The 144,179-nt window shown below is 44.4% G+C and overlaps 1 protein-coding gene across 2 annotated transcripts; it reads left to right on the top strand.

The window, feature by feature from the left end:
• The first annotated feature begins 36,774 nt into the window (after positions 1 to 36,774).
• PGGT1B (protein geranylgeranyltransferase type I subunit beta) lies at positions 36,775 to 94,000 on the top strand. Of its 2 annotated transcripts, none has more exons than XM_073552589.1 (9): positions 36,775 to 36,907; positions 43,591 to 43,709; positions 60,848 to 60,915; positions 65,299 to 65,450; positions 72,482 to 72,614; positions 81,814 to 81,859; positions 91,838 to 92,022; positions 92,222 to 92,330; positions 93,634 to 94,000. In XM_073552589.1, the coding sequence occupies exons 2-9, from the start codon at positions 43,628 to 43,630 to the stop codon at positions 93,813 to 93,815; spliced, it is 957 nt and encodes a 318-aa protein (XP_073408690.1). In that variant the 5' UTR covers positions 36,775 to 36,907; positions 43,591 to 43,627; the 3' UTR covers positions 93,816 to 94,000. The 2 variants fall into 2 exon arrangements, with proteins under 2 accessions (XP_073408690.1, XP_073408628.1); XM_073552527.1 differs by having other exon boundaries at positions 36,776 to 37,004.
• Positions 94,001 to 144,179: the final 50,179 nt, after the last annotated feature.

Genomic DNA, 144,179 nt, shown 5'->3' with positions numbered 1-144,179 from the left:
CTCGCACACACCGTCACTCAGTCCCCTGTACAGTATAGAATATACACACATGTACACTCGCACACACCGTCACTCAGTCCCCTGTACAGTATGGAATATACACACATGTACACTCGCACACACCGTCACTCAGTCCCCTGTACAGTATAGAATATACACACATGTACACTCGCACACACCGTCACTCAGTCCCCTGTACAGTATAGAATATACACACATGTACACTCGCACACACCGTCACTCTGTCCCCTGTACAGTATAGAATATACACACATGTACACTCGCACACACCGTCACTCTGTCCCCTGTACAGTATAGAATATACACACATGTACACTCGCACACACCGTCACTCAGTCCCCTGTACAGTATAGAATATACACACATGTAAACTCGCACACACCGTCACTCAGTCCCCTGTACAGTATAGAATATACACACATGTACACTCGCACACACCGTCACTCTGTCCCCTGTACAGTATAGAATATACACACATGTACACTCGCACACACCGTCACTCTGTCCCCTGTACAGTATAGAATATACACACATGTACACTCGCACACACCGTCACTCAGTCCCCTGTACAGTATAGAATATACACACATGTACACTCGCACACACCGTCACTGAGTCCCCTGTACAGTATAGAATATACATACATGTACACTCGCACACACCGTCACTCAGTCCACTGTACAGTATAGAATATACACACATGTACACTCGCACACACCGTCACTCTGTCCCCTGTACAGTATAGAATATACACACATGTACACTCGAACACACCGTCACTCAGTCCCCTGTACAGTATAGAATATACACACATGTACACTCGCACACACCGTCACTCAGTCCCCTGTACAGTATAGAATATACACACATGTACACTCGCACACACCGTCACTCTGTCCCCTGTACAGTATAGAATATACACACATGTACACTCGCACACCGTCACTCAGTCCCATGTACAGTATAGAATATACACACATGTACACTCGCACACACCGTCACTCAGTCCCCTGTACAGTATAGAATATACACACATGTACACTCGCACACACCGTCACTCAGTCCCCTGTACAGTATGGAATATACACACATGTACACTCGCACACACCGTCACTCAGTCCCCTGTACAGTATAGAATATACACACATGTACACTCGCACACACCGTCACTCAGTCCCCTGTACAGTATAGAATATACACACATGTACACTCGCACACACCGTCACTGAGTCCCCTGTACAGTATAGAATATACATACATGTACACTCGCACACACCGTCACTCAGTCCCATGTACAGTATAGAATATACACACATGTACACTCGCACACACCGTCACTCTGTCCCCTGTACAGTATAGAATATACACACATGTACACTCGCACACACCGTCACTCTGTCCCCTGTACAGAATAGAATATACACACATGTACACTCGCACACACCGTCACTCAGTCCCCTGTACAGTATAGAATATACAGCACACATGTACACTCGCACACACCGTCACTCAGTCCCCTGTCCAGTATAGAATATACACACATGTACACTCGCACACACCGTCACTCAGTCCCCTGTACAGTATAGTATATACACATATGTACACTCGCACACACCGTCACTTAGTCCCCTGTACAGTATAGTATATACACACATGTACACTCGCACACACCGTCACTCAGTCCCCTGTACAGTATAGAATATACACACATGTACACTCGCACACACCGTCACTCAGTCCCCTGTACAGTATAGTATATACACACATGTACACTCGCACACACCGTCACTCAGTCCCCTGTACAGTATAGAATATACACACATGTACACTCGCACACACCGTCACTCAGTCCCCTGGACAGTATAGAATATACACACATGTACACTCGCACACACCGTCACTCAGTCCCTGTACAGTATAGAATATACACATGTATACTCGCACACACCGTCACTCAGTCCCCTGTGCAGTATAGAATATACACACGTACAGTCGCACACACCGTCACTCAGTCCCCTGTACAGTATAGAATATACACACGTACACTCGCACACACCGTCACTCAGTCCCCTGTACAGTATAGTATATACACACATGTACACTCGTACACACCGTCACTCAGTCCCCTGTACAGTATAGTATATACACACATGTACACTCGCACACACCGTCACTCAGTCCCCTGTACAGTATAGACTATGCACACATGTACAATCGCACACACCGTCACTCAGTCCCCTGTACAGTATAGAATATACACACATGTACACTCGCACACACCGTCACTCAGTCCCCTGTACAGTATAGAATATACACACATGTACTCTCGCACACACCGTCACTCAGTCCCCTGTACAGTATAGAATATACACACATATACACTCGCACACACCGTCACTCAGTCCCTGTACAGTATAGAATATACACACATGTACACTCGCACACGTCACTCAGTCCCCTGTACAGTATAGTATATACACACATGTACACTCGCACACACCGTCACTCAGTCCCCTGTACAGTATAGAATATACACACATGTACACTCGTACACACCGTCACTCAGTCCCTGTACAGTATAGAATATACACACATGTACACTCACACACACCGTCACTCAGTCCCTGTACAGTATAGAATATACACATGTACACTCGCACACACCGTCACTCAGTCCCCTGTACAGTATAGAATATACAAACGTACACTCGCACACACCGTCACTCAGTCCCCTGTACAGTATAGTATATACACACGTACACTCGCACACATCGTTACTCAGTCCCCTGTACAGTATAGAATATACACACATGTACACTCGTACACACCGTCACTCAGTCCCTGTACAGTATAGAATATACACACATGTACACTCGCACACACCGTCACTCAGTTCCCTGTACAGTATAGTATATACACACATGTACACTCGCACACACCGTCACTCAGTCCCCTGTACAGTATAGAATATACACAAATGTACACTCGCACACACCGTCACTCAGTCCCCTGTACACTATAGTATATACACACATGTACACTCGCACACACCGTCACTCAGTCCCCTGTACAGTATAGTATATACACACATGTACACTCGCACACACCGTCACTCAGTCCCCTGTACAGTATAGAATATACACACATGTACACTCGCACACACCGTCACTCAGTTCCCTGTACAGTATAGTATATACACACATGTACACTCGCACACACCGTCACTCAGTCCCCTGTACAGTATAGAATATACACACATGTACACTTGCACACACCGTCTCTCAGTCCCTGTACAGTATAGAATATACACATGTACACTCGCACACACCGTCACTCAGTCCCCTGTACAGTATAGAATATACACATGTACACTCGCACACACACCGTCACTCAGTCCCCTGTACAGTATAGAATATACACACATGTACACTCGCACACACCGTCACTCAGTCCCCTGTACCGTATAGAATATACACACATGTACACTCGCACACACCATCACTCAGTCCCCTGTACAGTATAGTATATACACATATGTACACTCGCACACACGTCACTCAGTCCCCTGTACAGTATAGAATATACACATGTACACTCGCACACACCGTCACTCAGTCCCCTGTACAGTATAGAATATACACATGTACACCCGCACACACACCGTCACTCAGTCCCCTGTACAGTATAGAATATACACACATGTACACTCGCACACACCGTCACTCAGTCCCCTGTACAGTATAGAATATACACATGTACACTCGCACACACACCATAACTCAGTCCCCTGTACAGTATAGTATATACACACATATACACTCGCACACACCGTCACTCTGTCCCCTGTACAGTATAGTATATACACACACGTACACTCGCACACACCGTCACTGTCCCCTGTACAGTATAGCATATACGCACACACCGTCACTCTGTCCCCTGGACAGTATAGTATATACACACATGTACACTCGCACACACGTCACTCAGTCCCCTGTACAGTATAGAATATACACACATGTACACTCGCACACACCGTCACACTGTCCCCTGTACAGTATAGTATATACACACACGTACACTCGAACACACCGTCACTCAGTCCCATGGACAGTATAGAATATACACACATGTACACTCGCACACACCGTCACTCAGTCCCCTGGACAGTATAGAATATACACACACGTACACTCGCACACACCGTCCCTCAGTCCCCTGTACAGTATAGTATATACATACACGGACACTCGCACACACCGTCACTCTGTCCCCTGTACAGTATAGTATATACACATGTACACTCGCACACACCGTCACTCTGTCCCCTGGACAGTATAGTATATACACACATGTACTCTCGCACACACGTCACTCAATCCCCTGTACAGTATAGAATATACACAAACGTACACTCGCACACACCGTCACTCTGTCCCCTGGACAGTATAGTATATACACACATGTACACTCGCACACACGTCACTCAGTCCCCTGTACAGTATAGAATATACACACATGTACACTCGCACACACCGTCACTCAGTCCCCTGTACAGTATAGAATATACACACATGTACACTCGCACACACCGTCACTCTGTCCCCTGTACAGTATAGAATATACACACATGTACACTCGCACACACCGTCACTCAGTCCCCTGTACAGTATAGAATATACACACATGTACACTCGCACACACCGTCACTCAGTCCCCTGTACAGTATAGAATATACACACACGTACACTCGCACACACCGTCACTCAGTCCCCTGTACAGTATAGAATATACACACACGTACACTCGCACACACCGTCACTCAGTCCCCTGTACAGTATAGAATATACACACATGTACACTCGCACACACCATCACTCAGTCCCCTGTACAGTATAGAATATACACACATGTACACTCGCACACACCGTCACTCAGTCCCCTGTACAGTATAGAATATACATATATGTACACTCGCACACACCGTCACTCAGTCCCCTGTACAGTATAGAATATACACACAGGTACACTCGCACACACCGTCACTCAGTCCCCTGTACAGTATAGAATATACATATATGTACACTCGCACACACCGTCACTCAGTCCCCTGTACAGTATAGAATATACACACATGTAAACTCGCACACACCGTCACTCAGTCCCCTGTACAGTATAGAATATACATATATGTACACTCGCACACACCGTCACTCAGTCCCCTGTACAGTATAGAATATACACACATGTACACTCGCACACACCGTCACTCAGTCCCCTGTACAGTATAGAATATACATATATGTACACTCGCACACACCGTCACTCAGTCCCCTGTACAGTATAGAATATACACACATGTACACTCGCACACACCGTCACTCAGTCCCCTGTACAGTATAGAATATACATATATGTACACTCGCACACACCGTCACTCAGTCCCCTGTACAGTATAGAATATACACACATGTACACTCGCACACACCGTCACTGTCACCTGTACAGTATAGTATATACACACATGTACACTCGCACACACCGTCACTCAGTCACCTGTACAGTATAGAATATACATATATGTACACTCGCACACACCGTCACTCAGTCCCCTGTACAGTATAGAATATACACACATGTACACTTGCACACACCGTCACTCAGTCCCCTGTACAGTATAGAATATACATATATGTACACTCGCACACACCGTCACTCAGTCCCCTGTACAGTATAGAATATACACACATGTACACTCGCACACACCGCCACTCAGTCCCCTGTACAGTATAGAATATACACACATGTACACTCGCACACACCGTCACTCAGTCCCCTGTACAGTATAGAATATACACACATGTACACTCGCACACACCGTCACTGAGTCCCCTGTACAGTATAGAATATACATACATGTACACTCGCACACACCGTCACTCAGTCCCCTGTACAGTATAGAATATACACACATGTACACTCGCACACACCGTCACTCTGTCCCCTGTACAGTATAGAATATACACACAGGTACACTCGCACACCGTCACTCAGTCCCCTGTACAGTATAGAATATACACACATGTACACTCGCACACACCGTCACTCAGTCCCCTGTACAGTATAGAATATACATACATGTACACTCGCACACACCGTCACTCAGTCCCCTGTACAGTATAGAATATACACACATGTACACTCGCACACACCGTCACTCTGTCCCCTGTACAGTATAGAATATATACACATGTACACTCGCACACACCGTCACTCAGTCCCCTGTACAGTATAGAATATACACACGTACACTCGCACACACCGTCACTCAGTCCCCTGTACAGTATAGAATATACACACACGTACACTCGCACACACCGTCACTCAGTCCCCTGTACAGTATAGAATATACACACATGTACACTCGCACACACCGTCACTCAGTCCCCTGTACAGTATAGAATATACACACATGTACACTCGCACACACCGTCACTCAGTCCCCTGTACAGTATAGAATATACATATATGTACACTCGCACACACCGTCACTCAGTCCCCTGTACAGTATAGAATATACACACATGTACACTCGCACACACCGTCACTCTGTCCCCTGTACAGTATAGTATATACACACATGTACACTCGCACACACCGTCACTCAGTCCCCTGTACAGTATAGAATATACATATATGTACACTCGCACACACCGTCACTCAGTCCCCTGTACAGTATAGAATATACACACATGTACAGTTGCACACACCGTCACTCAGTCCCCTGTACAGTATAGAATATACACACATGTACACTCACACACACCGTCACTCAGTCCCCTGTACAGTATAGAATATACACACATGTACACTCGCACACACCATCACTCAGTCCCCTGTACAGTATAGAATATACATATATGTACACTCGCACACACCGTCACTCAGTCCCCTGTACAGTATAGAATATACACACATGTACACTCACACACACCGTCACTCAGTCCCCTGTACAGTATAGAATATACACACATGTACACTCGCACACACCATCACTCAGTCCCCTGTACAGTATAGAATATACATATATGTACACTCGCACACACCGTCACTCAGTCCCCTGGACAGTATAGAATATACACACACGTACACTCGCACACACCGTCCCTCAGTCCCCTGTACAGTATAGTATATACATACACGGACACTCGCACACACCGTCACTCTGTCCCCTGTACAGTATAGTATATACACATGTACACTCGCACACACCGTCACTCTGTCCCCTGGACAGTATAGTATATACACACATGTACTCTCGCACACACGTCACTCAATCCCCTGTACAGTATAGAATATACACAAACGTACACTCGCACACACCGTCACTCTGTCCCCTGGACAGTATAGTATATACACACATGTACACTCGCACACACGTCACTCAGTCCCCTGTACAGTATAGAATATACAGCACACATGTACACTCGCACACACCGTCACTCAGTCCCCTGTCCAGTATAGAATATACACACATGTACACTCGCACACACCGTCACTCAGTCCCCTGTACAGTATAGAATATACAGCACACATGTACACTCGCACACACCGTCACTCAGTCCCCTGTCCAGTATAGAATATACACACATGTACACTCGCACACACCGTCACTCAGTCCCCTGTACAGTATAGTATATACACATATGTACACTCGCACACACCGTCACTTAGTCCCCTGTACAGTATAGTATATACACACATGTACACTCGCACACACCGTCACTCAGTCCCCTGTACAGTATAGAATATACACACATGTACACTCGCACACACCGTCACTCAGTCCCCTGTACAGTATAGTATATACACACATGTACACTCGCACACACCGTCACTCAGTCCCCTGTACAGTATAGAATATACACACATGTACACTCGCACACACCGTCACTCAGTCCCCTGGACAGTATAGAATATACACACATGTACACTCGCACACACCGTCACTCAGTCCCTGTACAGTATAGAATATACACATGTATACTCGCACACACCGTCACTCAGTCCCCTGTGCAGTATAGAATATACACACGTACAGTCGCACACACCGTCACTCAGTCCCCTGTACAGTATAGAATATACACACGTACACTCGCACACACCGTCACTCAGTCCCCTGTACAGTATAGTATATACACACATGTACACTCGTACACACCGTCACTCAGTCCCCTGTACAGTATAGTATATACACACATGTACACTCGCACACACCGTCACTCAGTCCCCTGTACAGTATAGAATATACACACGTACACTCGCACACACCGTCACTGTCACCTGTACAGTATAGTATATACACACATGTACACTCGCACACACCGTCACTCAGTCACCTGTACAGTATAGAATATACATATATGTACACTCGCACACACCGTCACTCAGTCCCCTGTACAGTATAGAATATACACACATGTACACTTGCACACACCGTCACTCAGTCCCCTGTACAGTATAGAATATACATATATGTACACTCGCACACACCGTCACTCAGTCCCCTGTACAGTATAGAATATACACACATGTACACTCGCACACACCGCCACTCAGTCCCCTGTACAGTATAGAATATACACACATGTACACTCGCACACACCGTCACTCAGTCCCCTGTACAGTATAGAATATACACACATGTACACTCGCACACACCGTCACTGAGTCCCCTGTACAGTATAGAATATACATACATGTACACTCGCACACACCGTCACTCAGTCCCCTGTACAGTATAGAATATACACACATGTACACTCGCACACACCGTCACTCTGTCCCCTGTACAGTATAGAATATACACACAGGTACACTCGCACACCGTCACTCAGTCCCCTGTACAGTATAGAATATACACACATGTACACTCGCACACACCGTCACTCAGTCCCCTGTACAGTATAGAATATACATACATGTACACTCGCACACACCGTCACTCAGTCCCCTGTACAGTATAGAATATACACACATGTACACTCGCACACACCGTCACTCTGTCCCCTGTACAGTATAGAATATATACACATGTACACTCGCACACACCGTCACTCAGTCCCCTGTACAGTATAGAATATACACACGTACACTCGCACACACCGTCACTCAGTCCCCTGTACAGTATAGAATATACACACACGTACACTCGCACACACCGTCACTCAGTCCCCTGTACAGTATAGAATATACACACATGTACACTCGCACACACCGTCACTCAGTCCCCTGTACAGTATAGAATATACACACATGTACACTCGCACACACCGTCACTCAGTCCCCTGTACAGTATAGAATATACATATATGTACACTCGCACACACCGTCACTCAGTCCCCTGTACAGTATAGAATATACACACATGTACACTCGCACACACCGTCACTCTGTCCCCTGTACAGTATAGTATATACACACATGTACACTCGCACACACCGTCACTCAGTCCCCTGTACAGTATAGAATATACATATATGTACACTCGCACACACCGTCACTCAGTCCCCTGTACAGTATAGAATATACACACATGTACAGTTGCACACACCGTCACTCAGTCCCCTGTACAGTATAGAATATACACACATGTACACTCACACACACCGTCACTCAGTCCCCTGTACAGTATAGAATATACACACATGTACACTCGCACACACCATCACTCAGTCCCCTGTACAGTATAGAATATACATATATGTACACTCGCACACACCGTCACTCAGTCCCCTGTACAGTATAGAATATACACACATGTACACTCACACACACCGTCACTCAGTCCCCTGTACAGTATAGAATATACACACATGTACACTCGCACACACCATCACTCAGTCCCCTGTACAGTATAGAATATACATATATGTACACTCGCACACACCGTCACTCAGTCCCCTGGACAGTATAGAATATACACACACGTACACTCGCACACACCGTCCCTCAGTCCCCTGTACAGTATAGTATATACATACACGGACACTCGCACACACCGTCACTCTGTCCCCTGTACAGTATAGTATATACACATGTACACTCGCACACACCGTCACTCTGTCCCCTGGACAGTATAGTATATACACACATGTACTCTCGCACACACGTCACTCAATCCCCTGTACAGTATAGAATATACACAAACGTACACTCGCACACACCGTCACTCTGTCCCCTGGACAGTATAGTATATACACACATGTACACTCGCACACACGTCACTCAGTCCCCTGTACAGTATAGAATATACAGCACACATGTACACTCGCACACACCGTCACTCAGTCCCCTGTCCAGTATAGAATATACACACATGTACACTCGCACACACCGTCACTCAGTCCCCTGTACAGTATAGAATATACAGCACACATGTACACTCGCACACACCGTCACTCAGTCCCCTGTCCAGTATAGAATATACACACATGTACACTCGCACACACCGTCACTCAGTCCCCTGTACAGTATAGTATATACACATATGTACACTCGCACACACCGTCACTTAGTCCCCTGTACAGTATAGTATATACACACATGTACACTCGCACACACCGTCACTCAGTCCCCTGTACAGTATAGAATATACACACATGTACACTCGCACACACCGTCACTCAGTCCCCTGTACAGTATAGTATATACACACATGTACACTCGCACACACCGTCACTCAGTCCCCTGTACAGTATAGAATATACACACATGTACACTCGCACACACCGTCACTCAGTCCCCTGGACAGTATAGAATATACACACATGTACACTCGCACACACCGTCACTCAGTCCCTGTACAGTATAGAATATACACATGTATACTCGCACACACCGTCACTCAGTCCCCTGTGCAGTATAGAATATACACACGTACAGTCGCACACACCGTCACTCAGTCCCCTGTACAGTATAGAATATACACACGTACACTCGCACACACCGTCACTCAGTCCCCTGTACAGTATAGTATATACACACATGTACACTCGTACACACCGTCACTCAGTCCCCTGTACAGTATAGTATATACACACATGTACACTCGCACACACCGTCACTCAGTCCCCTGTACAGTATAGACTATGCACACATGTACAATCGCACACACCGTCACTCAGTCCCCTGTACAGTATAGAATATACACACATGTACACTCGCACACACCGTCACTCAGTCCCCTGTACAGTATAGAATATACACACATGTACTCTCGCACACACCGTCACTCAGTCCCCTGTACAGTATAGAATATACACACATATACACTCGCACACACCGTCACTCAGTCCCTGTACAGTATAGAATATACACACATGTACACTCGCACACGTCACTCAGTCCCCTGTACAGTATAGTATATACACACATGTACACTCGCACACACCGTCACTCAGTCCCCTGTACAGTATAGAATATACACACATGTACACTCGTACACACCGTCACTCAGTCCCTGTACAGTATAGAATATACACACATGTACACTCACACACACCGTCACTCAGTCCCTGTACAGTATAGAATATACACATGTACACTCGCACACACCGTCACTCAGTCCCCTGTACAGTATAGAATATACAAACGTACACTCGCACACACCGTCACTCAGTCCCCTGTACAGTATAGTATATACACACGTACACTCGCACACATCGTTACTCAGTCCCCTGTACAGTATAGAATATACACACATGTACACTCGTACACACCGTCACTCAGTCCCTGTACAGTATAGAATATACACACATGTACACTCGCACACACCGTCACTCAGTTCCCTGTACAGTATAGTATATACACACATGTACACTCGCACACACCGTCACTCAGTCCCCTGTACAGTATAGAATATACACAAATGTACACTCGCACACACCGTCACTCAGTCCCCTGTACACTATAGTATATACACACATGTACACTCGCACACACCGTCACTCAGTCCCCTGTACAGTATAGTATATACACACATGTACACTCGCACACACCGTCACTCAGTCCCCTGTACAGTATAGAATATACACACATGTACACTCGCACACACCGTCACTCAGTTCCCTGTACAGTATAGTATATACACACATGTACACTCGCACACACACCGTCACTCAGTCCCCTGTACAGTATAGAATATACACACATGTACACTCGCACACACCGTCACTCAGTCCCCTGTACCGTATAGAATATACACACATGTACACTCGCACACACCATCACTCAGTCCCCTGTACAGTATAGTATATACACATATGTACACTCGCACACACGTCACTCAGTCCCCTGTACAGTATAGAATATACACATGTACACTCGCACACACCGTCACTCAGTCCCCTGTACAGTATAGAATATACACATGTACACCCGCACACACACCGTCACTCAGTCCCCTGTACAGTATAGAATATACACACATGTACACTCGCACACACCGTCACTCAGTCCCCTGTACAGTATAGAATATACACATGTACACTCGCACACACACCATAACTCAGTCCCCTGTACAGTATAGTATATACACACATATACACTCGCACACACCGTCACTCTGTCCCCTGTACAGTATAGTATATACACACACGTACACTCGCACACACCGTCACTGTCCCCTGTACAGTATAGCATATACGCACACACCGTCACTCTGTCCCCTGGACAGTATAGTATATACACACATGTACACTCGCACACACGTCACTCAGTCCCCTGTACAGTATAGAATATACACACATGTACACTCGCACACACCGTCACACTGTCCCCTGTACAGTATAGTATATACACACACGTACACTCGAACACACCGTCACTCAGTCCCATGGACAGTATAGAATATACACACATGTACACTCGCACACACCGTCACTCAGTCCCCTGGACAGTATAGAATATACACACACGTACACTCGCACACACCGTCCCTCAGTCCCCTGTACAGTATAGTATATACATACACGGACACTCGCACACACCGTCACTCTGTCCCCTGTACAGTATAGTATATACACATGTACACTCGCACACACCGTCACTCTGTCCCCTGGACAGTATAGTATATACACACATGTACTCTCGCACACACGTCACTCAATCCCCTGTACAGTATAGAATATACACAAACGTACACTCGCACACACCGTCACTCTGTCCCCTGGACAGTATAGTATATACACACATGTACACTCGCACACACGTCACTCAGTCCCCTGTACAGTATAGAATATACACACATGTACACTCGCACACACCGTCACTCAGTCCCCTGTACAGTATAGAATATACACACATGTACACTCGCACACACCGTCACTCTGTCCCCTGTACAGTATAGAATATACACACATGTACACTCGCACACACCGTCACTCAGTCCCCTGTACAGTATAGAATATACACACATGTACACTCGCACACACCGTCACTCAGTCCCCTGTACAGTATAGAATATACACACACGTACACTCGCACACACCGTCACTCAGTCCCCTGTACAGTATAGAATATACACACACGTACACTCGCACACACCGTCACTCAGTCCCCTGTACAGTATAGAATATACACACATGTACACTCGCACACACCATCACTCAGTCCCCTGTACAGTATAGAATATACACACATGTACACTCGCACACACCGTCACTCAGTCCCCTGTACAGTATAGAATATACATATATGTACACTCGCACACACCGTCACTCAGTCCCCTGTACAGTATAGAATATACACACAGGTACACTCGCACACACCGTCACTCAGTCCCCTGTACAGTATAGAATATACATATATGTACACTCGCACACACCGTCACTCAGTCCCCTGTACAGTATAGAATATACACACATGTAAACTCGCACACACCGTCACTCAGTCCCCTGTACAGTATAGAATATACATATATGTACACTCGCACACACCGTCACTCAGTCCCCTGTACAGTATAGAATATACATATATGTACACTCGCACACACCGTCACTCAGTCCCCTGTACAGTATAGAATATACACACATGTACACTCGCACACACCGTCACTCAGTCCCCTGTACAGTATAGAATATACATATATGTACACTCGCACACACCGTCACTCAGTCCCCTGTACAGTATAGAATATACACACATGTACACTCGCACACACCGTCACTGTCACCTGTACAGTATAGTATATACACACATGTACACTCGCACACACCGTCACTCAGTCACCTGTACAGTATAGAATATACATATATGTACACTCGCACACACCGTCACTCAGTCCCCTGTACAGTATAGAATATACACACATGTACACTTGCACACACCGTCACTCAGTCCCCTGTACAGTATAGAATATACATATATGTACACTCGCACACACCGTCACTCAGTCCCCTGTACAGTATAGAATATACACACATGTACACTCGCACACACCGCCACTCAGTCCCCTGTACAGTATAGAATATACACACATGTACACTCGCACACACCGTCACTCAGTCCCCTGTACAGTATAGAATATACACACATGTACACTCGCACACACCGTCACTGAGTCCCCTGTACAGTATAGAATATACATACATGTACACTCGCACACACCGTCACTCAGTCCCCTGTACAGTATAGAATATACACACATGTACACTCGCACACACCGTCACTCTGTCCCCTGTACAGTATAGAATATACACACAGGTACACTCGCACACCGTCACTCAGTCCCCTGTACAGTATAGAATATACACACATGTACACTCGCACACACCGTCACTCAGTCCCCTGTACAGTATAGAATATACATACATGTACACTCGCACACACCGTCACTCAGTCCCCTGTACAGTATAGAATATACACACATGTACACTCGCACACACCGTCACTCTGTCCCCTGTACAGTATAGAATATATACACATGTACACTCGCACACACCGTCACTCAGTCCCCTGTACAGTATAGAATATACACACGTACACTCGCACACACCGTCACTCAGTCCCCTGTACAGTATAGAATATACACACACGTACACTCGCACACACCGTCACTCAGTCCCCTGTACAGTATAGAATATACACACATGTACACTCGCACACACCGTCACTCAGTCCCCTGTACAGTATAGAATATACACACATGTACACTCGCACACACCGTCACTCAGTCCCCTGTACAGTATAGAATATACATATATGTACACTCGCACACACCGTCACTCAGTCCCCTGTACAGTATAGAATATACACACATGTACACTCGCACACACCGTCACTCTGTCCCCTGTACAGTATAGTATATACACACATGTACACTCGCACACACCGTCACTCAGTCCCCTGTACAGTATAGAATATACATATATGTACACTCGCACACACCGTCACTCAGTCCCCTGTACAGTATAGAATATACACACATGTACAGTTGCACACACCGTCACTCAGTCCCCTGTACAGTATAGAATATACACACAGGTACACTCACACACACCGTCACTCAGTCCCCTGTACAGTATAGAATATACACACATGTACACTCGCACACACCATCACTCAGTCCCCTGTACAGTATAGAATATACATATATGTACACTCGCACACACCGTCACTCAGTCCCCTGTACAGTATAGAATATACACACATGTACACTCACACACACCGTCACTCAGTCCCCTGTACAGTATAGAATATACACACATGTACACTCGCACACACCATCACTCAGTCCCCTGTACAGTATAGAATATACATATATGTACACTCGCACACACCGTCACTCAGTCCCCTGGACAGTATAGAATATACACACACGTACACTCGCACACACCGTCCCTCAGTCCCCTGTACAGTATAGTATATACATACACGGACACTCGCACACACCGTCACTCTGTCCCCTGTACAGTATAGTATATACACATGTACACTCGCACACACCGTCACTCTGTCCCCTGGACAGTATAGTATATACACACATGTACTCTCGCACACACGTCACTCAATCCCCTGTACAGTATAGAATATACACAAACGTACACTCGCACACACCGTCACTCTGTCCCCTGGACAGTATAGTATATACACACATGTACACTCGCACACACGTCACTCAGTCCCCTGTACAGTATAGAATATACACACATGTACACTCGCACACACCGTCACTCAGTCCCCTGTACAGTATAGAATATACACACATGTACACTCGCACACACCGTCACTCTGTCCCCTGTACAGTATAGAATATACACACATGTACACTCGCACACACCGTCACTCAGTCCCCTGTACAGTATAGAATATACACACATGTACACTCGCACACACCGTCACTCAGTCCCCTGTACAGTATAGAATATACACACACGTACACTCGCACACACCGTCACTCAGTCCCCTGTACAGTATAGAATATACACACACGTACACTCGCACACACCGTCACTCAGTCCCCTGTACAGTATAGAATATACACACATGTACACTCGCACACACCATCACTCAGTCCCCTGTACAGTATAGAATATACACACATGTACACTCGCACACACCGTCACTCAGTCCCCTGTACAGTATAGAATATACATATATGTACACTCGCACACACCGTCACTCAGTCCCCTGTACAGTATAGAATATACACACAGGTACACTCGCACACACCGTCACTCAGTCCCCTGTACAGTATAGAATATACATATATGTACACTCGCACACACCGTCACTCAGTCCCCTGTACAGTATAGAATATACACACATGTAAACTCGCACACACCGTCACTCAGTCCCCTGTACAGTATAGAATATACATATATGTACACTCGCACACACCGTCACTCAGTCCCCTGTACAGTATAGAATATACACACATGTACACTCGCACACACCGTCACTCAGTCCCCTGTACAGTATAGAATATACATATATGTACACTCGCACACACCGTCACTCAGTCCCCTGTACAGTATAGAATATACACACATGTACACTCGCACACACCGTCACTCAGTCCCCTGTACAGTATAGAATATACATATATGTACACTCGCACACACCGTCACTCAGTCCCCTGTACAGTATAGAATATACACACATGTACACTCGCACACACCGTCACTGTCACCTGTACAGTATAGTATATACACACATGTACACTCGCACACACCGTCACTCAGTCACCTGTACAGTATAGAATATACATATATGTACACTCGCACACACCGTCACTCAGTCCCCTGTACAGTATAGAATATACACACATGTACACTCGCACACACCGTCACTCAGTCCCCTGTACAGTATAGAATATACATATATGTACACTCGCACACACCGTCACTCAGTCCCCTGTACAGTATAGAATATACACACATGTACACTCGCACACACCGCCACTCAGTCCCCTGTACAGTATAGAATATACACACATGTACACTCGCACACACCGTCACTCAGTCCCCTGTACAGTATAGAATATACACACATGTACACTCGCACACACCGTCACTGAGTCCCCTGTACAGTATAGAATATACATACATGTACACTCGCACACACCGTCACTCAGTCCCCTGTACAGTATAGAATATACACACATGTACACTCGCACACACCGTCACTCTGTCCCCTGTACAGTATAGAATATACACACAGGTACACTCGCACACCGTCACTCAGTCCCCTGTACAGTATAGAATATACACACATGTACACTCGCACACACCGTCACTCAGTCCCCTGTACAGTATAGAATATACATACATGTACACTCGCACACACCGTCACTCAGTCCCCTGTACAGTATAGAATATACACACATGTACACTCGCACACACCGTCACTCTGTCCCCTGTACAGTATAGAATATATACACATGTACACTCGCACACACCGTCACTCAGTCCCCTGTACAGTATAGAATATACACACGTACACTCGCACACACCGTCACTCAGTCCCCTGTACAGTATAGAATATACACACACGTACACTCGCACACACCGTCACTCAGTCCCCTGTACAGTATAGAATATACACACATGTACACTCGCACACACCGTCACTCAGTCCCCTGTACAGTATAGAATATACACACATGTACACTCGCACACACCGTCACTCAGTCCCCTGTACAGTATAGAATATACATATATGTACACTCGCACACACCGTCACTCAGTCCCCTGTACAGTATAGAATATACACACATGTACACTCGCACACACCGTCACTCTGTCCCCTGTACAGTATAGTATATACACACATGTACACTCGCACACACCGTCACTCAGTCCCCTGTACAGTATAGAATATACATATATGTACACTCGCACACACCGTCACTCAGTCCCCTGTACAGTATAGAATATACACACATGTACAGTTGCACACACCGTCACTCAGTCCCCTGTACAGTATAGAATATACACACATGTACACTCACACACACCGTCACTCAGTCCCCTGTACAGTATAGAATATACACACATGTACACTCGCACACACCATCACTCAGTCCCCTGTACAGTATAGAATATACATATATGTACACTCGCACACACCGTCACTCAGTCCCCTGTACAGTATAGAATATACACACATGTACACTCGCACACACCGTCACTCAGTCCCCTGTACAGTATAGAATATACACACATGTACACTCGCACACACCGTCACTCAGTCCCCTGTACAGTATAGAATAAACACACATGTACACTCGCACACACCGTCACTGTGTCCCCTGTACAGTATAGAATATACATACATGTACACTCGAACACACCGTCACTCTGTCCCCTGTACAGTATAGAATATACACACATGTACACTCGCACACCGTCACTCAGTCCCCTGTACAGTATAGAATATACACACATGTACACTCGCACACACCGTCACTCAGTCCCCTGTACAGTATAGAATATACACACATGTACACTCGCACACACCGTCACTCAGTCCCCTGTACAGTATAGAATATACACACATGTACACTCGCACACACCGTCACTCAGTCCCCTGTACAGTATAGAATATACACACATGTAAACTCGCACACACCGTCACTCAGTCCCTTGTACAGTATGGAATATACACACATGTACACTCGCACACACCGTCACTCAGTCCCCTGTACAGTATAGAATATACACACATGTACACTCGCACACACCGTCACTCAGTCCCCTGTACAGTATAGAATATACACACATGTACACTCGCACACACCGTCACTGTGTCCCCTGTACAGTATAGAATATACATACATGTACACTCGCACACACTGTCACTCTGTCCCCTGTACAGTATAGAATATACACACATGTACACTCGCACACCGTCACTCAGTCCCCTGTACAGTATAGAATATACACACATGTACACTCGCACACACCGTCACTCAGTCCCCTGTACAGTATAGAATATACACACATGTACACTCGCACACACCGTCACTCAGTCCCCTGTATAGAATATACACACATGTACACTCGCACACACCGTCACTCAGTCCCCTGTACAGTATAGAATATACACACATGTACACTCGCACACACCGTCACTCAGTCCCCTGTACAGTATGGAATATACACACATGTACACTCGCACACACCGTCACTCAGTCCCCTGTACAGTATAGAATATACACACATGTACAATCGCACACACCGTCACTCAGTCCCCTGTACAGTATAGAATATACACACATGTACACTCGCACACACCGTCACTGAGTCCCCTGTACAGTATAGAATATACATACATGTACACTCGCACACACCGTCACTCAGTCCCCTGTACAGTATAGAATATACACACATGTACACTCGCACACACCGTCACTCTGTCCCCTGTACAGTATAGAATATACACACATGTACACTCGAACACACCGTCACTCAGTCCCCTGTACAGTATAGAATATACACACATGTACACTCGCACACACCGTCACTCAGTCCCTGTACAGTATAGAATATACATACATGTACACTCGCACACACCGTCACTCTGTCCCCTGTACAGTATAGAATATACACACATGTACACTCGCACACCGTCACTCAGTCCCCTGTACAGTATAGAATATACACACATGTACACTCGCACACACAGTCACTCAGTCCCCTGTACAGTATAGAATATACACACATGTACACTCGCACACACCGTCACTCAGTCCCCTGTACAGTATAGAATATACACACATGTACACTCGCACACACCGTCACTCAGTCCCCTGTATAGAATATACACACATGTACACTCGCACACACCGTCACTCAGTCCCCTGTACAGTATAGAATATACACACATGTACACTCGCACACACCGTCACTCAGTCCCCTGTACAGTATGGAATATACACACATGTACACTCGCACACACCGTCACTCAGTCCCCTGTACAGTATAGAATATACACACATGTACACTCGCACACACCGTCACTCAGTCCCCTGTACAGTATAGAATATACACACATGTACACTCGCATACACCGTCACTGAGTCCCCTGTACAGTATAGAATATACATACATGTACACTCGCACACACCGTCACTCAGTCCCCTGTACAGTATAGAATATACACACATGTACACTCGCACACACCGTCACTCTGTCCCCTGTACAGTATAGAATATACACACATGTACACTCGAACACACCGTCACTCAGTCCCCTGTACAGTATAGAATATACACACATGTACACTCGCACACACCGTCACTCAGTCCCTGTACAGTATAGAATATACATACATGTACACTCGTACACACCGTCACTCAGTCCCCTGTACAGTATAGAATATACACACATGTACACTCGCACACACAGTCACTCAGTCCCCTGTACAGTATAGAATATACACACATGTACACTCGCACACACCGTCACTCAGTCCCCTGTACAGTATAGAATATACACACATGTACACTCGCACACACCGTCACTCAGTCCCCTGTACAGTATAGAATATACACATGTACACTCGCACACACCATAACTCAGTCCCCTGTACAGTATAGAATATACACACACGTACACTCGCACACACCGTCACTCAGTCCCCTGTACAGTATAGAATATACACACATGTACACTCGCACACACCGTCACTCTGTCCCCTGTACAGTATAGAATATACACACACGTACACTCGCACACACCGTCACTGTCCCCTGTACAGTATAGCATATACGCACACACCGTCACTCTGTCCCCTGGACAGTATAGTATATACACACATGTACACTCGCACACACGTCACTCAGTCCCCTGTACAGTATAGAATATACACACATGTACACTCGCACACACCGTCACACTGTCCCCTGTACAGTATAGTATATACACACACGTACACTCGAACACACCGTCACTCAGTCCCCTGGACAGTATAGAATATACACACATGTACACTCGCACACACCGTCACTCAGTCCCCTGGACAGTATAGAATATACACACACGTACACTCGCACACACCGTCCCTCAGTCCCCTGTACAGTATAGTATACACACACACGTACACTCGCACACACCGTCACTCTGTCCCCTGTACAGTATAGTATATACACATGTACACTCGCACACACCGTCACTCTGTCCCCTGGACAGTATAGTATATACACACATGTACTCTCGCACACACGTCACTCAATCCCCTGTACAGTATAGAATATACACAAACGTACACTCGCACACACCGTCACTCTGTCCCCTGGACAGTATAGTATATACACACATGTACACTCGCACACACGTCACTCAGTCCCCTGTACAGTATAGAATATACACACATGTACACTCGCACACACCGTCACTCAGTCCCCTGTACAGTATAGAATATACACACATGTACACTCGCACACACCGTCACTCTGTCCCCTGTACAGTATAGAATATACACACATGTACACTCGCACACACCGTCACTCAGTCCCCTGTACAGTATAGAATATACACACATGTACACTCGCACACACCGTCACTCAGTCCCCTGTACAGTATAGAATATACACACACGTACACTCGCACACACCGTCACTCAGTCCCCTGTACAGTATAGAATATACACACACGTACACTCGCACACACCGTCACTCAGTCCCCTGTACAGTATAGAATATACACACATGTACACTCGCACACACCATCACTCAGTCCCCTGTACAGTATAGAATATACACACATGTACACTCGCACACACCGTCACTCAGTCCCCTGTACAGTATAGAATATACATATATGTACACTCGCACACACCGTCACTCAGTCCCCTGTACAGTATAGAATATACACACAGGTACACTCGCACACACCGTCACTCAGTCCCCTGTACAGTATAGAATATACATATATGTACACTCGCACACACCGTCACTCAGTCCCCTGTACAGTATAGAATATACACACATGTACACTCGCACACACCGTCACTCAGTCCCCTGTACAGTATAGAATATACATATATGTACACTCGCACACACCGTCACTCAGTCCCCTGTACAGTATAGAATATACACACATGTACACTCGCACACACCGTCACTCAGTCCCCTGTACAGTATAGAATATACATATATGTACACTCGCACACACCGTCACTCAGTCCCCTGTACAGTATAGAATATACACACATGCACACTCGCACACACCGTCACTCAGTCCCCTGTACAGTATAGAATATACATATATGTACACTCGCACACACCGTCACTCAGTCCCCTGTACAGTATAGAATATACACACATGTACACTCGCACACACCGTCACTGTCACCTGTACAGTATAGTATATACACACATGTACACTCGCACACACCGTCACTCAGTCACCTGTACAGTATAGAATATACATATATGTACACTCGCACACACCGTCACTCAGTCCCCTGTACAGTATAGAATATACACACATGTACACTCGCACACACCGTCACTCAGTCCCCTGTACAGTATAGAATATACATATATGTACACTCGCACACACCGTCACTCAGTCCCCTGTACAGTATAGAATATACACACATGTACACTCGCACACACCGCCACTCAGTCCCCTGTACAGTATAGAATATACACACATGTACACTCGCACACACCGTCACTCAGTCCCCTGTACAGTATAGAATATACACACATGTACACTCGCACACACCGTCACTGAGTCCCCTGTACAGTATAGAATATACATACATGTACACTCGCACACACCGTCACTCAGTCCCCTGTACAGTATAGAATATACACACATGTACACTCGCACACACCGTCACTCTGTCCCCTGTACAGTATAGAATATACACACAGGTACACTCGCACACCGTCACTCAGTCCCCTGTACAGTATAGAATATACACACATGTACACTCGCACACACCGTCACTCAGTCCCCTGTACAGTATAGAATATACATACATGTACACTCGCACACACCGTCACTCAGTCCCCTGTACAGTATAGAATATACACACATGTACACTCGCACACACCGTCACTCTGTCCCCTGTACAGTATAGAATATATACACATGTACACTCGCACACACCGTCACTCAGTCCCCTGTACAGTATAGAATATACACACGTACACTCGCACACACCGTCACTCAGTCCCCTGTACAGTATAGAATATACACACACGTACACTCGCACACACCGTCACTCAGTCCCCTGTACAGTATAGAATATACACACATGTACACTCGCACACACCGTCACTCAGTCCCCTGTACAGTATAGAATATACACACATGTACACTCGCACACACCGTCACTCAGTCCCCTGTACAGTATAGAATATACATATATGTACACTCGCACACACCGTCACTCAGTCCCCTGTACAGTATAGAATATACACACATGTACACTCGCACACACCGTCACTCTGTCCCCTGTACAGTATAGTATATACACACATGTACAGTCGCACACACCGTCACTCAGTCCCCTGTACAGTATAGAATATACATATATGTACACTCGCACACACCGTCACTCAGTCCCCTGTACAGTATAGAATATACACACATGTACAGTTGCACACACCGTCACTCAGTCCCCTGTACAGTATAGAATATACACACATGTACACTCACACACACCGTCACTCAGTCCCCTGTACAGTATAGAATATACACACATGTACACTCGCACACACCATCACTCAGTCCCCTGTACAGTATAGAATATACATATATGTACACTCGCACACACCGTCACTCAGTCCCCTGTACAGTATAGAATATACACACATGTACACTCGCACACACCGTCACTCAGTCCCCTGTACAGTATAGAATATACACACATGTACACTCGCACACACCGTCACTGTGTCCCCTGTACAGTATAGAATAAACACACATGTACACTCGCACACACCGTCACTGTGTCCCCTGTACAGTATAGAATATACATACATGTACACTCGAACACACCGTCACTCTGTCCCCTGTACAGTATAGAATATACACACATGTACACTCGCACACCGTCACTCAGTCCCCTGTACAGTATAGAATATACACACATGTACACTCGCACACACCGTCACTCAGTCCCCTGTACAGTATAGAATATACACACATGTACACTCGCACACACCGTCACTCAGTCCCCTGTACAGTATAGAATATACACACATGTACACTCGCACACACCGTCACTCAGTCCCCTGTACAGTATAGAATATACACACATGTACACTCGCACACACCGTCACTCAGTCCCCTGTACAGTATAGAATATACACACATGTACACTCGCACACACCGTCACTGTGTCCCCTGTACAGTATAGAATATACATACATGTACACTCGCACACACCGTCACTCTGTCCCCTGTACAGTATAGAATATACACACATGTACACTCGCACACTCACTCAGTCCCCTGTACAGTATAGAATATACACACATGTACACTCGCACACACCGTCACTCAGTCCCCTGTACAGTATAGAATATACACACATGTACACTCGCACACACCGTCACTCAGTCCCCTGTATAGAATATACACACATGTACACTCGCACACACCGTCACTCAGTCCCCTGTACAGTATAGAATATACACACATGTACACTCGCACACACCGTCACTCAGTCCCCTGTACAGTATGGAATATACACACATGTACACTCGCACACACCGTCACTCAGTCCCCTGTACAGTATAGAATATACACACATGTACACTCGCACACACCGTCACTCAGTCCCCTGTACAGTATAGAATATACACACATGTACACTCGCACACACCGTCACTGAGTCCCCTGTACAGTATAGAATATACATACATGTACACTCGCACACACCGTCACTCAGTCCCCTGTACAGTATAGAATATACACACATGTACACTCGCACACACCGTCACTCTGTCCCCTGTACAGTATAGAATATACACACATGTACACTCGAACACACCGTCACTCAGTCCCCTGTACAGTATAGAATATACACACATGTACACTCGCACACACCGTCACTCAGTCCCTGTACAGTATAGAATATACATACATGTACACTCGCACACACCGTCACTCTGTCCCCTGTACAGTATAGAATATACACACATGTACACTCGCACACCGTCACTCAGTCCCCTGTACAGTATAGAATATACACACATGTACACTCGCACACACAGTCACTCAGTCCCCTGTACAGTATAGAATATACACACATGTACACTCGCACACACCGTCACTCAGTCCCCTGTACAGTATAGAATATACACACATGTACACTCGCACACACCGTCACTCAGTCCCCTGTATAGAATATACACACATGTACACTCGCACACACCGTCACTCAGTCCCCTGTACAGTATAGAATATACACACATGTACACTCGCACACACCGTCACTCAGTCCCCTGTACAGTATGGAATATACACACATGTACACTCGCACACACCGTCACTCAGTCCCCTGTACAGTATAGAATATACACACATGTACACTCGCACACACCGTCACTCAGTCCCCTGTACAGTATAGAATATACACACATGTACACTCGCACACACCGTCACTGAGTCCCCTGTACAGTATAGAATATACATACATGTACACTCGCACACACCGTCACTCAGTCCCCTGTACAGTATAGAATATACACACATGTACACTCGCACACACCGTCACTCTGTCCCCTGTACAGTATAGAATATACACACATGTACACTCGAACACACCGTCACTCAGTCCCCTGTACAGTATAGAATATACACACATGTACACTCGCACACACCGTCACTCAGTCCCTGTACAGTATAGAATATACATACATGTACACTCGCACACACCGTCACTCTGTCCCCTGTACAGTATAGAATATACACACATGTACACTCGCACACCGTCACTCAGTCCCCTGTACAGTATAGAATATACACATATGTACACTCGCACACACAGTCACTCAGTCCCCTGTACAGTATAGAATATACACACATGTACACTCGCACACACCGTCACTCAGTCCCCTGTACAGTATAGAATATACACACATGTACACTCGCACACACCGTCACTCAGTCCCCTGTACAGTATAGAATAAACACACATGTACACTCGCACACACCGTCACTCAGTCCCCTGTACAGTTTAGAATATACACACATGTACACTCGCACACACCGTCACTCAGTCCCCTGTACAGTATGGAATATACACACATGTACACTCGCACACACCGTCACTCAGTCCCCTGTACAGTATAGAATATACACACATGTACACTCGCACACACCGTCACTCAGTCCCCTGTACAGTATAGAATATACACACATGTACACTCGCACACACCGTCACTGAGTCCCCTGTACAGTATAGAATATACATACATGTACACTCGCACACACCGTCACTCAGTCCCCTGTACAGTATAGAATATACACACATGTACACTCGCACACACCGTCACTCTGTCCCCTGTACAGTATAGAATATACACACATGTACACTCGAACACACCGTCACTCAGTCCCCTGTACAGTATAGAATATACACACATGTACACTCGCACACACCGTCACTCAGTCCCTGTACAGTATAGTATATACACATGTACACTCGCACACACCGTCACTCTGTCCCCTGTACAGTATAGAATATACACACATGTACACTCGAACACACCGTCACTCAGTCCCCTGTACAGTATAGTATATACATACATGTACACTCGCACACACCGTCACTCTGTCCCCTGTACAGTATAGAATATACACACATGTACACTCGCACACACCGTCACTCTGTCCCCTGTACAGTATAGAATATACACACATGTACACACGCACACACCGTCACTCAGTCCCCTGTATAGTATAGAATATACACACATGTACACTCGCACACACCGTCACTCAGTCCCTTGTACAGTATAGTATATACACTTGTACACTCGCACACACCGTCACTCAGTCCCCTGTACAGTATAGAATATACACACATGTACACTCGCACACACCGTCACTCAGTCCCCTGTACAGTATAGAATATACACATGTACACTCGCATACACCATCACTCAGTCCCCTGTACAGTATAGAATATACACACATGTACACTCGCACACACCGTCACTCAGTCCCTTGTACAGTATAGTATACACACATGTACACTCGCACACACCATCACTCAGTCCCCTGTACAGTATAGTATATACACATGTACACTCGCACACACCGTCACTCAGTCCCCTGTACAGTATAGAATATACACACATGTACACTCGCACACACCGTCACTCAGTCCCCTGTACAGTATAGTATATACACACATGTACACTCGCACACACCGTCACTCAGTCCCCTGTACAGTATAGAATATACACACATGTACACTCGCACACACCGTCACTGTGTCCCCTGTACAGTATAGAATATACATACATGTACACTCGCACACACTGTCACTCTGTCCCCTGTACAGTATAGAATATACACACATGTACACTCGCACACCGTCACTCAGTCCCCTGTACAGTATAGAATATACACACATGTACACTCGCACACACCGTCACTCAGTCCCCTGTACAGTATAGAATATACACACATGTACACTCGCACACACCGTCACTCAGTCCCCTGTATAGAATATACACACATGTACACTCGCACACACCGTCACTCAGTCCCCTGTACAGTATAGAATATACACACATGTACACTCGCACACACCGTCACTCAGTCCCCTGTACAGTATGGAATATACACACATGTACACTCGCACACACCGTCACTCAGTCCCCTGTACAGTATAGAATATACACACATGTACAATCGCACACACCGTCACTCAGTCCCCTGTACAGTATAGAATATACACACATGTACACTCGCACACACCGTCACTGAGTCCCCTGTACAGTATAGAATATACATACATGTACACTCGCACACACCGTCACTCAGTCCCCTGTACAGTATAGAATATACACACATGTACACTCGCACACACCGTCACTCTGTCCCCTGTACAGTATAGAATATACACACATGTACACTCGAACACACCGTCACTCAGTCCCCTGTACAGTATAGAATATACACACATGTACACTCGCACACACCGTCACTCAGTCCCTGTACAGTATAGAATATACATACATGTACACTCGCACACACCGTCACTCTGTCCCCTGTACAGTATAGAATATACACACATGTACACTCGCACACCGTCACTCAGTCCCCTGTACAGTATAGAATATACACACATGTACACTCGCACACACAGTCACTCAGTCCCCTGTACAGTATAGAATATACACACATGTACACTCGCACACACCGTCACTCAGTCCCCTGTACAGTATAGAATATACACACATGTACACTCGCACACACCGTCACTCAGTCCCCTGTATAGAATATACACACATGTACACTCGCACACACCGTCACTCAGTCCCCTGTACAGTATAGAATATACACACATGTACACTCGCACACACCGTCACTCAGTCCCCTGTACAGTATGGAATATACACACATGTACACTCGCACACACCGTCACTCTGTCTCCTGTACAGTATAGAATATACACACATATACACTCGAACACACCGTCACTCAGTCCCCTGTACAGTATATAATATACACACATGTACACTCGCACACACCGTCACTCAGTCCCTGTACAGTATAGAATATACATACATGTACACTCGCACACACCGTCACTCTGTCCCCTGTACAGTATAGAATATACACACATGTACACTCGCACACCGTCACTCAGTCCCCTGTACAGTATAGAATATACACACATGTACACTCGCACACACAGTCACTCAGTCTCCTGTACAGTATAGAATATACACACATGTACACTCGCACACACCGTCACTCAGTCCCCTGTACAGTATAGAATATACACACATGTACACTCGCACACACCGTCACTCAGTCCCCTGTACAGTATAGAATAAACACACATGTACACTCGCACACACCGTCACTCAGTCCCCTGTACAGTTTAGAATATACACACATGTACACTCGCACACACCGTCACTCAGTCCCCTGTACAGTATGGAATACACACATGTACACTCGCACACACCGTCACTCAGTCCCCTGTACAGTATAGAATATACACACATGTACACTCGCACACACCGTCACTCAGTCCCCTGTACAGTATAAAATATACACACATGTACACTCGCACACACCGTCACTGAGTCCCCTGTACAGTATAGAGTATACATACATGTACACTCGCACACACCGTCACTCAGTCCCCTGTACAGTATAGAATATACACACATGTACACTCGCACACACCGTCACTCTGTCCCCTGTACAGTATAGAATATACACACATGTACACTCGAACACACCGTCACTCAGTCCCCTGTACAGTATAGAATATACACACATGTACACTCGCACACACCGTCACTCAGTCCCTGTACAGTATAGTATATACACATGTACACTCGCACACACCGTTACTCTGTCCCCTGTACAGTATAGAATATACACACATGTACACTCGAACACAGCGTCACTCAGTCCCCTGTACAGTATAGTATATACACACATGTACACTCGCACACACCGTCACTCTGTCCCCTGTACAGTATAGAATATACACACATGTACACTCGCACACACCGTCACTCTGTCCCCTGTACAGTATAGAATATACACACATGTACACTCGCACACACCGTCACTCAGTCCCCTGTATAGTATAGAATATACACACATGTACACTCGCACACACCGTCACTCAGTCCCTTGTACAGTATAGTATATACACATGTACACTCGCACACACTGTCACTCAGTCCCCTGTACAGCATAGAATATACACACATGTACACTCGCACACACCGTCACTCAGTCCCCTGTACAGTATAGAATATACACATGTACACTCGCATACACCATCACTCAGTCCCCTGTACAGTATAGAATAAACACACATGTACACTCGCACACACCGTCACTCAGTCCCTTGTACAGTATAGTATACACACATGTACACTCGCACACACCATCACTCAGTCCCCTGTACAGTATAGTATATACACATGTACACTCGCACACACCGTCACTCAGTCCCCTGTACAGTATAGAATATACACACATGTACACTCGCACACACCGTCACTCAGTCCCCTGTACAGTATAGTATATACACACATGTACACTCGCACACACCGTCACTCAGTCCCCTGGACAGTATAGTATATACACACACGTACACTCGCACACACCGTCACTCTGTCCCCTGTACAGTATAGTATATACACACACGTACACTCGCACACACCGTCACTCTGTCCCCTGTACAGTATAGTATATACACACACGTACACTCGCACACACCGTCACTGTCCCCTGTACAGTATAGTATATACGCACACACCGTCACTCTGTCCCCTGGACAGTATAGTATATACACACATGTACACTCGCACACACCGTCACACTGTCCCCTGTACAGTATAGTATATACACACACGTACACTCGCACACACCGTCACTCAGTCCCCTGGATAGTATAGAATATACACACATGTACACTCGCACACACCGTCACTCAGTCCCCTGGACAGTATAGAATATACACACACGTACACTCGCACACACCGTCCCTCAGTCCCCTGTACAGTATAGTATATACACACGTACACTCGCACACACCGTCACTCTGTCCCCTGTACAGTATAGTATATACACATGTACACTCGCACACACCGTCACTCTGTCCCCTGGACAGTATAGTATATACACACATGTACACTCGCACACACCATCACTCAGTCCCCTGTACAGTATAGAATATACACACACGTACACTCGCACACACCGTCACTCTGTCCCCTGGACAGTATAGTATATACACACATGTACACTCGCACACACGTCACTCAGTCCCCTGTACAGTATAGAATATACACACATGTACACTCGCACACACGGTCACTCAGTCCCCTGTACAGTATAGAATATACACACATGTACACTCGCACACACCGTCACTCAGTCCCCTGTACAGTATAGAATATACACACATGTACACTCGCACACACCGTCACTCTGTCCCCTGTACAGTATAGAATATACACACATGTACACTCGCACACACCGTCACTCAGTCCCCTGTACAGTATAGAATATACACACACGTACACTCGCACACACCGTCACTCAGTCCCCTGTACAGTATAGAATATACACACATGTACACTCGCACACACCGTCACTCAGTCCCCTGTACAGTATAGAATATACACACATGTACACTCGCACACACCGTCACTCAGTCCCCTGTACAGTATAGAATATACATATATGTACACTCGCACACACCGTCACTCAGTCCCCTGTACAGTATAGAATATACACACATGTACACTCGCACACACCGTCACTCAGTCCCCTGTACAGTATAGAATATACATATATGTACACTCGCACACACCGTCACTCAGTCCCCTGTAAAGTATAGAATATACACACATGTACACTCGCACACACCGTCACTGTCACCTGTACAGTATAGTATATACACACATGTACACTCGCACACACCGTCACTCAGTCCCCTGTACAGTATAGAATATACATATATGTACACTCGCACACACCGTCACTCAGTCCCCTGTACAGTATAGAATATACATATATGTACACTCGCACGCACCGTCACTCAGTCCCCTGTACAGTATAGAATATACACACATGTACACTTGCACACACCGTCACTCAGTCCCCTGTACAGTATAGAATATACACACATGTACACTCGCACACACCGTCACTCTGTCCCCTGTACAGTATAGAATATACACACATGTACACTCGCACACACCGTCACTCAGTCCCCTGTACAGTATAGAATATACACACATGTACACTCGCACACACCGTCACTCAGTCCCCTGTACAGTATAGAATATACATATATGTACACTCGCACACACCGTCACTCAGTCCCCTGTACAGTATAGAATATACACACATGTACACTCGCACACACCGTCACTCAGTCCCCTGTACAGTATAGAATATACATATATGTACACTCGCACACACCGTCACTCAGTCCCCTGTACAGTATAGAATATACACACATGTACACTCGCACACACCGTCACTGTCACCTGTACAGTATAGTATATACACACATGTACACTCGCACACACCGTCACTCAGTCCCCTGTACAGTATAGAATATACATATATGTACACTCGCACACACCGTCACTCAGTCCCCTGTACAGTATAGAATATACATATATGTACACTCGCACACACCGTCACTCAGTCCCCTGTACAGTATAGAATATACACACATGTACACTCGCACACACCGTCACTCAGTCCCCTGTACAGTATAAAATATACACACATGTACACTCGCACACACCGTCACTGAGTCCCCTGTACAGTATAGAATATACATACATGTACACTCGCACACACAGTCACTCAGTCCCCTGTACAGTATAGAATATACACACATGTACACTCGCACACACCGTCACTCTGTCCCCTGTACAGTATAGAATATACACACATGTACACTCGCACACACCGTCACTCTGTCCCCTGTACAGTATAGAATATACACACATGTACACTCGAACACAGCGTCACTCAGTCCCCTGTACAGTATAGTATATACACACATGTACACTCGCACACACCGTCACTCTGTCCCCTGTACAGTATAGAATATACACACATGTACACTCGCACACACCGTCACTCTGTCCCCTGTACAGTATAGAATATACACACATGTACACTCGCACACACCGTCACTCAGTCCCCTGTATAGTATAGAATATACACACATGTACACTCGCACACACCGTCACTCAGTCCCTTGTACAGTATAGTATATACACATGTACACTCGCACACACCGTCACTCAGTCCCCTGTACAGTATAGAATATACACACATGTACACTCGCACACACCGTCACTCAGTCCCCTGTACAGTATAGAATATACACATGTACACTCGCATACACCATCACTCAGTCCCCTGTACAGTATAGAATATACACACATGTACACTCGCACACACCGTCACTCAGTCCCTTGTACAGTATAGTATACACACATGTACACTCGCACACACCGTCACTCAGTCCCCTGTACAGTATAGTATATACACATGTACACTCGCACACACCGTCACTCAGTCCCCTGTACAGTATAGAATATACACACATGTACACTCGCACACACCGTCACTCAGTCCCCTGTACAGTATAGTATATACACACATGTACACTCGCACACACCGTCACTCAGTCCCCTGGACAGTATAGTAGATACACACACGTACACTCGCACACACCGTCACTCTGTCCCCTGTACAGTATAGTATATACACACACGTACACTCGCACACACCGTCACTCTGTCCCCTGTACAGTATAGTATATACACACACGTACACTCGCACACACCGTCACTGTCCCCTGTACAGTATAGTATATACGCACACACCGTCACTCTGTCCCCTGGACAGTATAGTATATACACACATGTACACTCGCACACAACGTCACACTGTCCCCTGTACAGTATAGTATATACACACACGTACACTCGCACACACCGTCACTCAGTCCCCTGGACAGTATAGAATATACACACATGTACACTCGCACACACCGTCCCTCAGTCCCCTGTACAGTATAGTATATACACACACGTACACTCGCACACACCGTCACTCTGTCCCCTGTACAGTATAGTATATACACATGTACACTCGCACACACCGTCACTCTGTCCCCTGGACAGTATAGTATATACACACATGTACACTCGCACACACCGTCACTCAGTCCCCTGTACAGTATAGAATATACACACACGTACACTCGCACACACCGTCACTCTGTCCCCTGGACAGTATAGTATATACACACATGTACACTCGCACACACGTCACTCAGTCCCCTGTACAGTATAGAATATACACACATGTACACTCGCACACACCGTCACTCAGTCCCCTGTACAGTATAGAATATACACACATGTACACTCGCACACACCGTCACTCAGTCCCCTGTACAGTATAGAATATACACACATGTACACTCGCACACACCGTCACTCTGTCCCCTGTACAGTATAGAATATACACACATGTACACTCGCACACACCGTCACTCAGTCCCCTGTACAGTATAGAATATACACACACGTACACTCGCACACACCGTCACTCAGTCCCCTGTACAGTATAGAATATACACACATGTACACTCGCACACACCGTCACTCAGTCCCCTGTACAGTATAGAATATACACACATGTACACTCGCACACACCGTCACTCAGTCCCCTGTACAGTATAGAATATACATATATGTACACTCGCACACACCGTCACTCAGTCCCCTGTACAGTATAGAATATACACACATGTACACTCGCACACACCGTCACTCAGTCCCCTGTACAGTATAGAATATACATATATGTACACTCGCACACACCGTCACTCAGTCCCCTGTACAGTATAGAATATACACACATGTACACTCGCACACACCGTCACTGTCACCTGTACAGTATAGTATATACACACATGTACACTCGCACACACCGTCACTCAGTCCCCTGTACAGTATAGAATATACATATATGTACACTCGCACACACCGTCACTCAGTCCCCTGTACAGTGTAGAATATACATATATGTACACTCGCACACACCATCACTCAGTCCCCTGTACAGTATAGAATATACACACATGTACACTCGCACACACCGTCACTCTGTCCCCTGTACAGTATAGAATATACACACATGTACACTCGCACACACCGTCACTCAGTCCCTGTACAGTATAGTATATACACATGTACACTCGCACACACCGTCACTCTGTCCCCTGTACAGTATAGAATATACACACATGTACACTCGAACACAGCGTCACTCAGTCCCCTGTACAGTATAGTATATACACACATGTACACTCGCACACACCGTCACTCTGTCCCCTGTACAGTATAGAATATACACACATGTACACTCGCACACACCGTCACTCTGTCCCCTGTACAGTATAGAATATACACACATGTACACTCGCACACACCGTCACTCAGTCCCCTGTATAGTATAGAATATACACACATGTACACTCGCACACACCGTCACTCAGTCCCTTGTACAGTATAGTATATACACATGTACACTCGCACACACCGTCACTCAGTCCCCTGTACAGTATAGAATATACACACATGTACACTCGCACACACCGTCACTCAGTCCCCTGTACAGTATAGAATATACACATGTACACTCGCATACACCATCACTCAGTCCCCTGTACAGTATAGAATATACACACATGTACACTCGCACACACCGTCACTCAGTCCCTTGTACAGTATAGTATACACACATGTACACTCGCACACACCATCACTCAGTCCCCTGTACAGTATAGTATATACACATGTACACTCGCACACACCGTCACTCAGTCCCCTGTACAGTATAGAATATACACACATGTACACTCGCACACACCGTCACTCAGTCCCCTGTACAGTATAGTATATACACACATGTACACTCGCACACACCGTCACTCAGTCCCCTGTACAGTATAGAATATACACACATGTACACTCGCACACACCGTCACTGAGTCCCCTGTACAGTATAGAATATACATACATGTACACTCGCACACACCGTCACTCAGTCCCCTGTACAGTATAGAATATACACACATGTACACTCGCACACACCGTCACTCTGTCCCCTGTACAGTATAGAATATACACACATGTACACTCGCACACACCGTCACTCAGTCCCCTGTACAGTATAGAATATACACACATGTACACTCGCACACACGGTCACTCAGTCCCCTGTACAGTATAGAATATACACACATGTACACTCGCACACACCGTCACTCAGTCCCCTGTACAGTATAGAATATACACACATGTAAACTCGCACACACCGTCACTCAGTCCCCTGTACAGTATAGAATATACACACATGTACACTCGCACACACCGTCACTCAGTCCCCTGTACAGTACAGTATAGCCAGCATTCGTACAGAATCATGAAATACAATCACTGCACGGAAGCTCAGCGCCTGACCGCTTTCCCACGTGACTGATCACATGACGATGACATCATCGCAGGTCCTGTTGCTCACTACCAGGATTTAGCATCTACTGTACGGAAAGTGGTGTGGGTCAAAGCCCAGTAGGGAGATGGCGGAGGAGGACGATGAGTTGCTTGGTGAGAGGTTACTTTTCTTACCCGATCGTCATGTGCGTTACTTCCAGCGGAGTCTACAGGCGCTCCCCGAGCAGTGCTCCTCCCTGGAGACCAGCAGGTAATGTGCAGCTGCGGGGGTCCCCAGGTGATGACAGGAGGGAGCTCTGTGGCGTCTCTCCTCCGTGTACCGGTGCTGACTAGCGGCCGATCCCATACACCCTGTGCACTGTCAGGTGCCATCAGTAATCGTCTCTAGGACACATTGTGCTTTCCTCTCACCCATCGTGTGAATGGTCAGTTTCTGTGCAGAATGTCCTGGGTGGGGGTGACGGGAAAAGCCCCTCACTCTCCCCCAGTGTAACCACTTAGGTGCCAGCACCGCATCAGAACGGCGAGGAGCTGCTCCTCTGTATGATGGGCGGTCGCACTGCTGGGACCCCAGTGATCCTGCTCGCTGGGGGCTTCGACCCTTTGATGTGCAGGGTTTGTGAACACTTCTCCATGTAGGAGACCCCTCAGCAGCTTCTCTTTTGTCTTCAGTGTGGTAGGGTTTGTTTTTGTCTTTTTTGGTGATTTCCTTAGCGCTTGTTTGACATGTCTGACCGCTGACAGGTTTGTTAATTTTTGAAGCATCTTTTATACAGTTTTCTTTTTCCCCTGTGAAGAATGGGCTAACGTTTTCTTCAGTGAAAATACTCTGACATGGCGTCTGTTGGGCCGGCAGTGTGAAAGCGCTATGTGTAACCAAAGAGGTCTTCTGAACCGATGGCTCCTGCAGAAGGGGCGGCTCGTGTCTTTTGGCGTCTTTTGAAACTTGAAGCGGCTAGGAATAAGTGCGCACGGTCAGTAGACGCTGCGGGTTGGACGCTGTGTACTTGTGCAGACTCCAACCCCCAGCATCCAGATGTTACAGCATAGTGGATGGGATGTCAAGAATCACTTATCCAATATGCTTCCAAAAATGCCCGCAGCTCACCCGCGGAGATCAACATGTCTTTCCAGACCGCAGCATGTCAATTTATCTTGCGGAGACCTGAGTCTCCACAATAGAAATGTCACCTGTACAATGTATTGGGGACTATTCAAATGGAGGGCACCATCAACAGTATTGTACACCAATATCAAAACAGATACAGAATCTACCTGTGACCTGTCAAAAACTGGGCATGGACAGAGAGAGGCAGGTCGTAAAGGACAGGGAGCATCAAAATATCAGCACTAAGTGCATAACATGAATAATTTTATTACGTATATACAAACCACACCATAATACACATAGAATAAAACCACCTGTCACCTCGTTTTTCAGCTATAAGATGCTGCCACTGCCTTTCAGGGCTTATCTACAGTATTCTATAATGCTATTATATTCTATCATGCTGTAGTTAAGCGCCCGATCACATCTGAAAGATAAGAAAAATAAGTTTTTTTTATACTCACCCGGGGGTGGTCCGGTCTGATGTGCGTCGCAGGTTCGGGTCCGGCGCCTTCCATTTTCTTGCGATGTCGTCATCTCCCTTGCTTCGTGTCGTGGCTCCTGTGCAGGCGTTCTCATCTGTCCTGTTGAGGGCAGAGCATATTCCTGCACTCTGCAGTGCGCAGGCACTGGGCCTCTCTGACCTTTCCCGACACCTGAGCACCGCAGTATTTGGCTCTGCCCTCAACAGGGCAGATAAGAACGCCTGCGCAGGAGCCACGACACGAATCAAGGGAGATGACGACATCGCAAGACAATGGGAGGCACCGGACCTGCGACGCACATCAGACCGGACCACCCCCGGGTGAGTATAATAAAACTTATTTTTCTTATCTTGGAGATCAGACCGGGGGCTTATCTACAGCATTATAGAATGTAACCACATTATAGAATACTGTAGATAAGCCCTGAAAGGCAGTGGCAGCATCTTATAGCTGAAAAACGAGGTGACAGGTTCCCTTTAAAAATATTTTCAAGAAACAAAGGACGTTTTCTAGCAGGCTCTTTGACAAAAGGATACATATACAAGATAATTCATGGCCTGCATTTTTCATTAGATCTGTATTCACACTATTGGGTGTGTTGGCTTAGAGACTAGTCCTAATCTTCCTGTGTTACAGCATTGTACTACTATTTTCAGTGTTCTCACATTGCTGCTATTCCAGGACCATTTCTGCTTCCACCCCAGGCTGTTTATTTATCTGTACACTATGGTTTGTGTCATACTGAATGAATTACCTTGTATATGTATCCTTTTGTCAAAGGGCTTGCTAGGAAACAGGGCTGTGGAGTTGGAGTCGGAGCTCATTTTAGTGGAGTTGGAGTCGGTATAAAATGGTCCGACTCCAAAAATATATAATAAATTGGGTACAGTAATTCAAAGCAGAATGTGCTGAATATTTTTTCATAGGAATTTGGGAAAGTTATGAAATGTCCAATAAATGGCTGTTCTATTCCTGATCTAAGGCTACATTCACACACAACGTTTTTCCGTTTTTTGTGGATACGTTTTTCAGCTGCAAAAGCCGATCAGCTTTTTAAAAAACGGCATCATCTTAAAGGTTTTTGAGCTCATAAATAATGTTTTAAATAGCAAAAGCAGATTAGCAATCTGCTCTATCTATCCATTTATCCATATCTGTCTATCCATATCTTATCTGTACCAAAAAGAATGAAAGCCAGGTAGCACACAGACTAACACTCCTTTTTTTTAGCACCAGTCAGGTACACCTCATAGCTGCCCAAAAGGACGCCCAGGACAGGCATTGCTCGTCTTCAGTAACACATCAACATCAATTGATAGTTGGAATAAATAGACTGCGTTCACCACATCTTAAGGTGCAGGCTTTATTTTCAAGTGTAGGGGTGTGAAGTATGAGGTTCTGCAGCAGCTGAGGTGTGCAGTATGAGATTCTGCGGAACAGTATGAGGTTCTGCCCCCCCCTAGTTTTGATCCTGGCTAAAACCGTTTCTTATAGACATGGTGAACCCTCAGGTAACCCTAAATGAAGGTCAATGGATACAGGTGGCTGAATTAAAGGAATTGCTTAATCACCTATTTACCGTGACTAAAAAATTACAAGCTGATTATTTAACTCCTGGCATTTTCATAAGGGAGTGGAAGAACTTGCTGTTTTGCCTGTCCCAAAGAGGAGATTTAATCGCAGATGGCATTTCTACTTCAATGAAACGGAGAGAGACACAGTTATTGGAAAATAAAATATTTCTGCCAGCTGTTTATGTGGACCCAAGTCATAATATACTGCTTGATGATCAACAGCTTACTAAAGGAAAAGAAGCTCTGACTGAGGTAGCAGTTAGGATGAGTGGCCTACAGGAGGACTGCCAGGCGCAAGAGCACTTGGGTCCTGACAGTGCTACTGCTGCCATATCTTCATCCTCATCAGATGAGGAGTTTGACTTTGACAAGTATTTGGATGACATGGAGCAGGCAAAGCGTTGCTGCAAGGAAAAAGATTTCACTCTGTCTCCTATAGCAGCAGATTGACCATATTTCAGCAAAATGTTTCATTTGCTCTCAAAGAAATAGAAAAATTCAACCGTTCATCAAAACTGACAGTGCATGAGGCAATTCCTTTATACCCGGAAATTGTTAGAGATGTTGCCCATGTGGTTACGGCTTTGCCTCCAACCCAAGTTAGTGTAGAGAGGTTGTTCTCTGGCCTTAAAATTATTAGGTCAGATTTGAGGTCATCTATGAAGGAGGATCTGATGGAGGCAATTCTATTCCTTAGGACAAATTCATAGACTGCACAAATGTTATTTAGTATGTTTTTGTTGAAAACTGTATTCGATATTACATAGTGTATTACATATTTACAATTTATTACAGTTTTTTGTGTTCTAAAGTTGTATTCCAATAAATATATATTATGTTCTATCTAAATATCTTGATTATTGTATCATAAAAATGATTAACTGTCTGATGTTCACATTGTACTACAATAAATTTTTCACTTAAATATAAGCAATATATGTTGGAGTCAGTGGAAGGGAAATTGAGGAGTCGGAGTCGCAGGTTTGGCTTACCGACTCCACAGCCCTGCTAGGAAACGTCCTTTTGTTTCTTGTAAACATTTTTAAATGGTTTTATTCTATGTGTTTTTTGGTGTGGTTTGTATATACTTAATAAAATTATTCATGTTATTAATTTAGTGCTGACATTTTGGTGATCCCTGTCCTTTATGACCTGCCTCTTTCGCTCTGTCCATACAATGTATTGGACGCAGTGAATCCGCACGGTTCAGTAATCGCATGCGGAATCACCTGCGTTCAGTAACCGGCAGAGGACATGTGCTGCGTCCAGAGCGCTGCCAATTACTGACCGTGTGCACCTAAGCTAAAAGACGCTAAAAAGCCTGCATATATGACAAGCAAGTCATGTATACATATAATAAAGGTGATCATTCTTTTGAGCACTTTTTCACAGAGCAGCCACTGTGTGCACACACTTCTAGAGAAGTCCATGATGCAAAAAAAAAAAGTTTGAACTCCTGCTACAGTCAGATACGTGTGGGGGAAAGAAATCTGAAACTTTTCAAGCTAAGAACTCTGCCAACGGTTCAGAAACAAGCTGTCTGTCAAAAAATAAGCCATTTATCGTACAGTAAGCGGAGCGATTGTACGGGAGAAGTTGGCAGTGTGCGGAGCACTAAATCCCAACTAGTCGTGAGTGTCCTACAGTAAGACTGGATCTTAAAATACGGGTGCATTCACGAATCCGTGTGATATGGCCAAGTGCTGTCCATTTTTTTTCTATCGGACAGCACTCTGACCCATAAAGTGACATAAGAGCCTTTCATACACCTGTGTGGATCAGGGCATAAAACCTGTGAAACGTAGAGCGTGTCTCATTATGATCTTGTTGTTGAGGATCAGAATAGGCTATACTCAGTCTGTGTGCTGTCCGGTAAAAAATCTACCAGCACACATACGTGATTGTATACTAGGATCCAGGACAAAGGCCAAGTTCGAATTTATCAAGGGCCGTACACTGGTTTTAATGTTGGGGAAAAAAACAACTAATGCTCAGCATTTTTTGCAGAGACAATTTGGTGGTGTTTATTGGGAAGGGCAGGGCTTCCACGAATGGACATACTGTAGAGATCATGCGGACTGCCACAGCGCAGACTGCCCGTGTGTCCCCTGGCCTGTGCTTAACAATTTCACTTATTTCTGTGAGGCTGTCCCGTTCAAGTTGGGAGCGCCACAGCCAGCCTATGCATTGCTGTCCAATCTTGGACCCACCTGCACAGACGCCTGAATGAGTCCTTGCTATTATATAAATCAAGCGTTTTCAAGATTTTTTTTTTTTTTGCCTGGGCCCCATAATAAAATTAAAAATATTACTCCATGTACCTTCTGGTAGCTGTGTAAACCTTATAACATTAAAATTAGCCTCATGTGGAAATCACTCCAGACAGAAGTGACCTGGGCAGATTATGGCCACTTCCCACTCCCCAATAAGTAGGGGGGCTCCTCATAGTTAGAGAAGCAGTGATATCAGTTAGAGCAGAAATCTGCATTCTATGCTCATATCTGGTACAATGTGTTATGTGGAAGCAAATATACCCGATTGAGAAAATCTGTGCCCCTTAGGGTATTTGCTGCAGACATTTCTGCTGAAAATACTGAAGTGTTGGCCAGAAAAACCCTGCATGAAATACCTGTGTTTTTGCAGCGCTTTGCTGCATTCTTTTTCCTATCCGATAGTATAGGTGAAAACTGCAAAAACACTAAAAGAATGGACAATTCAGATATGAAACAGCTGCAAGGAAAAAATAAGCAACGTGTGATTTCAGACATTGTACTCCCTTTACTGGTAATGGGAAATCTTTCAGTTTTTGTGACCCGCACGACGATCCAAGGCCTCATTCAGACGTCCGAGATCTTTCATAAAAAAGCACGGTATGAGTGTCATCAGTGTTTTTGATCCAATTTCATCAGTGTTTGCTGTCAGGTTTCACCAACAGTGATCCATCCGTAGTTGAATTGCTTCTATTGATTGCGATGCTAGTCACGGCCAGCATGTGGGTAACACGCGGACACCATCCATGTGCTGGCCACAATTTTCAATGACCCATTTTGATCTGTCATGGTGTTTTTTTTCATAGGTATCAGAGTTAACATTTCTCCTTGTGGAGAGTGACAACCCAGGCCTGGCTTGTCAGAGTGAGGAGACTTTTATGCCATTCTTGCTCCTGTGGGAAATTAAATTTGCAAATTGCCTCTCTAGTGCCAGCTTTTTGGAAGTAGCAATCCTAAAAGTCAATATCGACCCATCAACGAGCAAATTGAGATTCTGGTTTGGCTTTTATCCGTAGTCATATGGCATGGCTCGTTAGAGGGTCAATATTGACTTTTAGGCTTGCTGCTTCCAGTAGGTGGCGCTGTACTTTCAGGCCTCTTCCCAACCAAATTTGCATATATTTTTTTTTCACGGACGCACTGTCTACAAAACAAATCAGACATGTGAACAGCCCCATAGACTATAATGGATGTATGTTCTATCCGCAACATAACGTGATGCACAGATACCTGAATGAGGCCCAAGGATGCTAATAGGACTGTGGCAGCAGATAATTGGAAATTGGTTATTTTCTGGGCTGTGATACGTCTGTTGTCCTCTCTGTATGGGACGACGAGTACATTTTATGTGTTCGGGGATAAAACATTGCTTTGACACTTTTCCTACTTATATTTTTAGGTTGACGATTGCATTTTTCGCTCTGTCTGGGCTGGACATGTTGGACTCCTTGCACGTTGTGAACAAAGATGAAATAATAGAGTGGATATATTCCCTCCAGGTTCTTCCTACTGAAGACAGTAAGTCAGTATTATATTTACTTTTGTATAGTACTAAAAGGAACAAATCATCGTAAGAACAAAAATAGCTATTTTCAGGCCCTCATACATATTAGATTTGTCGGCCGTATTTTTGTCTACTTGACGACCATCTAATGTGCCCCCAACTCTCCCCTGAGAGATGACTGTTTGTTCCCCTACTAAATAAGCAGAGTCGCACAGCAGGTTACTCCACTCTATCCATAGTGACCACATGGACGCTCAGCCAAGGAGATCATTCCTGTGTCTGGCAGCAGGTTACTCCACTCTATCCATAGTGACCACATGGACGCTCGGCCAAGGAGAGCATTCCTGTGTCTGGCAGCAGGTTACTCCACTCTATCCATAGTGACCACATAGACGCTCAGCCAAGGAGATCATTCCTGTGTCTGGCAGCAGGTTACTCCACTCTATCCATAGTGACCACATGGCCGCTCGGCCAAGGAGAGCATTTCTGTGTCTGGCAGCAGGTTACTCCACTCTATCCATAGTGACCACATAGACGCTCAGCCAAGGAGATCATTCCTGTGTCTGGCAGCAGGTTACTCCACTCTATCCATAGTGACCACATAGACGCTCAGCCAAGGAGATCATTCCTGTGTCTGGCAGCAGGTTACTCCACTCTATCCATAGTGACCACATGGACGCTCGGCCAAGGAGAGCATTCCTGTGTCTGGCAGCAGGTTACTCCACTCTATCCATAGTGACCACATAGACGCTCAGCCAAGGAGATCATTCCTGTGTCTGGCAGCAGGTTACTCCACTCTATCCATAGTGACCACATGGACGCTCGGCCAAGGAGAGCATTTCTGTGTCTGGCAGCAGGTTACTCCACTCTATCCATAGTGACCACATGGACGATCGGACAAGGAGAGCATTCCTGTGTCTGGCAGCAGGTTACTCCACTCTATCCATAGTGACCACATGGACGCTCGGACAAGGAGAGCATTCCTGTGCCTGTCAGCAGGTTACTCCACTCTATCCATAGTGACCACATGGACGCTCGGATAAGGAGAGCATTTCTGTGTCTGGCAGCAGGTTACTCGACTCTATCCATAGTGACCACATGGACGCTCGGCCAAGGAGAGCATTTCTGTGTCTGGCAGCAGGTTACTCCACTCTATCCATAGTGACCACATGGCCGCTTGGACAAGGAGAGCATTTCTGTGTCTGGCAGCAGGTTACTCCACTCTATCCATAGTGACCACATGGACGCTCGGCCAAGGAGAGCATTCCTGTGTCTGGCAGCAGGTTACTCCACTCTATCCATAGTGACCACATGGACGATCGGACAAGGAGAGCATTTCTGTGTCTGGCAGCAGGTTACTCCACTCTATCCATAGTGACCACATGGCCGCTCGGCCAAGGAGAGCATTTCTGTGTCTGGCAGCAGGTTACTCCACTCTATCCATAGTGACCACATGGACGATCGGACAAGGAGAGCATTTCTGTGTCTGGCAGCAGGTTACTCCACTCTATCCATAGTGACCACATGGACGCTCGGCCAAGGAGAGCATTCCTGTGTCTGGCAGCAGGTTACTCCACTCTATCCATAGTGACCACATGGCCGCTCGGCCAAGGAGAGCATTTCTGTGTCTGGCAGCAGGTTACTCCACTCTATCCATAGTGACCACATGGACTCTCGGCCAAGGAGGGCATTCCTGTGTCTGGGAATGTTGGGAGAGAGATGGCTGTCAGCTGAGTGAGGGCTCGGCCGACAGCTGTCTAGTGTACTGGCACTTCTACAAAGCAGATGCCTCGGGGAGACAGAAGAAAAACTCTTGTCTATCTCGGGGTGACATATGTGCCACCAGTAAGTTCTCGTGGACCCAATATAAGCACATAGACGTTTTATAAAGTGGTGAATGCAAAACAAATAGTAACTTATTGAACGAGTCTGTGGCAACAAACCTGGTTCCAGTTCTTTTCCACAGTAGAAGCAGCAATCAGATAAAGTCCTTGCCACCTCCCGGGTTACTGATCTTCTGTTTTGGGTACATGGTGCCAATAACAAGTCATCACTGGCAGTATGGAACTGAATTAATATAATTTCATTCTTCTCTTGAAATCTGGCTGGGCTCCTTTAGAAGTCAGCAGCAGCAAGAGCTCGCACTTGTATAGTAGGCTGCTTAAAGGGGGGTTCTTATTTTAAAAGTATCATGGTATAAGAAAAGAAATGTATACTTTCCTCCAGAACTGGAGCTGCACCTCTGCATTCAGTACTGCATCCTCACCCACCTACTAACATCAACATTTGGCGTCAATCCTTCAATCACTGGTCACAGTACATCCCCGACACAAGTTGATGTCCGGTACCTGCCGGGGGTCACAGTGAGCTGCGCTGGTCTTGGAGTTCAGTAACAATAAAAAAATATATATATTGTTTTCCACTATCCTGTGACCAATGAAAAGGGTTGTTAAATCATGAACAACCCCTTCAACTTTTAACATATTGAGGGATACACCCCTTAAAGGGGTTTTCTACTACTCTTTGAAAACTTGCCAGAGGGAGTATATATAATTTTTTTTTACAGTGTACGGTCCAAAAAATAAGCAAGAGCAGCATTAAAAGGTTGAGGAGTCCAAATTTTTATCCTAAATCCCGATCTATTTAGTGCCATAGTCTAAACTATTTTCTATTTTACTTTGAATTATAAATGACCTATCCTTCCCTAACTACACTAACTGCTTTTTTTTTTTTTTTTTCTTTTTGGTCACATTTTGTTTCAGAATCTCTGTGCATGCTGGGAAACCCAGAGGGCGGAGGCTGCGGTCATTGTCTCAGCGCTTGTCCCTTCCCTGAAATGAGGCTACATCAGTGATGCTCGTTTCAGGGGCTGGGCTAGTCCCTGCGTTCTGTGCGATGTGCACAAATGACAGCGTGCAGAGATCAGTGCCGGCACAGGCAACGCTCTCTGTTGTCGGCTCATTGCTGCTGATCTGAGCCAACAACAAAGCGGTGCTAGAATACCTGGTGTGCAGAGACCAGCGCTGTCACTAGTCTCTGCACGCTGGGTATTCTGACAGTGCGCTCGTTGCTGTTGGTCTGAGCGTGGCTCCTGATGATGCTTCATTTCAGGGAGGGGTTGCAGCAGTGACCCCAGCCTCTACCCCCTGATGGCGCTTCGTTTGAGTATCCTGACATGCACTGGGATTCTGAAACAAAATGTCATCAAAAAGGAAGTTTAAAACAAAAACAAAACAAAAAACAGTTAGTGTAGTCGGGGAAGAATAGGGAATTTTTAATTCAAGTATATTAGAAAATAGTTCAGATTATGGCATTTAATAGATGGGGATTTAGGATGATAATTGGGGCTTCGGGTCACCCCTTTAAGAAGCAGGGTCTTGATTTGCTCAGATAATTTAAGGTGTATTCTATTTTCCTGCTCAGTCTAATATAATCTCTAAGAAGCGGACACATTAATTGTATAGAATTTTTTATGAAAAACACGTGTGGATACAAATTGAATATGTTCCTAAACACAGGAAAACGGCCCTTTGGCACCACTGTTATTCCTTGTGAGAACCCTAGGTGGCAGTGTAACTTAGGTAGATATCTTACAGTTATTTTGCAGTATTCTGATACTCTACAGGTTTCACTTTACCATAAAGCAGGTGGAGATTCTGGAAGGTGGAGAAGTTTTCCAAGAGCCATAAATCTGCGGCAAAAATGTAATATATGCAGGTCTCAACACACTCAGATTTTAGTCAATATTATCTTCTCCCGCAAAATACACAATGTTAGAGGACTTAGGTTGCTTAATTAATTGTGCATTGATTATGTGCAGCAGTCTGCCTTTCGCCATGTGCACTTCTTGGCTAAATAACTTGGACTGGTTACCTTTAACCTCTTAGGCTATATTCACATCATTTAACATAATCCAACATAGCAATGAACATGATACTTTTTCCTATCTAGAAAAAAGAACGTTCATAAAGGCATAAACAAGAGGACAACTCCCTTAGAAATATATGAACCTACATAGAAAACGGAGTATATCGCCATAGAGTCAATAAACATAAATGGTTATAATATCAAAAATTATTCGTTCTTTATTAGTACAGGTGCATAAAAGGTGTACATTACAAAATACAATCATATGATCAGATGTCGGATATGACACTAAGAAAGAGAGGGGATGGATACACCGCACATGTATGGTAAATGCAATGGTACAAAAAATGATAATACATAGCCCCAAAAACCTGCATAAAGACTGATACCCATGCTGAAGAGTCTCACACTTGGCCGTCTAGTGTTACTACCAAAGTGAAGTACATACCAAAAGACATGGGGAATTCATGCAGGACCTTCCAGTAAAGTGCTATGTGCAAAAAGGTGTGGGGAAAATTATGGGAAGGTAACCATGCTTACCCATAAGGAAAGTGCATGTGCGTAGTGTCCAGCCCCAGAGCCCCTACGCATGTTTCGCGCTGGGCTTCATCGGGGGGCATGTGTGGTGCTGCTGGAAATGCAGGGTATAAATGTCTAAGGAACAGGTGTCCAAAATTAGCATCGCTGCAGTAGGGAGTGAGCGCATGAGAGGCGGGCCCCGATCGCGGCACGTCACATCCGGCCGTCGTTACCTGTGGGAGGGACAGGGAGAGATACAGCTTTCCTGACGTCATTGTCCCGCCCCAGGCAGAGCTGACGCCTTCCGAGACGCCCACTAACAACGGGACCAGCCGCGCATGCGCAACCACGCAGCGGCCATTTTAAGTACTGGCCAGGAAAAGGGGCAAGTGGAGATAAGAACGTGGAACAAGCGCATGTGGCTCAATATACAAAAATGACACCACAAGGATGTCTAGATCAATTATTTGTATAGATGATGTTAAAATAATCTGGTAATGATTATAGCACTCTTTTTCATCAATATGATATCGCCATCATTCAATCGGGACAAAGCCCACTTAAAATTACTCATAGTGGTCAATCTATTATAAATCATAGTATCTAAAGAGTGCGGTATATCATACCATCTTATTAAGATATCAAAATCTCATTTGATGTATTATAAGTCTAAACATGAAATTACGGCACAAAGATAAATTGTAGAAACAGAAAAAAAAATATATATATAAATATAATTCCAGGATCTACATAGAAAACAGAAAAAAATAGCAATAGCATATCCTGTGCACAGACAAAAAATGAGGTTCCACGTAATTAGTTCTCCACCATTTCTTCCAAGATTCCAGATGGACTTGATAAAGACATACGATCAAAAATAACCCCGCATAATGCATCCAATAACTCATACTGATTGTACACTGAGAAAGGATAAATAAAAACAGCAATTAAAAACAAGAACAAAAACAACTTATACACAAATATGTATATAATAGCCAGAAAGACATATTCATGCTAAAGGAAGGGGGCAAAAGATAGCTTTTCATTGAGTCCATGAGGTGTCATAGAACCCAAAGTGACTATCCATCAGCACTCCAGCCAGGCTAAGATCTTCTTATAGTCTCCACCCCTAGTCCCCAAATGTACTCTATCGATCCCTTTGACTTTAAATGTCCGTGGATCACAATTATGGACTTGCTTGAAGTGCCGAGGGATAGTCTTCAATATTGTAACATCTGAAATCTCCTTTGCCGCCCTTATGTCCCTAACATGTTCCCTAACTCTAGTACGAAGCTCCCTAGAGGTGAGGCCCACGTAGATCAGGTTGCATCCACATACCGCATAATAAACCACATATGTGGTGCTGCAAGAAATATAATTTGTAATATGGTATTCCATACTACCATCAGCCGCCTTAAAAGTGGTTGCCCTAACGATATTTTGGCAGGCCACACATGAGCCACATGGGTAGCACCCCCACCTCTGGGGCCTGGCACCGAAAGGGTTAGTAGGTCTGGCCACATAATGACTTCTCACAAGAAAGTCTTTCAAATTCCTTCCCCTTCTAGCAGTCAAGAGGGGTCTATCAGGTAGAATTCCCTTTAATGTCATATCTGTTTGTAAAACAGACCAGTGTTTTCCCATGATCTCTCTAATCCTGTGCCACTGATTATTATAAGTCATAATGCACCTCAGTGGTTGTTCCCTAGATATATTGGCACGCTGTTTAGAGTCATGGAGTTGTTGGCGAGGGGTCCTCCTGGCACGAGAATAGCCCGACTTAATGTTTCTCATACTATATCCGCGATCTCTGAACCGCTGGGCAAGGTCCCGAGCCTGATCCTCAAAGATCCCATCAGTTGAGCATATTCGCTTCATTCTCAAAAACTGACCCACAGGAATGGCCCGAATGGTTGAAGCATTGTGGGCAGATGATGCATGTAGTAGGGAATTGACAGACGTGTCCTTCCGAAATACGTCAGTTTGAATCGCACCATCCCCACATAATGTGATCTTAATATCCAAAAAATCAATCTCACTCGCCGCCACCCTGTGGGTCAGTTTGATATTACGACGATTTTGATTTAAACCACAGATGAAATCGAGGAGGTCAGACTCAGTACCCTGCCAAATTATAAAGACATCGTTGATATACTGCACATGGGACGCGGCACATGCACCATCCCCGAAAACCTCCCGCTCCCAGTGTCCCAGGAAGAGGTTAGCGTAAGATGGCGCACAGGCCGCGCCCATTGCAGTGCCGCGTCGCTGCAGATAGAATTTGTCTTTGAAGGTGAAATAATTGTGAGTTAAAATAAACTCAAGCAGTTCTAAGATCAGTGATCATAGAGACGGGTCTAAATTACTCATGCCAAGGAAGAACCCCACAGCTTCCAATCCATCTCTATGTCCGATGCATGTATACAGGGACTCTACGTCAATCGTAGCAAACAACATGCCTGATTCAAGATGGAGACCATCTAATTTCTTCAGGACGTCCTTAGTGTCCCTGACATAGGAGGGCAGTGTCTCCACTAGAGGATGAAGATAGTATTCAATAAACTTACAAATGGGATCGCAGAGCCCTCCCATGCCAGAGACAATTGGACGCCCAGGGGGATCTACTGGGTCTTTATGTATCTTCGGTATCTTCCTGGGGCGGGACAATGACGTCAGGAGAGCTGTATCTCTCCCTGTCCCTCCCACAGGTAATGACGGCCAGATGTGACGTGCCGCGATCGGGGCCCGCCTCTCATGCGCTCACTCCCTCCCGCAGCGATGCTAATTTTGGACACCTGTTCCTTAGACATTTATACCCTGCATTTCCAGCAGCACCACACATGCCCCCCGATGAAGCCCAGCGCGAAACGTGCGTAGGGGCTCTGGGGCTGGACACTACGCACATGCACTTTCCTTATGGGTAAGCATGGTTACCTTTCCATAATTTTCCCCACACCTTTTTGCACATAGCACTTTACTGGAAGGTCCTGCATGAATTCCCCATGTCTTTTGGTATGTACTTCACTTTGGTAGTAACACTAGATGGCCAAGTGTGAGACTCTTCAGCATGGGTATCAGTCTTTATGCAGGTTTTTGGGGCTATGTATTATCATTTTTTGTACCATTGCATTTACCATACATGTGCGGTGTATCCATCCCCTCTCTTTCTTAGTGTCATATCCGACATCTGATCATATGATTGTATTTTGTAATGTACACCTTTTATGCACCTGTACTAATAAAGAGCGAATAATTTTTGATATTATAACCATTTATGTTTATTGACTCTATGGCGTTATACTCCGTTTTCTATGTAGGTTCATATATTCACATCATGTTTTAACCCTGACCTCACTGGCTTACATTTGAAGACCTGAAAAACTTGACTCTGGTGTTTCCGCTGATGGGGCCATTGAATTTAAAGAGATTATTAGCACAGAATGACGGCTCCAACCAAGTCCTGGCGCTTGGTGCACCATTGGCCTGACCAAACATTTAAGAGCACCTTCCCACTTGTTTTCCATCTCCTGCCCCACCCTTCCCACCTCATCTTTGATTATAGAGCAAGAGAAGGATGGAGATAGGTTGAAAACAAGTAGGTGAGAAGGTGCAGTTAAAGAAGCACTCTTCTTCCCATCAAAATTTTCAACCTCTTAATATATTACAGTCATCATATAGTTCTGTGTACTACAATCAGGGCTGTGGAGTCGGTATAAAATGGACCTACTCTTAAAATATATAATTGGGTACAGTAGAACAATGCAGGATGTACTGAATATTTTTTCATAATAAGTTGGGAAAGTTATGAAATATCCTATAAATGTCTGTTCTGTTCCTGATCTAAGGATCTCAGCTTTTAGTGGAGATGGATCTGTGCTGCATTTTATGTACATGCTCAGTAGTGAGGCAGTGCTGTGGAGTAGTAGATGAGATGAATCTGTGCTGCACTTTATGTACATGCTCAGTAGTGATCAGTGCTGTGGAGCAGTAGATGAGATGAATCTGTGCTGCCCTTTATGTACATGCTCAGTAGTGATCAGGGCTGTGGAGTAGTAGATGAGATGGATCTGTGCTGCCCTTTATGTACATGCTCAGTAGTGATCAGTGCTGTGGAGTAGTAGATGAGATGAATCTGTGTTGCACTTTATGTACATGCTCAGTAGTGAGCAGTGCTGTGGAGTAGTAGATGAGATGGATCTGTGCTGCACTTTATGTACATGCTCAGTAGTGAGCAGTGCTGTGGAGTAGTAGATGAGATGAATCTGTGCTGCACTTTATGTACATGCTCAGTAGTGAGGCAGTGCTGTGGAGTAGTAGATGAGATGAATCTGTGCTACACTTTATGTACATGCTCAGTAGTGAGGCAGTGCTGTGGAGTAGTAGATAAGATGAATCTGTGCTGCCCTTTATGTACATGCTCAGTAGTGATCAGTGCTGTGGAGTAGTAGATGAGATGAATCTGTGCTGCACTTTATGTACATGCTCAGTAGTGAGGCAGTGCTGTGGAGTAGTAGATAAGATGAATCTGTGCTGCACTTTATGTACATGCTCAGTAGTGAGGCAGTGCTGTGGAGTAGTAGATGAGATGAATCTGTGCTGCCCTTTATGTACATGCTCAGTAGTGAGGCAGTGCTGTGGAGTAGTAGATGAGATGAATCTGTGCTGCACTTTATGTACATGCTCAGTAGTGAGGCAGTGCTGTGGAGTAGTAGATGAGCTGAATCTGTGCTGCATTTTAATGTACATGCTTAGCAGTGAGCAGTGCTGTGGAGTAGTAGATGAGATGAATCTGTGCTGCCCTTTATGTACATGCTCAGTAGTGAGCAGTTCTGTGGAGTAGTAGATGAGATGAATCTGTGCTGCACTTCATGTACAGGCTCAGTAGTGAGCAGTGCTGTAGAGTAGTAGACGAGATGAATCTGTGCTGCACTTTATATACATGCTCAGTAGTGAGGCAGTGCTGTGGAGTAGTAGATGAGATGAATCTGTGCTGCCCTTTATGTACATGCTCAGTAGTGAGCCAGTGCTGTGGAGTAGTAGACGAGATGAATCTGTGCTGCACTTTATGTACATGCTCAGTAGTGAGGCAGGGGTGAGGAGTCGGGAGTCAGGGAAATTGAGGAGTCAGTGGTTTGGATTACCGACTCCAAAGCATTGCTTACAATTGCTCATTTTGCCCTTCTACCCAGCTAATTCTTTTCTTTTCCATTAGGTCTATGATATCACGTGGTTAAACGCTGACTACCTTAATCCATCTAAGCTCTGTGTAGAAACAGGAGGTCTCTTGCAGGGGGAGGAACAGAGCAGCTGGGTTAGGAGTTAAAGAGGGATGAGTTTTGCAGGGAAAATAAACTTCCTGTTTCTACATAAAGCAAAGAGAAGAATTACTGTATAAACTCATGTATAAGCCGACTCGAGTATAAGCCGAGGCCCCTAATTTTGCCACAAAAAAACTGGGAAAACTTATTGACTCGCATATAAGCCTAGGGTGGAAAATACAGCAACTACTGGTAAATTTCAAAAATAAAAATAGATACCAGTAAAAGTAAAATTAATTGAGACATCAGTAGGTTAAATGTTTTTGAATATCCATATTGAATCAGGAGCCCCATATAATGCTCCATACAGTTCATGATGGCCCCATAAGATGCTCCATACAAAATACACCCCATCAAATGCTGCACAGAGGTTAATAATGGCCTCGTAAGATGCTCTATAGAATAATATGCCCCATATGCTGCCCCATAAAATGCTCCATAGATTATTCCACATATGCTGCGGCTGCTGCAAATATAAAAAAAAAAAAAAAAGACATACTCCCCTCTCGTCGCTGGGGTCCTGAGCAGGCAGGGACACCGGCGCGCTATGGGGGACAGGTGCTGGTGTCACCGCTGGCTCAGGACCCCGGCACCCCCAATATTCACCTGTCCCCGGTCCACCGCTGCGCCTGCTCTGTCTTCCGGGTCCTCTGTCAGTGACTATTCAGGCAGCAGAGGGCACGGCGTGCACTAACTACGTCATTGCGCCCTCTGCTGTCTGAACATCACTGACAGAGGACGCGGAGGACAGAGAGCGGTGCGCAGCGATGGGACTGGTGAATATCGCATATACTTGCCCCCTCCTGATGCGGTCTCTGCAGCCCCTGCGTCTCCTGCAGCTCTTCCTGTCTTCAGCGGTCACGTGGTATCGCTCATTAAATGAAGTAGAATGAAAGGTGGGCACCACACTTAATATATGACTATAAATTAGCCAGGTGCTGCTATGCGTCTAAATACTATGGAAAAGGAGACGAGGACAGAAACGCAAGAAACCGTGCACACACAGCTGAAATATGTATAGAAAAAGGCTTTTTTAGTCACCAATGCCTGACAGACAGAAAATACAAGTTAAAAACACCATAAAAATCACAAAAAGCATAGACAATTCAAACCTGACAAGGTAGACTGGTAAAGCAATATTTAATCAGGGTATAGTAAAGGATAAAGAATCAGTAAGTAACTGACACATAAATCATGGCTGAGGTAGCATGAATGTTTCGTTTTATATGCAGTATTTATAATCATGTAGATCCAAGCTATATCATGGTGAAGCTAATAACAGCATTCACATTCCCCTTATAAATCTCAAAAAAAAAATCTTTTTCTTCTGGAGGATCTCTCCAATATGATTGAAATTCTAAGCCCAGAAAACAGCGCCCTCAGCAATGATTCTGTCTTCAATGGCATATGCATGCATCATAGATTTACAGATAAACACACCATAAACAATAGTGACTAGATGCTAAAAAATGAAAAACGCATGGCTCATAGATAGGGCAGCTTATGAAAAATAATTTGTATCTACTGCTTGTATTTTATAGATACATCTGTACCACAGAAATCTAATATCAATAGTTTATAAATAACATTATCTGGAACTAAGTCCAGCTCAGTAGTTTAACTATGTCCATAGATTCCCTCAGCAATGGCCCTGTGTTAATTGACAAGCATATGCGATAGCAGTTATAAATTAATGCATACTAATGCGGCAATATAACCCAACACCCCAGTCATACCGTCAGGTTTGTCCGGTCCGACGCGTGTCGCTGTCCCCACGACAGCTTCGTCAGGGACCAAGGGCATCCGCCCTTTAGCCAGATAGTCAGACTACACAACAAAGGGAGGTAGGACCATTTCCTATATGCCTACTCTACGTCATCATCATTTTTCATACATTTTATTTTATTAGATGTGGAAGGATTAAAAGTTTTGCAGCAATTTTTTTTTTTTTTTTTTTTTAATAACAAAACTTATTTTTTAAGGCCCTATTCAGTTTTGTTGTGATTCTGAGGAGCCTCTACATTAGAAACCCCCCCACCCCCCCCCAAAAAAAAAAACAAAACGTGTTACTATTGTAAAAGCAGCACCCCTCAAAGTACACGCAACTGCTGTCAGGAGATTGTGTGCACATACCTCAATACAGATTCATTGCAAAAGGCACCGTTGCCTCCTTGTCCATATTTAACACGCACGTCTTCTGCCGCTCCATTCACTGTAACAAAGATATCTGAGCAAATATTCCTGATAAGTTGTCTGCTGATTAATTTCTTACTCTATATAGTGACCCCAGGTAATTCCGCAGCATGGACCAGGCTCAAGTCTTTCTGCCAAACGAAATGTGTGACTTGCTGTCTTGCACCTATTGTAGAATTACAACATATCTGTAAAATAGGAACCACATAACAGACTGGTGGCAAGCAAGGCACACGCCACCTATATTGTAGTCCAAGATGGCAAAAGCGTGTGCCCTGAGTAACCCATGCCTAAACCTGTCTGGGGTTCTTGTATTGATAGCCTATCCTTGGTATAGGTCATCAACGTCTGATCGGTGGTGGTGTGACACCCGGTGCCGCTGGGTGTGCTGAGTTGAGGAGCTGCACAGCTCCATCAACTGCATAGTAGCCGCAGCCATGTACTGTACATCCATCACGTATTGATTCGAGTAGGATCTACATTACTCAGTCACAAACACTATTCCATTTACTGAGCTGTGCAGATCCTCAACTCAGCACATCTGCCACTGGCAACATTGGGAGCAGCTGGTCAGCGGGGGTGCAGAGTGTCACACCGCCACCGATCAAATATGGGTGACGTATCATAAGGATACATTCAAGCAAAAAAGGAAGCACACTGTAGCGCCATAACATGCAAATATGAAAATTGAAAAATGAATTGCATTACTGCATTAGAAATATGAAAAATTGAGAAAGTTTAGCGCATAAAATGGTCAAGTTATGTGTACCTGGAAGCCACGGTAAGGCATTTCTCATTTTCCAGGTCCCTGTCTATGCCAATCCTCACTAATACTCAAGTCTCCATCTGAATGGTAACCTATGAAAAATCCTCTGTTTAGACTGAAGTCTATATCTCTGTGGAGGGGATCTCTCTTTCAGATGGAGACTTCAGTCTTAGGCCTGTTTCACACTTCCGTTTTTGTGTCCGCCAAACGGATCCGTTTCCGTTTTTTTGACGGAAACTGATGCAAACGGATCCGTTTTTTTAAAAACGGATCCGTTTTTTTGACGGATCCGCGGTAACCGTAATTGAAGTCTATGGGACAAAAAAAAACGGATCCTGCAAAAAATGGCGGATCCGTTTTTTTACGGAAAACAACGGATTTTGACGGATTTGAAAAAACGGAAGTGTGAAACAGGCCTTAGTGAGGATTGGCATAGACAGGGACCTGGAAAACGAGAAATGCCTTAATGTGGCTTCCAGGTACACATAACTTGGCCATTTTATGCGCTAAACTTTCTCAATTTTTCATATACCTAATGCAGTAATGCAATTCATTTTTCATATTTGCATGTTACGGCGCTACAGTGTGCTTCCTTTTTTGCTTGAATGTATATGAGTTGGTGACTCTAGGTTAAGCACCTGTTCACACTATGCTTATACTTGGATGTGACGGTCAGTTTTTGAAATTTGTATTCATTTACCTTCTGACTGAGCACTCCACCTGTTAGCCGCAGGCGTTTTTAATCAAAGCAGGGCCACTTCCCCTCCACAGAGATATAGACTTCAGTCTAAACAGAGGATTTTTCATAGGTTCCCATTCAGATGGAGACTTCAGTCTTAGTGAGGATTGGCATAGACAGGGACCTGGAAAACGAGAAATGCCTTACCGTGGCTTCCAGGTACACATAACTTGGCCATTTTATGCGCTAAACTTTCTCAATTTTTCATATTTCTAATGCAGTAATGCAATTCATTTTTCAATTTTCATATTTGCATATTATGGCGCTACAGTGAGCTTCCTTTTTTGCTTGAATGTATATGAGTTGGTGACTCTAGTTTAAGCACCTGTTCACACTATGCTTGGATGTGGCTGTCAGTTTTTGAAATTTGTATCATAAGGATAGGCTTTCAAATGTCCTGGACAACTCCTTTAAGTGTAAAAACATTCCTGATTTTCTTGGTCGCAGTTATCAGACTTGTAGCCCAACTGCATGCATATTCCCATTTGGACCTCCGTTAAAGGGATTTTATAACTCTTGATCATATGTCCTGTAAATTCTTTTAGACTTTTTTTTTAGGGTCCTATACACAGGACCCGTTTTCTGTGCTAAAATGGAGAACCACCCTGTCGCCTTACTGTGCTGGTGTAATGATCCTTTTCCCTTTTTTTTTGGTTTTGTAATGTATAATTAGATGTGATTCCAGGAGTTAGGAAAGCCAGGACTACGTTGACCAGATGATTGCCACAGTGGCTTCTTTTTACTAAAGTTTTCTTTCAGTGTACAGTGAAGTTGCTGATGGTGATAGTTGTCACTCGGACATCAATTTAGTGCTAATGCGTCCATTTCTGTTATATGCAAGTCAATGCAGACGAGACGCTAAAATTGAGTTTTCGCAAGGGAGAATGAATAGGTGATCAAAGTAAACTGAGCCGACTCTGCAGTGTGTGGATGACCGATGACTTGCAGGCATTTTGTGAAGTGAACACGCTGGGCGCAGAGAACAGGTTTTACCTCCGATCATAAGTCAGCACACAGGGACTCTTAACGAGCAGAGCGGGCGCTCGCCTCTCTTCAGGTGTCCTCAGGCCTGCAGGAACGTGCCACTGAGTTTTAATTGTCTCCGATATATGACTCTTAGTTCTATTGCCAGGAATATAATTGATAGGCAATGTCCTCTTTATAAGTCACTGACTGGTTCCCTCTTAGGCCCCTTCACATGTCCGAATAATACCGGCATCGGTGTCATCAGTCTTTTGGATCAGTGTGCTATTACTGTGCAATTTGTTTTCTTCCAGTATGGCTTAAAATGGATATCTGGTCCAAATCCATAAGTCTGCAGTCCCTCTGTGTGGCTGCGGACTTATGAATCCCTCCAGCGCACACATTGTGCGCTGCAGGACTCGGCAGTTTCTATGCCGGGACCCGAGGGTATGTGTGCATTTTACATACCCCTGGCGCAGCCCTGCTCCATATACTTGTATTGAGCGAGCCGCACCCCAACTATTGATGCAGCCGTCCAGTGGGTTTGGCCGACATACAAGTGTGTGGAGCGAGGTCGCGCCCAGTGGATGGGCTCTGGCCGGGAGTATGTATAACACAGCCTACCCTCTGGTCCCGGCACAGAAACCGGCGAATCCCCCTAGCATGCACACAGAGTGACTGCAGACTTATCGATTTTAAGACCCCATCTTACATAGCGAGATCGCTGATGCGTCACTGATTTTGTGACGCAACAGCGATCTCGCTACATGTGACACGCAGCGGCGACTGCCCCCTGCTGGATATTGCTGATTGTGCTCAAATGTCCTGGGCCATTTTTTCATTGTCGGCATCCCGCTGGCCAGCAGGCATCGCTGTGTTTGACGCCGGCGAGTGACCTAGTTGGCGACGCACAACTCAGGGACGCAGGCTGGAATCGTTCAGAATAGCTGCTGTGTGACAACGCACCAGCGATCCTTACCACGTCGCATCGTTTTCGGGATCGCTGGTGCATCATTGAAGAGATCTGCCTGTTTGGCAGCTTACTAGCGACCATGTAGCGACGCACCAGCGATCCCTACCAGGTCATATCGTTGTCGGGATCGCTGGTGCGTCGCTATGTTTCAAATCTTCTCCTATACTGCCGTCAGTGAGCTGTATGTGTTTTTCATCGACCCATAGACTTGTATTGACCTTATCATTTGCTCTTATTGTAAAAAATGGATATGTGTGCAGCACTATAGGTTATCATGAGTACATGTGCTATCCAGGAAAAAAAAAATGCCACACGTGCCAGAGACGCGTACATGTGAAGGAGGCCTTACATACACTTCTGCAACGCTAGCAATTCTTCTATAATTGTGACCCATTCCGGGGTTCTCCGCGCTCTCATTAAGGGTTTCTGTGCTGCCGTATTTGCTCCAGCCTTTTGGCCTTAGTGTTTCATGAATCTAAATAAAAATGTTTTTTTTTGGCTATTTGTAACTTGTTCCTGCGCCGCACATTTCTGACATTGATGCTGAGGGCATGGTACAATTGAACACTGTGGGTGAGAGCTGGAATATACGGCAGCTGATGTTCTGCTACATTGGCCAGGATTGGTGATTCCAGACCATAAACCTTTTAGATGCAGGTACTGCGGCGTCTAAGGAGTTAGCGGGTCTCCTTCCACTATACGCCACATGAATGAGAATACTATAACTTGTCTTACAAAATTGCAATTCCTTTTGTTGATGAGAAATAAAAAAAACTTTTCGGATTATGTAAGATGAGGATGCAAAACACTGGATTAATGGTACCGATACCCCAAGGAAATATGTCAGATCTCGCTCTCTACAGCCTCTCCTCCCCCGCATACACATGCATGCTCAGTGTACACACATTGTGTGGGGAAAGAGGACTAAAGGTGGCCATACACCCCAGATAACTGCCGGCCAAACCACCCTTCATCCAGCAGATATGTCTCCCATCTCCCCCCGTGTGCAGAAACGTTTGGCTTGGGTGAGTGCTCCTGAGTTTCCTATGAGAGCCGCTGCAGACCCCTCCTGCTTCTCTCCCGGAAAATAAAAGGATCGGCTATTGGAAGTTTGACAAGCCGGATCCTTCTCTCTCCTCACATCATTTTATCGGCGGAGAGTCGGGAGGCTCTCGTACACATTAGATGATATGATCCCTCAACAATCAGGAGCTTCAACCTCCTTTTCTCTTATGTATAGTGAAGTTTATAGATCCTATTGCCGATAGCGTTGATTCTTACTGTGACCGTATCAATCTGGATCAATGGAAAAGAATAGTGGGAATTCCGCCTCTGTCTGACCCCGAAGCTTTAATTTATTCAGACATTTTGTTCTTGGAGAAGCTGAGCCGCTGCCAAAGGTGTCTGATAGCCGCTTTCTCTATCTCGTCACAAAAACACAAATGTTTGGCCGAGTGGAGCGTCCATGAATATAGAGGATTCTGGAGACATCGCTGTCGGCCAGAGAGTTGTCAGGGGGATGACGGGGTGTTAATAAAGATCGGCATGTTGGATTTCCATTACCTACAGGTGATATGACTTTACTCCGTTCCTCACTTTGTCATGTGTCCATACTTCTGTTTTCCAAACATACGATAAATTTTAATCCCATTATTAATTACAGTCTGAAGGTTTTGTCACTTTTGTAAAGTCTCGCAAACAAAATCCAGACTAAAAACTTTCTAAAACTTCTGCATTTTAGAACATATTGCATTTATTACCTGAGATTTTACGCAAACCAATTAATTTCCTAATATTTATTTTTTTTTCTTAAGAATCCAATCTAGATCGATGTGGGTTTCGAGGTTCCTCGTGTTTGGGGTTGCCATTTAATCCTTCAAAGGTATGCTAACAAGTGGAATTGTTATATGAAATAAAGGCCTCAACGTGGAAATCCACAATGGACCAAAGACCATGGGAGGCTGAAGAGCATTCTACCTTCATAAGTCACTGTTCATAACGGGGGCCATTATGCTGTACCCCGCCCCTTGTACCATAGACATATAATAGGGGCTCACATAGTTTCATCCGTGAAAATACGCATGTGGCCTATGCTGGTCAAACGAGCTCGAGGTCATGACTGGACCCCAATGGTGATTAATATTACATGTGCTGCCGAGAACCATGTTTTTTTTTTTGTTTTTGTTTTTTTTTAGGCCAGCCAAAAGATCATTTCACATGAACGAGTGTTTTGGTTTATTTAAATTGCAAGATTATTAGGAAGCATTGGTTTCCGCAGTCGTCGGAGTTTAAATGCACCGTAAAATCGCTCCTGTGACCAGAGTGAACATTGCTAATTTTAATTTTCAAAACAAATTGTGATCTGAAAAAAAAAATTACCCAGAATTAAAATAAAAAAGACATAACACACAGACCTGTTTTAATCAATATGTAATAAAGGTTGACCAGGCTTGGTGTTCAAGTCTGCAGTAACTGTGAATCGGCACTGCGCAGGATACTCCTGTGCCATGAGCGGGCTTGTAATGAGCGAGGCCGCACACGTCTAGTGGTCACCTTACTGTAGGTATGCACATCACATACTTGCGGTCACATGCCTGCCCGCTCCCGTTACCAGAAAATCCTGACAGCGTGCAGTGCGCGTGCTGTGAGGACTTGCAAGTCTGTAGTCACACAGAGTGACTGCAGACTTAAAACCTCAAACTGGACAACTCCTTTTAGTAACTATTTTAAACTGTATCGTAGCTTATATTCTAGTTTACTGCAATACGATGATTATTGAATGTCGTCTATAATCAATTGACAAACATTATATATACAGTAAAGGTTTTTTTTTTGTTTTTCTTACCTAGCATCATCAGAATCTGACATTTGGCAGATTATCATATAGTCTGGATATTTTAGTATATGGTAATGAATACATACATAAACTGTACTATTAATGGTAGGGAATATTTTGGAAGGTAGCCCCAAATGCTTTTCAAAGAAATCTTCCTATATTTAGTTCTAACTAAACATGTACATAATTTTTGCCGCATGATTTCCTCTGTTCAGTTCTTTTATAGGGAACCTGTCACCAGTTTTATCCTGGGTCAACTAAAACTATGACCTTATTCAGCTCCTGTGCTGCAGTCCATCAATGGCTATATAATCCCCCTTGAATTCCCCTGTACATTTGTGGCCAAAAGTATTGACACCCTGCAATTTTGTCAGATAATACTCAGTTTCTTCCTGAAAATGATTGCAAACACAAATTCTTTGGTATTATTATCTTCATTTAATTTGTCTTAAATGAAAAACCACAAAAAGAATTGTCCTAAAGCCAAATTGGATATAATTCCACACCAAACATAAAAAAGAGGGTGGACAAAAGTATTGGCACTGTTCGAAAAATTATGTGATGCTTCTCTAATTTGTGTAATTAACAGCACCTGTAACTTACCTGTGGCACCTAACAGGTGTTGGCAATAACTAAATCACACTTGCAGCCAGTTGACATGGATTAAAGTTGACTCAACCTCTGTCCTGTGTCCTTGTGTGTACCACTTTGAGCATGGAGAAAAGAAAGAAGACCAAAGAACTGTCTGAGGACTTGAGAAACAAAATTGTGAGGAAGCATGAGCAGTCTCAAGGCTACAAGTCCATCTCCAAAGACCTGAATGTTCCTGTGTCTGCTGTGCGCAGTGTCATCAAGAAGTTTAAAGCCCATGGCACTGTGGCTAACCTCCCTAGATGTGGACGGAAAAGAAAAATTGACAAGAGATTTCAACGCAAGATTGTGCGGATTTTGGATAAAGAACCTCGACTAACATCCAAACAGGTTCAAGCTGCCCTGCAGTCCGAGGGTACAACAGTGTCAACCTGTACTATCCATTGGCGTCTGAATGAAAAGGGACTGTATGGTAGGCGACCCAGGAAGACCCCACTTCTTACCCCGAGACATAAAAAAGCCAGGCTGGAGTTTGCCAAAACTTACCTGAAAAAGCCTAAAACGTTTTGGAAGAATGTTCTCTGGTCAGATGAGACAAAAGTAGAGCTTTTTGGGCAAAGGCATCAACATAGAGTTTACAGGAGAAAAAAAGAGGCATTCAAAGAAAAGAACACGGTCCCTACAGTCAAACATGGCGGAGGTTCCCTGATGTTTTGGGGTTGTTTTGCTGCCTCTGGCACTGGACTGCTTGACCATGTGCATGGTATATGAAGTCTGAAGACTACCAACAAATTTTGCAGCATAATGTAGGGCCCAGTGTGAGAAAGCTGGGTCTCCCTCAGAGGTCATGGATCTTGCAGCAGGACAATGACCCAAAACACACTTCAAAAAGCACTAGAAAATGGTTTTGAGAGAAAGCACTGGAGACTTCTAAGGTGGCCAGCAATGAGTCCAGACCTGAATCCCATAGAACACCTGTGGAGAGATCTAAAAATTGCAGTTTGGAGAAGGCAACCTTCTAATATCAGGGACCTGGAGCAGTTTGCCAAAGAAGAATGGTCTAAAATTCCAGCAGAGCATTGTAAGAAACTCATTGATGGTTACCGGAAGCGGTTGGTCGCAGTTATTTTGGCTAAAGGTTGTGCAACCAAGTATTAGGCTGAGGGTGCCAATACTTTTGTCTGGCCCATTTTTGGAGTTTTGTGTGAAATGATCAATGTTTTGCTTTTTGCTTCATTCTCTTTTGTGTTTTTTCATTTAAGACAAATTAAATGAAGATAATAATACCAAAGAATTTGTGTTTGCAATCATTTTCAGGAAGAAACTGAGTATTATCTGACAAAATTGCAGGGGTGTCAATACTTTTGGCCACAACTGTATACCCACCAAAAAACCTTTTGACGTTCTCCCTCGCTGTTAATGTTAATCATGTCAGTCCGGTCTGCTGTGTGTGGTTTCTGTGGTCTCCATCCCTCCTACCGGCTGCTCGACGTCCTCCTGCTGTAATTGACATGACTGACGACTCCTGTGTTATCCACATCGCCGGGCGAAATCTTGCGCCTGCGCAGAGAAATTGACGGCTCTTGTCTGCGCACTATACTCTGTCATACTGCAGGTGGAGCCTGAATCATAACGGCGCATTTATGTTTTTGGCTGTACCCGCAGTAGGACAGACCATAATGCGCAGGCACGAGCCAGCGATTTCTCTGCGAAGGCACGGGATTTCGACCGGTCATGTAGATGACGCGGGAGGAGTCATCCACGTCAGTCTCAGCAGGAGGACAGCGAGCAGCCGGGAGGAGGGATGGAGACTGCAAAAACCACGCTCAGCAGACCGGACTGACATGATTGACATACAACGAGGGAGAACGTCAAAAGGTTTTTTTGGTGGGTATAGAGGGGAATTCAAGGGGGATTATATAGCCATTGACTGCAGCACAGATTTTGGTGGGGGGAATCAAGCGTTATATAACCATTGATGGACTGCAGCACAGGAGCTGAATAAGGTCATAGTTTTAGGGCAAAACGGATGACCGGTTCCCTTTTAAAGTCCTGGTCCTGTTGACCTTCAGCAGTCTCTCAAGCCAAAGGGCAGAGGTGCTCAGCTTATACGTTACCAGAGCAGTTTAGGGGCGCAACAGAACATTTCGGATCTGTGCACTACTCTGCTTGAATGATCAGATGCTGGAGTGATGTGATAAAGGCAGATAATGTATATATGTAATAAACAGACCTATTATAGGTGAATACAGTACTTCCATGAAAAGTCTCTGAAGGGCATTTTAATTTTAATCCTGACTTCACTATTCGGTAAAGATAAGATGTTTGATTTGTCAGAACATTCATCATCTCGGTCAACGGCTATGTCTTTTTCTATTGCTTGACAGAGCAATATTCTAACAGAACCCAAAATATATTTTATTACTGACGTTGTACTGATAATTTCAAGGGTGGCAGACATCACCCATGAGTCCCCTGAATCTATAAAGGCATGAAACCGCAGCCATATGACTTGTATTTGCCTTCTGACTGCAGTAGTTTACAGTTGGGGGTTGTTGTCTTTTTTACTACGAGTTGTCCATCTGCCAGGTAGGAACAATACATTGACAAGTCGCACTTTCTGCAGGTATTCAGTTCACAAATATGAGATTCTCTCTTATGTGTAGATCCTTTTCTCAGGCTCCTTATCAGGACAGCCAGTGACACTTGGTAGCGCACTTATCTTACTTTGTGCCAGGGAAGACATTTGTATCAGTTTTATCTTACAAACATTAGTTTTCCATTGTCCCCAATGCAACAGGTCCATCAATCATTGATTTGTACATTGATCTTCTGCAGGGCCATGGCTTTTACCATCCGTATGACAGTGGCCACATAGCAATGACCTACACCGCTCTGTCCAGCTTGCTAATACTGGGTGATGATCTGAGCCGTGTCAATAAGGAGGCATGTCTTGCAGGACTACGCGCTCTTCAGCTCCCTGATGGAAGGTATGTTCCCACATTTCAGTACTATTTAAATATGCATTTATTACTGTATACTGGTAATGTAAAGTGAGATCTCAATAATGTAGACCAGCGATGAGTATCTATATCTTCGCCTAAAGATCCGTTTACATGGACGAAGTGGTAGCAAGATATGACCACCGATTGTCAGCTTTTACTGATCGATGGTCATTTAACCTTTTCCTAACCTTTGACGCCACGTAGGCGTCACGAAAGTCGGTGCCAATCCGACCTATGACGCCTATGTGGCGTCATCAATTGATCGCCCTCCTGCGGGTCGGGTGATGAAAGGTCACCCGACCTGCAGGTACAGGACCCCTTGTGCTACACCCCAGGGGGGGTGGCTTACCCCCCCCCCTCCGTGGCTACGATCGCTCTGATTGGCTGTTAAAATTGAAACAATGAAATTTGGTGAAATATTACAATCCAGCCATGGCCGATGCTGCAATAGCATTAGCCATGGCTGGAGACCGATCTGACAACCCCCGCCACCGACAAACGCAGCGATTTACCGCCACCGTCACCACCTGCTTCGCTCATCCCCAAAGCCTCCTATGTCCCTGTGTCCGTCCTGGTGCCCATCCGGGATCCTTCATGGGTACCGCCATCTTGCAAAATGGCGGGCGCATGCGCAGTGCGCCCGCCGAACTTGCCGATGCAGATTCATTCATTCATTGCAGGTACATTTTGATCACTGTGATAAACTCTATCACAGTGATCAAAATAAAAAAAGGAAATAAACCCCCCCGTTTATCACCCCCATAGGTAGGGACAAATGATAAAATAAAGAAAATATTTTTATTTTTCCATTGGGGTTAGAATTAGGGTTGGAATTGGGTGGGATTAGAGTTGGAATTAGAGTTAGGGTTGGAATTAGGGTTGGAATTGGGGTTAGGATTGAAATTAGGGTTACGATTAGGGTTAGAGGTGGGTTGGGGTTAGGGTTGAGTTAGAATTGAGGGGTTTCCACTATTTAGGCACATCAGGGGGTCTCCAAACGCGACATGGCGCCACCATTGATTCCAGCCAATTTTGCATTCAAAAAGTCAAACAGTGCTCCCTCCATTCCGAGCCTCGACGTGTCCCCAAACAGTGGTTTGCCCCCACATATGGGATCAAATTTCTCCTGTTACCCTTTTGAAAATAAAAGATTCGGGGCTAAAAAATCATTTTTTGAGGGAAAAAATTGATTTTTTATTTTCACGGTTCTGCGTTCTAAACTTCTGTGAAGGACTTGTTGGTTCAAAGTGCTCACCACACATCTAAATAAGTTCCTTGAGGGGTCTAGTTTCCAAAATAGGGTCACTTTTGGGGGTTTCTACTGTTTAGGCACATCAGGGGCTCTGCAAGCGTAACATGACGCCCGCAGACCATTCCATCAAGTCAGCATTTCAAAGCGTCATTACTTCCCTTCCGAGCCTCGACAAACTGGACAACAACTTTTGGGGTTCAATTTTTCCTGTTACCCTTGGGAAAATAAAGAATAGCTGGCTAAAAAAATCATTTTGAGGAAAAAAAATGATTTTTTTATTTTCACGGCTCTGCGTTTATAAACTTCTGTGAAGCACTTGGGGGTTCAAAGTGCTCACTACACATCTAGATAAGCTCCTTGGGGGGTTTAGTTTCCAAAATGTCACTTGTGGGGGGGGTTTCTACTGTTTAGGCACATCAGGGGCTCTGCAAACGCAACATGACGCCCACAGAACATTCCATCAAAGTCTGCATTCCAAAAGGCGCTCCTTCCCTTCCAAGCTCTCCCATGTGCCCAAACAGTGGTTCCCCGCCACATATGGGGTATCAGTGTACTCAGGACAAATTGCACAACAACTTTTGGGGTCCAGTTTCTCCTGTTAGCATTGTGAAAATAAAAAATAGCGGGCTAAAAAATCATTTTTGAGGAAAAAAAATGATTTTTTTATTTTCACTGCTCTGGGTTATAAACTTCTGTGAAGCACTTGGGGGTTCAAGGTGCTCACCACGGTCTAGATAAGTTCCTTAAGGGGTCTAGTTTCCAAAATGGTGTCACTTGTGTTTTGTTTTACTGTTTAGGCATACAGGGGCTCTCCAAACGTGACATGGCAACCGCTAAATATTTCACCATATTTTCCATTCAAAAAGTCAAATGGCGCTCCTTCCCTTCTGAGCCCTGCCGTGCGCCTAAACAGCGGTTTATGACCACATATGAGGTATCTGTGTACTCAGGAGAATTTGCCCAACAAATTTTAGGATCCATTTTATCCTGTTGCCCATGTAAAAATGAAAAAGTTGATGCTAAAAGAAAGTTTTTCTCCTGTGTGACATGCACATAAATGAGCTGTCTTACACCACAGGCCCATATACTAGGAGGCGCCTGTCTGTATCTTGTTCATTTAGACACTGTTCACATGTTCAGGTTTTAAATACATTAGATAGGGACTGCTTCATGAAGGGATACCGTGACGTGGTGAAGCAGCTTGGTATACATTTTTTGCAAAAAATGTATCAACAAAATACCCTGTATTTGCTATACAGCACTTGCTGATTACTGTCATGTTTTTTACTGCAGAGTATTTTTGCAAATTTGTCATTTTGTGTTTTCTTGTTGTGCTTCAGCTATTGGGCGGTGTGAGCATTGTCTGACCGACTTATTCACACTTGTGCATGTCACATATGTTTTTAATATGTTTTTAAAAGAAAGTTTTTGTTGTAAAAATTAAAATGTCCATTTTTTTCCTTCCGCGTTGCTTTAGTTCCTGTGAAGCACCTGAAGGGTTAATAATCTTCTTGAATGTAGTTTTGAGTAGCTTGATGGGTGCAGTTTTTAGAATGGTGTCACTTTAGGGTATTTTCTGCCATATAGACCCCTCAAAGTGACTTCAAATGTGAGGTGGTCCCTAAAAAAATGGTTTTGTAAATTTTGTTGTAAAAATGAGAAATCGCTGGTCAACTTTTAACCCTTATAACATAGTAACATAGTTTTGAAGGCTGAAGGAAGACCTTATGTCCATCTAGTTCAGCCTATTTTTAGTGCAGCTGTTCTGCATTGTTGATCCTGGGGAAGACAAAAAACCCACAGAGTAGAAGCCAATTTTCTCCATAGGGAAAAAAATTCCTTCCCCTAAGCTGGGTCAATCATCTACCTATAATATTATGTTATTCGTAACCTTCTATACTGTTACTCACAAGAAAAGCATCCATTAAATTCATTCAGTGAGTTGGCCATCACCACTTCCTCAGGAAGAGAATTCCAGAGCCTCACTGCTCTTACCGTGAAGAACCCTCTTCTATGCTGGTGCAGAAATTGTCTTTCCTCCAAACGAAGAGAATGCCCCCTTGTTCTTGTCACACTCCTTGGTACAAACAGTTCATTGGAGAGATCTCTGTATTGCCCTCTGATATACTTGTACATATATATTAGGTCTCCCCTAAGTCTTCTCTTTTCTAGAGTAAATAGACCGAATTTTGATAACCTTTCTGGGTATTGTAGTGAACCAACTCCATTTATCGTTTTAGTAGCCCGCCTTTGAACCCTTTCAAGTTCAGTAATGTCTTGAGCACCGGCGTCCAAAATTGCACACAATACTCCAAGTGTGGTCTGATGAGTGATTTGTACAGAGGGAGAATTATGTTTTCATCTCGTGTCCCCAGACCTCTTCTAATGCATCCCATGACCCTATTTGCTTTGGTGGCAGCTGCCTGACACTAGGCACTCCAATTTAGCTTCTTATTGACTAAGATGCCTAAGTCTTTTTCCATGTCAGATTTCCCCAGCAGTTTCCCATTTAGTAAGTAATTATAGCATCTGTTTCTCCTTCCCATGTGCATAACCTTACACTTACCTGTGTTAAACCTCATTTGCCATTTTTCAGCCCAATTCTCCAATTTACTCAAATCTGTCTGTAGTTGCGAACTGTCCTCCTTTGTGTTAACTACCTTACATAGTTTTGTATCATCTGCAAATACTGATATTTTACTGTGTAAGCCATCCACTAGATCATTAATAAATATATTAAATAGTAGGGGGCCCAATACAGAACCCTGTGGTACCCCACTAGTAACCCTGGCCCAATCTGAGTATGCACCATTAAAAACCACTCTTTGTTTTCTATCACTAAGCCAGCTACCTACCCATCTACACACATTTTCCCCTAACCCAAGCTTTCTCCTCTTACTTACCAATCTTTTATGTGGGACAGTGTCAAATGCTTTAGAGAAGTTGAGATAAATGACATCCAATGATTCTCCTTGGTCCATTTGAGAGCTTACATCCTCATAGAAGCTGATCAGGTTAGTTTGACAGGAGCGATCCTTCATAAATCCATGTTGATATGAAGTTAAACATTTATTAACATTGAGATATTCCATAATGGTATCCCTTAGAAACCCTTCAAAAATTTTACCCACAACAGATGTTAAGCTTACCGGCCTATAGTTTCCAGGTTCCCTTTTACACCCCTTTTTGAATATTGGTACCACATTTGCTTGCCGCCAATCAAAAGGAACAGACCCTGTTTCTATAGTCTTTAAATATAAGGAATAGAGGCCTGTCTATCACATTACTTAACTCCCTTAATACCCGAGGGTGAATGCCATCAGGGCCTGGTGATTTGTCAATTTTAATCTTGCTAAGGCGGTTCTGCACTTCTTCCTGGGTTAGGCAGGCAATACTTAATGGGGAGTTTACATTATCACTCTGCATTTCCCCTGGCAAATCCATTTCCTGTGTGAACACTTTTGAGAAAAAAATATTTAAAACATTTGCTTTTCCCACATCGCTCTCTATGATTTCACCCTCATTGTTCTTTAAAGGGCCGACACCATCAATTTTAATCATTTTACTGTTTATATAATTAAAGAATAGTTTAGGGTTTGTTTTACTTTCCTTAGCAATGAGTCTCTCAGTTTCCACTTTTGCTAAATGTATTTGTTTTTTACACATTTTACTTTTTTCTCTATAACTTTTTAATGCTCCTTCATTGCCTTCTTGTTTTAGCTTCTTAAATGCCTTGTTCTTGTTATTTATTGCCCTTTTTACATCTTTATTTAGCCACATTGGTGTTCTCCTGTTCCTAGCCCTTTTATATCTGTACGGTATGGCTAGCTCGCAGTGGGTGTGTAAAACTGATTTAAATATTTCCCATTTATTTTCTGTGCTCCTATTTTTGAGGACATTGTCCCAATCAATTCGGTGAAGGTCCTCTCTAAGCTGATCAAACTTTGCTTTCCTGAAATTCAGTTATTACCTCATAAAGGGACACTGGTCAAAATAACAAAAAATGGCCAGGTCATTAAGGTCAAAATAGGTCATGAAGGGGTTAAACACCACAGGCATACCTAAGTGACGATGTGTGTTTAGCGATGGCGCAGAACACATATGCTGCCCGATAACTATGGCACCCTGAGTCCTGTTTACACAGGATAATGCACTGCCAAGAATGATGATCTTTTGTGCTGCACAAAAGACCATTTTATCCAATGAAGTAGTGTTTTGCTCGCTCATTGGGTGATCAGCACATGTTTATATGGCATGATCATTGTGAAATGAGCCTTTTTAACAATGTTCGTTCACGATTATCTTGCTGTTGAAATCCAGTGGTCTAGGCTGCACAATAGTTTGCAATGCAACTCCTAAAGGCCCCGTCTCACTAAGCGAGATCGTTAGCGAGATCGCTGAAACGTCACATATTTTGTGACGCAACATCGATCTCGCTACGTGTGACACATAGCGGCGACCACCGACCCCCCCCCCGCTGCGATCTTGCTGATCGTGCTCGAATGTCCCAGGCCATTTTTTGATCATTGGCGTCCAGCATGCATCGCTGTGTTTGACACCATAATAACGACGAGCGACCTCGTTGGCGACGCAGAACTCACACTTATCGAGGTCTGAGTCGTCAGAATAGCTGCTGTGTGACAAAGTCCCAACGACCGCCGAGGTCGTTATACGGATCGCCGTATCATTGCTGCGTCGTTGAGTAGATCTGCCTGTTTGACAGCTTACTAGCTACCATGTTCGATGCACCAGCGATCCTTACCAGGTCGTATCATTGTCGGGATTGCTGGTGCATCGCTATGTGTAACGGTACCCTAACTCTTTGGCTTTATCTCCCTTTGGTGCTTTACACTGCAGCTTTGTGTTGTGTATAAGCACAAGCCCAATACATGTTTCTCAGAAAATCACTGCATGTTGAGATGGTTCCCTTACAGTAGCTAAAGCACAAATAGGGAAAAAACAGGAAAGTCATAAACCATAGGTGATAACCTGGAGTGCTGCTTTGAAGAAGTTATTCTGGGTGACAACCAGTCCTGTACATGTGCTAATGTTTAGACAAGATGTCAGCCTAGCAGTTCTATTATTTCTGATTTATATAAACACAGTGATGTAGAAGGCGAGACTCTGCTTTCCGCACATAACATAGGATACGGGAAGACCCTGCCTTATACACATCACATAGGATACACCGAGACTCTCTGCTGTGTATGCACCACACAGGAGACAGTGAGACTGCTGTATACCTCACATAAGATACTCAGGCTGTTGTATATACATCACACTGAGACTATGCTGTATACATTACACAGGAGACACAGACTGTATATACATCACACAGGAGACACTGAGACTCTGCTGTATACATCAGGTAACAGCCGCTCTATTTCACTGATTTATCACTGGCTGCAATTTGCTGAGCAAAATTATTATGTGGAGTCTCTGGCATCATGGGAAATCTAGTCAGTATAAGGAAATCCATATCAGAGGGGGAAGACAGAATCAAGATGGCAACTAACCCACATATTTCACATTTAACTTAAACAGGTATACGCAAGACACACAAAACCCTCTACAATAATATACTTTTATAATAGTCTCTTCTGCACTATTTAATAAAAAAGTAAGCGCTTCTTTACGTAACGGTCTTGACAGGTCAATAGTCATCGTCAGCTGACCTTGTGTCTGGTCCTGTATACTTTTCCATAACTACATCACTTGGTGATGATCAACATGGAAAATAACACTTTTTCTTTTTTCTGTGCAGTTTTTGTGCTGTGCCTGAAGGAAGCGAGAATGACATGAGATTTGTGTACTGTGCTTCATGCATTTGTTACATGCTCAATGATTGGTCAGGGATGAATATAGAGAAGTCAATAGAATATATTAGAAGAAGTATGGTAAGTACTTTCTCCATTATATCTGTATTTTTTTATCTTTCATGTTTTTTGTAGCATTCAATAAAAGACATTTGTTCAAAACACAGTAAAATTGTCCATGGAGATTATATCAGAGATAAATTCTTGCTGATCAAAATTGTGTGTTCTCTAGTATAAAAATCAAGTGGTCATCTATTCATTGGGTTGAACTGTTTAGCGAAGGAAAAATTGATTTCTTTTGACTATAGTTAGACCTTAACATTATAGCCAACAGGGATGTCTCAGGAATGTTAAAGGCGTTGTCTGACAATGTCGTCTTCGGTCATCATGCAAGTTTAGGACATATGGACGACACACAGGTTGGTTCTCAGTCTGGCATCCCATTGTAAGCTAATCTGGAGAAGAACTTGTTAAATCGCCTCCTGCTTTGGCAGATGTTTCCTGTATGAGCCTTAAGGGCATGTCACACTAAGAGATATCGCTAGCAATATCGCTATAACTTGTGACGTTATAGCGATATTGCTAGCGATATCGCTATGTGTGATACTTACCTACAACCCGCTCCCCCGCTGGTTATCGCTGATCGCGTGAGAACAGGCCGGACTGTTTCTCGTCGGGCGCTTCCTGCGGCGCTTCTTGCTGTGACGATGAGCGACGCGTGGACGCGGGCGGGAGGACGCAGGATCGCCTCGTCTGACAGGTAAGTAGCGACCCCCATCCCCAGCGATGTCGCTAGTGAGATCTGCCTGTGTGGCAGCTCACTAGCGACCACTTAGCAATGCACCAGCGATCCTGACCGCGTCATATCGCTGGCAGGGATCGCTGGTGCATCGCTAAGTGTGACAGTACCTTTACATGATTGAGAAAGGCAGACCTTTTTGGTAACTCACCAAAAAGGATATAAAATGCAAAAAATATCACAAAATACGCAAGCCATACTTACGAACACCAGGGCACAATACTAATGTACTAACCGGATGCAGCAGGCCCCATGATAAAGGCAGGGGAAGCACAAGAGCAAAATACTGAATGCAACCACTTACTAACTTACTATACATCCGTGGGGTGGCGCCTAGTATTAAAAGTGCATGTGGATAAGACTTGTATATTGCGCCAGTAGCATAGATACACGTGGTGCACACTGTCTGGCTCACAGCCTATTTGTGACGTCCATTGTATTAGCTGAGCACCGTATATGTGCACCCCACATGGCCAAACACCCCAATTTCCCCAGCCAACACTGATAGTCTTACCTGCACCATGGACAAATATGTGTAACAAAAAGATTAAAAGATGCAGTTTGACTCAGCAGGGCCCTTTAGTTTTGGCTGAGGAACATGGGATGCCTGTCACTATGTGGTGCACTTGTATATCACTGGGTAGCCCACCGGATCTAATTGTATAGGCATCACTAATAGGCTGCAACCCACTGTGCACTACATCTGTGTGACTGGTGCTCCATACAAGCCTTATACAATTGCAATATTAAGCAGCCACCCACTCCACGATTGATAGGGGTAAGGCCACTTGCATACATCAGTTTTTTTCCATCAGTCACAAGCTGTCGAATTTTGAAAAAAACGGATTCAGCGACTGATGCCGCTGGATCCTTTTTTTCCATCATTGACTTGTATTAGCAACGTATGGCCGCACATTTCATCCGTCGTTCGACGGATCCGTTGGAAATTCTTTGTCCGTCAGCCGGAGACAACGGACATGGGAACGTTTTTTGTCTTCGTCGTAAAATCAGACAGCAACGGATCCGTGCGGGTCTGTACAGGGGATCTGTGCAGGCCTGTGTGTTTGTAGGCATCGTCTAATGGGACTACAAGTCCCATCCGGATATGCCTGCTACAGTGACTGACACATTAGCCAATGATGGGACAGAAGTAGTGCCATCATCCAACTAATGTGTTGAATGTAAAAAAAAACATACACATATATATAGTCCATACTTACCATTTACACCTAATCCCCGAAGCCCTCGATCACCTGTAAAAAAACAAAAATTAAAATAATAAATCAACACTATATTCCCTGTGTCCGACATAATCCAATTAATACGATTGTCCCACGACGATCTCCCGTGGGAAGCTGTCACATCAGCTGATGAGACCGCTCTCCAAGGGCTCCGGCGATACAATGACTGAGATAATCCTCCGCATTGTATCTCTCCGTCGCCGACAGGTCATTGGAGTTCACCTGTCACTTTGTGGCACTACAGCGTGAGAATTTTCTCGAGAGCGAGAGGCTTATCTCCAATGATACACTGCCGGAGGGTTATCCTCCGGTCAGTGTGTCATCGGAAGCGTATAGAGCAGTCACCTCTGCTGAGGTGATCGCTCTATAGGGGAGATCATCATGGGACAATCGTTAATGGGATTTCGTCGGACAGGAAGTATATTGTTGGTTTGTTTTATTTTTTTTGCTAGGTGATCGATGGCTTCAACTGGATAGGCGTACAATAAAAATTTAGAAAAAATGTGTTGTGTTTTATTTCGTTAAAATACTTTATTCTTATGTGTGGGGTTTTTTTTTAACCCTTTATTTAATGTAAGATTAATACTGGAGTGGCGTCTTATAGACGCCTCTCCATTATTAACCGAGCTTAATGTCACCTTACAATAGCAAGGTGACATTAACCCCTTATTACCCCCCATATGCCACTGCTACATGGCAGTGGGAAGAGAGGGCTAAGTGCCAGAATTGGCACATTTAAGAGATGCGCCATTTCTGGGGCGGCTGCGGGCTGGTATTTGTAGCTGGGGGGCCCAATATCCATGGCCCCTTCCTAGGCTATGATTATCAGCCTGCAGCTGTCTGCGTAGCCTTTCTTTCTATAAAATATAGGGGGACCCCACGTCATTTTTTTTTTTCAATCCCCCTATTTTAATAGCCAGTAAAGGCTGTGCAGACAGCTACGGGCTGATATTCATAGCCTGGGAAAGGGCCATGGGTATTACCCCCTTCTCAGGCTACAAATATTGGCCCCCGACCGTCGGCTTTCTCCATCTGGTGCAGAAAATTGCGCAGGAGCCCATGCCATTTTTTTTCTTGCTATTTTTGTTTTTTTTTTTTAAATATATATGGCTATATATCTATAGATATATCTATGTGTTCTATCTATAGATCTGTCTATATCTGTCTGGGCATTTTTAAAAACGGATCCGTCGAAAAATGGAAGAAACGGATGCGTTCTTTTGACGGATTCGCTAGTCGGATCCGTTGAAAAAACAGATCCGTCGCATCAGTTTTTCACAATCTGTGACGAGCCAACGGATTGTGACTGATGGTAAAAAGCTGATATGTGAAAGGGGCTTAAGAGTGATTATTTCATCAGTATTTTTCACCTGCACTGCCTCAGCCTTTATTATGGGACTGTGAATTCTGGAATGCATTTGTATTGTGACCTGGTGTTAGTTAATGTCGCTGACTTTTTGGGGGGTATGTAGTTATTTAAACAATCTCCAAAAGGTTAGAGAATTCAGAAGGCAGCAATCGGATGATCACTGATCTACAAGTGGACGTGCCGATTCTGCGTGATCTCCTCTATTTGTTTTAATGCACCAACTTGGAAGCACAAGTGTAATATCTTCATCATTTGCATAAAGCTGGAAAAGTTAGAAGTTTACAAGATCTGGACATTATGATTTACCTGCCAAGGGATCAGAATGTCTTAAGATGCCGAGATACTGAGATGGGTAAATTAGGTGTTCTCTGTGGTGCTGCCAAGGGATAGCAATTAGCCATAGCTGTCACTATCCATGTCGGGAAGTCAATTAGGCTACTTTCACACTTGCGTTGGTATGGGCCCGTCGCAATGCGTTGGGCCGACGTACCGACGCACGTTGTGAAATATTTGCACAACGGGGGCAGCGGATGCAGTTTTTCAATGCATCCGCTGCCCCATTGTAATGTCCAGGAAGGAGGGGGCGGAGTTTCGGCCGTGCATGCGTGGTCGAAAATGGCGGACACGACGTTCAAAAAAACGTTACTTGTAACGTTTTTTTTGTGTGTCGCGGCTGTCAAAACACGACGCATCCGTCGCACGATGGATGCGACGTGTGGCCATACGTCGCAATGCGTCGCTAATGCAAGTCTATGGAGAAAAAACGCATCCTGCGGGCAACTTTGCAGGATGCGTTTTTTCTCCAAAACGGCGCATTGCGACGTACGTCACACGACGCTAGTGTGAAAGTAGCCTTAGAAGTGTTCGTGTAGAGACTAGAGAGGAACCGGGACGCCCCGACCCGTAGTAGTGGAGTTCAGTAAGGTGATTATGACTTCCTTTGTTGTTCTACAACACTCTAAACTTTTTTTTTTCAAAAAACAAAACATTTTTTATGGCTGGCCACCTTGCAACAAAAAAAATTAGATTGTCCCTGTCTTTTGTCTGCTGGTTTTGAAATTGTCATTTCGACTGCAAGGATCAGCATGGTGCGATACACAAATGACTCTGAAGTCCACGATTAGTAGTGTGACGGCTGCAGACCATGCTCCTGATATGCTGCTTCTTGAGTAGGAAAATATAAAGTGCGTCTTTTCCCTAAATGCTGGTGTTTTGCATGGGATTTCTATTAATGTGCACTGTGTAACATTGTTCTATGTCCTGAGCTAACAATAGGTGCAGTGTGACATCGTCCAGCTTTTCATGAACTACGTATTGTTACTTATGTTTGTCATTTGCAAGTCCCTCATGTTTAGGACAATGGTGGCCTCATGATTTGCAAAACCTCACTCCGTTGTATGGAAATATTTTCAGCGAGCAATGGCCTTCTTTGCATTTCATGTTTTTGTATGGCGGACACTTTTCGCTGTAATGGTGAAGTTCTTAGTATGGTCTTCTAATGCATGGAGTGTTAGTTTAGTCGTTGTAGTAAGAGCATGTCTGTAAGTGCAACTCTTGGTTAAGAGTTTTATTTTATTGATGTTTATCTATAAAATTTAACGGAAATAAATTTACCCTATATAAATGGAGTTGCAGTCTTGTAAATACACATACAGTTGTGGCCAAAAGTATTGACACCCCTGCAATTCTGTCAGATAATACTCAGTTTCTTCCTGAAAATGATTGCAAACACAAATTCTTTGGTATTATTATCTTCATTTAATTTGTCTTAAATGAAAAAACACAAAAAGAATTGTCCTAAAGCCAAATTGGATATAATTCCTCACCAAACATAAAAAAGAGGGTGGACAAAAGTATTGGCACTGTTCGAAAAATCATGTGATGCTTCTCTAATTTGTGTAATTAACAGCACCTGTAACTTACCTGTGGCATCTAACAGGTGTTGGCAATAACTATATCACACTTGCAGCCAGTTGACATGGATTAAAGTTGACTCAACCTCTGTCCTGTGTCCTTGCGTGTACCACATTGAGCATGGAGAAAAGAAAGAAGACCAAAGAACTGTCTGAGGACTTGAGAAACCAAATTGTGAGGAAGCATGAGCAATCTCAAGGCTACAAGTCCATCTCCAAAGACCTGAATGTTTCTGTGTCTACCGTGCACAGTGTCATCAAGAAGTTTAAAGCCCATGGCACTGTGGCTAACCTCCCTAGATGTGGACGGAAAAGAAAAATTGACGAGATTTCAACGCAAGATTGTGCGGATGTTGGATAAAGAACCTCGACTAACATCCAAACAAGTTCAAGCTGCCCTGCAGTCCGAGGGTACAACAGTGTCAACCCGTACTATCCGTCGGCATCTGAATCAAAAGGGACTGTATGGTAGGAGACCCAGGAAGACCCCACTTCTTACCCCAAGACATAAAAAAGCCAGGCTGAAGTTTGCCAAAACTTACCTGAAAAAGCCTAAAACGTTTTGGAAGAATGTTCTCTGGTCAGATGAGACAAAAGTAGAGCTTTTTGGGCAAAGGCATCAACATAGAGTTTATAGGAGAAAAAAAGAGGCATTCAAAGAAAAGAACACGGTCCCTACAGTCAAACATGGCGGAGGTTCCCTGATGTTTTGGGGTTGCTGTGCTGCCTCTGGCACTGAACTGCTTGACCGTGTGCATGGCATTATGAAGTCTGAAGACTCGCAACAAATTTTGTAGCATGATGTAGGGCCCAGTGTGAGAAAGCTGGGTCTCTCTCAGAGGTCATGGGTCTTGCAGCAGGACAATGACCCAAAACACACTTCAAAAAGCACTAGAAAATGGTTTGAGAGAAAGCACTGGAGACTTCTAAGGTGGCCAGCAATGAGTCCAGACCTGAATCCCATAGAACACCTGTGGAGAGACCTAAAAATGGCAGTTTGGAGAAGGCACCCTTCTGATATCAGGGACCTGGAGCAGTTTGCCAAAGAAGAATGGTCTAAAATTCCAGCAGAGCATTGTAAGAAACTCATTTATGGTTACCGGAAGCGGTTGGTCACAGTTATTTTGGCTAAAGGTTGTGCAACCAAGTATTAGGCTGAGGGTGCCAATACTTTTGTCTGGCCCATTTTTGGAGTTTTGTGTGAAATGATCAATGTTTTCTTTTTGCTTCATTCTCTTTTGTGTTTTTCATTTAAGACAAATTAAATGAAGATAATAATACCAAAGAATTTGTGTTTGCAATCATTTTCAGGAAGAAACTGAGTATTATCTGACAGAATTGCAGGGTTGTCAATACTTTTGGCCACAACTGTACAAAGTAAGGTCCTGTTAATGCCCCATGTATACGCTCCACCAGCGGTATATGCTTTAGTGCACGGCATCGGACAGAAACAAAATGAACATATACCCTGCTTATACTTACAGCAAGGTATGTGTTCATTTTGTTCTGTCTGTGGTTTTTGACTGTTTAAATGGCTGGTGTGAACATGCTCCTATCTTGCATGCATACCAACTTGTACTCAAGTTCATTTTTTCGGTTCAGTTTAATACACAGTGGAAGTGTCCAGACTTTACTGGGCCAAATGAAGTCTATTTATCACTGAGTCCGAAAAATTATACATAGCACTTCAATAACTCATGGAAATTCATAAGTCTGTGACCGAAATATCAGACAGAGAAGAGATCTAGGATTAGAAAAGTTCACATTTTGATTTATTTTATTGTATTTTTTTAAGGTAATCTAAATTAAAAAAATGTCCTTTTCAAATCCTAGATCTCTTCTTTGTCTGTAATATTTCTGCCACAGATTTATGCATTTCCAAATGTAGTCTAAGACTAGTCATACACAGTAGATGGCCGATTGTTTGGCCAATAGCCATCTCCGCTATATCTCCCATGCACAGGAGCGCTCTTCTCTATGAGAACACTGACATGTCGGTTGGCGACTTATCTCACGTAAAACAATGCAATCAGTAGTCTGAAATTGGACGTGCGCGATTGACATCTTTCCCGACCCCATTCACGTTGGACCGTTGGCTGAACCCATCGATATTGACTGGTTCAGCCAACATTAGCCTAATGTGTATGGAGGCCTTTACACAGTGGGCCTTCAGGTCGCGTTTTCACAATTCCCTTAGTGTTGCACAAATGGATGATGGAATTATCATCAATACTAAGGAAATCCTGAAAACATATGTTGGCCGGCCTTGACCACTGGGATTGAAGAACTTTCTGAGAGACTTAGCTTAGTTTTAGCTTTGTTTGACCTTTTTCTACATAAGCATAGTATTTTTTTTTTATATTTTGGAGAATAGAATGGTTTACTTCTTCATATACTAAGCTTATACATTTTTATCTTTTTTTGCTGTTTTCATTTTTTTGTAGTAGAAAAAGTAGTGTTAACGCTCTCCAATAACCCAGCTAATTATGCTGAATTATTAGGGTAGTGGGCTGACTTTAGAACTGAGCGGATTGCATCTGTGCTCTCTGGTCGTTGACAGTAGCTGCATACATTTCCTTACCTTGGCCGCACAGATAGCTTCATGCCAGGCTGTCGAATCAAATACTGCGCCAGGGATTCCGGAAGCTCGGGAAATTGGCGCAGGTCATGTCCACATCCAGAGAGCACTGGCCCAGACCTTGGACCAGGGTTGCACAAAGCGATCCGTTCATCTCGAGTTGACGTGTATTAAAATTGTAAATGGGGAAGTGTATGCAAACATACCCAGACATTTCCAAATATGTCAACCATGTAGATGAAAACATAATAATGGTATAGTTTTGTGTAACGTGTTACATATATGCTAATTGTATGCTGAAAACTTGTACCCGAGGGTAGACTGATAAATGTGATGTGAGCCGGGTCTAAAAGTGTACAAAAAATATTGTGAGTGCGCAAAAGATGACACTAGGAAAAATGAATGCGGCAAACGGCCTACAGACGTCCTCCTGAATATTGGTTTACATTGTAATATTTATCCAGGACTTGAAAATATTTGTGCTGTTGCCTGGCAACAAGCACTATAGATGACAGCGGTGACTGTGGTTGTCACGGACATTTTCTGTAGAATCAGTGACTTCACATACTGCATTGATAACATGCCACCAGCGCACACATCCTTCTCTAAGGCCCCGTACACATTAAGTAGAAGTCAGCCAGTTTGGGCAGAAACGTCAGTTTTCCGTGGTAAAGACGATGACCGCATCTATGTTGAATGTTACTGGTGAATTAAATAAGGAGGAGAGAAAAGGTCAGTGTGTATGTAATGCGCACACCTGATGTGTGTGAAAGTAAATCACAGAATACACCAAAACACATCCAAAAAATAAAACCATTTAAACAACATAGCAATCACCCCTGTATACATAGTAACCAAAGTGGCACGATAAGTATGCAATTATGATGCAAAAATGCAGTCAATAATAGGGCACAAACAGAATATATAAGCCACAATAACAGCTGACTCAAATGGATGATCACCTGCGTATAAGGTCCCTCCAAACAGGAGCAAACAGCCAAAAATGGGCATCCCCATGGGTGGTATAATAACCTAGGACAATAATGTTGAGACCTAGTGAGCCAACTGCAAAAAAAGGAAGAAAGAAAAAGGAGTCCTGGTGGATATAGGTGGTATAGAATGAGCCACTAAGGCAGGCACAATGAGAACCTGTAGTAAGGCTACAAGCTATAGAGAAATAGCAGCTAATGTGAAAGGAGCGGGTAAGCGCCAATGACATATCACATGGCAGGGCAATCATGGCAGAGATCAGTCAGGTAGGGGATACCAATATGGGCAGTCATCCCAGGAAAGTACTGGTGACTGACGGTGAAAAGTGTAAGTGAACAAGTCTTATACATCAGTAACTTGTGATTTATTTATTTTTTCTTTTCGGTGCAGTCATATGAAAATGCCCTGGGACAAGGAGCCGGATTAGAAGCTCACGGTAAGAAGTGATACAGGAAAGATGTACCGTGTTAGGCTAATTTCACACTTGCTTTCTTTTCCAGCGCGTTTTTAGCGCAAAAAAACGCATAGAAAAAACGCATACAAATGCATACAAATGCTGCGTTTTTTTCAAGCATTTTTATGAGCATGCATGAAAAAAACGCAGCGTTTTTATGCGTTTGTATGCGTTTTTAGTGCGTTTTTACCGCGTTTGCGTTTTTTTTCCAACATTAGGTGGCCCCTCACACTAACCCAAACCATGACTTTACTAACCCTAACCCTAACCCTGATCCTAACCCTGACCCTAACCCTGACCTTAACCCTAAACCCTAGCTAACCCTAACCCTAGCCCTAAACCCCCTTAACTAACCCTAACTCTAACCCAAACCCCTAAATTCCATTGTCCAACTAATGGTAAAAAAAAAAACGCACGCGCAAAAAAACGCATACATAAGCATGCCAATGCGCACATATGCGCACCCATAGACTTATAATGGGTGTCTTGCTGTAAAAAAACGCATTGCGCGCGCATGCGTTTTTTTGAGGCAAGTCGGACGCTCAAAAAATGCAACAGGATGCATTTTGTGCGCCCGAGCGCATACCACAAAAAAACGCATGCGCGGAAAAACGCATACAAACGCATGTGTATGCGCACATAAGTGCATCCCATGCAAAGTATAGGAAAAAAAAATCGCATGCGTTTTTTAGCGCTAAAATCCCGCAAAAAAAAACGCAAGTGTGAAACCAGCCTAAGCCAGTAGATAGAAAAATATGCAGAATTGAGAGTCCTCAGTGGTTGATACCTTTTAATGGCTAACTGAAAAGGTGGTAACACATTGCAAGCTTTCCAGACTACTCAGGTCTCTTCATCAGGCTAGACTAATACAAAATCTGAAGTCACATATTTATGCACAATACAACACAGAAAAAATGCAATAGATAAGACAAGTGACGTGAAGCAGAACTATCAATATGGGAGAGGGAGAAACATAAATATTGGTATTGAAAGGTAACTTCACATCTCAGAGAGAGAGACGTGTTTGGGAGTATAAATTTATGATGACCTTTGACACTCTCAGTGTTGGAATGAATGTGTCGCATGGATTTGTCTTTTTACATCAATTAAGGAATTTGCTGTCAAGACCTTGTGGAGGCATCACAACACATTAGGAGACCCCAATCAGAGGACCATAAAACATCCAGACTCCTTATCTATGTACTGGTCCAATATTTATGTTTCTCCCTCTCCCATATTGATAGTTCTGCTTCACGTCACTTGTCTTATCTATTGCATTTTTTCTATGCTGTATTGTGCATAAATATGTGACTCTTCAGATTTTGTGTTAGTCTAGCCTGATGAAGAGACCTGAGTAGTCTCGAAAGCTTGCAATGTGTTACCATCTTTTCAGGTAGCCATTAAAAGGTAAGAAGTGATTAATTTTTATATATATATTCACAATAAATTCTGATTGACATAATCTTGGCTGAAAACCTGAAATGAATTTATGCAAATTCAACATTTTTTTCTACAGGTAGATTTAGAAGCATGATGGGGGAAAAAAATAAAAAAAAAATAAAGGATCATATAATTTAGCCCTGTATCGTACCAGTAAGTGCACTAATAGTGCTGGTATAAGATTAAGTATAAGTAAGACCAGGTTCAGATGGGTGTATTACTGGCACATTTGTGTACCTGTATCACGGAAGCAAGTTACAGCACCATCATGGGTCTAACAACCTGAAATGAGAGGTCCATAGGAATCTGTGAAGCCATCAGTTCAGGTCATTATATCCACGATCAGACCAGGACAGATGCCCCTAATGTCATCTCAAATCAGCCTAATTGAAATGTGGTCCTATACGGTCTGATTAGTATGCATGGCATGATTGTTGCTATGAGAATTGATTTTTCTGAGATTTGAAGAGGTCACTGTTCTTTGTTCTTTGGCAATTCTGGCTTGAGCTAAAGGTAGAGTTATCGGGCCAGTTGCAAAAACAATATTCATACGTGGTGAATGTTGTGAACCGACCCTCTAGGAGACTGCGGTGTATTAAATTCTAAAGCTGCTAATTATCCCTTGTAATCTTTGGAGAAGCCCATTTACCAATCCATAGCAGAAATCTGACTTTCCCTTGCAGATTTCTACCATTGGTTTTCTTTGAGCTGGAAATGTTTAGTGCTAATATTTAATAATGTGAACATGACATAAGTTGAGAACATTGAGGAAACTGGTTCAGTAGTGAAGCTGAGTCGGCGGAGCAGGGGAACATGGCTTTGCCGTGGTCACACTATTTAATTCTCTGAGATTGCCATCCAATTTTTTAGTAATAAATCTATGGTATCTTATTAATATGCTGCGGCCTCATCAACGTTTACATCTGATCAATAAATAGGATCTTGGGCTAAGGCTTGCCATATACCTTGTTGGTTCCGAGCACTTATACACGAGCGCACTCTTGAGTGTCTGTATATTCTCAAATAGCCAGAAGGGGATGGGTCAGTGGCAATGTTATCTCTGTTCAGAACAAAACAGTTGGGCATGTTGAAATCCAACATGTCCAACCAACCCTGGCAGCTGTCCTCAGGGGAGATTTGGAACCCCACCAAACCGATTATGTGGACATGTGGTCCTGCCGACAGGTGCCGTCTACATTCATGTCATGTGCATAGCACCTTCTCCGTTTTAATTCAATAAAAGTATTAAATCTCTGCACAAAGGAAATAATAAAAGAAAAAAATAGATATATGTAATGTGATCCAGATGACACACTGCTACACTTCACAGTACAGTACTTGTTACCATGTGCGTAAGCCTGAGGGGAAGAAACTGTAATGCAAGGTTCTGTAATTCTTGTTTGGGCAATGGCAGATTTTATACATGGCTTCAAGTCACGTAGCTTGTCATATGTGTGTTGTGCGCATCTCTAATTTATAAACCTGAAGAAGTGAGTTGTTTTTATTATGTAGACTAGCTGAAGAGCCCGGCGTTGCCTGGGCATAGTAACCAACTGTGGTTAGTTATAACAAATTATAATGATTATATTGCACATAAAACCATTTCACATCATATATTCAACACTACAGATTTCCAACACAAATTAACTAAACGATTACCCAAGTATTGATAGTATTTTATTTTCAACTCATTCAAGAGCCTTTTGATAAACAACATGTGTATCTGTGTATTTAATCCTCTCCTGTGTGTTACTGACTGCTGAGCAGTGTATCTAATCCTATCCTGTGTGATACTGACTGCTGAGCCATGTATCTAATCCTATCCTGTGTGATACCCTCTGCTGAGCCGTGTATCTAACCCTATCCTGTGTGATACTGTCTGCTGAGCAGTGTATCTAATCCTATCCTGTGTGATACCCTCTGCTGAGCCGTGTATCTAACCCTATCCTGTGTGATACTGTCTGCTGAGCATTGTATCTAATCCTATCCTGTGTGATACTGACTGCTGAGCCGTGTATCTAATCCTATCCTGTGTGATACTGACTGCTGAGCCGTGTATCTAATCCTATCCTGTGTGATACTGACTGCTGAGCAGTGTATCTAATCCTATCCTGTGTGATACCCTCTGCTGAGCCGTGTATCTAACCCTATCCTGTGTGATACTGTCTGCTGAGCAGTGTATCTAATCCTATCCTGTGTGATACTGACTGCTGAGCCGTGTATCTAATCCTATCCTGTGTGATACTGACTGCTGAGCAGTGTATCTAATCCTATCCTGTGTGATACCCTCTGCTGAGCCGTGTATCTAATCCTATCCTGTGTGATACTGTCTGCTGAGCAGTGTATCTAATCCTATCCTGTGTGATACCCTCTGCTGAGCCGTGTATCTAACCCTATCCTGTGTGATACTGTCTGCTGAGCCGTGTATCTAATCCTATCCTGTGTGATACTGACTGCTGAGCCGTGTACCTAATCTTATCATGTGTGTTACTGACTGCTCAGCCGTGTATCTAATCCTACCCTGTGTGATACTGACTGCTGAGCTGTGTATCTAATCCTATCCTGTGTGATACTGACTGCTGAGCCATGTATCTAATCCTATCCTGTGTGATACTAACTGCTGAGCCGTGTATCTAATCCTATCCTATGTGACACTGACTGCTGAGCCATGTGTCTAATCCTCTCCTGTGTGATACTGACTGCTGAGCTGTGTATCTAATCCTATCCTGTGTGATACTGACTGCTGAGCCATGTGTCTAATCCTCTCCTGTGTGATACTGACTGCTGAGCTGTGTATCTAATGCTATCGTGTGTTACTAACTGCTCAGCCGTGTATCTAATCCTATCCTGTGTGATACTGACTGCTGAGCAGTGTATCTAATCCTATCCTGTGTGATACCGTCTGTTGAGCCGTGTATGTAACCCTATCTTGTGTGATACTGACTAGTGAGCCGTGTAGCTAATCCTATTCTGTGTGATACTGTCTGCTGAGCCGTGTATCTGATACTATTCTGTGTGATACTGTGTGCTGAGCTGTGTATCTAATCCTATCCTGTGTGATACTGACTGCTGAGCCGTGTATCTAATCTTATCCTGTGTGATACTGACTGCTGAGCCGTGTAGCTAATCCTATTCTGTGTGATACTGTCTGCTGAGCCGTGTATCTGATACTATTCTGTGTGATACTGTGTGCTGAGCTGTGTATCTAATCCTATCATGTGTGATACTGACTGCTGAGCTGTGTATCTAATCCTCTCCTGTGTGATACTGACTGCTGAGCTGTGTATGTAATCCTATCCTGTGTGATACTGACTGCTGAGCCGTGTATCTAATGCTATCCTGTGTGATACTGACTGTTGAACTGTGTGTCTAATCCTATCCTGTGTGATACGGACTGCTGAGCTGTGTATCTAATCCTGTCCTGTGTGATACTGTCTGCTGGGCCGTGTATCTAATCCTATCCTGTGTGATACTGACTGCTGAGCTGTGTATCTAATCCTATCCTGTGTGATACTGACTGCTGAGCTGTGTATCTAATCCTATCCTGTGTGATACTGACTGCTGAGCTGTGTATCTAATCCTATCCTGTGTGATACTGTCTGCTGGGCCGTGTATCTAATCCTTTCCTGTGTGATACTGTCTGCTGAGCCGTGTATCTAATCCTATCCTGTGTGATACTGACTGCTGAGCTGTGTATCTTCTAATCCTCTCCTGTGTGATACTGACTGCTGAGCTGTGTATCTAATCCTATCCTGTGTGATACTGACTGCTGAGCTGTGTATCTAATCCTATCCTGTGTGATACTGACTGCTGAGCTGTGTATCTAATCCTCTCCTGTGTGATACTGACTGCTGAGCTGTGTATCTAATCCTCTCCTGTGTGATACTGACTGCTGAGCTGTGTATCTAATTCCTATCCTGTGTGATACTGACTGCTGAGCCGTGTATCTAATCCTATCCTGTGTGATACTGATTGCTGAGCTGTGTATCTAATCCTCTCCTGTGTGATACTGACTGCTGAGCTGTGTATCTAATTCCTATCCTGTGTGATACTGACTGCTGAGCCGTGTATCTAATCCTATCCTGTGTGATACTGACTGCTGAGCTGTGTATCTAATCCTATCCTGTGTGATACTGACTGCTGAGCTGTGTATCTAATCCTCTCCTGTGTGATACTGACTGCTGAGCTGTGTATCTAATCCTATCCTGTGTGATACTGACTGCTGAGCCATGTATCTAATCCTCTCCTGTGTGATACTGACTGCTGAGCTGTGTATCTAATCCTATCCTGTGTGATACTGACTGCTGAGCTGTGTATCTAATCCTATCCTGTGTGACACTGTCTGCTGAGCCGTGTATCTAATCCTATCCTGTGTGATACTGTCTGCTGAGCCATGTATCTAATCCTCTCCTGTGTGATACTGACTGCTGAGCTGTGTATCTATTCCTATCCTGTGTGATATTGTCTGCTGGGCCGTGTATCTAATCCTATCCTGTGTGATACTGTGCTCCCCCTGCAGTCTGTGTCAAAGGGTGGTCTGTGTTGGCACGGTAATAAATTGTGTTTTTTCCAGCTTTACAGAAGCGATAACACCATAAAAACGATAAGAATAATAGGCCAAATTGTTTGGTGAATTGGAACGCGCGGGGTTAAAATTTCACCTCACAACATAGCCTATGACGCTCTCGGGGTCAAGACGTGTGACTGTGCAAAATTTTGTGGCTGTAGCTACGACGGTGCAGATGCCAATCCCGGACATACAAACCCACATTGAGCTTTATATATTAGATATGCAATAAATGTCTTTTATTAGCATAAGCCTTTAAGGAAATGTAAAACTGAACACCCCCCGGGGATGTATTCCTATGTTGTGATTAATTTAGGTCGTAGTACAAAACTGCAAATATGACGACTACAGGAGTTTTTTAGTCGGTAACTATGAAGACACATACTGCTGCATAGTAGCTGAAGATGCAAAATGGTAGTTGAATACTATTTGAAAAATTACACGTCAAGCTAGAAGTCTGAACGATGCTCAAAAGAAGTGATTCAAAGTCTGTATATCTGATACTTCAGCAGTAGAATGTAGGGAAACAAATCACCTCTTGGACGTGTGATATTGTATTCCCCGTCATGTTGAGATTGGTCCAAGGCCATTGGTTTTTGGGCTTCTATTAAAAATGAAATTTTGAAATATGATACATCATTACAACACCAGGAAGAAAAAAGACATGGAATTCTGGAAATGACAGGATTGGTAAACATGTTACTGATATGCAAATGATGTAATAACGGAAACCAAAGTTTTAAAGCATCTTGATTTATTTAGTATCCGTTATGAGCAAAAAGCTTAGAAATAGCATGTCAAGGAGGTTATTCATGGTTGTCTAAAGAATGTGAGTGCCATCCCTTTTGTTCTTTTTCATACAACATAGCCATGCATGTTTTTCTTTGGATTGAGCACCCGTTCCGTGGGTAGCTGGCGTGCAGCCCAGGTGTGTGTTTGTACCGCACTATAGTGCACATCAAGGTGGCGGCAGTGGTGCCGAATTTTCTTCTTTCTTCTTGGACTAAAGAATGTTCTACCACACTGAATCCACTTGGGCACACAAACCTTTAAGATCCACTGTTGGCAGCTTCTGATCAACGTCATCCCAGGTTTGATTGACGCAAGACAAGTTCAACAACGTTGTAGCCATGGTAGCACTTTTAGGCCACGCAGACTGGTTAGAGTAACACCAGCAACATGCAGCCTCGTGTTGGAGAAATGGCTGTTTCACTGGTTCCACCTCCAAACCAATGGAACGCTGAGCTGTTAGTGTATCTGTAATGAAGACTAGAAGGATCTGGCTGCTTTACATTGTGCCACCCCTCACCATAATCCCTGTAATTGGACCGAGTGTGATATTCCCTCATGGAGGCCAATTCATGCCATTGCCCATGTGGTACATTGATTGGATGGTGGAACAAATGGTATGGCCATTTTTCAACACAACATGAGACCACATGCTGCTTGCGCTATAGTGAGCAGCCGGCGTGATGTAAATGTGCTACTATTGGCACATCTGGGATGTCATGGGTCGACAGTTGCAAAAGGAGTTACGCGTAGCAGATTTTGATGATATTTGTTCCCAAGTGCATTCAGCGCAAAAAAACATTCCTCAGATAGCCATTAATAGTCTAATATCATGCTAAGGCGTATAAACTTTCATTTCTGCACTTAATGCTCAAAGTCGATGTTTTGAAAATTTTGTTTACATTTTTTTTGCATCTTTTGCATGTCATTAACATGCCTATCGAGCCTGTGATTGCGCTGCATTATTCTATTGCGGAGATATTCACATTTTTTGCTTTTGGAGCACAATATGTGAAATCTCTGCTTATAATTTTACTGGACGTTTCTTCATAGTCTCCTATGGGAGTGTGTGCTTTTACCCCACCCTCCCAGATGCTGTCAATCAGCACTCAGCAGCAGGCTAGCAATCGCAGACGTTGATGAGTTGAGACTGGCAGTGTTTGAGGGATTAGTAAAAGCCCTGTTGGGCTGTGAGGAGAGATTTCACATACTGCGCTCCAAAAACAATAGATGTGAATATCTCACCAAGTGACAGGGCCTATTTAACCCCTTAGTGACGGAGCCAAGAGATTTGTTTTTTCGTGGCACATTATAATTTATGATAATGGTAAATTTAGGTTGATAAGTTTTGTCTTTATTTATAAAAAGTTTCAGAAATTTGACAAAAGTGTAAAAAATTTTGCAATTTTCAAAAGTTGAGTGATTATCCCTTTAATCCAGATAGTCATATCACACAAAAACATTAATAAAAAATATTTCCCACATGTCTGCTTTACATCAGCACCATTTTGAAAACGCTAATTTATTTTGTTAGCCTTTTAGGAGGTCTAATAATGTAATTTTTTCAAGGAAATTTTCAAAATTCATTTTTTTGAGGGACCTATCCAGGTTTGAAGTGACTTTGGGGGTCCTATATATTGGAAGACCCCAAATTTGATACCATTTTAAAAACAGAACCCCTCGACATATTGAAAACTGCTGTCAAATAGTTTATTAACCCTTTAGGTGATTTTCAGGAATTAATGCAAAGTGGTATAGCAGGAATGAAAAAGTGTTTGTTTACCACCTAAATGTCGCTGACTTCTGAACTGGCCGTTAGAGCCGTGAGACTCTAAAGCCCCCGTCACACAGCGATCTCACCAGCGAGATCGCTGCTGAGTCACAAGTTTTGTGATGCAACAGTGATCTCATCAGCGAGATCGCTGTGTGTGACACTTATCAGCGACCGGCCCCCCTGCCGGTTATCGCTGACCGTCCTGGAATGGCCTGGACATTTTTTTGATCGCTGGTCTCCCGCTGGCCAGCACGCATCGCTGCGTGTGACAGGCAGGAGACCAGCGATCAGCGAGCTGCCGCTGGTAACTAAGGTAAACATCGGGTTTCTAAGCGGCGCAGAGCACTTAGAAACCCTACCTGTTTGACAGCTCACCAGCGATCATGTTATGACACACCAGCGATCCTGACAAGGTAATATCGTTGTCAGGGTCGCTGGTGCGTCGCTATGTGTGACGGGGCCCTAAGGCCGCTATTTGGCCATGAACTGCTATGGTAAACATCAGGACCACACAATCATGATCTCCGTGTGTTACTTGGATTAAAGCAGAAGCCCCCACAATCTATTAACCACTTATTATTAGTGTGTTAATTGGATTAAAGCAGAAGCCCCCACAATCTATTAACCATTTATTAGATGTAGTCACTTTTGACAGCAGCAACTAAGGGGTTAAACAGATCTGGATGGTGCCAACACTAATCGTTTGTATTACAGCAAGTTGTCAGCTATAGTGTACAGCCAAGACCTTCTGGATTGTCACCTGTATGGGGATGCTATTCTCTTATATCTCAGGTCAGTAAAAAGACATATTGGCTGTCATTAAAGCCCCCGTTACACACTGCGATATCGCTAGCAATATCGCTGTAAAGTCACCGATTTTGTGACGTTGCAGCGATATTGCTAGCGATATCGCTGTGTGTGATACTTACCTCCGACCGGCTCCCCCGCTGGTTATCGCTGATCGCGCAAGAAGCTGCTGGACCATTCCTCGTCGGTCACTTCCTGCGGCGCTTCCTGCTGTGACGACGAGCGACATGTGGAGCCGGGCGGGAGGACGCAGGATCGCCGCGTCTGACAGGTAAGTAGCGACCCCCGTCCCCTGCGATGTCGCTGGTGAGATCTGCCTGTGTGGCAGCTCACTAGCGACCACCTAGCGATGCACCAGCGATCCTGACCGCGTCATATCGCTAGTCGGGATCGCTGGTGCATTGCTAGGTGTAACGGTACCTTTAGGGGTTAAATAAACACCATCAAAAATCATGCTTTGTGTATAATCTGGATCTTGTCTAATTTACATTTTATTGAAGCATCAGAAATGTAAAATGTGTTCAGTAATGCTTTTTACTGCACTCTTTCAACTGTTATTTAAATGAGTGTTATCTTATAATAGGTGGCTCCACGTTTTGTGGTATTGCTTCTCTGTGTCTCATGGGAAAACTTGAAGATGTTTTCTCTGACAAAGAACTCAACAGAATAAGAAGATGGTGCATCATGAGGCAACAAAATGGCTTCCATGGGCGACCCAACAAGCCAGTTGACACCTGTTATTCCTTTTGGGTGGGAGCAACTTTAACGGTAAGGTTTCTTTAACTGTAACTAAATTTGACAACTTTTTGTAAGTTTCTTGCTAGTAATAGGAGTAGCTTCATGCCTGCTATAACTCATGTCTGCTCCTTTCTCTTGGATTTTACTCAACACATTTATGTATGTCACTTACAGATTGTTTTGTATTGCCATTCTTCATTTACTAATTTCATTTTTTGGATTATTGCAGTTGTTAGACATCTTCAAGTATACAAATTTTGAGAAAAACAGGAATTTTATTTTATCTACCCAAGACCGTTTAGTTGGTGGTTTTGCAAAGTGGCCAGACAGCCATCCAGGTATTTTTTATTATCATTCCTATCATTTTATGCATTTAACTATCTCTGTGCAATTCTGCACTAATGTGTTATAGCGTGAGTAGAACTTAAAGGGAACCTGTCACCTCGTTTTGCCGCTATAAGATGCGGCCACCGCCTTTCAGAGCTTATCTACAGCATTCTATAATGCTGCAAATAAGCCCCCGATCCGACCTTAAAGATAATAAATATAAGTTTTATTATACTCACCCGGGGGGACGGTCTGATCCAATGGGTGTCGCAGGTCCGGGTCCGGCGCCTCCCATCTTCATGCGATGCCGCCCCCTCCTGCTTGCTTCTTGTCGCGGTTCTACGCAGGCGTACTTCTCTGGCCTGTTGAGGGCAGAGCAAAGTACTGTAGTGTTCAGGCTCCGGGTCTCTCTGACCTTTCCCGGTGCCTGCGCACTGCAGTACTTTGCTCTGCCCTCCACAGGGCAGAGACGTACCCCTGAAGTGCGATGCCAGGAGTAAGGAAGCAAGCAGAAGGGTGGCGGCGCAAGAAGATGGAAGGCGCCGGACCAGGACCTGCGACTTCCATTGGACCGCCCCCCGGATGAGTATAATAAAAGTTATTTTTCTTATCTTGCAGGTCGGATCGGGGGCTTATCTACAGTATTATAGAATGCTGTAGATAAGCCCTGAAAGGCGGTGTCTGCATCTTATAGCAGTAAAACGAGGTGACAGGTTCCCTTTTAAAGGGAACCTGCCGGGTGATTAATGATGCCCAAACTGAGAACATCATGGTTCAGAGCTTTCCTCTCTGAAACGCACCAGTTTCAGAGAAAATATACTTTGATGATCCGACTAGTCCGCCTCTGCCTTCAGCTGGCTCTTCACAGCACTGTTAGAGATGATTTTCAGGTCCATATGTACACTTGAGGGATAAGCCTAGCAAATACCTAGAGCAGTGATGGGAAGAGCCGTCCAAAAACCATAACTGGTCACCAGACTAGCGGGGCCAGCCTGACCTCTAGCTATGGTCCCCGTTCGGATCTTTACAGTATTTGGAGTGTGTCAGAGAATAGTATACCTGGCTGCAAACCTTGGGCAGAATGAATTGCCTGATGGTTCTCACCCCACTATAAAGCAAACCCATGTCACTGGCAGATAAATCTAGGATAAAATCTTTATCAATTTGTCTAATGCATTGTAGTTTTTTCCATTCTGATGTTGTATCTAGCTCAATACTGTATATTTAAAACTTACGACATACTAAAATTGGAGATTTCTGCTGTAATCAGAACAAAATATGTAATATATCTGTACGTTATGTTTTTAACTCTAGATGCCTTGCATGCATACTTTGGGATCTGTGGCCTTTCTTTGATGGGGGAGTCTGGTATAAATGAAGTCCACCCAGCACTGAATGTAAGCCTAACAACATACAAACATCTCCAGCAGCTCCATGACTCCTGGAAAGCCAAGAACTGTGAAAAGAGTTCCAATCATCTGCACCTCAGTACTTGACTGATGGCCAACAACATCACTTCGGCTGGAGATCCATATCCCCACTTCTAAGCCATGTATTAACCAAGTGTGCTTTTTTGTACTGGAGTCATTCGATCAAAGTGTTCATCGGTTAGTAGCACTGCATTGTACAACAGGCTTCAACCACTCCTCCTGTACCTCAATAAAAAATATATTTTATAAGATGGGATTATTTGAAAGTACTCCCTTTATCATGCCGCAGCTGTAGACATTCACTTCTTTGATCGTGTAAAACCTTTATTTGGAACCTATAACACAAAAACACAGAAATACTAATACAAAAGATCTTATTCTACACAATGTGCATAGAAGGTAAATTATGTGACTTCTTATTATGCAGGCTATAAACCATGGCCAGATCTGTGCTGGCACACCAGAAAATAAATCGTATCTTACCTAACTTATTTTAAACATAGTTTTAGATATACTAAATAGATGTTTCCACAGTTTTTATTAAGTGGGTGCCCCTTCACATTGACATAGTTGCCTTTGAGGTGCAATAAAATCCCAGCGTTACGATGACCTGTGAGCGACGTCAAGGTTTCACTATCAGGAAAAAAAGTTGAGACTGACTTCTGAGAAATGCAAAAAAATGCAGATTTTTTTGTTGTTGTCTTGTGAATGTTTATAGTTAAATATGGAAGATATGGCTAATTCATGATAACAATTTTTTTTCACCCCTCGGAGGTTACCTTTTGCCCTTCTGGTCCTCCAGCCCAAATAAAACTTAAGCAGGAGGCTCCAAATTGCTTCTGCCATTTGAGGTGACTGTTCAGAATAAGCTTCCGGGTTGTGTACTTGAGGGATAACACTATTTATGGCCATTATATGACCTGTAAGTTTTCCCCTCTGCAGACTCCATCTAATTATCAGTTCGCTCTCAGCTAGTGGGTGTAGACTAGCTGCTATGGTCGCTCTCATTCACACCACATGGACATGAGGGATTCCTGCTCTCTTGTCGCTATGTAGCACAGAAGCAACAGCATGGAGGAGATTATGTATTAGTACTGAACAATGTAGTTAGGAATCCAATTCTGGGGTGACATAAAACACTTACTAGAAAGCAAATGATGGGTCTGTGTGTGCCTTTGTTTCATTCCATTTCTCCTTTCCTCTCCATAGACTTCAATAAGCACCTGTAATCTGATACCTCAATGAGCTGGCACTGTGTCTTATTTTGTCAGTTTTTAGATTGATAGATTTTGCGAGCATGGGGGAAGAAGTGGCTTATAAGTGAAGAAAGAAGAATTTTCTCTTATAAAATATATTGCAGCGTTTCTTAGGGTACGTGCACACGCTGCGGATTCCTATCTCCTCCATTGTGGAGATGGTCAAACCGCAGGATAATCCGCAGATAAACCGCAGGTCTTTTGACCTGCGGATTTTGCAAAATCCGCGCGGATGAATCCGCAGCACATTCCGCAGCGTGTGCGCACACCCTTATATTTGCTTGTACTAATGATTTATGCAGTGTTTGTTAAAATGATTACTTAAAATAACCAAAGGTAGTATACTGGCTTCTTGATTTGCTCAAATAGTATGGTTTGTTAAAGGAAAACACCCCTGCTCCCACTTCAAGTGAGTTCATATCTTGAAGGTAAGGGAATCAAGCCAGTAATGGTGCAGCGTGGGTAGGAAAACAGAAAATAATGAATACACAGGACTGTGCAAACGTTTTAGGTGGGCGTGGAAAAAATGCTGCAACGTATGAAAAAAAATGATGTTAATAGTTTATTTTTATCATTTACCAAAATGCAAAGTGAATGAACAAAAGCAAAATCTAAATTGTATTAATATGTGGTGTGGCCGCCCTGTCTTCAAAAAAGCATCATTTTTTTTCACAAATAAACACACAACCCAAAACCATTTCCCTAAACATGGGAAAGGTAACACTACACAATCAATAAACATACTGATCTTATAGCCACTAAGCTATTGGTATGATCAAGAAGTGTCTAACACAGAACTAATATAAAACAAATTTTTATTGAAAATTGCACAAGATAAAAAAAACAGTATAATTGTTGGTGCCTCAAACCAGACAAAAAAAAAAGGAATCAGACAGAAACGGGGAGAACAAACCACAATACTCAGGAGACAGGATATCCAATTACATGAACACATATCATTATATTGCTGCAAAGGGTGTGCCTGTAAGGCTAAAACACCTCCACATGTAGGAAAACATTCCCATATAATTGAGAATGCTTAATCAATAGCAAACAAAGTGCTTGTGCAAATATTTAAGATGCAATCATAGCGTCCAAACAGCCCAAGAAAACGGACTGTCAAAAGATAATGTGAGTCTTAGTAATATAATTTCATCCGGCCTCCATGTGCCCACTAAACAAATTTAAAAATGGGAATCCCGATTCAAAACATAATACCTGAGATGGCGTTCCCAGCAGACATGTAGTGCCAAGTGACACGCTGATCCTCCAAACCCCGACGCGCGTTTCGCACCGCAAATGCTTCTTCCTGGGGGCGAAGTTTTCCTACATGTGGAGGTGTTTTAGCCTTACAGGCACACCCTATGCAGCAATATAATGATATGTGTTCATGTAATTGGATATCCTGTCTCCTGAGTATTGTGGTATGTTCTCCCCGTTTCTGTCTGATTCCTTCATTTTTTTTTGTCTGGTTTAAGGCACCAACGATTATTCCGTTTTTTTATCTTGTGCAATTTTCAATAAAACATTTTTTGATATTAGTTCTGTGTTAGACACTTCTTGATCATACTAATAGCTTAATTTTTTTCACAAGCCTACATCCACAGATATGGGGTTAGTTCTCCAAGATGGTTGGAACATCCTCCTTGCCGAGTTCCTCAACAACTGTGTGGCTGAAACAGACTTACGAATCCCCGCAGTGCACGCACTATGTGCTGCGGGGATTCGCCAGTTTCAGACCCTTTGTATGTATGAGTTATACATACTCCCAACCAGTGGCAGGGCCTCTCTCCATACACTTGTATTGAGCCGAGGATGTGCCTCGTCTAGTGACGCAGCCGGCCAGTGGACATGTCCGACTAGAGGACGCAGCCTCGCTGCATACAAGTGTATGGAGCGAGGCCGCTCCCACTAGAAGAGCTCTGTCCGGGAGTATGTATAACTCCTACATACCCTCCGGGTCTGAAACCAGCGAATCTTTGCAGCGCACACTGCGTGCACGGGGGGGTTCATAAGTCTGAAGTCACACATGGGGACTGCAGACTTATTGGTTTTGACCGGACAACCCCTTTAATAGAGATATTATTAACACTTCTGGTTTAGGAAGCATTTTTACTTTGCAGCATTTTTTTGACACCCGCTTAAAACTTTTGCACAGTACTGTATCGTGCCATTTGTTAATTTAAGCAATTTGGAGCATCCCATCGGGTTTTATTAAAAATCAGAAAACCTGTGTAATGTAAAAGATCTTTGCCAGCAAGTATTTTATTAAATGATGACCATTTCTCACAGAGCCTGGCACTCTCTTTATATAACATATCTATGTACGGATCATGAAATATCTGTAGATTACAGACTTGTTTAATTGTACTAAAGACCGGCTCCGCCTAACATATCTGTTGTACAGGAAAACGATTCAACCATTTTGCATGTCTCGCATAGTAATATTTTTATGAAAAATTCATCCTTTCCAGCTTCATCGCACAATATTGCCAAGTATTGACCACAGAATGTGTGCTATGCGCTGCATTTTACTACAGGTGCGTTATTTAATCAAGTAAATGAGTCTGTAGTAATGATTTCTACATTTTTTTACAATAAATATAATTGTACAGCTGCTTCTTGTGAATGCTTGTTTTTATTTGGGTAGGTCTATATTGGAACAAATGTGGGGTCTGTTATGTATTTGCATCCCCTGGCTTCCTCAAAGACAGCAAGTCATGGTTTTCTCTTTAGACATAAGCCTAGAACTAAATAAGGACATTAAACTGGATCTGTCACTGGAATGTCTTTATTTCCGTAGTGCCTGCAGGTGATACTGCGCCCATGGAGCACAACCCTTTAGGCTGGTTTTACACTTGCCGTGTTTTTTGCGGCCCGTTTTTACAGGCCGTATTGCCGAACAGCTGGTTTACAAGGATTAACTAGCAATAATAGTTCTATTGCAATCCCATTCTTGTCAGAATTTGATTATTATCCCTCATAGCTCATTTTCCACCTCCTCCTCACAATCTCGCTATTGCTTTCCTGTAGTGTAAATGAAATCTAAAATATGAACCCCCTTCTCCTGCCCTAGACCACTTAAATTAGAGCATTTAATCTATGCAGACTATACCAGAGAACCTTTAAAAAGTATTCCATCTTTTTTCCCCTATTTTCTGCTCTCAATGTGGGACGCCTCTTATGAGGCATCTTTTAGTATGTACCCGTTTTGTATGAAGTGTTGCTCAGAGCTGAGTGGACGCATGTTCCATCCTCAGAAGCTGTAAATGTCTTGGTGACACCGTTTCCACTCTGATTACCGACGTTTTGTGTGCCTGATAGAGACCCATAAGTTGTGTGTAATTCTTGTGTTGTGGTGAGCGGTGACAGGATGAGTAATTCTCGACACTAGCTTCCTGTCGCATGCTGTGTCATGTATACTCATCTTCTTTTGTGTTATCAAATGTCTTCTCATTTCCTTTAGATACATCTTTACACACATCTCATTTTTTTAGATGAATTGCTGCATGCATGCGATACACTGCCGAAAACAATACTTTCTAATATTTCAGAACTTGATCAGCAAAAGTGAATGCTGATTTGCAATTGTGAATTTAGATTTTAAACGGAACCTGTCACTAGAAACAATTCTGTTAACCTGCAGATTAACCCCATATCTGGAGATTAACAGCTTTATTATGCTGTCCTGTGCCTGCACGTAGCTGAATGCAGCATGGAGAAAATTATCTTTATTCTCCCTGACAGCATTCGGTATTCAGTCATAGGGGCAGGGCCTGTTCAGTCACCGCTCTGAGATTGCAGAGTGGCTGCTGTAACTGCGCCCCTGGCCCTGACTGACAGCTGACTGCAATGTAGAGCCAGTGTCAGTCAGGGCCGGGGGCGCAGTTACTGCAGCCACTCTGTATTCTTAGAACAGTGACTGAACCAGCCCAGTCCCTGCCCCATGACTAAATACTGAATGCTGGGGGGGAAATAAAGATCATTTTCTCCCCACTGCGTTCGGCGACATGCAGGCGCTGGACAGCATCATAACGCTGTAAGGCTGCTTTTACATTTACCATATTTCTGCGGTCCAATTTTGCGGCCTCAATAGATTTCTATGGGCCCGCAAAAATTCCAGGGTGCGCCGTACGGCTGTGAGGGCCGTATTTGCGGCCGTGATATTTTCACGGTGTACGGACATAGCCCCTATTGAAAGTCAATGGGGCCGCAAAAACAAACTAAAGTTTGTTTTTGTGGAAACAAACGAAAGTTTGTTTTTGCGGTGCACAGTGAGTTCTGGTTTTGCAGAACGCCACTTTTTTTTCCTAATACTATTTACATAGTATTGGAAAAATGAAAAACGGCGATCCATAAGCTGTTTTGCGGACTGTTATTGCGGCATACCGCAAAAACAGGCCACAATAACGGACCACAAAAACAGCGGTAAGTGTAGAAGTAGCCTTAACCTGCAAATATGGGGTTAATCTGCAGGTTAACAGCTTTGTTCCTGGTGACAGATTCCCTTTAAAGAATTGCTCTTTATATTACTTTGACCTTTGCAATAATTTAATCACCATTTTTTAAATCCTATGTACACAATACAGGTGCGGGCTGCTATTCTTAGGCTGGTAAGGGGCCATGAGTATGAGCCCCGCAACCAAAAAACAGCAGCCCTCAGCTGCCCAGAAAAGGCGCATCTATTAGATGTGCCTATTCTGGAGCTTTGTCAGGTTCTTCCACTACTACAGGGCAATTGGGGTCATAAGGGGTTAATGTCACCTGTGTATTGTAAGGTGACATTAAGCCTGGCTTAGTAATGGAGAGGCGTCAATAAGACACCTATTCATTACTAATTCTGTAGTAAGAAAAGGGTTATTCAAACACACACACATTAAGAATAAAGTCTTTTAATGAAATAATACACCGCAAATTTTTCCCATCTTTATTACACTGCTAATCCAATCTGGAAGCCACTGATCACCTGTCAAAAAAAATTATAAAATCAAACCAACAATATGCCAGACCTGTCCGGCGCTCAGTCAAGTCCCACAGCATAAATCCATCTCTGGGGGTTAATCAGTTTACAGCCGGAGCGCTGCTAATGCAACCACTCGGGCTGTAAACTACTGGGGAATGAATGGGAAGCAACACGCACAGGCTCAGTGATGAGCGGTGATGTGCATTTTCCCACAATGCTGAGGTCACAGGAGTTCATGCCATCAGCGAGCACAGACTCGGTGACGTCACTGCTGGTCACTGAGCCTGTGCGCGCTGCTACCCATTCATTCCCCAGTAGTTTACAGCCCAAGCGGTCGCATTAGCACCACTCCGGCTGTAAACTGATGAACCCCCAGATATGGATTTACACCGTGGGACTTGACTGAGCGCCGGCCAGGTCTGGTATATTGTTGGTTTGTTTTTATTATTTTTTTTACAGGTGATCAATGGCTTCCAGATGGGATTAGCAGTGTAATAAAGATGGGAAAAATGTGTGGTGTATTATTTCATTAAAAAACTTTATTCTTAATGTGTGTGTGTTTAAATAACGGTGTGTCAGTGTCTCCAGTACGTGAAAAAAATGTCACTACACGTACCGGAGACACTGAAGTGTGAAACAGGCCTTATTTATATACATGTTGTTTCAATTGTAAGGTAATTGCTTTGAAAATGGTAAATGAGGGCAATTTGTGGTTTTTAGAGAAGTTCATTTGGTAGCTTGGTTAATAAAGCTTGTTTAGCTGCCTGATGGAACTTGTTCTGTTAATAAAAGACGACGCTACGCTGTGAGCATGGGAACACGGGCAGGTGTTCTAAAGTCTCAAAAATCTGATTATGCAAAAACTGCTCGTCTGCAAATCATCATGTTGTTGGAAAGTAGTTAGGAAACTAATGAAACTGAGTCACAAAAATGCTGTGTCCGGCGACATTTACCTGAAAAGATCCATTCAAAAACCGAGCAGTAACATACTAATGATCAAGGAAAATGGCAATAACAGTTTCTAAACAAAAAAACTTGCTGATTGGGGTAATTGGCTTCCTAAGGAATTGGCCCCACTGTGAGCATTTGGAAGATTGTAAGAGGGACGTAGTTCCCTCTCTCCCACCCATGGACACCCTGTAACAAAATCACGGAGAGCCAATAGTTGTCATGGCTCCCGGATGTCAAACAATAACCTCCTGGTGTGCCAGGTATGGAGGCATGTTTTAACCCAGTAACAGGCATGGTTTAACAGGCATGTGCCTGTGTATTCTGACAGGTCTCATGAATTAGAGTAAATCTGTATTGCAATGCATTATACCAGTGATCAGACAAAAGCTAAGAAAAAAAAATATTAAATAACAAAATTTAAGCTCAAAAATATTACACCAATAAATACACATATTTATGTAAAAACAAAAATAAACTAATAAAATGCACATATTTGTTATCGCCACTTCCAGAACGAGCTGATCTATAAAATTGTCACCCCTACAGTGAACACCGTAAAAAGATGAAGTGGCAAAAAATTGATTTTTCATCATTGTGGAGTCACAGTGGTCAGTGGGTGCTCTGATCTGCTGGCTTGTCTGTCTTTAGAAAGACCACATGGGCCAGGATCTTTCACTGAACGGCCATTCTCCTCCGTGGCTCAGACAACACAGAGTGAGGGTAACACAATGGAGTGAACATATAGAACAGTCCCAGCAAATATACACACAAGATGGTGCAAATGACAGAGTCTCACCCCTTCACTGGCTTGCGGCTATTAGAAAATCATTGACTTTGGGCCATCCAGAGCCAACTACTCCAACCAGTAGCACTCTGCTTTTGGAGGGCACCCATAGAGAGGAGGCAGCAGCAACCTTAGGAAGCTGACTACGTGCAAGTGAGGTATGTGGCCAGGCGACCTGATTGTCTCAACCTGGGTTTTCCAAACATCTTTGTGGTTTCAGTGATGGGCAGTGGAGCTGATCTGTATTCCAGCAGATGGAGCCATGGTTCCTTGGGCTGTTCTTGTAGAGTCTTTCTGAAAACAGAGGCAGATCCCCTTTTAAATTCCACAGCTCTCATTCAATGACATTCTTCAATAAGTTAGGGGGTAGGTGATGGGAGGTAATACCCCATTGTTCAATTAACCTGCATATTTGTCCTCCAAAGTTTGTAGACTGGTAAATTGGAGGGGCTGATACAATATGTAATCAACAGGCATTCAACAGATTCATCTAAACAATATGTCTGACATATTTAAGAATAAACGCTGTATCGTCAGTCGTACCGCTAAAAAAAGCGATAAAAAAACTAGTGCAAATAAAATTACCATAGCTGAAAACGTCATTTTGTCCTGCAAAAAAAAGCCCCAATAAAGCTACATTAGTTGAAAAATAAAAAAAAAGTTATAGCTCTGAGCGATGCAACTTTAGAGATGCAAAAATATTTTTTTCTCTAAAATTGTTTTTATTGTATAGAAGCAGTAAAACAATAAAATAAATGTGTTACTGACCTGAAGAATAAAGCTGTCATCACTTTTACCACACTGTGAACAGCATTAAAAAAAATTCTGAATTGCTGGTTTTTGTTCATTCTGCTTCCCAAAAACGAGAATAGAAAACAATCAAAAATTATGTGAACAAAAATGGTACCAATAAAAACTCCAACTCATCCCACAAATAACTAAACCCCACATAGCTCTGTTGGCAGAAATATAATAAAATTATAGCTATTGGGAAAAAAGTTTTTTTTTGTAATTGCACCAACCTGAAGAATAAAGTAATCTCATCACTTGATGAGAAATGGCGTAAAAAAATAAAACCCAATTCTTCACCTGCTGTTGATTTGTTCATTCTGCCTTACAAAGATCACAGTAAGGCTCAGTTCACATTTATCCTTCACTCTAGGCTGAGTGCTTACACTTGTGTGTGCGGCTGCATGTATTTCTATGTGCAAGTTTCTCACAAGTGTAACTCCGGCCTAAGGGTTATAATTTCTAAAATTGGGTCATTTGAGGAGAAATTCTGCTCTTCTATCACTATAAAGGGCTCTGTATATGGAGTCCGCAAACTATTTTAGGATAATCTGAGCTCCATCCCTCCCGAGTCTTGCAGTATAGCTAAGCCGTACTGTACGGCCACATATTTCTAAATTATGCAGAAATTGTGGGACAAATTTTGTGCCATTTTTACCTATTTCTCCTTGTGAAATTGTAAAATCTGGGGTCAAAACAAAGTTTTTGTGGTTAAAATGTAATTATTTTTTTCTTCACTGCCCAATCGTATAAAATTGTGACACACCTGTGGTGTCAATATGATCACTGCACCCCTAGATGAATTTATCAAGAGATGTAGTTTGTAAAATTGGGTCACTTAGGCCAAGATCACACATGTGAGAAACTCGGATGAGTCTCGCACGTCAATACCCGGGACTCGGGACCCGAGGGTGCGGCTGCATAGAAATACATGCAGCCGCACACTCCGGACCCGAGTGCCGGCGGCAGTGCGGGGTATTAAGATACAAGACTCGTCCAAGTTTCTCGCAAGTGTGACCCCGACCTTATGAGGACTTCTGCTGTTTTTGCACCTCATGGGCTTTCCCTGTGGGTCATGGCAACCGCAAACCATAACATTAAAATTTGCACTATAATATGGTGCTCCTTCCCTTCCGGGCTTTGCACTGTGCCTAAAAAGTTTTTCCCTCTTACATGTAGGGTATTGGAGTATTCAGGAGAATTTTTTACAACAGACTGAGGTCCATTTTTTCCTATTAGCCCTTAGACCAATTAAAAACTTGGGGCTAAAACAACATTTTAGTGGTAAAAATGTAATTATATTTTCTTCCCCGCCAAATAGTGTAAAATTCTGTGAGGCATATGTGGTGTCAATATGATCACTGTGTCACGGATGTGGTTCGTGGAACCACTGTGCCGCGGACCTTGGAGAGGCGTGACTAAGCGAACACCTGACTGTTCACTAGAGCCTCTGATGGGGAGGTTAGACTTGTCTTCTGATGAATGCCAGGTGCCACTCCAGGAAAGACCAACAGACACGCAGCAGCTGGATCCAGAGGACAGACTGGAGGGAGCGGCTGGCAGGGTTTGAATTAGAATACAGCAGTTTGCATCTGAGTGCAGCAGACAGAGTTCGCACCTCAGTGCAGCGGACCGGCTTTGTATCTGAGTGCAGCAGGCAGGGTCTGCAGTAGAGTGCAGCAGGCAGTGTTTGTATCAGAGTGCAGCAGGCAGGATCTGCATTAGAGTGCAGCAGGGACTGATATGTAACCTTACACAACTTAGACTGCGAAACAGGAAGGTTGCTCAGGCACCTCCCCATTGGGGATAAAGCAATATAAACATAATGTCCCACAGCTATTGGCTGGGGAGGAAATAGCAAGTGCATGCGCTGACCCTTTAAGAGGGTGGGAGTGCATGCACGCATGCCCCAAGGACATGGCTAGAGGACCGGCTGGAAGCATGTAGAGCATGGGGAAGGGAAGAACTGACCGCAGCACGGGTGTTGTGAATTCTCTCTCTGGCTTCCCTCTGGTGATTACTGAAGATAGTGGAGCTGGTCAGATTGAGAGTTCTCTTTCTGGGCTCCCTCTGGTGGGTAGTGGAGCTGATCTGATTGACAGAGGCTTGCCACCTGATGATGAGGAAGACGATTGGAGATCTGGGGTTTCCGATTGGGATTTAAGACAGCTGACTCCCTCTATCCCTGCTGGTGATTTTCTTCCTGTGCCTCCTGAGGTCTGATGTCTCCTGCTCTTTCCCTGCATGTTCAGCTAAGTGGATCATTTGCTATTCTGTTTGCATTTGATCTGGTTTTGTTTATCTCTGCTTTGTGCGGGTCAGCTAGCTCCGGCTGGGGCTGTGCTGAATCACCGCCCATATGTTACTGCATGTGCCAGTTTGTTTTGTCCCCTTTTATATTGGTCTCTTTTTCCTTTGCTTTCAGAATATACCAGAGTGCTGATATAGTGGGGGCGAAGTCGTGCATCAGACGTGTTAGACTTTTTGCAGGGTTTTTTGTGTGATTGCAGACATTGTCTTTCCTTTCCTGTCCTGTCTAGTTAGTGTGGGCCCCATCGTTTGCGCAGTCTATTTTTCTGCCTGCATTTGTGTTTTCATCTTGTCTCACTGACAATATATGTTTGGGGGCTATCTATTCCTTTGGGGTCTGCTCCGGGGCAGTTTAGATTTCCCCTTTCTTGCTTTAGGTTTAGTTAGCTCTCCGGCTGTGCTGAGGTGTCTAGGATCATCGTAGGTACGCTCCACGACTACTGCTAGTTGTGTGGACAGGATCAGGGGTCTGTATCTGCTTAGTTACCAACCTCTCTGCTTTTCTGTGGCTTAGCCTGGGCCTGCTATCCTCCTCGGTGACCCATTCATAACACACGGGTGTGTGAGTGAAGAGACACAACGGGGACCATGCCTGTGAGAGCAGGTCTCCGGCGTGGTGCTAAAACTCTGCACCCCTAGATGAATTCAATGGGGAGTGTATGTTTAAAAAATGAGGTCAGATAATGGGGAGTTTCTGCTGTTCTGGTACCTCAGGAGCTCTGCTAATGTGCCCCCTCAAACCATTGCATCAAAATCTGAACTCCAATATGGTGCTTCTTCCCTTCTGAGCTTAGCGCTGTGCCTCAGAAGTAGTTTTAGACCACATGTGGGGTATTGGTGTTCTCAGGAGAAATTGCACAACAAATTTTAGGGGCCATTTTCCCCTTACTATCCTTGCGAAAATTAAAAATAAATTGGGGCTAAAACAACAGTTTTGTGGGAACATTTTTTCTTTTTCATTTTCACAGATCAGTGTTGTAAAAATACGTGAAGCACCTGGGATTCAAAGCGCTCACCACACATCTAGATAAATTCCTTGAGGGTCTAATGGGGTCACTGGTGGGGGTTTTCCACTGTTTAAGCGTACCAGAGGCTCTCCAAACACGACATGACACCCGCACACAATTCCATCAAATTCTGTGTTTCAAAACATCATTACTTCCCTTCCGAGCTAAGTTGTGCACCCACAGTATTTTTTTCTCCTTCACCTCATTGGGGGACACAGGCACTGTGGGTGTATGCTACTGCTGCCTGGAGGCTGACACTAAGTGAAAAAAAGAGGTTGGCTCCTCCTCCGACGTATACACCCTCGCCCCGATTGCAGGCGGAAACCAGTTCATGCTTTGTGTCCGATGGAGGCACACACCTGTTTTTCTCCAGACTTTTTCTTTTTTTTTTTTCCTTTTTCTATGAAGATGAGACAGGAGCGACGGACCCTATTGAAAGGGTCATATCTCCCCAAACCAACAATGGGCGAGCACGTGTGAGTGTCGCCTCCACGTATTCTCTCCCGCACCGTGGGATATGATGCCGGACTTAGCCCTGACCACCCTAAGGTATTGAAACCCTAGGCTGTACAGAGGCACAAGCACAGTCCGTGCGGCCACCAATGCTAGACTGCGGTGCTGCAAGGCGGCAGACGGTCCCTCTCTTCATGCCTGGAGGGATGGATGGAGCTAGGGTGCCTGCACCGTCCTAGATGTGGCCCCCCTCCCCTCTACCTGAGCTGGAAGCTGAAGCATCGTCACGGAGGGGGATGGCCTGGGAGGGCTCTGGCAGCAGCGTCCACAGGGATGGAGACCTTAGTCTTTCTTGTCGGGTGAAGGTAGTCCCCCCCCCCCCGTCGCGTACGGCAGCGTGTCCTGGCGTCCGGCCATGCACCCTTGGCCTGGTGGTCGGTGGGTACCCCTCACGTCGCGGGTTGACGCTGAAAATCCAGCCCGCAGCTTCGGCCATGGGCGGAAGTCCCGCCTTCCTTCGCGTCACTTCCGGCGGCCCACCAAAGCCCCCCCCCCCTGTGGCCAGGGCGGGTGCCGCAGAAATTGAGCCCCCGGCTTCGGACCAGCACTAGGCCTCAAACGGATGTACCACCCCCAGGACTCCTCTTCCGACGGCCCGCCCACAGCTGAGGTGCGTGCTTCTTTGAACTGGAGCAATGCCCGGCACTTCCAGGACACGTGGGGGACACAGGACTGGGGTAAGTGCTGCACCCCAACCCGAGAGGCCACTCTACGTGTAAACGAGGAGTGCTCTTCCCCCCCCAAGGGCTACAAGTACTGAAGCCTGGCAGATACAGCATGGCCGGAAAAGCGAAGATGCACACATTCCTATACGCTGCATGCATCTCTTGTCGGGCCGCTTTTATGCAGGAGCAGAGCAAGCGATTATGCGAAACCTGTGATTCCGAACGCGCCCAGGAGCCCTCCCCTGCGACCGAGCCCAGGGTACCAACTCCCCTGGAATGGGCCCTATCACTGTCGCAGTCTATGGCGTCACAAGAGCAATCGAGTCTTCGCTCCCCAGATAGGGGCAGGGATAGTGGCTCGCCTGCCTTGGAGGGGTCCTCCACCTCACAGGAGCCTCCGGCCTGCAGGGGCCACTCTCACTCCAGGCAGACGCGGGGGAAACGAACCCACACGACGTCTCCCGGTCCATCCGGAGCCTTAGCATCTGTGAGTTCTGCTTCTCGCTTGCCTTCACCAGTAGTCGACAGCGAGCAAAGCTCAGATTACGACTCGGACAAAACCCTGGACCTAGATACTCCGGGGTGTCGGGAAAGAGTGGACAGCCTCATCGAAGCCGTCAACCAGACTCTGGGGATTGAGGATGATAACACCTTGGCTTCAGGCCATAAGGTGTCATTTAAGCGAGTTAAGCGGCCGCATAGAGTATATTGCACTCACCCAGAAGTTGAGGACATAGGGCAACGACACAGGGAACGGCCGAACAGATGCTTCTCGGGCCAGATGGCACTCTAAGCGAGGTATCCGTTTGCCCCGGATCTCTGTAAAAAATGGACGGAATCCCCAACGGTGGATCCAACCGTGTCACGCTTGGCCTCTAAAACCCTGTTGTCCGTACCTAGTGGATCTGCTATTAAGGATCCACTGATCGTCTCATAGAGAGCTTGGCTCGCTCAGTTTTTGACGCATCAGGATCAGCACTCTCTCCCTCGTTCACGGCAACGTGGGTAGCCAAGGCCATGATTTCTTGGTCAGAATCATTAAACAGAGCCTTGCAGGATAGGGAACTACCTGCAGAGGTATCAGAGATCGCGAGTCAGATCACTATGGCTGGAGACTACTTAATCAATGCATCTTTGGATGCGGCCAATTGCACGGCACTTGTGGCCGCAAACACAATTTCTATTAGGAGGGCTCTATGGTTAAGAACATGGCAGGCCGATTCAACCTCCAAGAAGTCCTTCACTTCTCTACCTTATCAGTGCGGCCGCCTATTCGGAGAGAAGTTAGACCAGCTCATCTCCCGACTCCACAGGAGGGAAGAGCGGTTTTCTCCCTCAACAAAAGGTCAAACCGCCGTTTCATCACCAGTTTCAGGCACATTTTAGGGCATTTCACAACCCTGGGTGGACTACAGCGTCCAATTCTGCCGCTTCAGGTCACCCCAACCAGGATAGGGATCGACAGGTCTCATATCGAGCCAACCCGTTGGGGAGAATGCGTACTCACCAGTCCAGGTCGAGGGGATCCAGTTCCCAAAGAGCCTCAGCCAAATGACTCGAGGTATCTTTCAGGCAACATCAGCATTGTAGGCAGCCGCCTACTCTGGTTTCGTCACGTCTGGCTTACCGTCGTACACGGCACATGGGTGAGAGAGCTGGTGTCCTCAGGGTACAAGATAGAATTTGTCAGGTGCCCCCCAAAATGTTTTTTTTTCTTTCCTGTCTTCCCAAGGTGGATACCCGGGCAAGGGATTTACTAGGAGCCATCGAATCGCTCCAGCACAACAGAGTCATTATTCCCGTTCCAGAGTACGAGAAGGCTCAGGGCTTCTATTCCAACCTATTCTTGGTCCCCAAAAAGGACAGGACTGTTTTGGACCTGAAGCTCCTGAACAAATTTATCAGGATCAGACATTTCCGGATGGAGTCTCCGTTCAGTTATATCGACCATGGGGCAGGGAGAATACTTGGCCTCTATAGACATCCAGGACGCCTACCTACACATCCCCATTTTCCCTCCGCATCAAAGATTTCTACGTTTTGCCATCAACTGTCTACATTTCTAGTTCGCAGTGCTGCCCTTCGGGCTAGCCACCGCCCCAGAGTGTTCACAAAGGTCATGGCAGTCGTCATGGCCATGCTGCACTCCCGGGGCATAGTCGTCTTGCCTTATCTAGACGACCTCTTGGTCAAGGGCCCATCGATTCGGGCATGCAAGGAAAGTGTAAACATCACCCTTGATACTCTTTCCCTCTTAGGGTGGTTGGTTAACGTCAAGAAATCATCCCTTGTTCCAGCTCAGAGGATTTCCTTTTTAGGGATGATCTCGACACCTTCCGAGGGTTGGTAATTCTCCCTCGAGACAAGGCTCTAGTTCTCCGGCAGGTAGTCCGGACACTTCACCAACCAGTCATTCACACCATCCGTTTCGGGATGAGGATTCTAGGAAAAATAGTGGCAGCAATGGAAGCGATCCCGTTCGCCCAGTTCCATCTTCGCCCCCTGCAGCACGCCCTCTTGTCATCCTGGGACAAGAACCCATTCACGATCGATCACCAGTGCCAGTTGTCCTCTCAGGTCAGACAGTCACTCGAGTGGTGGACAGTCAGTTCCCCCAGACCATTGGTTGGTGGTCACAACCGATGCCAACCTCCTCAGCTGGGGAGCGGGTTTTCGCCACCACACGACCCAGGGACAGTGGTCGCTGCAGGAGACACGCCTCCCGATCAACTTGTTGGAGATACGAGCGAACTGGCGGGCTCTGCAACATTTTCATCACCTTCTACCAGGCTGCCCCGTCCGGATGCAATCGGACAACACCACGGCAGTGGCTTACATAAATCATGAAGGGGGCACCCGCAGCAGAGAAACCATGCGCGATGTAGGGCACATTCTTCACTGGGCTGAGTGGAGCCACTTGGTGATATCGGCGGTCCACATTCCGGGCGTGGAGAACTGGGCGGCAGACTTCCTCAGTCGGCAGGATCTTGCATCAGGGGAATGGTCACTACACCCAGAGGTCTTCCAGCAGATTTGCCAATGGTGAGGAACACAGGATGTGGAGCTGATGGCCTCCAGGGTGAACGCCAAGGTGCCCACGTTTGTCGCTTGGTCCCGGGACCCACAGGCGATCGCCGTGGATGCGTTGGTTCTGCCATGGAACCAGTTTCACCTCCTATACTTATTCCCCGCGCTGCCACTACTTCCGAGGGTCATCAAGAAGATCAAAACAGAAGGGGTTCCAGCGATTCTGCTGGCCCCAGACTGCCCCCGTTGAGTATGGTATGCAGAGCTAGTACAGCTGCTCGCCGACGTTCCTTGGCCACTGCCAGAGCGCCCAAATCTACTGTCCCAGGGCCCGATCTTCCACCCGATCTCAGGGGCCCTGTGTTTGATGGCATGGCCGTTGAATCTTGGATTCTGACCCAGGTGGGGTTTGGGCGCGAGGTGGTCGCTACAATGGTTAGCGCCCGGAAGCCTACTTCGGCGTGAATTTACCATCACACCTGGAAGGTTTTCTTTTCTTGGTGTCGAGGCCGCGGTTATTCTCCACTAAGATTCTCTATTCCCAATATCTTGGCCTTTCTCCAGTCTGGCCTAGACTCAGGGTTTTCCCCAAGCTCCCTCAGAAGACAGATATCAGCTTTATCTGTCCTTTTCCAGCACAGAATTGCGGCTAATTTGCAGGTGAAGACTTTCATCCAGGGAGTCTCCCACTTGGTACCTCCCTCTAGGGCGCCCCTGGATGCCTGGGACCTTAACCTGGTCCTAAGCTTTCTGCAGGAAGCTCCATTTGAACCACTACAGGATGTCTTTGTCGTACCTTTCCTGGAAAGTGGTATTCCTTGTATCCATAAATTCTATCAGGCGGGTCTCGGAGCTGGCGGCCCTATCGGGCCGAGCCCCGTTTCTCACTTTCCACAGGGATAAGGTGGTTCTCAGACCAGCTCCCCCCTTTCTGCCAAAGGTCGTTTCCTCGTTTCACATTGAGGATATTGTCTTGCCTTCATTTTGTCCAGCACCGGTACACCGTGTGGAAAAGGCTCTTCACGCGTTGGACCTGGTAAGAGCCCTCAAGAGGTACTTGTAACGGACGGTGCCCTTTCAGCAGACAGACACATTGTTCGTGCTCCCCGAGGGGCGCAGGAAGGGACTCGCTGCCTCAAAATCGACCATAGCCAAATGGATTCGTTTGACTATTGAGGAGTCCTACCGCATCAGAGGCGCACCGGTTCCAGCAGGGATCAGAGCACACTCTACTCGGGCAGTGGGCGCCTCTTGGGTGCTTCGGCACCAGGCTTCGACTGAACAGGTTTGCAAGGCAGCAACCTGGTCCAGCCTGCGCACTTTTGCCAAACATTACAATATCCATACTCAGGCTTCAGCGGATGCCAGCCTAGGTGGAAGGATTCTCCAAGCAGCGGTGGCACACCTTTAGACAGGAGGTGCATGTAGCTTGGATCGGTGAGTCAACTTCCCACGTGTGTCCCCCAATGAGGCGAAGGAGAAGCATGGATTTTTGTGATAAACTCACTGTAAAATCCTTTTCTCCGAGACGCTCATTGGGGGACACAGCACCCACCCTGATAGCCAGTTGGCTCTTGTTTGTTTAATTTATATGCATTTTCATTGATATTAGGGTGTGTTTTTTTCTAGACATGTTGTTACCTGCATTAAGGCTGATTTTGTTGTTCTACTGCTTTTGCACTAAACTGGTTTCCGCCCGCAATCGGGGCGAGGGTGTTTTTTTTTCCACTTAGTGTCAGCATCCAGGTGGTAGTAGCATAAACCCACAGTACCTGTGTCCCCAATGAGCGTCTCGGAGAAAATGATTTTACAGTGAGTTTATCACAAAAATCCATGTTTCCCCACATATGGGGTATCAGCGTACTCAGGACAAATTGCACAACAATTGTGAAAATAAAAAATTGGGGTTAAAATAAAATTTTTCAAGGAATGAGATTTTTTTATTTTTACAGCTTGAGGGTATGTGCACACGGTGGGTATTCTGCTTTGGAATTTTCTGCGCAGATTTCACTAAATCTGCAGGTCAAATGACCTGCATATTTAGTGCTTTTTTGTGAGGTTTCACTGCATGTTTTGTGCAGTTTTCCCCTGCGGTATTCCACCTGCGGATTTCTAGAATGGAGCAGGTGGAAAACTGCACCAAAAGCACACAAAAGAAGTGACATGCTGCTTTTTTCATTCTGCACCAAATCCACGCAGAAAAAAACAGCATATGCACAGCGGATTTTGTTTCACATAGGCTGCAATGGTGCTGAAAATCACATACAGTTCTGCTGCGTATAAGCAGGGCCAGATCTGCTGCGTATATGCAGCAGAAACGAACCGTGTGCACATAGCCTAACATTATAAACTTCTGTTAAGCACATGAGAGTTAAAGATGCTCACCACACATCTATATACATTTCTTGATGGGTCTAGTTTCCAAAATTAAATTCTCAGATCTGCTAAATTTGAACAATTTGTGTTTTGATTTGTGAGCTTTCACATGGTGATGAAAATATCATCATCAAGAGAGCAGGCACTTGTCGTCAGTCATGGCAACACAGACTTCACCATAATGCCTTGCACCTATTACAGTCATGGCCAAAAATTTTGAGAATGACACAAATATTAATTTTTACAAAGTCTACTGCTTCATTTTTCTAATGGCAATTTGCATATACTCCAGAATGTTATAAAGAGTGATCAGCTTAACAGCAATTACTTGCAAAGTCAATATTTGCCTAGAAAATGAACTTTATCCCCCAAAACACATTTCAACATCATTGCAGCCCTGCCTTAAAAGGACCAGCTAACATCGTTTCAGTGATTGCTCCATTAACACAGGTGTGGGTGTTGATGAGGACAGGGCTGGAGATCAATCTGTCATGATTAAGTAAGAATGACACCACTGGACACTTTAAAAGGAGGCTGGTGCTTGGCATCATTGTTTCTCTTTTGTTAACCATGGTTATCTCTAAAGAAACACATGCAGTCATCATTGCACTGCACAAAAATGGCCTAACAGGGAAGAGTATCGCAGCTAGAAAGATTGCACCTCAGTCAACAATTTATCGCATCATCAAGAACTTCAAGGAGAGAGGTTCCCTTGTTGCCAAAAACGCTCCAGGGCGCCCAAGAAAGACCAGCAAGCGCCAGAACCGTCTCTTAAAAGTGTTTCAGCTGCGGGATCGGGCTACCAGCAGTGCAGAGCTTGCTCAGGAATGGCAGCAGGCAGGTGTGAGTGCATCTGCACGCACTGTGAGGCGGAGACTCTTGGAGCAAGGCCTGGTCTCAAGGAGGGCAGCAAAGAAACCACTTCTCTCCAGGAAAAACATCATGGACAGACTGATATTCTGCAAGAGGTACAGGGAGTGGACTGCTGAGGACTGGGGTAAAGTCATTTTCTCTGATGAATCCCCTTTTCGATTGTTTGGGACATCTGGAAAACGGCTTATTCGGAGAAGACCAGGTGAGCGCTACCACCAGTCTTGTCTCATGCCAACTCTCAAGCCTCCTAAAGCCATTCATGTGTGGGGTTGCTTCTCAGCCAAGGGAATGGGCTCTCTCTCAGTCTTGCCTAAAAACACAGCCATGAATAAAGAATGGTACCAGAATGTCCTCCAAGAGCAACTTCTTCCAACCGTCCAAGAGCAGTTTGACGATCAACAATGCCTTTTTCAACATGATGGAGCACCTTGCCATAAAGCAAAGGTGATAACTAAATGGCTCAGGGAACAAAACAGAGATTTTGGGACCATGGCCTGGAAACTCCCCAGATCTTAATCCCATTGAGAACTTGTGGTCAATCATCAAGAGACGGGTGGACAAACAAAAACCTTCAAATTCAGACAAAATAAAAGCATTGATTTTGCAAGAATGGACTGCTATCAGTCAGGATTTGATCCAGAAGTTGATTGAGAGCATGCCAGGGAGAATTGCAGAGGTCCTGAAGAAGAAGGGTCAACACTGCAAATATTGACTTGCTGCATTAACTCATTCTAACTGTCAATATAACCTTTTGCTACTCATAATATTATTGCAATTATATTTCTGTATGTGATAAAAACATCTGACAAAGACATAAAAACCAGAGGCCAGCAGATCATGTGAAAATATAATATTTGTGTCATTCTCAAAACTATTGGCCATGACTGTACATCACATTGTCTAGTATAGCCCATCTAGGGGGTATCACACTGAGGCTATAACAAATGAGGGCAGGGAAAGCAGTGGCCTTTTTAGGATTTTACAGCCTATGGATAGGAGGTCAGAATGCATAACTCATCATTCCAGATAGGGATTATAAAAGTCAAAATCTGATAGTGGTGTCAAACTGCTTTGCTGAAAAATATTGAAAATAGAAGTTTTAATCTGAGACTGAATAATAAAAAGAGTCAGTGTGACAGTTAATTGATTGATCTGTGATATATTACAGCATCTTAATTACACTTTTTTAATGCTGCACTGCAAAGAAGTAGATCAGTTCTTTCCTTATGTTACTACTGAAGGAAATACTGAAACCAAGGCTTGTGAGTCATAGAATGTGTGCTTCATGGATTGTGAGATGGACAAGCCATAAGTTATATATACTATTTTTTTTTTTTGCATTTCTTTTGCTTTTTTTAAGACTTAAGAAAAATATCCACATTCCAGAAAAGTAAGGACAAGGACATTTTTTTACTTTTTAATATCTGCTTTAATAGTCCAATTTAGCAACTAAACACCCTATGATAATACTGCATGCTGTTGCTGTATGTTCCATTCCGATTCACTGACCTGTTGCTGTATGGTCGGTTCTCCGTCTGCTGAGCGATTATTGCCTTTTCTTCCCTGTCCAACTGCTGATGGTTCCAATTGTCTTTGTGCCCCTTCTTGACTTGCTTCTCTCCAAGTTTTTTCCAGTTTTTTTTCCAGTTTCCTATTTTCATCTGCCCTATCGCTTTCTTGGTTGGGTTTTATATATTCACCCTTCACTGCTTTTCCTTGCTGGCTATACCTCTAAGTGGACTTGGATTTAGGAGTTCCAGCCCTTCAACTAAAGGGTTTACCTTGCATAGCTAACATCAGTTGAATTCTTGCAGTGAGTCCTGAGGAGAGAATTTACATATTCCCAGTGCCTTCTGGGATAAGTGAAGAGTCTCCGCGAGCTCAAAGAACAGTGGATTTTGGCTGTTGCAGCTGAAAAGAGGAAATCGTTAAACCAGGGGAAGAGTCCTGAGGAGAGAATTTGTATATTCCCAGTGCCTTCTGGGATAAGTGAAGAGTCTCTGCATTACACTGGATTTTGGCACATTTTTCACCGCTTTGATATCTCTTTAGCAATAAGAACGTGGAAGAGGCCAGTAGACATTTGGTGAGCTGCATTTCTTGCTACATGTTCACAGACTTACCAGTGGAAAAGCCAAACTTCACACATGCCAGAAATGCATGTTTGTGTCCCTGTTGGAGGAAAAGTTGCAAAATCAAGAAGAGAGGTTAGCTACATTTAAAATCATTAAGGAAGGTGAAGAGTTCTTAGAGAGAGCAGAATTATTTCTTCATGTTACAGAAAGAGAAGAAATTTGAAGGGCACCTGAAGAAACAGAGGAATGGAAGCATGTGACTCAGAGAAGCAGGAGGATTAAGAGGCAGTCAGCACCCATACTGCTCAGGAACCAGTACCAGGCTCTTACGCAGGAGAACGATGAAGAAATACATCAGGATAAGACTTTACCCACAAACAACAACCTTGTACACCCTTAGTCGCCCTGGATGAAGAAAGAAAAACGTTGTGAAGAAGAAACGAGAGTTGTGGTCATGGGGGATTCCCTGTTGAGAGGAACAGAGGCTGCTATCTGCAGACCAGATATAACCGCAAGAGAAATGTGTTGTATTCCAGGTGCAAAAATTAAAGATGTGTCTGACAGGATATCAGGACTCTTCAGACCTACAGATGACTACCCATTCCTGCTACTAGAAATGGGGACACAAGAAACGACCTGGAAACCATCTGCAGGGACTTTGAAAAATTAGGTAAGAAAGTGAAGGAACTGGGAGCGCAGGTGATCTTCTCTTCCATCCTTCCTGTGGATGGCCATGGAACAAGAAGCTGGAATAATTTCTGCAGGTGAACAACTGGCTATGTCAATGGTGCCCTCAGAAAGGATTTGGATTTCTGGATCACGGAGTGAATTACCTATACGATGGACTACTTGCTAGAGATGGGGTGCACCTTACGAAGACTGGAAAACATGTATTTGGAAGTCACCTTGCTACACTCATCAGGAGAACTTTAAACTAGAACAATGTGAGATGGGAAGCAAAAGGCCAGAAAAAGTAATACACCTGACAAATACTATTGAGAACTCTGCTATTAGAAGTGGAAGGGAAGAACAAAGACAAAAAAATCTAAATAATAAAAATATTGGAGAAAGAGAAACCAATCACAAACTAAAATGTTATATACGAATGCACAAAGTATGGGCAACAAACAAGGAGAATTGGAACTACTAACGCAGGAAAAGAAATATAATGTCATTGGAATCACTGAAACTTGATGACCGATTCACATGGAATACAAGGCTAGAAGGATACAACTTATTTGCAAGAAACACACTTAATAAATGTGGTGGAGGTGTTGCATTGTATGTTAGAAAAGCGTATATCTGCACAGAGATTGAAGCTTGAGACTGGGAGTTCTGTGGAAACTGTTTGGGTAAGAACACAAGGACAGAACAATGGAAAGGACACCATTGTAGACATTTACTACAGGCCGCCTATGCAAGCTGAAGGATATGAATGTGCATCAAATGGTCAAATTCTCCCAAAAATATGACATAGTGGTCATGGGAGATTTCAACTATTCAGACATTTGTTGGGAATCTCTCTCAGGGAAAACTAACAGGTCAAGGAAATTCTTATCCTCTCTTGCTGACAAGTTTATCTTCCAAAAGGTAGGGGAGAAAACAAGGGGATCTGCTACCTTGGATCTAGTCCATATAAACAGGGAGGAAATGGTTTAGGAGGTAAGAGTGGCTGGGACCCTAGGAGGTAACAACCATGCTATTTTAGAATTTTGGATAACTAGAGGAGGAAGACCTGTGAAGACTCAGACGTCAAGGTTAGATTTCAGAAAGGCAATTTTTAAGAGACTCAGAAAGCGAATCGGAGGGATCCAATGGCTGCATATCCTTAAGGACAAAAATGTCCAGGAAGGATGGGAAATCTTGAAATATGAGATTCTTAAAGCACAATTGTTAACAATTGGGAGCGTGGCTATGTAGTGGCGAGAGGACGCGTCTGAGGGAGCTCCTGCCATCCTGATTATATTTGGCCAGTGGACCCTTACCTCGGCGGCACGGTCGCTGCTTTCTTAGACCCCCCTGGACTCTGTGGCGCTCCTGGCCCCCGCGGGAGAGCGGGGCTGGAATCCTGAGAGCGGTCGGGCTGTGGAGAGAGGGGCGGCCGGCGGGGCCTGCACGGGGCAGCAGCCATCTTGGAGGTGGGCGCTCTGCCTGTGAGAGCCGCGGCGCCGGTTCCCATCCCTGTAGCGCTGGAGTGGACGGTGAGCAGACATCCTGAATATTACTGAGGGGCAAGCGGTGAGTGCCCTGAAAGATTGGGCCCCGCGTCCCCCTCTTTGCAGCATCACCTGGCCTGCCAGCTTCATTACTGTAGGGTCTTGGATCCCTCCCTCTCTGGCTGCTGTCTCTGTGGGGTGCTGGGAAACTCTCCCTGTGCTAAAAGGGCCCTTGTCTGCCGCTTGGTGCTGGACATTGCCTCCCTGTGTGACATTGGGGGTCTGTGCTGCTCCTGAAACCCTGCAGCCACCATCTGATAATTTTATTCCACTTGTAACCTCGATTCAGGGGACTCCAGAGTGCACTGTCCATGATATCCGGCTGTGCCCCATTGCTATTAAAATGAGTCGTTCCAAGGGGTCTGGAACAGAGGCTGAGAGGCTGAAGGAATACGCCAGAGTAGACCATGCTGAAGGCTAAAAATATCTTAAAAATAATCCTTCACAGTCTCAGCGTAAGAACCGCCCCTCTGAGGGTGGGGAGGACAGTGAGCAAGAAGAATTAACCCTTAAGCAGGCGTCTGAACAGCTCATGCAGGCTATCTCCTTAACCAGGACGTCTCTGTCTGGGAAGATAGAGGACATACACACCGAGGTGGGACGCCTCCGACAAGGCATGCAAGCCATGAAGGGCCACATTACAGAGGTGGAAGCGCGGGTATCCCAGGTAGAAGACACCATTACACCCATGGAAGCCAAACTAATGAAGGTGGCAGGCTCTATGAACGCGTGGAGGCAAAAAGCAAATGACCTGGAGAATAGGATGCGTCAGAATAGCATTCGAATTGTCGGTCTACCGGAGCGCTCAGAAGGACAACACCCGAAGCAATTCCTAGAAGATTTGCTTAAAACCACTTTGGGAGATGAATTCTCCCCAATCTTTGCGGTGGAAAGGGCCCACAGGGTCCCTACTAGGCCTCTACCTCCTGGTGCCCCACCTAGACCTTTTCTGGCACGTCTCCTCAACTGCAGGGATAGAGACGTGGCTCTGCGTCTGGCAAGACAAAAGAGTCCTGTCAAGTTCAACAATGCCACGATTTTGATTTTCCCAGACTTCTCTATGGAACTCCAGAAACAACGGGCACAGTTTACGGAGGTCAAAAGACATCTACGGGAGAGGAATGTTATGTATTCGATGATTTACCCGGCCCGGCTATGGGTGGTCCACGGGGGTTCTACTTTATTTTTTACAGATCCGGCAGAGGCGGCCGAGTGGCTGCGGTCTCACAAGGGATCTGCTGCACAGGAATCCTAACGTATCTATGGCTAGTTGGTATTTTTCTATTAATCGACCAATTGGAGCTCTACTCAAAAGCGTCCAAGTTACCAACAATACCGGACACTGGGCTCAGTGATGGTATCCCCTTGTTTGCTTTGTGATAGGAGTACAGGACTCTGCTCCCGCGTTGTTAGTTGTTTTTTCACTGTTTTTTTCCGCTGTGGTTTTTTGTATTTTGTAGGTAGTAATTGCAGTCGACAACAATCTCCGTCTCTAGGTGATGTCTCTATACCCTGCCCGGGTAATATTATACATTATATTCAGCGGAGTAAAACATGGGGTCGGAGTTGATATGTATGACATGGAATGTGAGGGGTATAAAAACTCCTCGAAAAAAGATCAAGGTTTTCTCACAGATCAGACATAATCGCCCTCACATCGTGGCCTTGGTGGAGACACACCTGACTAGGGATACAGTGCGGTGTGTACAGAAGCCTTGGGTACAATGGTCTGCCCATACATTCCACACCAGCTACTCAAGAGGGGTCTCACTGTTGGTACATAAAGATGTTAGATTGGAAGCGAGGGAGACTCGGAGGGACCCTGAGGGTCGTTTTATTTTTGTCCATGCATTGATAAGCACCAAGAAATATGTGGTCTTATGCATTTATAATCCTCCCCCGGCCCGCATATAACAGGCTCCTAGAGGCTGGGCTCAAGTGATGTAAAGCTAGAAAAAAGCCTTTCATCAATGAGAAGCAAAGGAGAGCCAGGCTGAAGTTTGCCAAAGACCGTAAGGATTGGACCATAGATGACTGGAGTAAGGTAATCTCTGATGAGTCTAATTTTCAGCTTTTCCCAACACCTGGTCATCTAATGTTTAGACTGAGACCTGGTGAGGCGTAAAACCCACAGTGTCTTGTGCCCACTGTGAAATTTGGTGGAGGATCGGTGATGATCTGGGGATGCTTCAGCAAGGCTGCAATTGGGCAGATTAATCTTTGCGAGGGACGTATGAATCAAGCTGCATACAAGGTTATCCTGGAAAAACAGTTGATTCCTTCTGCTCAGGCAATGTTCCCCAACTCTGAGGACTGTTTTTTCCAGCAAGACAATGCGTCATGCCACACAGCTAGGTCAATCAATGTGTGGATGAAGGACAACCACATCAAATCTCTGTCATGGCCAGCCCAATCTCCAGACCAGAACCCAATTGAAAACCTCTGGAATGCAATCAAGATGGATAGTCACAAGCCATCAAAGAACTGCTTAAAGTTTTGTACCAGGAGTGGCATAAGGTCACCCAAAAGCAGTGTGAAAGACTGGTGGAAAGCATGCCAAGAAGCATGAAAGCTGTGATTTAAAAATCATGGTTATTCCACAAAATATTAATTTCTGAACTCTTCCTGAGTTAAAACATTAGTATTGTTGTTTCTAAATGATTATGAACTTGTTTTCTTAGCATTATTTGAGGTCTGCAAGCACTGCTTTTTTTTATTTTGACCATTTCTCATTTTCTGAAAATACAGTAAATACAAAATTTAGTGCTTGGAAATTCGAAGACATGTTGTCAGTAGTTTATAGAATAAAAGAGCAATTTACATTTTACTCAAAAATATACCTATAAAGAGAAAAATCAGACAAATTGAAAATTTTGCATTGGTCTCTTAATTTTTTGCTAGAGCTGTATATGAAATGTGTACAGGGGTTTCCCGAGTTAACCCCTGGCAGAAGAGTAAGACCCTCGTACATCCCACTACAACTTCCAGCAAGATTCAGGTAGAGGCACTGACAGGGCCGGACTGGGACTAAAATTCAGCCCTGGCATTTGAAGTTACACAGGCCCACTAGTCACATGGTGACTATATAATATCTTTGTACACTTGTAGGTTACAAGAAGTGAGAGATTAACACGACTATATAACATGTAGTCACAGCTGTGCCCAGTATTTCAGCTCAGTCCTATTTATTGCTTTTAGGTACAGTACTCCTCCCAAAGCTCTGTCCCCTTTTGTACGCACAGTGACAGAATTCCTGGCAGAACTGCTATCCATTGGGCAACCAGACCCCCTGGTCACAGCCGCCCCTATCATACCTCCCAAGTCTTGAAGAAGGGAAAGAGGGAGAAAGATTGCGGCCCCCCCAGCCAGCCTCATCTCAGGGCCTCAGGCAGATGGTGCCCGCCGCCCGACCTCCCCACCCCCAGGCCCTCTTTATAACTAAACTCACCCCCGCCCCGGCCAACTTACTGGAGTCTGGACCTGTCATGAAGCCTGCCCTGAACCAGCGCGCGGGGGTAGGAGACTCGCAGCAGCAGCCGCTCCTGGATTCCTGCTGCCACCCTGGACGCCGTCGCCGATGATAGGACGCGGCACAGTGAGACATGAGTAGGCGCTGCCTGCCCTGCAGGCAACCATTGATGACACAGCGCGCTCTCTCCGGCTCTGCCCTCAAAGAACGCGCCGCGACGTGCAGTTTCACGTCGCCGCGCATTCTTATCCCCTAGGGTGCCAGTGCCACCCCAAAATCTGCAGCGTAAGCCACGCACCTTTGAAACCGCCGCCGTGCCCGCTAATTTAAAGGGCCGGCGGCGGGTAAAAGAGGCCGGTGGCCGCCGCATTAGCCTGTGGCCCACAACGGGCTAATAAATAGCGGCCCACCGGGAAAATGCCCGGTTGGGCAGATTACCAATCCGGGCCTGGGCACTGAGCTATATTGAGGTGAGGACTACCAAACACCATGCCCTCAGAGGTGGCTTAAGGGGGTCTTACATAAGCAATACACAGTGATCAGTAACAATTAGTATATCCCAACAAATTTTCAGAAAACCTTTAGTTTAATGTCAGAATCAACATTTTCTATGTGATACCATACTACAAAACACTCCCACTAATGTGGGCCATTGATGGCAAACAAGATTTATTATTTTGCACATCCTAAAATGTAATTTTTGTAACAAATGTATTTAATTCTAATTAACTAGAATTCAACCACTGCTAAACCTAATTATTTGTTAAACAGGTTGTCCCATGAACAAAATACATTTTAGTCAATACTTCTTTAAATAAAAATAAGCTCCACTATTGGGTGTGTGCCATGTTTCCACCCCTCAGGGTGTCTGGGATGAAGTTACTGGCAACTCGGCCGTCCAATCCAGTACAGGGGTGTGCTGAAGCTGTCAGTGTGTTGACTGACTGCTCGATTAGCCAATCTGTGACTGTTATGGGCGCCTCACGTGACTGCGGGCCCCGGGGTATTGCTGCGCGTGCGTGGTCCCTCTGGCAGGCAGTTCATGTGGCTGCGTTCCATACACGGCGCTGCGCAAGCACGATGCTGTGTTGGGCGCGTCACGTGATCTGGCCTGGTCGGGTGGGCTGCGCATGTGCTGTGACCTGGGTGTGCGCGTTGGCTCGGCTCGGCTCGGCTCCTGTTGATGATGGCATTATATGGAGGGGACAGGGAAGTCTCCCGTTACATAGATATGTGAGTCCTCATATAATTGGCTTTTGGGGTTGGCGCCATTATCATGGGAACATGGATTGGTGGATTATACAGGGACATATATCACTGATTGTGATTGGCAAGTTATCTCCATGGATATTTGGATGCATGGTGATTATTGGTGGGTTTATTTGGGGATTCTTTGTTTACAGATGGACTATTTCTGTAATATTTATAATAAGGATATGATGATCATTGATATTATTCTGACGGGATGTTATGTTGAATATATATGTATCTGATTGATGTATTTATATGTATTTAATGTATGACTATATGTGATGGGCGTTACTGGAGTGGTGATTGGCTGTGCCACACCATAAAAGGCCACCATTTGTGTTATTTGTTATACTTGAAAAAGGCCACAATATGGCCGAAACGTTGTATTTTATACTGGCACAGCAAACCTTTGATACGACTTTCACCTGGATTGGATGCTGTTCCTTTTTTCTTATATGGAGATTTTTGTTCATCTGGGTTCATGAACTTTGAACATGCATCCACTTTCTTTGTCCCTGCTGTGCTGTCGGCTGTCATTTTGCTGTATATTGGCAGGTGTTGACTGTCTCAGGTGTTCATTATCCCGGGTAATTGCAATGCCTACTTACCTGAGCAGCTTCTCCCAGACCACTGCCAGATGTACATTCATCTTGTGAGGTTTGTGCTCTGTGCTCTCCTGTGCCTTGTGTTCTGTTTGCTTGATCCGTTGCCTAACTTTGGACTTTGTTTTAACCATCTGCCTGTTTAACCCCTTCAGTTCTGATCCATTAACCTCCCGATACTCTGACCTCAGAACATTACCTGACTACGCTTTTGTCTCTTCCTTCTGTTTATGACGTACCCTCATGGCTGCTGACCTTGGACTCCTTGACCACTTTGATTAATGGCTTGGCTGTGAGAAGTGACTAGCGTCACAGTGTGGTGGAGGAGCAGCAGCAACTTGCACATGTTCATAGCTGTACTGTGCTTTTTGGGGACCCTCAAGGTCCATGTTACATGATGCAGGATGTGAAGAAAGATGAGAAGCAGCAGTAGCAGTTGGATGTCAAGGGGGACATTAGGTTTGCACAGGCAGGAGACGAAGATGACAGCATTAAAATAATGACGCTGGACACAACGACCAACTGTCACAGCAGGATGATGAAAGTGAAAATTAAAAATGTTTTACTCAGCTCTGCAGTCACTATTCCGTGATGTGACCAATTTAACATACTGAAAGTGATGACTGGTTGCCTTTAAAGAACTCTTTTTGATAGTACAAGTGAGATTTACTGGTGACATTCTTGTTATATGGCTTCTCGTATATAATGTTCAGGTTATTTTGAGGATTACCTTTTTCAAGTATTTCATGTTCTGTGTGGTCTTATATTGGATTGAACTAACAGTATTGTACACGTTTAGTCCAAATATAAGTCAGCACAATCATGCACATGCTTTGCTTTGTTGATTTTGTGTTTGGTTTTTAAAGGAACCTGTCACTGGGAAAATGCAGTGCAATCTGCAGGCCCTTTGTTATAGGTCAGGGGGAGCTGAGTAGATTGGTTTATAGTTTTGCGAAAAAATATTTAGTATAATATGTGTCGCACAACCTTTGGTAATCTTCATATTTCATGATGTCTTGCACAGAGTCAAAACAAAGGTGTTTGTCCACAATTTTGGAAAGGTGCCAACATAATTTGTCTAGCCCATTTTGGGGGGTTTTGTGTGAAATTATGTCTAATTTGACTTTTTCTCTGTTTTTTTGTTGTGTTTGAATATACATAAGGCAATAAGCATGTGTATAGCAAAACAAGTGTAATTGCAATATTTTTTGGGGAGAAATATTTAATTTTCTGGAAAAGTTTCAAGGGTGTGAACACTTTCAGCCATGACTGTATATTATATCATTTTCATCAGCTTCCCCTGCTCTATAACATGATGCCTGCAAATTGGACAGCATTTTCATCGTGACAGATTTCCTTTAATTATGGTTTTGGTTTTCCTTTCAGTCTGCTGGATTTCTATATTTTCTGTATGTAGTGTATTGTAGAAACATAAACTGTGTGATAATGAAATAGAAAAAAAAGTTTCAAGGGCACCTTGCAGAATTTTGAAGGTAACAATGTATATAAAAAGAGAAAATAAATCATGTAGCATAGATCAATACAAATATGAAACGTGCTTGTTGCAATATTTAATATTGGTTTATCCTGAAATATTTCAGCAAAGCCTTGTGAACAGAGCCTATAGTGCATGGAGCTTGAGCAGCTTAGTACTGACCTGCTTGTCCTCCACAAACTTCCATACTGATTCGGTTGGATGCCATATTTATGGAGAAATTATAACCTACAAGCAGTTTGCACTGCATTACATGCTGGTGGCCAATCAGAGGCTGGCGCCTGATGTCGGTGTGCCAGTCACGAGCGGCACACTGAAGAGGAAGATGCACATCGTGGAAGCGGAAGAAGGGGCTCAGGATGAGAAACATTATACAAGGAAGGGGCCCAGGATGGAGGGGCATTATATACATTTTGGTGTGTCAGTATTGTTACCTATAGTCTGGAGAAAACTGAAAGATGGTTCCTAGGACATAGTTGAAAAGACCACCCTTTTTAAACGACTAAATGTATGTGACCAAAGTTGATGAAAATGGACCATTTCAACTACTAAAAACATGTATTTAACAATGAACAATCATAGAAAAAAATCTATTCATAGAATCATAGAGTTGGAAGGGACTTCCTTGGCCATCTGGTCCAACCCCCTGCTCAAAGCAGGATTCGCTAAATCATCCCAGTCAGATGTCTGTCCAGCCTCTGTTTGAAGACATCCATTGAAGGAGAACTCACCACTTTGATCACTCTAACTGTCAAAACGTTTTTTCTAATATCTAATCTGTGTCTCCTCCCATTCAGTTTCATCCCATTGCTTCTAGTCTTTCCTTGTGCAAATGAGAATAAAGTTGATCCTTCTACAATGTGACAGCCCTTTAGATATTTGTAGACAGCTATTAAGTCTCCTCTCAGTCTTCTCTTTTGCAAACTAAACATTCCCAAATCCTGCAACCTTTCCTCATAAGACAGGGTTTGCAGACCGGTCACCATTCTGGTTGCTCTTTTCTGAATTTGCTCCAGTTTGTTGATGTCTTTTTTAAAATGTGGTGCCCAAAACTGGACACAATATTCCAGATGAGGTCTGACCAAAGAGGAGTAGAGGGAAATAATGACTTCACATGATCTAGACTGTATGCTTCTGTTAATACATCCTAGAATTGCATTTGCCTTTTTTTGCTGCTGCATCACACTGTTGACTCATATTCAGTCTGTGATCTATTAGTATACCCAAGTCTTTTTCACATGTGCTGTTGCTTAGCCCTATTCCTCCCATTCTGGATATGCTTTTTTCATTTTTATTGCCCAGATGTAGTACTTTGCATTTTTCCCTGTTAAAAACCATTCTGTTAGTTGCTGCCCACTTCTCCAGTTTATGTATATCTTTTTGAATCCTCTCTCTCTCTTCTCTAGTATTAGCTATCATTTTAGCCAACCTTTCAGTTCATTACTATTTGAAATAGAGTTGGCCTTGTTTGAATCTCTCATTTTATATTCATGAAAAAAATCTTTGGTGCATGAATGAAAGAATATTCTCAGAGATATCGTTTGTCATCTGTTGTCATGTGACATCATAGAACATGTATGGGCAGTTTGAATCACTGTAAAGGTGTTGTCATGGTTCCACCTCTCAGTGTGTCTGGGATGCAGTTATTAAACAAATAGGGCAGCACTCTGTAGCGCCATAGCATGCAAATTTGAAATATGAAAATTGAATAGCATTACTACCCTAGAAATATGAAAAGTTACGTTTAGGGACCGATAGTTTAGAAAGACCCATTCAAATCATCGCCCTTGGCAAGACACCGTTAGCTCACAATTTGGTCAAGAGAGCAATGGTGGATTTCACTCTACAAATGGGAGCACTCTACTCTGAATCCATCCCCTGTTTTGTGTTGGATAATTTACCTGCTGGATTGGTCCTGGGGTTTCTATGGTTACAGATTCAAAATCCTGTCATTGATTGGTGTCAGAAGGGGACTGTGAAGTGGAGCCTCAATTGTTAAAAGAAATGTCTAAAAAAAAGAACAAATATGCTCCGCTAGTCTGAAGAATCTTCTGAGGTACCTGAAGGACTTCGAAAAGTGTTCTCAGAAAAAGAGTCGGAAATACTACCTCCCCATCGTCCCTATGATTGTGTATTGAACTTATTCCTAGCGCCAAATTGCCTAAAGCTCAACTTTACAATTTGTTGGGGCCTGAATAGACTGCCATGAAAGAATATGTTAGCAAAAGTTTATGGAAGGGTCATATTTGTCTTTCCTCCTCCCCTATAGTCACTGGATTTTTCTTTGTTAAGAAGAAAGATAATAATAATTTTATTTCTATAGTGCCAACATATTCAGCAGCACTTTACATTATAGAGGGGACTTCTACAGACAATAGACTTCACAGCATACCAATAAACACATAGATCAAAACAGATACCAAGAGGAATGAGGGCCCTGCTCGCAAGCTTACAATCTATAAGGAAAAAGGGGAGACACTAAAGATGGATGGTAACAATTGCTTTTATTGTTCGGACCAGCCATAGTGTAAGAATCGGGTGTTCCTGTGATGCTGCATGAACCAGTTAACAGTCTACATATGTAACAGTACAGACACAGAGGGTTATTAAATGCATAAAGCATGTGAGAACATGATGCAAGGACCTGGTTAGCCAATCTGAGCAAATGCATTATTAGGGCATGCTTAATCATATTAACCTGGGTAGTGCATTCTAAAGAATTGGCTCAGCACGTGAAAAGTCTTGGAGACAAGAGTGAGAGGTTCTGATTATTGACGATGTTAACCTTAAGTCATTAGCAGAATGGAGGGCACGGGTAGGGTGGTAGGCTGAGATGAGGGTGGAGAGATGTAGGGTGGTGCTGAGCCATGGAGTGCTTTGTGGGTGAAGGTAATAAGTTTATACTGAATTCTGGAGTGAATGGGTAACCAGTGTAAGGACTGGCACAAGGTAGAGGTATTGGTATAACGATTGGTGAGTAATATGATCCTAGTTGCAGCATTCAGGACAGATTGGAAATGGGAGAGTTTGGCAAGTGGGAGACCGATTAGTAGAGAGTTACAATACTCCAGATGGGAATGAATAAGAGAAGCAGTAAGCGTTTTTGCAGAGTTGAAAGTAAGAAAGGGTCGAATTCTAGAAATGTTTTTGAGGTGCAGATAACAAGAGTGAGCGATGATCGGAAATGGGGGGTGAATGAAAGCTCGGAATCAAGTATGACCCCAAGACAGCGGGCATGTTGCTGGGCAGTAATGGTGGAACCACACGTGGAAATGGCAATGTCGGGCATAGGTAGGTTAGTAGAGGGAGGAAACATGAGGAGTTCAGTTTTTGACAGGTTCAGTTTCAGATAGAGGGAAGACATGATGTTAGAGACAGTGGTAAGACACTCACTGGTGTTTTCCAAAAAGGCAGGCATGATATCAGGAGAAGAAGCGTATAATTGGGTGTCATCAGCATAGAGATGGTACTGGAACCCAAATCTACTGATTGCTTGACCAATATGGGCAGTATACAAAGTGAGGAGGAGGGGGCCTAGAACCGATCCTTGAGGAACCCCAACAGTAAGGGGAAGATGAGAGGAGCAAAAGATACAGTAAAGGAGCGGTCAGAGAGATAGGCGGAGAACCAGGAGAGAACGGTGTCCTTGAGGCCGATGGAGCGGAGCATAGTGAGGAGGAGCTGATGATCCGCAGCGTTGAATGCTGCGGAGAGATCCAAGAGAATTAACATGGAGTAGGGACCATTAGATTTAGCTGTTAGAAGATCATTAGAGACTTTAGTGAGGGAGGTTTCAGTAGAGTGTAGAGAGTGGAAACCAGATTGTAGAGGGTCAAGAAGAGAGTTTTCTGAGAGACAGCGGATAAGTCGGGCATGAACCATGAGTTCCAGGAGTTTAGAGATGAAGGGAAGATTAAAGACTGGTTTATAGTTAACGGCACAGTCTTGGTCGAGGGATGGTTTTTTAAGTAATGGCTGTAAGATGGCATGCTTAAATGAGGAAGGAGAGATACCGGAAGAGAGAGAGGTTGAATATTTTTGTTAGGTGAGTGGTGACAGCAGGGAAAAAGGGACTGGAGGAGATGTGATGGAATGGAGTCACTGGTGCAAGTAGTAGGGCGAGAATATGCAAGGAGCCTGATTACTTCTGTTACTGGTTCAAAATCAGAGAGTGAGCTAGATGCAGTGGGGGAGGGAGGACAGTGCATGGTATGAGGTGATTGGGAGATAATTTCATATCCAGATTGTCAGCCTGAAGATCCGTGGTTGGGGCCTGCACTCTTGGGTTGAGTAGGGAATGAAAAGTGTCAAAGAGATGTTTCAGGTAATTGGATAGTGAGGTGATGAGGGTGTTGAAATAGGTTTGTTTTGGGAGGTGAAGGGCAGTGTTTTAAGCATAAACTTAAAATCTTCGGGCAGATTGATGGAGAAAGATGGAGGTCTCCGTCCTTGCCTTGATTTCCGAAAACTAAACAAAATCATGGTTAAAAATACTTACCCATTTCCACTCATCCCCAACCTATATAATCAGCTTCTGTGGGCCTGGTTGTTTTCTAAACTTGATCTTAGAGGGGCTTACAATTTGATACCCATCCGGAAGGGTTTATGAGTGGAAAACAGCTTTTAACGTTTGAGGGTCTTTTTGAAATCCTTGTCATGCCTTTTGGATTATCTAATACACCTGCTGTGTTTCAAAATGTTATGAATGATATTTTCTCTGATTGCATTGGAAGATATGTTGTGATTTACGTGGATGCAGAGGCATAGCTAGGGTTTTGGTTCAAGGGTGCGAAACTTCTGAGTGGGCCCCTAACCAGAGAACCTCAGCAGATGACCTTGCTGTTGCCAAAAATAATCTATATATAAAAAGACCAGTGTTGATATTACCGCCATATGGTCAGTGGTAAATAATACCAGTCCTACAGAACATTTAATAGATTACAGCAGAGTTACAGATAGTGACTTACCTCTGACGTTCTTTCTGATGGAATCGTTCACTTTTTCCATCTTTTCCAACTCCTCCAGCCAGGACTCGGCTGCAGAAAATACAACAAAGACACGTTTCACTTCTCATATTTTCAGCACTGTCACCAATTGGACTATTCTCAACCTGCACAAACTGCTCATCCTACTGATACCCCAATACTGTGCCGCTGCTGCCGTTTGTGTCCCTATTACTGCACCTATTGTGTGGTTCTGTGTGACCTCTAAATTCTAAAGCAACTCTATAGAATATAGTAATGTCTGGTGCAAGTGCCTTAGAAAACAGTGCCCACATTCAGGTTCGGAGGATTCTCCGGTGGGCCTAGGGCCCCTGCTGCTCCAAAGGCCCCCAGCCAGTGATGTGTCGCTAATAGCGGCACACCAGCAGCTGCTATGGGGGCCCCCAATGCCAGCAGAGCAGCAGCAGGTGACAGGAAGCCAAAGTCTGTTCCCGCTGCTAAAGTGAAATGAATATTCACGCTTCCCCATGCCCCCATGGGCATGGAGAGGAGTGAATATTAAGCAGGCAGTGTTTGCTGCAGGCTGCGGTTAACACTGCCCGCTATAAGGGCCCGCAGACCAGGGGCCCCCAGCCCATGGAGCTGAAAGACAGGGGGATGCGGCATCAGCGCGGCCACCCAGCGCATGCCACAATAATGGAAGAGAGAACGTCACATGATGCTCCCTCTCCCATCGTTACCCTCTTCCTCTGAGACACAGCGGGTGCGCGATGACGTCACCTCATCGCGTCCCCGCTATGAGCCAGTCTGACTGCAGTGCAGCTCCTGACATCGGAGCAGACCCACTGCCGAAATCAGCGTGGGAGCAAGGAGGAGAGGCGAGTATAGTTTTTTAAAAAATTTTTTAATTTATATAGTGAGTCCTGGATGCATGATTATGATACTCCGTATGGGGGGGATCGGAAGCATGATACCCGTATGAGGGGACAGCATGATATACCCCATATGAGGAGGGGGCAGCATGATACCCCGTATGAGGGGGGTAGTAGGATACCCCGCATGAGGGGAGGCAGCATGATACCCCGCATGAGGGGAGGCAGCATGATACCCCGTATAAGGGGGGCAGCATGATACCCCATATAAGGGAGTGCAGCATGATACCCCATATAAGGGAGGGCAGCATGATACCCCATGAAGGGGGGCAGCATGATACTCTTTGAGGGGGGGCTGCATTATATTCTGAATGGGCTACATTATATTCTTTGGGGGGGCTGTATTATACCATATGAAGGGGGCTACATTATGGAGAAAGAAAGAAAGAAAGAACAGATAGAAAGAGGGGAAAGAAAGAACAGAGAGAAAGAGAACAGAGAGACAGAAAGGAAGAACAGCAGAGAGAAAGAAAGAACAAAGAGAGAGAAAGATTAGAGAGAGAAAGAAAGAGGGGAATGAAAGAAAGAACAGAGAGAAAGAAGAGAGAGAAAAAAGAAAGATTAGAGAGCGAAAGAACAGAGAGCAAAAGAAAGATTCTATAAAGATACTATAGCAACCCGGCTCCAATTATAATGCCCACTTGAACCTCTCCCGGTCAGGACATATCATGATCCGCTCACATGGCCGACATCCCCGAGTCCAAGGCGATCCCTCTGTCCGCGCTGTCAGAGGAGGATACTGATGGATCTGAAGCATTCCCTGAAGTACCTCCATGGTTCTGTCACAATCTCCTCCCGAAATTACCTCATTTCTGGTCAGCTTCTAGCACGTCACTTCCGGTGGAACGTCATGTGCGAATTATAAAGTGCTCCTTGGGTCTCTGCCGTGTACTCCTGTGTCTGTGGGAAAAGTAAGCTCCCGGCTGGGTGAGTGGGGCAGACTCTCTCAAAATCAGGACGGTTGGAGGTATGAATGCTCTCCACCATACACCTTGTACACGCATGGATCCGCACACCTCATACACACACTGCTTTCTATGCCTCGCACACACACGGCTCCGCTCCGTACACCTCGCGCACACACGGCTCCACTCAGTACACACATGGCTTCACTCCGTAAACATTGTACACATGCGGCTCTGCTCTGTGCACCTTGTACACACATTGCTCCACTCTGTAAAGCTTGTACACATGCGGCCTTGCTCCATATACCTTGTACACACGCAGTTCCGCTCTATACACCTTGTACACATGCGACTCCGCTCCATACATACGCGGCTCCTCCCCGTACACACATGGCTCTGCTCCACTCCGTACACACAGGGCTCCGTTTCGTACACCCCGCACACACGCGGCTCCACTGCGTACAACCCATACACACACTGCTCCGCTCTGTACAACCCATACACATGGCTCCGCTCCATACACCCTATACACACGCTGCTCCCCACTCCATACACATGTGGCTCCATTCCGCACACCCATACATACACGGCTCCGCTCCGTACACCTCATACACACACGGCTCCGCTCCGTACACCTCATAAACACACGGCTCCGCTCCGTACATCTCATACACCTCGTACACCACGGCTTCGCTCCATACACTTCGTACACACGGCTCTGCTCTGTACACCTCGCTCGTACACCTCGTACACATCTCCGCTCCGTACACCTCAAACACAATACATCTTCGCTCCAAACATTTCATACACACACAGCTCTGCTACATCCACCCTGTAAACCCCTCCTGACCCTACACATAAACTTCCCCTCATCCAGCACCATGTCAACAAGCACAGCATAGTCTAGCATACACTGAGGCTCCTGATCATGTGACCCCTGACTCCTCCCCTCTTGTGACCTCATCACATGTCCTATACACACAGAAGAGATTACATGGCGACCGGGCGGCAGAGCAGAGAGATCGATTCTCCCTGCTCTGCCACAGAAACAGTTACAGTAGCGCAGCTCTGGGTGGACCCCTGCCCCCTCTGCCCCCCTGTAGCTACACTACTGCCTGGATGATATTCTAATATTCTCGCCAGATTTGGACACTCAGCAGAAACATGTTCTTATTTTGTTACAGAGATTGAGGGAGAACTCTTTGCTTGCTAAATAAGAGAATTGGGTTCTTCTGTTCAGGAAATCTCTTTCTTGGTGTTTATCTGGTCAGCAGAAGGGTTTTAGATGGACCTTGGGAAGGTGCAGTCCATAATTGATTGAGTTCAAACTTGTGATCTTAAGGTTTTGCAGCGTTTTCTGGGATTCGCAAACTATTATAGAAAATTTAACAAGGGGTTTTTGCAGATTGCTAAACCACTTACTAACCTTACACGTAAGGAAGAGAAGGTTTGGTCGTTGGGTGCTATCAGGACTTTCAAAAGATTAAAAGAGTGTTTTATGTCTGCACCCTTTCTGATTCAACCTGATCTCCAAGAACCGTTCATTGTGAAGATGGATGCATCGGAGATCGGAGTGGGGGCAGTTTTATCGCAGGGGCCCAAAACTCTGACTAACCTGCTTTCATGTACTTTTTTTCCGAAAAAATTTTTTTGACAGCAGAAAGAAATGATGTTGGCAATTGGGAATTACTTGTTGTCAAATTGGCCTTTGAGGAATAGAGGCGTTTTTTGGAGGGGGCAGTTCATTACGGTGGTCACTGATAACAGGAATTTAGCTTACATTGAATCAGCTAAAAGGTTAACTCATAGACAGGCCAGATGGTCCTTGTTTTTTATTCTCAGTTTACATTCAGGCCAGGGCCTAAGAATGTGAAAGCTGATGCAGTCTAGACTCAATTTCTCCTCCAGAACGTCTATCCTCCATTATTCCTCAGGGTATTGTGGTTTCTATGGTAACCTCGGAATTGGAAGAGGAGATTCGTAAAGTCCAGTTGTTTGCTCCTTCCGCTTCCCCAGAGTAAAAATTATTTGTGCCTGTGTACCTAATATTGTGGGTGTTACAGGAATTTCATTATTTCGTTTTAAGTGGTTAAGTGGTCATCCTGGGGTTACTGCTACAAGGAAAGCCATTGCTAGACTTTTTTTAGTGGCCATCTATGCATAATGATATTAAAAATTTTGTATCTGCTTGTGAAGTCTGCGCACCTGCTAAAGTCAGTCATAACCAGTTGGTTGGGGAATTGGCTCCACTGAGAATTCCAGAAAGGCCATGGACTCATTTAGCCATGGATTTCATTACAGATTTGCCTCTGTCTGATAGGAAATCTGCTATCTGAGTGGTAGTTGACTAATTCTGCAAACAAGTTTATTTTGTTCCTTTGTCAGGATTCCCTACTGCAGAAACACTCTCCAGGTTGCTTACTTCTTATACTGTAAGGTTACATGGGATCCCTCTGAACATTCTGTCTGATAGGGGAGTACAATTTGTCTCTAAATTCTGGAGAGCTTTTTGTAGCAAACTTGGGATTTACCACTCTGAAACCAATGGTCAGATTGAGAGGACCAATCAATCTTTGGAACAAATTTTAAGGTGCTTTGTGGCACTCGGCAGGAGGATTGGTCTTCATTTTTACCACTTGCTGAGTTTGCTTTTAACAGTCAAGTAACTCAATCTACCAGAACCTCACCGTTCTTCTGTAATTATGGTTTTCATCCCCATTTTGGTGAATTTTCTAGGAATAATTCTGAATGCCCTGGGGTGGAGATCGCCATACAGAGACTTTGGAATGTCTGTAGGGTGGTTTAAAAGAATATTGGGCTGCTTAGATTTGCCAAAAACAGAAGTTCAATAGAAGATGTTCAGTGGGTTCTGTTTTTAAGATTGGGAATAAGGTTGTGATCTAGGAACATTAAACTTAAAGTGCCGTCGGGAACGTTGGGTCCAAAGTTTATTGGTCCATATGAGATCATAGAGCTGGTCAATCCTATGGGATTTAGATTAAAGTTTCCTCCATCCCTTTGAATCTCTAATGTATTCCATAAATCCATATTAAAGGAGTTTGTCCCTTCTGCATTGTCTCACTCATCCCCACCTTCTCCGGTTTCAGTAGCCCATGGCCTGGAGTATGAGGTTCAGAGGGTTTTGAATTCTCAAGGAGTCTGTAATTTCCTCCAATATCTCATTTACTGGAGAGGATATGGACCAGAGGAGAGATCATGGGTTCCTGCATGAGATGTGAAAGCAAATCAGTTAGTCAGGACCTTCCATGTAAAATTTCCTGGGAAGTCTGGTCCGGTGGCCCCTCTTAGAAGAGGGGGTACTGTCATGGTTCCACCCCTCAGTATATCTGGGATACAGTTATTGACAGCTCAGCCATCCAATCTGGTACAGGGGCATGCTGAGCTGTCAGTTTGTTGATTGACAGCTCAACTATCCAATCTGAGACTGGGATGTACTGGCTGTCTCCAAGTGTTCATTATCCCAGGTGATGGGCATGCTACTTAACTGAGCTGTCTCTCCCAGATATACATTTAGCTAAGTGGGGTGTGTTTCCACTGTGCTTTGAGGTCTGTATGTTGATCTTTTGTTGCCTGACCTTGGACCTTGTTCTGACCATCCTTCTGTTTAACCCCTTCTGCTCTGATCCGCTATCCTCATGTTATCCTGACCTTGGAACGCTACCTTACTATGCTTTTATATCTAACTTCTGTTTATGATGTACCCTCCTGGCTTCTGACCTTGGACTCCTTGACTATCCTGACTCATGGCTTGGCCGTGAGAAGTGACTAGCGCCGCAGTTGAAATAAATATTAGATAAAAGTAGTTTGATGGCTGAACAACTGTTGAACTGATTGTCTAGTGACCGAATATTAGGTTGTCACAGCTATATATATTTTATTTCATATTTGCTGTTAGGCATTCACAGTGTCTACACATGTTCAATGATACTGGACAAAGAATTTACGGTAAAATCCTTCTGTAAATATTCTGTTATTTGTGATTGAAAGATCTTTTGTTCAATGAAAGAGCTTTCATGCAGCTATTGGAAAAAATTATCAAACATAGCTCACTTAGTTTCAGAAAATGATGGTCAAATCAATGATCATTTTTTTTCTTAAGTTTTAATTGAATAACTCTTGTTTTTGTTGAAATTATACATTTTCATCAACTAAAGTCTATGGAAATCAGTATGGCCAATATGGGCATTTAATTGTATAACGTTTAAATGTATATGCCTGCATCTGTGTAATTGTCACTCAGTAGATGATTGTATGCTCATTCATTGTTCAGCCATCAACCTACGTCTATGGAATATGTATTTACTTATCTTTCTCGCTTATTTAGCGCCATCACATTCCACAGCACTCTTCAGATGCTATCATCACAGTCCCCACTGAGGCTCACAATCTAAATTTGCTAGGAATATGACTTTGGAGGGAACTGGAATACATAGAGGAAACCAACACAAACACATGGAGAACACACAGACTCCTTGCAGATGTTGTCCTTGATGAGATTTTAACCTAATACCCAGGAGTTCGAAACCAACATCTACATTTATATAATTTTACATTTGCTGAATAGTATTTCTGATAGACATTGAATGACTGTTTTAGTCAACTAAAACACTGTTTTTTTGGACAAAGATCTAGACAAATCCTAATCATATGTGTACTAAAAAGCTGCTTTTTTATTGTCCAGACTCCTTTCGACTGTATCACCTATCTGACACTAACCCTTCCTCTACATTACAGTGAAGAAATATCATCTGGACCTCCTTCATCACAGCATAATGTGAAACCGGATCTCCTTTTGTGAAGAAGTAGGACATGTTAGCAGATATCCTTTCTGTTTGTTACAAGATACATTTGAGGTGTATAAAGTGACTACATCTTTTGTTACTAACTTATCTAAGCTCATCCTAGACTCTTTCAAACAGGTCTGTTGTATTTTGTTGTGGAGAATGGCCAGTATTTATACTTCATATATTGGAGGCCATGCAGAATAGCACTAAAGGGGTTGTCTCAAGTTCCTGAATTGGTAAAATTGCTTTGTGCTTGTAAAAAAGCAAGCAATTTTGAAATTTACCCCTTGCAAAAAATCCTCTGTTCTCAAGAACAGAAGGATTTTGAATTTCATACTGTACAACTTCTTTCATCAACTTGCAGTCTATACCATTGGTACGAACTGTCAATCTTCAGGACCACAAAGCCCCTCAACAAACAGAGAAGCTGTGAGGCATAGGACTGTCGCGCTCCTCAAAAGGGAACATTAGAACATCCCTTTAAATGTTAAAAAGGAAAATAATCTCTTATGGAAGAAGGCCAGCACATCAACAAAGGTTTACAAAATGTCCAGACCAAGTCCAGACCAATCCTGTGTCTACATAACTTCATGTTACGGTTGCCTTGCACGGTACATGAGAGATAATAGTAGTCTGATATTGCATTCAGATGATTTGCTGATGCCCAATCAAAGTGTACAAGTAGTAGTAGCACCAAGGCCTTGGGGTATAATAAGACATCTGTATAATTAATGGCACATAGAAGTTGGGCAGCACTATTACAAATATAGCATTAGGTTTAAAAATTCTCAAGTTACACCATTACAACTAATATAAGTTCACATTTTTTCTACTGACAGTGGAATAAAAGATAGCAATTTAATTTACTAACCCCCACCCGACCAGCAATTAAGATAGATTATATTCATATTTTATTTCTGATGTAAATGTAATGCAACATTGAACTCCAGTCCAGAGAATTTAAGACCTGCTTTAGGGGAAGTCTACCATCACCAAAAAGCAATTTCTACTTAAACTCTTCAGCCTTTAATGCAAACATTTTTAAGATCCAAATCGTCTTAAACATTTCCACTGACACATTTAGAAAAATAAATCTTGTTCTTAGTCGTAGACGCCGGTAACTCACATTCAGTTTGGATATATAGTACTCCGGCATCGTGCAGTGACACACCACTCACCACATCCCCTGATATTCTACCAGGAAGATACCCTTTGTCCTATTGACGAGTACTTTAACAGATTACCTTGATAAAGGCCCCAAAAGGCCGAAACGTTGGTAAGTAAATCTGTCTCATATAGGCTGACTCAATAAAATTATTATAATTCATCTTTGCACGGTGCCGAAGGTTTTACTTCTTTATAATTAGTACTCCAAACTAATCACAAATATGATACAATCCCATGAGGGAATACAATTGAAAACAATGATGGTGAACACCTGATTAAGCAAAATTATTACCTTTTCATAGCCAGATGAGCAGTGAGTTGATGGTGACGCACACGTTACTAATAGTAAAAAGTAGGAACAATATACAAACCATAATATTTATAGGAATCAACCAAAATAAGGATTTCTAAATAGCTATTCCAAACTTAATAAACATAAGTTCCTAATTATAAAGGTTAGCACAAAATCCAATGTAAAGCGTTTTAGCAAAAATATTATATTTAATTAAAAATAAATAACAGACAAAAACCGGTAATATGGTGAGGGAAAAACAGCAGCTAAAAGGCCAATGTAAATGATGATGGAACAAAATGTATCACATTGGAAAGAGAAAAACACGTGTCCCCTGACTACCTCCGCACATACTGTATATTTGAGGTTATGCTGGTATGTAATTTGATTGGCCTATGAAGTTAGCAGTGTGAATAGGGAATACAAGTATGGTAGCCTGATGATGAAATTTCTATTGAAAAGAGCATCTAAAATAGGTGCTGCCTACTGTATGCAGTAAACTGCTGTAGGCTTAGAGCAGTAATATCAGCATAAATGTCTCAAGGTATAAAGATTATTAATTAAATAGCGAATAATATCAAATGACATTACTTTGAGACATCTCGTAACTAAGGTGCAAGAGTACATCATCACCTCCCATTACCACAGCAACGCGACCGACCCGCGACGCCACGGTGGAAGAGCAGCGCATGCGTGGGGAGCATTTGCGCCTGGTGTGGATAAGATATGCCAGTATGTCATGTATAATTAATAACAGACATGGCAAAGACTAGATTGGCATGCTAGAAATGCTATGAAGTAGAACGGAGAAGATATGTAGGTCAGTCTATAACTATACTAAATAGAATTGTCATTAAGCTATGATCTTTAATGCAGGAGCTGTCCTGATGTGTCTTCATTTGGGCAAAATAGTGCATCGAGTCTCAGGGTGAACTGATCTTGTGTCAAATATGTACATAGCATCAGATACAGCCATATACTGTATATAAGAATAACAACAAAGTGATGAGAATGGTGATATAATCACCCAAAGAGGCATGACGATATAATGAAATGGTAGAGAGAAATATGCTTTTTACAATCAACAATGTGTATGAAAACATACAAAAGATAACAAAATGAAAAATAAACATAAATAATGAAAAGACTGAATATTAAATTGTCAAAAAAAGAAAAAAAAATTATAAATTAAATATAAGTACAGAATAGTAATTTTAATGATAATTAAATACCAAAAGGTTGAAAAAAGGAGTCCAAATGTCCAGTATCATATTGGACAATGTTATGGGCCCACGGCTGTCCCATTTAGCAGCAAAAAGTAGGCGCCGACTGAAGGTTGAAGGATCCATGATTATGGGGATGAAGAACGAGGACAAGTGAAGACCAGCGTTGAACCACAAAATGAAGAAGAATCTATAACAATTCAAAAGAATTATATATACTAAGAACTGTTAAAAACAATTATATACCCTACCCCGATTGGTTCTGATTTCAGCCAAATTGGTTAAATGTTGTATCTATTAGAGTTGATCGATCGTAAGTAGCCCCTATTGATATCATGATTCTTATACCCGCTATCTTTAATGCGGCATGACAGGTCTCTAGTAAAGTTGAGCGAATTTGAATTGGGTTCCCTCTTATTCAGCAAGCCATAGCTCTTACTGAATAAGCTGCAGAGGGAACCCGGCTTCCTGGATCGCACCGGATGATCAGCTGATCGGCTTCTAAAACCCCCATCACACATAGCGACGCACCAGCGATCCCGACAACGATATGACCTGGTCAGGATCGCTGGTGTGTCGCTACATGATCGCTGGTGAGCTGTCAAACAGGGAGATCTCACCAGCGATCAGGACCAGCGACGACGCGGGTAACAAGCGCGCGCGCCGCTTAGTTACCCGCTGTGTACCTTGGATACCAGCGTGCTGGCGCTGGGAGCTGATATCCAAGGTAAACAGCGGGTAACTAAGCGCGCGGTGCTTAGAAACCCGCTGTTTACCTTGGACAACAGCTCCCAGCACGAGCCCGCTGGTATCCGAGGTACACAGCGGGTAACTAAGTGACGCGCGCGCTTAGTTACCCGCAGTTTACCTTGGATACCAGCTCCCAGCGTCTGCTTACAGCGCTGGGAGCTTGCTGATCGATGGTCTCCCACTGCCACACGCAGCGATGCGTGTCACACACAGCGAGATCGCTGGTGAGATCGCTGTTGCGTCACAAAACTTGTGACTCAGCAGCGATCTCACTAGCGATCTCGCTGTGTGTGACTGGGGCTTTATAGTCCATGTATCATGTAAGGGAGTCTGTAAACACAGCATAATCAACACATATAAACCTAAAAAGGTGTCCACTTCACTAAGTGGAACATACCATTAAGCAATAACATTAAATCAACCAAAATAAGGATTTCTATATAACTAATTTGTAGGAAACCTGTTATGCCCTCAAACATTATTAACCTATAGATATGGGATACTCTGCAGCCTAATAGAGTTCTAAAGCCATGCACACTTAAAGCCCAGCTACTGGGAGGAAATAAACTTTATTCATTCCGGCAGCCTCCAGCTTTCAGTCATAGAGGCTCAATCGTTGCAGCTTCAGTCACCTCAGTACACAGTGAGTAGAGGCTGTAAGCATGCCCTGGCACAGTGACTCACAGCAATATTGGCAGCATATCAGTACAGACAGAGAGAGAGAGAGAGGTGAAGGAAATGATGGAAGGAATATACAGTGCTCTGCAAAAGATTTAGGCATGTGTGGGAAAAAAAATGCAGCAAAGTAAAGGCCCAGTTACACGCTTCAATGTCCCAGCGATCCCACCAACGATCCGACGTGGATGGGATCGCTGGGACATAGTTAGCTGATCGCTGGTGAGCTGTCAATAGGCAGACTCATCAGCGATCAGGACCAGCGAGCACGCTGGTATCTAGGGTAAACAGCGGGTAACTAAGCAATGCGCGCTGCGCAGTTACCCGCTGTTTACCCTGGATACCAGCTCCCAGCGACTGCTGTATGGCGCTGGGAGCTCGCTGATCGTTGGTCCTCGCTGTCACACGCAGCGATGTGTGCTTCCCAGTGGGAGACCAACGATAGATTTATGGCCCAGACCATTAGGCAATGATTAACGATCAGCCAACTGATCGTTGATCATTGCTACGTGTCACACGCAATGATGTTGTTTCGACATCGCTTCAACATCACCAAACTGGTGACGTTGCAACAATATCATTCACAATATCGTTGCATGTAACGGGGCCTTATGAATGTTTTGAAAATAAAAGTGTTAATAGTGAATAAACAAAAGAGTAATCTAAATCAAATCAATATTTGGTGTGACCGCCTGTTGTCTTCTAAATAACATCAATTCTTCTAGGTACACATGCACAAATTCAGGGATTTGTAGAATTACAGTCAGGTTTATGAGTAACCAATTATACCAAAAAGATGACAGTGATCATGTAACAATTCCACCCCTCAGTGTGGTTTAGGATGCAGTAATTGACAATTCAGTCGTTGAGTCTGGTCCAGGGTGTGCTGACCTGTCTGTGCAGTGATTGACAGCTTGTCTATCCAATGTGACAATGTGAGTCAGGAAGGTGCTGAGCTCCCTTCAGGTGTTCTACATTCCTGTGATTACTTAGCTAATTAACTGAGCTGTCTGGCCCAGATAGCTGCCAGCTCTGTGTGGCTTGTTCCTCTGTGCCTTTGGCTCAGCATTATGACTTTCTGATATTTTGTTGCTGGACTCTGGGCTTTCCTATTTACTACACTTTTGTATTGCCCCTTTTGCTCTGATCTGCTATCTTCCTGGTATTCTGACCTCAGAACATTACCTGATTATATCTCTGTCTCTTCCCTCTATTTATGATTTACTCTAATGGCTATTGACCTTGGACTCCTTGACTATCGTGACTCACGGCTTGTCCATGAGAAGTGACTTAGCGTCCCACATCATCATATTCAGTTGTAGGTTGAAATACAACAATTAACTAAGACAGAAACAGCTGTGAAGGAGGCTTAAAATTTGGTGAGGCAGAGCCAAACTATTCTACAAAAGGGAGGTTGTGAAAGACAGTTTCAGGTCTTAGGTTTTTACCATAAGAAGAGTAAGAACAGCAACGAACACAAGGTTCTTATACTGCATCATCAAGATTTGTCCCATGCAAAAATTTCAAACAAGACTCTTATGTCACGATTCCTCCTCTCAGTGTATCTTGGATGCAATGAGTGACAGATCAGTCATCAAATCTACTGCAGTGGCATGCTCAGCTGTATTTTGATAGACAGTTCAGTCATCCAATCTAGAGCAGGGTCATGCTGAGCTGTTAGTGTTTTTATAGATAGCTCAGCCATTCAATCCAAGACTGGGAGATGCTGAGCTTCATTCAGGTGTTCCCTGTTCTTAGTCATTACCCAGTCACTTAGCAAAGCTGTCAATCCCAGATCTCTGCCAATCATAGCATTTGCTTGGTGGTACATGTTTGCCTTGTATTCCAGTGTTCTATTGGTTGATCTATTGCTGCCTGAACTTGTTCTTGTAACGGCGCCGGTCGTAACCGCCGCCGCCCCCCTAGCTCCGGGCCCCCCCGCGGCTAGTTCTTACCTGCTCTGTCGCGCGCTGCCGCTTCCTCCCTCCTCCGGTCCACGCACGCCTCCTTCCTCCTCCTGCTCTCGCGCGCCCCGCTTTCCTGGTCTCCCAACGGCGGCGACCCCGCACATGCGCATTAGGGCGCGGGCGCGCGGCCGTCGGGTAGTTCAACCCTGCGGTGGGCGGCGGCCAATTAGTGGCCAGCCTATTGCCCACCGGCAGGGGATATATCAGGCGTCTCCCACATGGGGAGGACGCCTGATTATTGTGTGTCCATTACTGCTGTAATTTGGCCGCCTATAGGTTCCTATAGGTTTCTTGTCTTCCTTTACGTTTCCCAGCTTTGCTGTCTCTTCCCTAGTGTTTGCCCTGTCTTCCTGCCCGTCATCTGTCTGCCTACTCCTAGTGCCACCACCCTTGTCTTCCCGGTTCCCTGTCTCCATCCTGCAGTGTCCGTTCTGTTCTTGCCCAGCATTCTGCCCGCAGTTCTCCATCCTCCTGCACGGAGTTCCGGTCTTTGGTAAGCCTCGCCAGCCGCTAGCCTGCTCCAGTCCCTCGAGCCGCCCCTCTCGGTTCCAGCAGTCGCGGTTCTGTCCTCTGCGGTCCTGCCCCTAACGATCCCTGTACAGGGGTCGTTCATCACCTGGTGCGCTCGACCCAGGGGCTCCGGATCCGCGATCCAGAGGGTCCACTCTCGGACGTTATCCCTTTCTGAACGTCACAGTATAATCAGGCCATGGACCCCGCAGGAGCCGCGGCCGCTACGCAAAAAGAATTACTTTTTTTACGGGAAAACCAGACCCGGATAATGTTGTTCATGAAGTCCATGGACACCCGACTTTCCGCCCTTCAAACCACCGACCCCGGGCACGCTCCCATGTAAGCAGGTCTCCAGCAGGAGTTAGCGCAGCAGCACGACGCCCAGTCCCACATCTTAAACTACATGGCGTCCGTCGATGACCGCCTACTGTCTCTACAGTCCGCGGCGGCTGCCCCGATCCAACCCCGGGACTTAGTATCTCACCCTCCACCACGCCTGGGAAAGCCCCCCCAGGTACAGCGGGGATCCCAAGCTATGTCGGGGCTTCTTGAATCAGTGCAGACTGCACTTTGAGCTGTTACCACAGCAGTACCCCTCTGACCGCGCCAAGGTGGCATTTATCGTGTCCCACCTGGAGGGAGAGGCTTTGGCCTGGGTGAATCCTTTGCGGGAGAGGGACGATCCCGTGGTCTCTAGTATTCAAAACTTCCTTGATACGTTCTGCAAGGTGTTTGACGAGCCTGGACGGTTGGCTTCTACTACTGAGGCTCTGTTCAACCTCCGTCAGGGTTCGCTCACCGTGGGTCAATATGCCATCCGTTTCCGGATGTTGTCTTCGGAACTTGGGTGGAATAATGAGGCTCTAGTGGGAGCTTTCTGGAGGGGTCTTTCTAGCAAAATAAAGGACGAGCTTGCCGGTCGGGATACTCCCACCACTCTAGAGGACCTCATATCCCTGGCCACCCATATAGATCTCCGGTTCCAAGAGCGTTCGCGTGAAGCAACCAGGGAGAGACCTTTTAGGCTCTATCAAGCCCCTATTCCGCGTTCCTCTGCACCCTCTCCCAGTGCCGCCCCTGAGCCCATGCAGATTGACCGTGTAAGATTGTCTGAGCAACGGCGCAGGGAGAGGATGACTGAGGGCCTGTGTCTGTATTGTGGTGGGGCCAATCATTTTCTGCGGACCTGTCCTGTGAGGCCGGGAAACGCCTCCACCTAGGCCAGGTAAGAGAGGCCTCCCTAGGTGACCCTAATTCCTCTCTGCCCCTTACCATTTCTGCTTTGATTATGCTAGGTCGGGAGCGTAGATCCGTGGAGGCGTATGTGGACTCGGGTGCGGCTGGTAATTTTATTCGGCTGGAGGAGGTGAACAAGTTCCAGATTCCAGTGTTTACCTTGGAAAGCCCGCGTGCAATTTCCTCTGTGGATGGCAGACCACCTCCGGAACTTATCACCATGGTTACTGCTGAGGTAGAATTCCAAGTAGGAGCTCTTCATCGGGAGAAAATAGCTTTCTATGTCCTATCCAATTTGTCCCACGCCATTCTACTAAGATTACCCTGGCTCAGGTTGCATGAACCGGTGCTGGACTGGCGCTCTGGAGAAATTCTGCGCTGGGGTCATTCTTGCCAAGAA

The sequence above is a fragment of the Dendrobates tinctorius genome, unplaced genomic scaffold (genome assembly GCF_039654945.1).
Source record: "Dendrobates tinctorius isolate UK_male_01 unplaced genomic scaffold, ASM3965494v1 ptg000003l, whole genome shotgun sequence".
In the NCBI taxonomy this organism is placed as follows: Eukaryota; Metazoa; Chordata; class Amphibia; order Anura; family Dendrobatidae; genus Dendrobates; species Dendrobates tinctorius.
Note: the sequence above shows the minus strand (reverse complement) of the source record. Positions and strands in the feature narration are given on the sequence as shown.

What these genes read in the sequence shown, in the direction of transcription:
- PGGT1B (XM_073552527.1), top strand. Translation starts at nt 36,880, where the DNA reads ATGGCGGAGGAGGACGATGAGTTGCTTGGTGAGAGGTTACTTTTCTTA. An exon ending in TCCTCCCTGGAGACCAGCAG is followed by an intron (nt 37,005 to 43,590) that starts GTAATGTGCAGC and finishes TTATATTTTTAG; the next exon opens with GTTGACGATTGCATTTTTCG. An exon ending in AGCCGGATTAGAAGCTCACG is followed by an intron (nt 81,860 to 91,837) that starts GTAAGAAGTGAT and finishes ATCTTATAATAG; the next exon opens with GTGGCTCCACGTTTTGTGGT.